This window comes from Seriola dumerili, unplaced genomic scaffold (genome assembly GCF_002260705.1).
Source record: "Seriola dumerili isolate Sdu_G_001 unplaced genomic scaffold, Sdu_1.0 BDQW01000036.1, whole genome shotgun sequence".
NCBI classification, from domain to species: Eukaryota; Metazoa; Chordata; class Actinopteri; order Carangiformes; family Carangidae; genus Seriola; species Seriola dumerili.
Window position 1 is genome coordinate 190,369 of NW_019174291.1, and position 106,654 is coordinate 297,022.

General features: G+C 41.7%; 3 protein-coding genes across 4 annotated transcripts; 2 read left to right on the forward strand and 1 right to left on the reverse strand.

The window, feature by feature from the left end:
- Positions 1 to 5,457: 5,457 nt before the first annotated feature.
- On the forward strand, positions 5,458 to 70,996 carry LOC111216778 (ryanodine receptor 1-like). The gene is made up of 106 exons (XM_022738397.1): positions 5,458 to 5,485; positions 11,789 to 11,808; positions 14,837 to 14,956; positions 15,055 to 15,156; positions 18,960 to 19,034; positions 19,122 to 19,200; positions 19,304 to 19,416; positions 19,523 to 19,622; positions 19,923 to 20,019; positions 20,128 to 20,202; positions 20,441 to 20,597; positions 20,741 to 20,905; positions 21,119 to 21,240; positions 21,477 to 21,663; positions 22,046 to 22,181; positions 22,292 to 22,387; positions 22,757 to 22,875; positions 23,147 to 23,280; positions 23,615 to 23,856; positions 23,953 to 24,145; positions 24,832 to 25,048; positions 25,126 to 25,230; positions 25,798 to 25,901; positions 26,017 to 26,100; positions 26,193 to 26,352; positions 26,617 to 26,764; positions 26,899 to 27,104; positions 27,441 to 27,615; positions 27,788 to 27,996; positions 28,079 to 28,425; positions 28,890 to 29,025; positions 29,270 to 29,430; positions 29,743 to 29,905; positions 30,030 to 30,116; positions 31,149 to 31,375; positions 31,667 to 32,111; positions 32,189 to 32,761; positions 32,913 to 33,113; positions 33,386 to 33,497; positions 33,596 to 33,739; positions 34,107 to 34,380; positions 34,675 to 34,792; positions 34,922 to 35,054; positions 35,360 to 35,454; positions 35,548 to 35,683; positions 35,768 to 35,951; positions 36,163 to 36,274; positions 36,389 to 36,509; positions 36,626 to 36,795; positions 36,922 to 37,142; positions 37,319 to 37,409; positions 37,509 to 37,649; positions 37,747 to 37,910; positions 38,306 to 38,384; positions 38,490 to 38,579; positions 38,814 to 38,969; positions 39,277 to 39,354; positions 39,452 to 39,527; positions 39,613 to 39,736; positions 40,274 to 40,389; positions 40,499 to 40,566; positions 40,757 to 40,878; positions 41,153 to 41,202; positions 42,149 to 42,209; positions 42,332 to 42,458; positions 42,556 to 42,664; positions 42,766 to 42,847; positions 43,130 to 43,260; positions 43,387 to 43,707; positions 44,047 to 44,287; positions 44,715 to 44,802; positions 44,911 to 45,003; positions 45,426 to 45,440; positions 47,086 to 47,256; positions 47,529 to 47,588; positions 47,697 to 47,831; positions 47,954 to 48,066; positions 48,179 to 48,275; positions 48,357 to 48,463; positions 48,556 to 48,607; positions 48,884 to 48,964; positions 51,677 to 51,776; positions 54,092 to 54,171; positions 54,351 to 54,427; positions 54,602 to 54,675; positions 57,803 to 57,883; positions 58,235 to 58,323; positions 58,853 to 58,981; positions 59,406 to 59,510; positions 62,222 to 62,303; positions 62,406 to 63,722; positions 63,821 to 63,890; positions 64,173 to 64,356; positions 64,715 to 64,801; positions 65,156 to 65,410; positions 65,534 to 65,664; positions 66,669 to 66,711; positions 66,813 to 66,946; positions 67,039 to 67,099; positions 67,192 to 67,338; positions 67,457 to 67,591; positions 67,750 to 67,906; positions 68,450 to 68,514; positions 68,631 to 68,731; positions 69,053 to 69,104; positions 69,270 to 70,996. Exons 1-106 carry the CDS (start codon positions 5,458 to 5,460, stop codon positions 69,363 to 69,365), a joined length of 15,219 nt encoding a protein of 5,072 aa, XP_022594118.1. The 3' UTR covers positions 69,366 to 70,996.
- A 2,450-nt stretch (positions 70,997 to 73,446) lies between these two features.
- On the forward strand, positions 73,447 to 77,979 carry LOC111216782 (galectin-6-like). The gene is made up of 13 exons (XM_022738399.1): positions 73,447 to 73,491; positions 74,069 to 74,157; positions 74,685 to 74,889; positions 75,286 to 75,399; positions 75,966 to 76,025; positions 76,113 to 76,139; positions 76,241 to 76,288; positions 76,400 to 76,426; positions 76,777 to 76,803; positions 76,897 to 76,926; positions 77,374 to 77,462; positions 77,556 to 77,721; positions 77,833 to 77,979. Exons 1-13 carry the CDS (start codon positions 73,447 to 73,449, stop codon positions 77,977 to 77,979), a joined length of 1,074 nt encoding a protein of 357 aa, XP_022594120.1.
- Positions 77,980 to 78,229: 250 nt separating this feature from the next.
- Positions 78,230 to 106,362, reverse strand: axl (AXL receptor tyrosine kinase). 2 transcript variants are annotated; one of them, XM_022738502.1, is made up of 20 exons: positions 106,200 to 106,362; positions 102,560 to 102,770; positions 102,019 to 102,119; positions 101,732 to 101,914; positions 97,766 to 97,846; positions 97,503 to 97,618; positions 95,015 to 95,210; positions 89,826 to 89,965; positions 89,589 to 89,733; positions 89,240 to 89,257; positions 88,095 to 88,224; positions 87,745 to 87,836; positions 85,586 to 85,681; positions 85,073 to 85,150; positions 84,456 to 84,548; positions 84,184 to 84,305; positions 83,437 to 83,546; positions 82,843 to 83,002; positions 81,504 to 81,640; positions 78,230 to 81,201 (listed from the first exon to the last, which is right to left on the reverse strand). In XM_022738502.1, exons 1-20 carry the CDS (start codon positions 106,360 to 106,362, stop codon positions 80,742 to 80,744), a joined length of 2,832 nt encoding a protein of 943 aa, XP_022594223.1. In that variant the 3' UTR covers positions 78,230 to 80,741. The 2 variants fall into 2 exon arrangements, with proteins under 2 accessions (XP_022594223.1, XP_022594224.1); XM_022738503.1 differs by lacking the exon at positions 106,200 to 106,362 and adding an exon at positions 105,206 to 105,256.
- Between the last annotated feature and the right edge of the window lie 292 nt (positions 106,363 to 106,654).

Here is a 106,654-nt window from a genome sequence, read left to right on the forward strand (position 1 = left end):
TCAGGAAAAGCCTAGAGAAACTCATTTATTGCCACCAGTGTTCAACTGGAAAATCACAGGTTCAGTTAGTGTTTCCATCTATAGCAACACAATTTGGTTGAAATCAATATCAAAAGAATATTTTGTAGATATTAATATGAAGTCAGTGTAAGTACATTAATTTGATTTTCCTTTTCCTGAATAGCAGATTCAAGTGTTCGTGAAACATTTTGTTCATGAAACACTAATTGTGTTGGTTTTTAATAACAATTCATAAATGTAGACAAAAAAACTGTTGTTAAGAAATAACATGATACAATTCCAATGAAAGTCAGTCAACAATAATAATCATTTTTGCCTGGCTTTGTTTCCATCCACGATTAAGTGAGATGCTGAAATGTTCTCAAATAAGAGACTCATCCCTCCACACTTAGTTTGTCTTTGAGAAGAGCATAATCCAAAAGCCAAATCCCCACACAACGGACAGTGAAATTTGTTTCTGTTAAAGCGGAGCTCTACCACTACCATTTCTGCAGTGTTTATTTAACTGTGAAATAACAGTTAAAGTACAAAAGAGCCCAGACAGCGGCATAGAGACAGACTTCAAGCAATGTACAATGATGGACAGGGTTCCTGTCAAGCTTGTGGTGTCAGCTCATGATAACCACGAGCCAGCATTACAGAGCAACACAGCTGCTGCTTCTATTACACAACTATAAACAGTGTGTTTTTTTAAAATTATATTCAGAAATTGGCAAATGATTTGTGAAAGACAAATGCGAAACACTTTGGATGCCTTCAGTGGGTTTGTCCTTTGGTTCAAGAGGTTCAGTTAGGAGGAAACTATTAGACACCAACACTTCAAAAGGAAAAAACAATGCAGCTCTATGTGAATTATTAATGTCTCGTGTACTTCAATGGGTTTGTCTTTGACACTAACACTGTCGGGGTCAGGGGTTCAATCCCCACGCGGAATACAGGGCTAAAAATGTAAGTGCTCATGGAGCTGTAAGGCTCTTTGGATTAAAGCATCCACCAAATGGTCTTTTCTCTTTTAATTAGTGGCTAGTGATGGGAGGCATCGTGTGAGTCAGCTGTTTCTCTCAGCTGGGGTTTTTCCCTGGGTTATATTGGAGGTGGGAGGTGTGATACGAGTGTGTGCACAGAGGAGTTCTTACCTGGACCAGCTGGGGCAGCAGACAGTAGTCATATTTTTACCTGATATAATCTTTTTGCAGTTACATAACCTGTCATGCAGGTTCACAGCCTGTGTGCCAAGGCTCACTTTTCAGCAGGAGGTTTAGCTCAGCCCTTGGAAGGCTTTCTGTTTCTGCAACCCATCACGTTATCTCACAACAATTTAATGAAATCATTGGAGTCATTTGAGCAAAATTAGATTTTGAAGATAAAAGATATGCAGTTTTCATCGCGTCAGTGTCTAGTATGACTAACATTTATGTTTAGTTTATGTTAGTTCTAACTTGCATTAATAATTGGTGCCAAGTAAATCTGGATTTCTCTCCTACAATGCACTAGTTTTGCTCCTTTGAATGCACAAAGATTGTAAAATTCCTGGGAAATGCGAAATGAAGAACATCATCCAAAACTCGCTTTTTAACTGGTGTAGGTTTTCTCTCTGACAGGCATCTTGCCTGTGTGCATAATAAGTTGACACCAGATGGTTTAGCCCTAAGCTACCTAAATTTGGTTTAGGAAAACTTTTCAAAACTTTAATGAAGACCCTTGCATGATACAAGACCAAGGAGGAAGTGTGAGTGTCGGTCATGACAGGGCTGACGTGGAAACTGCTGTCGAGATAAATTTGCTTTATAGCATTTTACTAGTGATATCTTGGGGACTCAAATGGCACATCAGACACGCCATCTTGTGTCCTTTTGGGTTTAGTTTAACTTAGTATCAACTTGTACATTTTGTTGTACCGTACGCCATGATCCATCATGCCAGCTACTCTATATATTTTGCTGTCTATGTGATTGTACATGGATTAACCTGTCATGCTTACAAGGTATGGAATCAACAATAAACATAATGCTAATATTTTTTATTTAACTGAAGATTCCCACAATTTTAAAAATGATCAATATCTCCTCATGTCCATCACGAGGATCTTTAGTGCGATCATGGTGCATACATATAACAGACAACACAACACAACACTATATATGTTATTCTGGCCGCCCTCCTCCCTTGTGAGAGTAACTGAGAGTATGTAGGTGCTCCTGCAAACTGAGAAGCCTATTGTTGTCTATTTGAGGAAGGGGCTGAAAAAAAAAAACATCATCCCTTCACTTTTATGATTTTCTCAGTTGTTCTACTTGTGTTTCACCCCTGCTGAGACTCATCCAAATACGAAGAAAAGCTGTGGGGGTGTGAGTTTGGGAATAAGGTAATGCAGTGCTGCTTATAGTGTTTTTTTTTTCAGATGGGGGTTTTGTTTAATAATAGGAGGAAAGGAAGAGGAGAATTAAATCCTTTAAATGCTGAAAGCTGCTCAGTGTGACAGATGGGAACACAAGAAAATGTTATGCATTCTGGGCATCTTCAACATATCTCCAGTGATCATTTTCACATCACAAAAGGCCACACACAGATTACTCAGCAGTGCTGCTCTATTCTATTCTAGGTTTTATTGTGTTATTGTAATACGGTCCAGGCCTGTGACTCATAGCGCTGAGTGATCACAGTATGGCTTGAATAGTTGTACAGTCTACACTCGCTAGTGGGGCTTAGTCGTGCCACCTGCTGTACAGTAGCAGGTCGCTTAAATTCTCTCTCCACTCAAACAGAGTGGATGCCCTCTGTTGAACTACCGGTGTCTAGTATTCAACCTCCTACCTAAAAAAAAAAACACCCTGCAAGCATTCAGCCCCCACATTTGCTGTCAAGAGATTGGCTTAGCTTGCAATAGCCAGCATGTCTCTCCTTTTCTCTTTAGAAAAAGCCTCGAACAACAGCCACAGCCGGCTGAAATGTCTCACTGCACTACAAACACACCAGAGTCTACATTAGGTAACAAAGAGTTCATACAATGGTCCTGTTTCTCTGCTGGTGAAGGTAAAAGCTGTGTCACTGTTTCACGATGCCACCTTTGTGGTGTGAATCGCACAGGCGAGTGAGTTTGAAGGGGTATTTGAGTTCCAGTCTATAACAGCAGTTTCTTTTTATAGTGTGCCACTATAAGTGCACACACTCTGGAGGGAGAAACCAGAGGATTCAGTGTCCTATTTGCCAGCATCCTTTGGGAGACATGGTGTGTGTGTATGTGTAGATGTGAAAGTGTGTTTGCGTGTGTATCAAGTGAACTTGAGATCTTGTTCATTGTTGTCGGAGTCAATTGTGACATTTGTGGCCTGGACTCCACAGTAACCTTTGGCAGGAATCTCAATCATGCAAGAAGCACTGATTTGGTGATTTATAGGTTAAACGGTGACTGATGCCCCTGTTAGAACCAGGCTAAATACAACTGTGAAACAACTACACTATATTTCAATGTCAAAGAGGTTCAACCACACATTGAAATAAAGTCTTTGAAATGCAGTGGAAACAATGGTTATTTGCAAACTAGATGTCTTTTAGTTTTCAACAAAGTTGACCTCAGGGGTGATGCAGACATCTTGACATCTTTTGACCTGCAAATGAACAATTCATTGCTTACTGGGTGGATACTGGCTTTTAGGTGCCCTGTGCAGGAGCTGAAGGACTTTACATTTCTGATGTTGCCAGTGACTGTGTTTTGCCTGGTTGCCTTTACTTGATACATGTAGAGATACCGACGAGAGTTGCAGTGAGGGAGAAAGAGAGAGCCGTGACATGCAGCAAAGGTTCCTGGCTGGATAGCTGATGTCGTGGTTATATGTTATGCGTCTTAATCACACTCAGTTATTGGAAAACCCTGCATTTGACTTCTTTGATGGTGCTTTCAGGGGTTGGGCTGTGATAGCCAGGTCTGGTTTGGATTCAGGTCCAAGTTGCTGTAATAGACTCATTTCCTAATCACGCTGTATGTAACTTCTTTTGCTCGGAGTCTCTCAATCAAAACAATAACAAAAGACGGCGTTGGGTGATGTCATGAAACAGCGTTGGCTGGGAGCTGAGATTACTGTTAACCTTTGTTTTCATTGTTTTCTCTGATAAGTTATGAACCAGACATTCAGGAAGTATTTACCGGCAGCGAAATTATCCACAGAGGTGTCCTCTTCTTCCTAACAAATGGAGGAGGGTTACAACCGGTAGAAACACCCATAAATTAGTTTCACTTTAAAAATGAGTGATCTGCTGATGCTCTTTGGCGGACCCGGACTAGCATGAAACTGAGACTGCTTACCTTTGTTTCTTTAATAACTTATGAACCAGACGTTCAGTAAGGTCTTTACCGGCAACCGAATTATCCGCAGATGTGTCCTCCTCTCCATAAAAAACTGAGCAAGGGATTAAAACCGGTAAACGAATAAAGCCGTTTCACTTTAAAAATCAGTGATTCGCCAAAGCTCTTCGACAGACACAGGACAGGATGTCTCCAGCGGTTGGGAGCTGAGCTGCCTGAGTTGCCTGGGTTTTTTCTCTGATGACTAAAATCCATCTGGTTAAAATATATAGTTAAACGAGCAAGGTGTAAAAAGTAAAAAGTGTATATGGCATAAACTAGATAAAATCAATTTTGAGCTTCTGGCAGGCAACCACAATGCTGACCCATGCGCATAGACACAGACCCTTAACACCATTGAAGTTATGTATTTCTTTAGGTTTGAAAATTGCTGGAAATATTTGGGATAATGTAAGTACACAACTCAAAAAATATATAACATTGGTCTAGTCATTTTTAGACATTTTAGTCTGGAAAAGTTACACATAATAAATTCTATTGCGACAAATCTTTATCTTGTATCAGTTTATTCAATTAACAGAACATTTTTTTAAAAAACAAGTGTCAGATTTGCCCTTGTTAATTCATCAGTTTCATTACTTAAATTCGGTGTTAAAGTTAAACGCAACCCTGACCTGCCTTTATCAAAAGGCAACTGAATGAAAAACAGGGATGACACAATCAAAATGCAGTTTGAACATTGCCCTTTATATCACTAACCCTACAGGGTTTATTATCCAATCAGTATCCCCACTTTTCCTCATTGCTTTGCTCCCTCACTCTTTCTTTGTTTGACCTTGTAGTCTTACTGCTGTTTGTCTGTCACTGGTCTCTATAGACTGTGGAAACCCAAAGCAATGATACATATTTTATTGCTGCTTATTTGTACAGAGACGCAGAGTCTCTCCCCATTTTTCATCCCAATTGTCTTTGTCCTCCCTCTCTCTCTGTTGCTATATTTTACACACACACACACACACACACACACACACACACACACACACACACACACACACACAGACAAACACACACACACACAGACTGTGTACATCAGTGAGCTACAGTAGCAGCAGATTTTGGGATGGCAGCAGATGATGGGTGAGGGTGAGGGAGGTGGGGAGGGTGCGAGCAAAGCAGGGCTTTAGAAGTGCTGAGCCCAGGAGATGAACACGTCCACAGCGGGACAGCAAAACACACACAGACACAGACACAGACACAGACACAGACACACACACACACACACACACACACACACACACACACACACACACACACACACACACACACACACATACATACATATACAGCACCTGTTAGTCTGCCTGCTTCGGTCACAGCAGTTTACACAATAAACAGGTGGTCTGGTCTACTCTGTTAGGCACGACAGAAACAGAGAGAGAGAGAGGGATCCTGCAGAAGCAAAGTGACACAACTGTTATGTAAACTGCTGTGTGTGTGTGTGTGTGTGTGTTTATATGTGTGTTTGTGTGCGCATGTGCATGTGCTTGTGTGATTGCGTGCATTTGTGCAGAGGCATTGATTAGCTCTGTCACTTTATAGCTTAAAGGATCTAGGGATCTTTTCTGCATGCAGGTTCCCTATGGTCCTGTCCATGTTGATACTTCATGATGTTGCATAATCCATCACACTGAACATCAGAATCACATTAGTTTGTGTCACTATCACATCATAGCTTCGTACTTGGTAAAAGTCTGCATTGCTTTACTTCTCACCATGATGTAACTTTGGCAAACATAATGTGGGTTTGCTGGTCATTGTGATATACTACAGTAAGGCAAGTTTCTAGTCATCAGTAATGATAAAGTATACTAATAATACAATAATACATCAGATACATTTTCTGATCCTTCATCATTCTTACAGAAATTTATGGAGATCAGCTTTCTGAAACATAGCAGCACAGTCTTCAAAATGGCTGGCAGTGGTGAAATTCAATGTGATTTGTTTTAAACCGTCTAAAATATGCAAAACAAATGATCTGGTCCCTTATAGCCCTTTAGAAGCGAGTACAGCATAAAGTGATTTGTAACTAAACAAGTCCAGATGCCCTATGTTTACTTCCACATTGCTCCCTGACAATGCTTCGTTTCAAGATGCCAAAATCTTTCAGAATGTGTGTGCAGTCTGAGTTTTGTCATTGAGGAAAATATTGGAGATGGTGAGGTAAATATTGGACTGTTTTGGACCCACTGTGCAGTCGTTTGGCTTGAGGCACTTGGATTATGTTGCAAAAGCTGTCTGGAGAAATCTGACAATATTTTTTTCAGAGCCTGTAGTCTTATTAACTAAATCAGAGACAAAAACTATGAAGATTAACTTCATGTGCTTTGTGAACATGAAGGGAGGTTGATGAAGGATATTTGAAATTTAATGTTTAACTCTTTCTTTTAACTGCCCACAAGTTGAGTAGTGTCTTGACTTGAGGTTTTCTCTTCTGTTGGGCTCTATATACGCTGGGATATTTCACATTTCAGTTTTTTTTTTTATTTTCAATTATATTTTCTGAGGCTAGTTTCATCTGGGGACTATGGGATGGTGCTCGTCCTCCACTATAAATCTCTCTGTGCCTTAACTCACTCCTATATTCAATTTTTGGATTACACATGGTTTTATGCAGGCCCGCTGATCAGGAAAGTACTTTACTTTACTCTTAAGGCAAATGGACTTTTTTTTGGATGGATTTTGGATTTAGGCCAGCTAAAATAATTTATTTATAACAGTGTTTTCCTTTGAATTGCTGCTGTCTGCCAGACTTATCGTCTTTCAAAGGGCAGAGGCTGTTTAATGTTTGATGTCTGATAGTTTGTAGCAGTTTAACTGAGCCAGAAGGGATTGAAGCCAATGTGTGCAGGATGTCAAAACACTGCATGTCAATGAAATTCACCTATAGTGTTTCTCAGAATCTTGTGGTGAATTATCACTGCTTAAGTCTAGAGTAGCCGGAAGTATAGTCATGAATGAAAACAATGAGATAAGATACGATGTCCATGCTATTTAGTTATTTTTTTTTCTCATTAACCTACATTTTAGCAACTTGATCTCATCTTTCTTTATGGATTTTTTGCAAAGTAGTCATGAATGATTTGAACCCTAACTGTGTTATCAGTGTTGCTCTATAACTGCAGTATAACCCACTGAGCGTTAAGAGATTTCTGAGTGTATAAGTAAGTATAATATACTTTTTGGGGCAGTGATTGGTTGATTTTACTCAATTTGATTTTACTTACAGAGCTTTTCGCTCATCAGAAGTAGAAGTTATCAACCAGTTTTCCTGTGCTCAATGCCTTTCCTGTGAGCAAGAGTTTCTGTTGGCTCACTCTCCAAGTGAGACCTCTAAGTATCTGCTGGTCAGCAGAAGGAGGGAATGTGATAGTGACAGGTGCAGCCACCTAAAATAGGAGAGGAGTGCAGGGGGAAGGCCCAGGGCAGCGTGGTAGAGGTAATGGAAAAAGGAAGAGAAAAGAGGACGGCAATGAAATAATAAGAGGACAGAGGGAAAATGTGGGCGAGGAGAGTATAGCAAAGGAAAGAGTGGAATGAGACTGAGCACGAGAAAGACAGCAGCAAAAGCTTTTTCCGTCTCAAGCTCCCTATAAATTTTGTGCATCATAACTTATCTGTAAAACCCAGTCGGACATGCCATTAGACATGTAACTCAGAGCACAGGCACACACACATAGATGCACTCATGGGACTGTAATGACTCCTGCATTACTGCAGCAGTAGTAGTTTTGTTATTTTACCCATGATTTTTTCAAAAGTGTGTAGCTTATGTTGTTTAATCATAAAATTATTTATAAATGAAGTAATTGTGACTCTGTTGTTTGGTGTCCCACTATCTACAGGGGCTTTTTCTCTTGTGTTGTAGCATGGAGCTTGAGGCAGGATAGAGTTCATCAACACTTTTACCAGGAAGATGGAAACTTAAAAGTTTGGGATTTACAGAGTGTTTGAGAAGGAATTAATTAATTGTGTTGTGTTGTGATGCCAAAGCAGAGAGAAAGAAGCTTTAGCTTTGATGCAGCAGAGTGCAGGCTTTTGCAAACTTTGTGTAGATTTTAATGGACTGTAGGGTTATCACACTCTGTCAGGGCCATCACTGAACCCTTAACTGTAGTGAAATGACAAATAAAAGGCAATTTGCAAGTTGCTCAGTGGACTTTGGGAGCACTACCACCACAGTATTAAATGACTCAGTGAATTAAGTTTGGAAATATCTGTGTTGTTAGAGATAAGCTGTAAGAGAGAGCGAGAGAGAGACAGAGATAAGGGAAGAAAAGAGATTTCTCAAGACTTTAGCGAAGTTGTTTCTCTACAAATTGAGATGCTGTCTGTTACTTTTTTTTATTTTTTAATTTTTTATGTACTGTAATATTCACCCCAATAAAGCTCATATAGCCACATCTAGAGCCTGAGCGATTTTATCGATACTGGCCTGGTCAACAGATATATCTGTATAGGCGCATATATTTATTCACTGATATGCGGTGATATGAATACTTTATTAGCAATAATGCAGTGGAAATGCCTCGGTCAAGTCAAATTATATAGACAGCTTTTTTTATGTATATTATGTATATTTGATATATTTATATATAATATATATTATATATATATATATATATATATCCACTATGTTGTATATAATAATATATACATATTTGTTTTCTATTCATACATGTTTTCTATTAATAATTATTATATATTATATTTTTATAGTTATTTTATTTGATTCCCAATTTAGCGATATCAGAATCTTTTACTCCCTAATATTGGTATCGGCATCGTCCCCAAAAATGCAATATCAGTCGGGCTCTAACTTAAACCTCCATCACAATGTTTTTTTTGTAGATTGTTGCAAACAGTGGTCCCTCTTAACCATCCCTCCTTTCACTTGATGTCTTTAAAGATGGTAAATTGATGGCAGTGTGTTGTGATGCAGGTAGTTATCTGCAAGGAAACATGTGACTTGTGCAGTGCTCAATCTGTATCTGTTGACACTGGTGAGTTAAGGAGATGGTTTTGCTATTTTGGAGTTGATATGTTAGAGATGGTGTGTAGGCCTGGAGTGTACTGTATATAAACTAAATGTTTCTCCAGAGCTTTATATTCACATGTGACTAAATTGATATCCTCAGGTAGCACAGACCCATAATCCCTCACTCTACGGTTTTATCAAGATCATGATAAGGGCCTGATGTTATAATGCTGTAGAGACATTAATTCTGAAAAAATAACAACTTCATAAAAATATATGCAATATTGAAAAGAACGATGATACAGGAATTTAATAAACAAAAGGGTCAGGGAGAAAAGTTGTTTCGAGAGACATTTTAGGCAGCAGAAGAGAAAACATGAGTGAGAGCACGTGATTTAGGAGAGTGAGCGTGACACAGTGCCCCCCAGACTGCAATGTGATGGAGGATGCTGATAGTGCACCTGTACAGTCCTTTCTAGTTTTCAACAGGAAACCCCATCACCACTCTCTCCTCTACCTTACTGAGCTGTTCCTCTCTCCCACCCACATACTGTGCAATGTGCTGTCCCTCACTCTTTTTATGTCTGCAGAAATATAATCAATGTCTTGGGGTGGCCTGCATCAGCACACTTTGATCAGAGAATCGGGCACAAATCTTGAACTGTAAAGAGAGAATGGATGTGTTATTCATTTGCTGGGAGTGATGTGATTACTGAGCAGGTTTTCAGTGGCATGGATGTGGCACTTTGTCAATTCAGAAATTGAGAGTGTGGTATGAATGGCTGAAGAAGTAAATCAATATTGGGATGAAAATATTCAAAAAATCATGAACTGAAATAAGCATTTAAACAAATCATAGTGTAAAAGTTCAGACTGTGCTGAAGCTACCCTGTTAACTTGCAAACAAAGCAGGGCAAAGAAATCATATTGTGATTATTTTAGCCCATATTGTGATTGCGATATGAGTCACAATTTCAGTTGAATCAGGTCATGTTTGCATTTCATTTTCACTGAAAAAAGTATAAAAATAATGATGATGTTATTTTTGTTGGGGCACCAAACAAGGATGTTCCTTTATGTCTGGAGAATATGATTTGTAGGCGTCTCTGTAGCACCACAATGGTTCACTTACGGTCTGTTGTGACACATTTTACCTTCATCAAAAAAATTGCAGCTCCTGTGACTTGGATATTGTCTTAAAAATGTTTTGATTGATTGTTCAGACCTAAAACAAAGTAAATAAAAACAAGATATTAATGGCTGTAAATGCAAAGGATTTGACTCAAAGAGATAAATATAAGTTTACCATGTAATTTGGAATACTGACATTATTAAGATAAAGCTGCAGTATATAACAGTATTTATTATTGTTATATACTGCATATGTTTTCCACATCACACATGTATTAGAGATAAGAAAATATATAAATATCTCAGAAAATATAGATTCAAATAACCATAGCCATTTGTCATGAAAACTAAAACCAGATGATTACATGTCTTTTCATGTTGGTCACATGCCATGTGCCATTTTTGTTTGTGTTTTTCTTGGTAATGAATAGGAAGGTTAATATGTTCTAAAAAGATTTCAAGTTCGTTTTTTGTTAGACTTGAAGTTGAAGGTCGAGGGTTAGGGTTAGAGTTAACTATTTGGACACTGCAACAGTGATTACTGAATTACACAGCCACCAGCCCCAGTTTCATAGTTTTGTTGTACTTAATGTTGTACTTATGTTACTTAAGTTTTGAACAGACAACAAAACCTGAACCAGCCGATTACCTGCAAGTGGAGAAGACAAACCTCTCAACTACATTTAATAGTGTATTAGCACTTAGCTGGATGCTGGTATTAAGTTCCATTATAGCACCAGTTGAGATAAAATTACCAGATAAACTTAACGATTGAACACACTCTGCCGACAGCGACAGTATCAGTTATGTGTATGGTTGTAGAATGTCATGTGCCCATCCTGTCCTACCACATAGTTTAGGAGAGCATGGGAGGATCGTAGGGAACACATATCTCTCACCATTCTGCATGTGTTTTCTTGTTTGGTTCCTGTGTGGGGGGGGGCGGGCACCATGCCTGCTTGTCTGGGGAACCCTGGCTACCCTCTGTCTGCAAGTGCACCATCAGATATCCCTAGAGAATATACAAAGGTGTCTGCTTTCAGGCGCTATCTATGCCTCTGGCTGTAAATCTCTGCTGCATTACACACCTCTATTTGCACACACTAGTGTGTTTGTTTGTGTCTGTCAATTTACATCTAATTGTCTCTACTTCTCCCTCTGACCCTGAGAATCCACATAGCCCAGATGCTTCAGCCGCCAAGTCCAAACATGGTTTGGCTGTAACTCTACACCCACCATGTTGATGGGACATCAAATGAGTTTCATCCACATATCTTTGCCCACAGCACAGGTAGAAGTGCAGTGGGTCAGGTGGGTGATAACCAGCACATCCTGGATTTCAATCAGTGCTGCCCACCTGTCTTGGCTCCATCAAATTAGGTCATGTGAGATTAACAAATAATCAAGCGTTGTGGTTGGCTTACAACAAAGCGTCAGTTGCACATCCTGAAAGCTGCCTCTATTAATAAAAGGCTGAGTTAAGCCCAGGGGTTTCTGTGGTCTCTAAATCAGCTTTTCACATGGTCAGATTGGAAGTGATTCACACTGTGTGACTCTCAGAAGGACACGGCTCTGTAGTTGCTAATGCACTTGATAGACTACTATTATAAGTCTGAGTGCCCTAACATTAAAGGTGGAACAACAGGTCCAACCATGTACCAGCAAAGTGATGGCAAATGCTGGCTGAGGCTTTTGTGTTTGTCTGCTCCACCTGCCAGTTTGGCAGGTAACCAGCCATTTTCTCAAGATTCTCTCTTGTGCTTCATATCGTACATGCGAGTTAAAACTGTAAAATACCTGGTAAGAATCAATTCTGTGGGTTTTTAAAGCAATAGTGTGGTTCCTTGTTCCTTGCAATATTTTTTATATGTTGTCTACTGAGTCATAAAATGCCCTATTTCACAAAAACCTTTTATTTTTATTATTAGCAATAATGATAGCCCTTATTTTTGTAGCGCTTTCAAGAATATTGGTGCAAAATGCTTTACGTTTGAGATACTTTGAAAAATTAGGAAATGAGCCTGTTAACTGCCTGAATCCTTGAGCTCTCACAGTCCTCCTGAGGCTCCTCTTACTTTTTCATTTTGCCTATAGAGCTAGAGTGATGAAGCACATTAAGTCTGCTATGTACGACTTGTGACTGTAGAAATGTACGGAAGCCACTGGGTAGGACTCCTGTATAATGTTGGGGCATATATCGTCTATGGTTGTCATCTGATCGCACATCTTGTCTCGGTGCAATGAGTCACTAGGTTCCTTCGGTCTGCTTTTAGACACCAACAAGCTCAGCCCTTTTTCCTTAATGGGGACTGCAGTCTCAGTCTGTGTGCACTGTCCTCAAAACATAGCCAGTTTAGCCCATTTTAACCTTGCCTATCCCATTTCAGCATCACTTTTTCTGTCACATTATGACTTCTCTGCGATGATGCTGGGATTCATTGTAATCTATGGTCAGCCTTGATAAAACAAAGATCCATGTAGTGCATATACTTATAGGTCTGGAGCTCAGCGTCGAAGGCTCAGCTTTGAAGTGGTGTGAGTTGAAGGTATTGTTTTTGTACAAAGGAGGTGGGAAAGATATTCCACCACTTTGTTTTTTAACATGATTGAGAACTTGTTTTCTATTTTGCAATACCTCTGAGATTCACTTATTTTGCAAAAAAAGTCATGTTTTCATGATGTATATACAGTTTTAGTAGCACTTGAGTTTCATATTGAGTGGTGTTGCTCATGTCTGCAGTGAAGGAGAGAGGGCACATTGCTCCACTTTTTGGAGTGCAAAGCAGGGAACACGAGGACAGGACAGAGGAGACATTTCTAGGCTGAGGAGAGATAGATGATAGCCCCGCCATCAGAAGAGGGGACACTCTTCAGCCAAAGAAACACTAGAGGCCTCTCGGTGGAAGAGAGGAGTAGATATTATGAGGTCACTGATCTGCATCACTTTCTATATTCCTGCAATGTGCCATAAACATAGACATGCAAATTCCTGTGCTGCCCTCTGCTTCTCTTTAAAGTGCCTGCCTATTATCCTAAACAATACTGTAAGTCCTGACACATCGATGGTGTAGAATCACCAGGGCACAACGGCGAGTCGAGAATGAGAAGACAGAATGATTCATTAGTTGTTAGACAAGAGGGGAGAAAAGACAGGAATCTGTCCAGAAGTGTAGAGAGGAATATCAGTCAGGTTAAGTGATGGATCCACTTGCATAATGACTGAGTAGAAGGAGCAGCTGAGAATGTTGAGTGTCAGGTGTGGGTTACGCAGGGGAGGGGGTGTTTATTGCTGTATTTACATCAGTCTCTAGAGGGTCCAGGCATTGACGAGGAGCACCAAATTACTGTCTGTTAGTATGCTGCTTGTAAAATGGAGTTGCGTGTATCTATTGTGCCGCCCCTTACTTTGAGTTGCTGTTTGCAGTCTTCTTAGCTTCTCATTTCAAAGACCATATCAGTGGTTTTGCCAGTTTTTCCTTTTTAACCGTGAATAGTATATATATATATATATATATATGTTTGTGTGTGTGTGTGTGTGTGTGTGTGTGTGTGTATACATTACTGCAGCCAATTTTATAATTATTAATTATTATTCATATTTTTCAATACACTATTGGTTCTCATCCACTTTGGTTTGATATGAACATCAATTAGGAGGCTCTTGCTTTAGTTGTGTAATCCAGCGCAGTGAACATGATGGCAATGCAGTTTAAGCTCAAAAAATTGTGAAAAATTGTCACTGTTTTGTGCAACATTGACGTAACTTTGAAATGAATACAGATGTTAACATTCACAGTGATAGATTATTTAGATAAACAGAGTATGGAAATTAATGAAAGCCAATGGCTACCTGAAAAGTAAGAAAATTTGTTCAAAGCAGTGCACCATAATTCGCAAAACCCTTAGCAGCAATGCACAGTGTTAATGATTTGTAGTAAAAGTAGTAGTAAAACATATATAATACCTGGTATTGTTATTTTGGTTTAGTCATTGGGTACTATTCAGTGTGTACACATACAAGTGTCTTTTTAAAAAAGTGTGCTATAGCAAGTTTTCCTCTTTTGCACTTATAAAGCGTGTCAGTTTAGTCAATAAAAGGTCAGTTTTCTAAATAACAATGCCTGCACCAAATGTCAAGTCAGTTTTATTCGATGCTTTAAAAACTTTTTACTAACACATGAAAAAGCAGGCACAGCAGGGTCAGCCAGCAGAAAGAAAATCAGATGTAAGGCTAATAAGTGTGTGGTTAAAAGCCTAAATTCGTAGTGAGCATAAAATAATGTGTAAGTGAAACGCCACTGAGTAAACGTGTTCTTAACTCTGTATTTGTGTTTTGGATGCAGGATGACCAGGTCGTTCTGCAGTGCACTGCCTCCGTCCTGAAAGAGACGATTAAGCTATGTCTGTCCTGCGAGGGCTTCGGGAACCGTCTCTGCTTCCTGGAAACCACATCCAACGCTCAGGTGAGATGCTGGTGTCCTCCCTCCCTTTTGTTTGTTCTGCGTGTAATCTTGTGTCTAGTAACTTCATTTTACCTCTGTGCTGTGTATATGGTTTGCAGAATGTGCCCCCGGACCTGGCCATATGTACCTTCATTCTGGAGCAGTCGCTGTCGGTTCGTGCGCTGCAGGAGATGCTGGCCAACACGGTGGAGATGACCGAGGTAGGAGTCAAATGCAGACATAAAGAAATGAGTAATAGATAGAGGAATCTATGGACGTGAGAGGTCAAGTAGGCACTTTAGAGGACTATGACTTACGAATGGCAAATGGTCGAGACTTTGGTAGGGAGATTTTCCCCCCTCCTTTCTGACTGATAAAAAATGTATTCATTCTTTTTTACAATGTATTCTGCTGTTCCTGTCTCCTGTCGGTTTCACCGTCACAGGATAGAATTCTTCAATTTCAGTTGGGATTGCTGATGTAGATTTGTGATATGTAATGAATCTGATTTTGTTGAGGCACACAGTCTTTTTGTAGTATTCCTCAGTACCATTCACTGAGAGGAACATTACAACATTTTTGGAAATATGTATGTTTGCTGTCTTACTCAGAGTCACATAAGAAAATGAACACCAATGTAATCTTTATGTTCAGTATGTTACAAAGAAGTGTTTCACCTAAAAGGTCCAGCAAAAGGGCCTTACAAAATTTTCAAAACTGTCATTTTTTGTGCAGTATTTAAAACATGTTGAAATAACATTCAGCACATCTAGCCTTCAGAGGCGGTTCTCCTCTGAATCCAGACTAGGACACAGATATATACGTTTGCTTTTGCTCCTCTCATGTGACTGTTGGTAATAGGGAAAGCAAGCATATTTCCTAAAAGATAAAGTTTATTTTTTATCAGCTTTAATCTGCTTACCCCAGCTACGCAGCTCATATACTGTAGCTCTTTAACACATTTTTTATTTCTTCATTATTATAATTATTTACAGACGATAGATAAGGAGTCTGTGTTCTGATTATAGTTTAAAATGTATGATTGTTTTTAGAATATTATTTACTAACACTGCTGAAACATATCCAAAACATGAGAGACCTATCTAGCATTAGCCCGTGTATTAAAAGATTTGTCTGTTATTTTGGGTTTGATATCTGGTTACAGTCCTGACTTTTTTTTGGTTGGGCTACTTCCTTGTTTACATATGGATCACAGATTTGGCCTTTAAACATTAATACCAAATTTGGCTTAGAGGTTCATTATACAGCATAAGGTGCATCATGATCCTTCAGTCTATGTGAGCACCATAGATGGACTTATTCTTTGCTTTTATTTTATTATGATTTTTTTACTTGCTATCTGACACCCCCTCCCCTCCCCTTCCCTTCTTGCTCGCTGCCAAGCAGACAGTCGATTTGGACAAATGGGTATGTCTGTTAACATGTCTTATTTCCTGTAACTTGTGTCCCAACCAACCTGGCAACTGTCCTCGTTCCTGTCCTGTTGCCCACTGGATGTCCCTACTGAATGAAATAGTGGTGGTGTTGTTCAAATGTTTTGATTCATATCCGTTTAGCCCTCACCTCAAGGTGGCGATTGCTCTGTGCACTTGTTTTTCATTTCTAGCAACAGTAGCTGATGAGGTCCAAGTAAACAATTATAGTATCTTTACAGCTTTCCTTTATGCTGAGCTGTTCTTTATTTACCAAAACAGAATTCTTACTGTTAAAAAAATGTTGTATTGTTGTAGTGATCAGGATTTTATACATTTATGTATTTTTTTTCTAATAATTACAGCTGCATCTGTCCTATGATTGAATTAGCTAGCCTAAAATATCAGAACTAGCCATGTGTCACAATGCATCATTCATTTGCATTTCATGCAGAAATAGCACAGCCCTTATACCCTTATCATAAATATGACCCCGCCTTGCTTGATGTTCCTTTTGTTTCAGCACATTGTTCTTCGTTAGTCTTTGATGACGTCAAGTTCTGTTTCCCCTTTTAGACAAAATGTGTTTTCTTAAGCCAAGTTAGATGATGGTACTGATGGCTTGTTATCAGGCAAGACTCATCTAACATGGCTCAGACATGGAAATCCACACTATATTTAACTGCTTAATATGGATAAAACTTGTTTGGTGGACAACAAGCCGAACGTAGGTCATATCATATAATTCTGATGTATTTGCAGCCATCTGTCAATCCAGGCTCACTGTGTTAGTCCCTCTGAATCAATGACCAAGCTTTTGTAGGCTCTCAATTGTTTTTATCAACATTCAACAATCATATGGTGAGAAATCCCTCTTAGAAGAACACATTGCAGCATATTTATCAGTTCACCAACCTACAGAACCCTCAACCAACGAGAATGTGAGGCAGACCCAAGATGTATTGTGCTTTTGGTGTAACTCACTTTTCTAAGAAACCCTCTTGCTTTTATCATGTTGCACCTACTGCCCTCTCCACACATAGTTGATAGCAAAACATTGATGCCCATCCTCTGGGATTGTCAGCAGGCACTCTGGGATATTTTGGAAAGCACAAATTGAAAAAGTATCTCAGGCAAGTTAAGGGAATGTGAGTGCAACACTGTATAGTATTTAAGATAACTTATTGAGGAAATGTAATAATTTAGAAGTCAAAGATGGCATTAGCATTTAGTTCTCAGATTGTCCATACTTTGTATAATAGTTAACTTTGTATACCAGTCTACCAGATGGCAAAATTTTAGTACTTTGTTGGTGCGTATAGTTTTAGAAGAATATGCACAGAAAATATCAGTATCATATTTCAGATGAAAGAAACCTCATTTGGCTGAGGTTAGCGGAACTTAAGCTAGTTTAAAGAGATGCTTTCTAATTGCAGCATTTTATTAGCTGCATTATTGTGGCTAGTTTGGCCAGCCTGAGGAGAAGATGTGGATGAGCCAGACCTTTCTAATGGTGAGCAGGAGGATGAGAATAGCATGGCATTCAGCCCAGCAGAGGGTCTGGATAGAGGGAAACTGGATACCCCAGAACTCTGGACAGGCCTGTTTAACTCATAAAACACACACAGACACACACACACGCACCCCACCACCACCTGTCCTAATCATGCCTAGTGCTAATATGGACCAGGGCTAATGGTATAGTGCTACTCCTTGACATACCTGCCCCTGACTCGTCCCAGTGGATTATGGGTGCTTAACGCAACATAAAGGCTAAGCGTTATCTTCCTGTTGCCTGAACTTAATAGTTGTTTTGGCTAACCTATCTACAACTGCCATCAGTAATTGTGTTTTCTTGTTTCATCCTTGCTGGATGTTGAGAAAAGGTAGGATGGCTTAATGTGTTTGCCTTTGTGTGAGATTGTAATGTGTGATGACTAGATTCAAAGTTTTAAGTTTGTTGTGCGTTGTGTAAGACTTTATCAGTCACATCATCGTGATACCTTCTCTGAAAATTGTGATTTACAGCAAAATATTGTCCCAGTTTCACCAGTATCTCATCCCCAGCTTTGTTAATGATGTGGTTCTTTTTGTGTTTTCTCCTTCTATTTGTATAAGAATGGACCCAACAAGTTGTGTATCATTTCTGTTTTGGGAAAAAAGTTACTGTACAGGGTTGTGAAGCCTTTAATTAGTATTGGAAAATCATTTTAATCACATACACTTAGCCCGTCTGAGAGAATAGATAAGGGATATACTTGGAGTAGACAGTGTATTCTTCATATGCAACATATACAGTAATATTAACATACAGCAATGTTAAATTCAACACACAGTGCTACATATAATATAGAAGTACAGTCTCAACAAACACAAATGTGTCAACAGAAGTTGGTGATGATTTGTTGTGATCCAGTCATTTACAGTTACTGACCGTTTGAACTCCTAATGTATTCCTCTGACTTCTGGACCTTCAAAAATATATTCTTGTTTTCCTCCCTTCATGATCGAGGTATATGAGGTATATAAAGACTATAGTCAGTCATATCAGGCTGGTGTGTTAAATATTATTCTGTCTTCTCCCACTCCAGTCGTCCCAAGGTGGAGGTCATCGTACCCTCCTGTACGGTCATGCCATCCTTTTGAGACACCACCACTCAAGCATGGTAAGACTGCGAATTACCAGTTTGTTTACTGTTAAAAAATTTTTGACAAAGTTCTGGTCACGTCCTGAATAAAAACTTTCTCCCCAGTACCTGAGCTGTTTGACTACATCGCGCTCACTCACGGACAAGCTGGCCTTCGACGTGGGCTTACAAGAAGATTCCACTGGTAGAGCCAAACTTGAGGATCCTTTTTTTAAACACATATTAGTGAACTTTTTTTGTTTTTTTGCTTAAAGATACTTTGAGTGAACATATTGTTCTTCTTGCAGGTGAGGCATGTTGGTGGACCATTCATCCAGCCTCTAAGCAGAGGTCAGAAGGTGAAAAGGTCAGGGTGGGTGACGACCTCATCCTTGTCAGTGTGTCCTCTGAGAGATACCTGGTAAGACTCCTCATACTCTGTCCACTTTGCTGTTACACAATGGGGGGATTTAGCCATAATATAACCTCTGCTCTTTTCCAATCTTTTTCTTGTCCCCTGTCCTCAGCATCTGTCCTATGCCAGTGGAGATCTGATGGTGGATGCCTCCTTCATGCAGACTCTGTGGAACATGAACCCAATCAGTTCAGGATGTGAACTAGCCGAAGGTACAACCTGCTTCTTAAACTTTGGAAACACACAGTTCATACGCACACATGTAGAAACACCCACACTTATACGTAGATGATCTACACATTTCATAGTTGTACTTCAGAATTTTAACTGTGAGCATATGAAATCCAGAACAAGGTACCTTTGAGGGGGGATGGAGGTGGGATCTGGCAGTGTGTGTTTAACATATACTATACATAAAGAGAAATTTACTCACAGATTCATACACACATATTCACACAATACACACAATATACACGATATACACTCATCGTGATGTGCGTTCCTCTTCTTAGGGTTTCTGACAGGAGGTCATGTTCTAAGACTCTTCCACGGGCACATGGATGAGTGTTTGGCCATCTCCACGCCAGAGGAAGGAGAGGAAAAGCGCAGGTGAGAAGAACAAGATATAAAGGTCTACACTATATAAAGAAGATGTAAAATATCTTGTGAATCCGATACCATATGACTGTGTACGTGTCTTCCGTGACTCTGCTGCAGGATGGGTCACTATGAAGGCGGTACTGTTTGCAGCCAGGCTCGATCCCTGTGGAGGTTGGAGCCTCTCAGAATCAGGTGATTGTCCCCTTAAGGCCTTTACATAATGAAGATTAAATTTGTGTCTCTTAATGCTTGTTGACAGTTTTTTTGTATCTTAAATGTGCTTTTGTGCTAACGGTGTCTGTTTGGTTACCTGTTCACACACTTAAAATGTTTTTAACAACAACTACTTTTGTTTATATTATTATATGATAGAAATTAAAATACTTTGGCATCTTAATTGTATTTTTTTTTTTCTGCTTTCTTCCTGCAGCTGGAGCGGTAGCCACATGAAGTGGGGGCAGTCTTTCCGTATTCGCCATATCACCACAGGCCGGTACCTGTGTCTGGATGAAGAAAAGGGCCTGTTGGTGGTCGACCCAGAGCGGGCCAACACCAAACTATCTGCTTTCTGCTTCCGTGCTTCAAAGGTTAACAATTACAAAAATGAACAGATTGAGTTTCTCTGAACTCTTGCCTTTTGATACTCTGTTATTATGCATTGATATCCTCACTCACTGAACTCGCTATCATTTTCTCCCACCTATTTGTTCCTCCTGGTTCCCCTGAGCAGGAGAAGGTGGAGGTGGCTCAGAAGCGTGATGTTGAGGGGATGGGCATTCCAGAGATAAAGTACGGAGAGTCCATGTGCTTCGTCCAGCATGTCTCCACAGGCCTGTGGCTCACATATGCGGCCCTGGATGCCAAAGCCGCTCGTTTGGGAATGATGAAGAGAAAGGTAATAGAAGAGAGATAAATACTGTCGTAAAATAGCAATAAAAGCTGAGTTAGTGTGGGTAATTCTACAGTGGTGTTGTAGTAATAACTTTCAGACTCTTCAGATTCTTAACAACAGGGGACAAGATAAACACACTTGTATAGATGTTACATAAGGAGAATAGAAGGACAGAGAGAACTCATCTGTAATATAATTATGTGTCTGTGTTTCCAGGCCATTCTGCACCAGGAGGGTCATATGGACGATGCCCTAACTGTGTCCCGCTCCCAGACCGAAGAGTCTCAGGCTGCTCGAATGATTTACAGCACTACAGGCCTCTTCAGGCAGTTCATCAAGTAAGTACATTTTCAAATGCGGGGAGGTGAGAAGAAAATTCCTCTTTGTGACTGGATGCATTGATTTTTATTTATGTCTTACTGTGGGCATGAACCAGAAGTTACCTGTCATCTTCACTATGAGCTTACTTGTTTATGGTACAGTGCTGTAACTGTATTTTTATCTGGAACTATGAAGATTGTAATAAAAATATTAAAAGTTTTAGATTTTTGTTCATTTGCTGTTGCTCTTCCAGGGGATTGGACTCTCTTAGTGGGAAGAACAAGTCACCAGGGCCTGTGTCGCTCCCTCTGGAGGGGGTCATCCTCTCTCTTCAGGATCTCATCTTCTACTTCCGTCCACCTGAGGAGGAACTGGAGCACGAGGAGAAACAGACCAAGCTCCGCTCCCTCCGCAACCGGCAGAATCTCTTCCAAGAGGAGGTAATCTGCATGCTGCCTGCACAACCTCACACACCCTCAGACTCTCTATATCTATTGATTTTTACCGTCTGTTCCTGTTACTAAGATACATTCACTCTGCAAAAGGGAACTTGCACTTCTGAGCCTGCTGAGGACTTTTGTGACCTCACACACACATCTCATGCACATAAAACATGTACTTGCTTTTATAACTTGTGCTTAATTACATTTATTCCCTGTAGGTTTACGATAATAAACCTATCCTGCCAAGCTAAACCTTGATCTAACTTTAGCCAAATCCAAGCCAAGTACAGTTCAACTCTAAATTCAGCAAGAAATAACACAAAGAAACAGAATAATAATGTATGCACAATCTTTCTGGTCCCTGTGTTTTTACTCTCAGGGAATGATCACCATCGTACTGGAGTGCATTGACCGCCTGAATGTGTACAACACCGCTGCTCACTTTTCTGAATTTGCCGGGGAGGAAGCTGCAGAGTCCTGGAAAGAGATTGTCAACCTCCTTTATGAGCTTCTGGGTAGAAGAATTACTATAAACTCTGTAGATACAATACAATGTAATAAAATGAAATACTGTCTTTACTGAATGAAGTAACATTATTTCACTCCCCGTGTCTCCACTGAACAGCTTCTCTAATCAGGGGGAACCGCTCTAATTGCGCGTTGTTCTGTGACAACCTGGATTGGCTGGTCAGCAAACTGGACCGTCTGGAGGCTTCCTCCGGTATCAGATGCATCTCACTCACTCACTGATACACCCGCTGGCCAGAGTTGTTCTTTAGAATTGACTAATTGCTGTTAAGGGTTGGTTGGATCTAGTGTAGGTATTAGATACAGCTTCAACTTTTTGTACTATTGTGAGCTTGTCAGCCAATGTCTAGGCTGAAGACCAAACATGATTTGGGTGAATCTTTTTGCACTGATTTTAATTGGCAGTGTTTTATGTAGTAATTTATTTTCTAGCAATTTTTTTTTCTTTTGAACCATATTGTTATTCATAATATCTCTTAAATTACTCACATCATTACATTTTTACACGTAACCTCTTAAGAAAATGCTAAGAATTTGTCATATCTCCTCTTTATACATTTAGGTATTCTTGAGGTGCTGTACTGTGTGCTAATTGAAAGCCCTGAGGTTCTGAATATCATCCAGGAAAACCACATTAAATCTATCATCTCTCTCCTGGACAAACATGGAAGGAACCACAAGGTTTGTCGTTTCTCATTGCCAGGAACAGGGTGGGAAGGTAACATTAGCTGGCAGCAAAGTAATTGGCTTCACCTGACAGGTTTTCCTACATTACCAGACACTTTTGTAGGTGGTGATTTTGAATGTTGCAGCATCCCTGAAATTGTATTTGCCTAATAAAAACGTTTTGTTTTGTAATTCCATCAGTGATTGTAGCCAGTGGATGAAAGTATGAATTGTCTGCTCTGCCACATAAAGACAATTGTAATGTCTGTCTCGCTCCTGCTTTCAGGTCCTGGATGTGTTGCGCTCTCTGTGTGTGTGTAACGGTGTCGCTGTGAGGTCCAACCAGAACCTCATCACTGAAAACCTACTTCCGGGTCGTGAGCTCTTGCTGCAGACTAACATTGTAAACTATGTCACCAGGTACTTAAACTTCTGTTAACTTGCTCTACAGTACAGAAAGTACAGAGTGGTCTTTTCTGTTTTTTAATATAAAATTCTGAGACTAAATTTAAAAGTCATTAAACTCTCTGTCCCTTAACTTATTATCAGATCCTTTTGTATAATTTTGATTTATGATTTATGCTCTTCTACTGTTTTTGCTCAGGCTCTTTGGGCTTGTCTTTTGTCTGGTTGTATTTAACTGTGAAGCACTCTCTAACTTTGTTAAGAAAAGTCCTATATCAATACATTTATTATTATAAATGGCTGTTGTCTGTAAAAGTTCATTTTGATTTCTTTTCTCCTCTCTCTGCAGTGTAAGGCCCAATATCTTCCTGGGTACATGTGAGGGATCCACGCAGTATAAGAAGTGGTACTATGAGATGATGGTAGACTATGTGGAACCCTTTGTAACGGCACAGGCCACCCACCTGCGTGTGGGCTGGGCTATGACCGAGGGCTACAGCCCCTACCCTGGAGGAGGAGAAGGCTGGGGAGGAAATGGTGTGGGAGATGACCTCTACTCCTATGGCTTTGATGGACTTCATCTATGGTCAGGTAAGATTAAGGTCCCCTTACTTGTTTACTATATTATTCACCATGATGCTCTGTGTCTTGTTATATGGCTTCCTTGCTCTCTGCTCTGCCGCTCAGGTACCGTAGCCCGGCAGGTGGCTTCACCCAGCGCGCACACCCTGGCTGCTGATGATGTCGTCAGCTGCTGTCTGGATCTGAGCGTGCCCAGTATCTCCTTCCGTATCAATGGCCACCCAGTTCAGGGCATGTTTGAAAACTTCAATGTGGATGGCCTCTTCTTCCCTGTCATCAGTTTCTCTGCTGGAGTCAAGTAAGTGTGAAACATAAATAAAGTGTGTTCCTGTATTCAGTTTTTGTCTTGTTTTCTGTTGATCAGTTTAATCACTTTGCATGTTAATTTCAATACAACAGGAAAGTACTGTAACAGGTAAAAATGCAATGAAATGATACGGGGGCAGAGGCTGATTTACCTGTTACTCACAAGGTTGTCAGTTTTTAAAATCACGTGATTTAATTCCAATTTGCGCCTGACGAATGTGGGAATACACATAGAGAATGTTGAAATGATCCAAAAAATTATTAAAACTGGCAGAATATTTCATATGATTGATTATGCTCAAAACAGTTCTGCATTTTAAATAACTATTAATTCTTTCCATTTCAATTCTATAATTCTTATGATTTAAACCCTTTAAATTATCCTCCAAATAATCTCTCTAAAACCTAGTGTCTTGTCTTGTCCCCCTAAAGAGATTTTACAGCTACTGTGTGTAATTGTTCCCGACAGTGCTGAGATGGGGCTTACGCTAACTTATGAGAGCAAGGAGGGAAACACAGGCTCAGGGATTGGCACAGGAAATCAATGTTTTCTTTATTATGAGTCTTATAAAGATCAAGACGCTGTTTCCATAAAGTGCTTCAGTGGTATATAAAGATCTCTCTGTCAAAGGGATAAAGGAACTGATAATGGTACTGACTCCATTTCTGTCACCTCAGGGCTCGGTTCCTCCTTGGTGGTCGTCATGGAGACTTCAAGTTCATGCCCCCTCCTGGCTATGCCCCGTGCTATGAGGCTCTGCTGCCTAGAGAGAGGATGCGCATCGAACCCATCAAGGAGTACAAGCACGACTTCAGTGGCGTCCGCAACCTGCTGGGTCCCACCCAGTCCCTCACCCACACCTCGTTCACCCCCTGCCCTGTGGACACTGTCCAGGTAAAAGCTCACAACCTAAAATCAGACTTTCAACTTTGAAGTTTCTTTTTCTTCCCTGACTTTCTGTTGCTGTATAGATTGTGTTGCCACCCCACTTGGAGCGTATCCGAGAGAAGCTGGCAGAGAATATTCACGAGCTCTGGGCCGTCACTCGCATTGAGCAGGGCTGGACCTACGGGACTGTGAGTATGACGTCAGCATTGCAATACAGAAGCAACAGTGTAGGAATATTGATTTGACAACCTCTGATTTAGATGATTTGGAGCTCTTCAGTAATATCACAAATATTTCAGGGGCCCAGTTTGTAACTTAGTGTTATCATTGTGTTTTATCTACTATTCCTTGAATTTTAAACCTTCACTGATTAATGTCTTTAGTTGTAACAAAAAGTATGAGAACAATTTGAATTATACCCATTTCAAATAGTTTTGTAAAAATACAGGGACACCGAAACACACCCCTTTTTAGGATGAAATAAATGTTCTGTAGGTGACAAGTGTGGATATAGTGGATATATTTATTTTCATTTTCTATAAAGGTCACATAGTTGCATAAGAACACATATCACTGATTTATAACACATATAACACAACGCAACAAGAGCCCTGAGACACACGAGAGAGATGAAATGAAAGAGAATTACATTCCCTGTGAACTGTGATATATGAATGTCTGTTGAATTAAATTAATTGGTGAGTTCTTTTTTTTTTTTTTACCAATGAGTAACCTACCATCATCTTCCTCTACAGTTCAGGGATGACAACAAGAAACTCCATCCTTGCCTGGTGGACTTCCAGAATCTCCCTGAACCAGAGAGGAATTACAACCTGCAGATGTCTGGCGAGACTCTGAAGTGAGTTGGTAATTAAGTTCTGTAGAGGTTTTACTTTGAGAGATGTGAGGGTCAAAGGAGGAATTTTATTTCCCTGGACGCTGTTGGTGATGCCTGTATCTTTGTTGTCCCACAGGACTCTCCTGGCACTGGGTTGCCATGTTGGTATGGGTGACGAGAAAGCAGAAGAGAATCTCAAGAAGATCAAGCTACCCAAGACGTACGGCGACCAGGATATTTCTGTCTATATAAACTATCTTTCTGCATTATCTTTTATGTATATCTAAATATACTCTTTGGTCTCTTCTCTAGCTATGTGATGACCAATAGTTACAAGCCTGCCCCCCTTGACCTCAGCCATGTCAAACTGACACCAAACCAGAACCAGCTTGTAGAAAAACTGGCAGAAAATGGGCATAATGTTTGGGCAAGGGATCGGGTACGACAAGGATGGACCTACAGTATTGTGCAGGTAACCATTTTTCAATCCTTATCCAATCCTTAATAAATCCTTTATTTCTATTTTTATTTTATAATTTTTTTTTTGTGGGAAAGTCTTGAGTTGACTTCGTATAATTAATTTGTATTAACTAACTATATCAACCAAATAACTGTGTATAATCCAAATGGGGCTAAGCCATGCTGCCTGTCTAATGTTTTCTTTGACAAATAATCATAACCATTTGTAAAAAAAAAAAATTTTTGTAATCAACTTGTATTCCCTTATGCTCCTCAGGACATCTTAAATAAGCGAAACCCTCGTCTGGTACCTTACAACCTGCTGGATGAGAGAACTAAGAAAACCAACCGAGACAGTGTTAACAACGCTGTCCGCACTCTCATTGGCTATGGCTACAACATTGAACCTCCAGATCAGGAGAGCAGTAAGTCAGCTTACCTCACATAACATGTGTTGAATGTGGAATATTACGCAATTGCAAACCTCTATCCCAGGGCATCAGCAGTACCTCCAGCGTTCATAATCTTATCTGTCACCTTTTCCCCTCTTTCCCTGCAGCTGGCCATGGCCTTGAGAACATCCGCGGGGACAAAGTACGAATCTTCAGGGCAGAGAAGTCGAACGTTGTCACCCAAGGAAAGTGGTACTTTGAGTTTGAGGCAGTGACCACGGGGGAGATGAGAGTGGGCTGGGCACGGCCTAATGTGCGCTCTGACACTGAACTGGGAGCAGATGAACTGGCCTATGTCTTCAATGGCAATAAGGTAAGTCTGCATCTTTTAGGTTCATTTTAAATCAGCGCCAGTCCAGTTTAATAAAGTGCTTGTCAAGTTATATAGTTATGTAGAGTTAGTTTTGTAATTATGTAGTTTTTGTTTCTTTATGAGTATGAATAGATGAGGTATTTATTAAATGATGATGATGCATTTATGAAATAAACCAAACTCAATGTTTAGATAGCTAGAAAAAAGTCAAGTCAACATTCAGTCGAGTTGCACCAAGACAAATTGAAAGGAAATATGAAGTTGTATTTTATAGATCATTTATTGAATTTGAAGTTATAGTTTGTTGGTAATTTATTGGATGAAACCCCTTTCCAGGCTCAAAGATGGCACATTGGCAATGAACCATTTGGTCGCCAGTGGCAGTCTGGTGATGTGGTCGGTTGTATGATTGACCTCACTGAGATGAACATCATGTTCACACTCAACGGAGAGATGCTGATCAGTGACTCAGGCTCGGAAATGGCTTTCAAAGACATTGAAATTGGTGAAGGTAAGAGTTTATGGTCGTTTGACCTTATTGGATCAGCATTATTATTACAGTAATTGAAAGGCGGTATCTCTTGGCATAAAAACTGTTTGATATAAATTTCATACATCAGGACACCTTAACAGCAATTTCAAAATATTTTTACCAATTACTTTACTGTGATTTTACCCCCCAGGTTTTATCCCAGTGTGTGCCCTGGGCTTGTCTCAGGTTGGAAGGATTAATCTTGGTCAGAATGTCAGCAGCCTGCGCTACTTTGCCATCTGTGGCCTGCAGGAAGGATTTGAACCGTTTGGCATCAATATGAAGAGAGACATCACAATGTGGTTCAGTAAAAGTTTGCCCCAGTTTGTGCCTGTACCTACGGATCACAATCACATTGAGGTAACTACTCAGTGACATCTTTAATGTTTAATGAAGCTTAAAACTGGATAATTTATTTTTCTTTAAATATGTTGTCTATCAGGTCTCCCGAGTGGATGGGACTGTGGACAGTGCCCCGTGTCTGAAGCTGACCCATAAGACCTTTGGCTCACAGAACGCCAATACCGACATGATGTTCCTCAGACTCAGCATGCCCGTCCAGTTCCACGAGACCTTCAAGATCCCAGCAGGCACCACCCCTCTCACCCGTGCCCTCACCATCCCAGAGGAGGAAGTGGTAGTGGTGGAGCCCGACTCAGAGTTTGAGGTTCTTAAGAAGTCTGCCAGCCGCAAGGAGCAGGAGGAGGAAAAGAAGGAGTCATCTGTGCCTAAGGAGATCTCTGTGGAGAATGAGAAGGACACAGTGTCAGAAAAGGGAAAGAAAAGAGGGTAAGCATCGCAGGTTTTTTCTTTAGAGGAGAGGAACCAGCCTTCACAGGGTTAAAGGTGCAGATTATTATGTAAATAATTCATCCATTTTCTCAGTGTGAAGCAAAACATTGGTCAGACAAGAGCTTCCCAGTCCTACTAAATGAGACCTTGTGGAGTTTTTCAATTGGCTGTCAGTTATGATTATTTTTCAGCCTGCAGGGAGTGATAATTTAAAACTTGATATTGAATTACAAACTGTCTCCTAGACAGCATCTTATGAGTCTTCCGTCCAGCAACAGCTAGACTCAACTCAGCAATAGACAATTTCTTTTCTCTTTTTTTCCAGTTCATTGATTACATTATGCGGTCTATGTGCTTCAAAAATGACTTCAGTATTACCAGGCAGTGAGCAAAGTCGGTAAGTGCAGCCTTAAGATTTAACTGTCACTAAACAAAACTCTGTTACCTTCTGTGTGCATTAGATTTTTCTCCAAGGCTAAGAAGGCTGCCATGACACCTCTCGCCCCTCCTCCCGCACCTCCAACGGTGCCGCGTTTGGTGGAAGACGTGGTGCCTGACGACAGAGATGACCCTGAGATCATCCAAAGTACCACCACTGTGAGTCCAACATTATCTTCTGCTGATGCTAGATTTATAGTGCTTGTCAAAATGATCCCCCCAATGTGGCAAAAATCCAGGGATTAGGCTGGCATGATTTGCTGAATAAGCCTACTGGGTGTTAACATTAGCTTGCATCATACTACCAAAGTTATGACAGTGTCTGTAATCCTTTGCTGCCTTTACTCAGATATTTTCTTCTTGTAGTTGTCTTATTTTCTCCCTGATCTTTTTGTATTTTCAGTATTTCTATTCTGTGAGGATCTTTGCTGGGCAGGAGCCCTCAGGTGTGTGGATTGGCTGGGTCACTCCTGACTACCACCAGTATGATCCATCCTTTGACCTCTCCAAAGTCCGCAGTGTCACTGTTACTGTGGGAGATGACAGAGGCAACATACACGACAGGTTAGTCTTTCCTACTTGTAAATGGCATTTTATTTTCCAGCACAATGGCAAATATTACAAGCTGATATAGTTATTATTTCTTTTTCTCTTGGTTTGAGATGTAAGTAATGTGATTTAGGCTTGCTGTTTCATTCATACACTGCTGGTGGTAAGGACAAACGGCAGAGAGAAATGACAAAGAAATATCGTTGTTGTCTTTGTCTTTTATTGTCTCTCTGTGATGTAAAGCAGTTTGGATCAGCTGCATAGTGTTTCAACTGCCTTATTAAAGAATGAGTTGAAATGAAAAGTGTGTTTTCTGCTTCTTTGCAGTATGAAGCACAGTAACTGTTACATGGTGTGGGGAGGGGACCTGGTCAGCAATCAGCAGACCCGCTTCAGCCAGGAGGACATGGTGGTTGGCTGTCTGGTCGACCTGGCAACAGGTCTCATGACCTTTACAGCCAATGGAAAGGAGATAAACACCTTCTTCCAGGTATGTGTAGTCACAGTACAGATTGTTTGCGTATTTGTATGTGTGTTTTTCGGACTTGATTTCAAACTAGTTGAGATTGCTGATGTTACTGTGGAGTTGTAAAGCCGGAGGTGTTTTATTTCAGGTGGAGCCCAACACCAAGCTGTTCCCTGCTGTCTTCGTTCAGCCCTCCAATCAGAACATGGTGCAGCTGGAGCTGGGCAAACTCAAGGTCAGAAACTTCTTTTGCTCATATGCTTCTGCAGCTACCTCTGCTTACTTCCTCCCCCCTTCAGACAGGTCCACCCCTCATCGTGACTCTCCTCCTCACCTGTTTTGAAAGTGGGTCAGATGTGGCCTAGCTTGATGGTGACTTAGTGTCTCCGTTGGGATAAAAATGAATTCACTGGCACTGATGTTTAGATCTCATTTAACCTATACATCGATAAGAGAGAGACTAAGACAAAAAAGACACAAAGACATATGGGACAGAGAGAGAGAGAGAGAGAGAGAGAGACAGAGAGAGAGAGAGATAGGGATACTGTATAAAGGGCAAATTTGAGGACAAGCAAGAGAAAATGTGTGTGTGGACATAAGGAGAGAATTGAAATTGAAACTTAACTTTGGTAATTACCTCCACTGTGGTTATGTTTTCACCCTTGTCTGTTTGTTGGTTTATTTGATTCTTGGTTTGTCAGCAGGATTACATAAAAAGTACTAAACTAAAGGGATGGGACATGGGCTGGGGAAAAATGCAAATTTTTTGTGGCAATTCAGTTAAAGGGGCGGATACAGGAATTTTTTTTATCACTTTCCTCAGCATTGTGATATAGAGCATTTTTTCACATTTTTGTAATTTTCTCAGGAAATAATATTTGGATCTTGATGTATAAAATCAGACGTGTATAAATTTGGTGCAGATTCAGATAATAATCTGGTGGAAGAAAAGGTTTGCCCTTGGCGGAGGTATGCGCTCTACTGAGTGCCATTGCACTTACTTCATGTAATTCTGTGTAACTTTATGATTTATTATTTATCAGTTAAGTATATGGAACATAGGTGCTCTCTGTTAACTGGGACAGTGAATGATAGGGACGTCAGCCTCTTGCTTCGATTTCCTGTACTTGCTTTATTGTCCTGTTTGTCATGTTAGCCTCCATCCGTTGCTTTCTCCTTTTTTTCAAATCAAAGTGTCTACTCGTCCTTTTCTTCTCTCTGTGATTGTCTAAACCCTCCCCTCCTCTGTCTCTCTCGCTCGTATCAGAACATCATGCCCATATCGGCAGCCATGTTCCGCAGCGAGCGTAATAATCCAGTCCCGCAGTGCCCTCCCAGGCTGGATGTCCAGATGTTGACCCCGGTCGTCTGGAGTCGTATGCCCAATCACTTCCTCAACCCGGAGGTGGGCAGAGTGAGTGAGAGGTTGGGCTGGATGGTGGAGTGTACTGAACCTCTCATCATGATGGCCCTGCACATCCCAGAGGAGAACAGGTAGAGAACAGAGACAGTCTAACAGCAGGCAGGAATTGGCTCCCAACATTTCCTATGGATTCTTGCAAGTAATTTGTTTTGGTCAAGAATTTGCAGGTTAGCAGCAGATTCACTAACCCCCAGATATTTTCAAAATTTTGTTTGAGTTTGTGAGTTTGCGGGGGAGAGAAATTATACATATAGATATGGATTATATATAAATATTTATCATGATTATGATATTTACTATGTACTCACCAGAGTCACCTAATCAGTATTGATCTTTGAGTCTGTGTTTTTTTTTTTACTCAGGTGTATTGACATCCTGGAGCTGTCGGAGCGTCATGACCTGATGAAGTTCCACTACCACACCCTCATGCTCTACTGCGCTGTGTGTGCCCTCGGCAACAACCGAGTGGCCCATGCCCTGTGCAGCCATGTGGATGAATCCCAGCTTTTCTATGCCACCGAGAACACCTACCTGCCTGGACCTCTCCGCAGCGGCTACTATGACCTGCTCATCAGCATCCACCTGGAGTCTGCCAAACGGGCACGTCTGGGCACCAACAGGGAGTTTATCGTCCCCATGACTGAGGAGACTCTCACCATCCATCTCTATCCTGATGCAAAGAAGGCCCATTCTCTCCCTGGTGTTGGCCTCACCACCTGCTTACGGCCCAAGCTGCATTTCTCATACGTCAACTTTGTCGGGACCGACCCTGATCTGTACACCCTTAGTCCTATCTTCCCTCTACAAGTAAGAAACGAGAAAGATTGCATTGCACCGATAAAATTTTATTTCCCTTTTTGCTTATTTTTATGTTTCCTCCACAGGAGCTGAAGACCAGGGCGATTAGCATGTTAACAGAAGCTGTGCTAGATGGTAGCCAGGCCATGCGCGATCCAGTAGGAGGCAGTGTGGAGTTTCACTTTGTCCCAATCCTGAAACTAATTAGCACATTGCTCATTATGGGCATCTTCAATGATGAGGACACCAAGCACATCCTCAAGATGATCGACCCCAATGTTTTCAGTGGAAAGGAAGAGGAGGAGGAAGGAGAGAAAGTTCAGGAGGGTGGAGCTGCTGAAGGAGAAAGTGAGGAAGCGAAGGAGGAGGAAACGGAGGACGCATCTGAGGCTGAGCTTGAGGATGAAGGGGTCGGTGATGAGGAAGAGGAGGAGCTGAAAGATCTGGTGAAAGCAGAGCGTAAGGAGGGAGAGGCTGAACCTAAGGAGGAAGGAGAAGAGGGGGAGAAGGAGGGAGAGGCCAAAGTAGAAAAAGTGGACGGAGAGAAAGCAGAGGAGGAGAAGGAGGCAGAGGCATTGGAGGCAGAACTAAAGGAGGAGGAGGAGGGTCTGGAGGAAGGATTACTCCAGATGAAGCTGCCTGAGTCTGTCAAACTGCAGGTCAGTCTGACTTTTAAACACTGACCATTGTCCATCTGTAAAATTTCTGCTAATATTTTATATTACAAAATTCATATCCTTAAAATATCTTTTACATTTTTGCTAATTATAAGTTTGAAACTCTTGTTGCTATGTAACCTCCCTCTCTCAGATGTGCACGCTCCTGCAATACTTTTGCGACTGTGAGCTGCGGCACCGAGTGGAAGCCATTGTGGCCTATTCAGACCAGTTTGTCCACGATATTCAGAACAACCAACGTATTCGTTACAACCAGTTAATGAGAGCCTTCACCATGTCAGCTGCTGAGACTGCACGCAAGACCCGCGAGTTCCGTTCACCACCACAAGACCAGGTACTAATTATTTTAACCAAGACCCGTCTTCATACTCACTAGATAGGTGGTATGGGGTTTGAATTTTGGATGGATTCGGATAATATTTCTCCCACAAGTTATACGTTGACCCCCAATTTCTTAGGAAATTGAGAACTGATATTGAACACATTCTGTTGTCTGAAAGACCATTAGAAACCTCAGGTAGTAAACGAAAATACCTCATGTACAAAGAGATGGAGAAAAACAGACAAAATATGCTGATGGTTTCCTTTACTGTGGTCCTCTTCAAGGTTCTTTTGCTGACCAACTTTAAACACGGTCCAGAGGATGAGGAGTGTCCAGTACCTGAGGAGGTGCGAGACACTCTGGGAGAGTTCCACAATGACATCCTGCTTCACTGCGGTGAGAAGTTCTTTAAAGATCCTGTGTATTGTTTACCTTGCACATGTAAATGTTTTTTTACTTGGGGTTTTAATGCAGTATTGCCTTTTTACACATAGGTATACATGTTGAGGAGGAGGCAGAAGAGGAGGAGGTGGACACCTCGCTGAGTGGCAGACTCTTCAGTCTGGTGGACAAGATCAAGAGCTTGCGCAAGAAAGAAGAGGAGGAGAAGCCAGAAGTTGAGGAGGAGCTGAAACCCAGTAAGATTAACAGCCTATGAAATTACCTATGAAATATGTGATTTTGATTTGATTGGCATTTCTCACAAACAACCTTTGTTCTTTAATAGTTGACTTTCAATTACTTTATATCAGGTTTTCACTGCAATTTTTGTGGCCTAAATGCTGCTGCAGAGCCTTTCCACCCTAAAATTATGGGGCAACTGATTTTGAGTAATTTGGGAAATGGAAAGGGACAATATTCATAACAAAAGATAGAGACTTTACAGAAGATGGACCATCAGCCGCTTCAGTACAAAAATATCAGAAATATCAAACTCACCATTTAAAAAAAATGAAAGCAGTTGAATATAACTTGATGAAACTCTTCTTTTTCCACTTCACCAAGGCACCCTTCAGGAATTGATTTCCCATACCATGATCCACTGGGCGCAGGAGTCCTTCATCCAGAACCCTGAGCTGGTGCGTCTGATGTTCAGCCTGCTCCACAGGCAGTATGATGGCCTGGGCGAGCTGATCCGAGCACTGCCCAAAGCCTACTCCATCAATGCCGTGTCTGTTCAGGACACCATGGACCTGCTTGAGTGTCTGGGACAGATTCGTTCACTGCTTATTGTCCAGATGGGCCCAGAAGAAGAGCGGCTCATGATCCAGAGCATCGGGTCAGTGTGGGGGTGGTGCATTGAACCCTGTAGTGTACGCATCTCTTACTGTGATAAAGATGTGAGATGTGATATTGATCGTTTGATATTATATTTTCCTGTCAATAATATATTAGTTATTTATGCTTGTTGCAGCAGTTTTCAGTTAGTTCTAATTTAACTACTGCTGCTGTTATTTTATTTTTGTGATTGGGATCTATGATATTTCATTCAATCTGCAATTGTTTTCTAATGTGTTGTCAGAACTTAAACAGTTCAAATAATCTGACTTCTGTATTTTTCATTCTGATTCAGGAACATCATGAACAACAAGGTGTTCTACCAACACCCCAATCTGATGAGAGCTCTCGGTATGCATGAGACTGTCATGGAGGTGATGGTCAATGTGTTGGGCGGAGGAGGAGACTCAAAGGTAACTGGGGATTCTGTTTATTTAGTTACTTATTCTAACCAGACTAATTGAGGGGTGCGTTGGACACTTGCCTTGCACAGCACATACCACAGTAGACAGAAAGTGTCTTTTTTATTTTTTTCTCTCCAGGAGATTCGATTCCCTCAAATGGTGACCAACTGCTGTCGTTTCCTGTGTTACTTCTGTCGTATCAGCCGACAGAACCAGCGCTCCATGTTTGACCATCTGAGCTACCTGCTTCAGAACAGCGGCATCGGCCTGGGTCAGTGTCAGCCACCTATGTACAGTTTGCTGTACTGTTCATGTGGAAAACATTTTTCAGTTTTTATCTTAAGAAGTGGATTTACCTGTATTAATTTTGAATATTGAAAAGCAGGATAAAATGTAAAGATCACCAGAGGTCCTGTTCATGTTAAACTGCAGTGACACTAATTTTAATGCACGAGAAGTCGGAAAAATTAAGATAAATTTGTCTAAACCTTTTCATTTTGAAAAATGTAGAATGATAAGCTTGTAAATTAGTCAAAGAACAAACGAACATAGACTGTGTTCATTTTATATTTGCAGGCATGCGTGGGTCCACACCTCTGGATGTGGCCGCTGCCTCCTGCATTGACAACAATGAGCTGGCCTTGGCTTTGCAAGAGCAGGATCTGGAAATGGTTTGAATAAAATAAAAAATGACAAGAAAGAAAAACATGAAACACACGAAAAGGTACAGTGAACTTATCTTATAATCTCTCTTGGTGATGTAGGTGGTGACGTACTTGGCAGGCTGCGGACTGCAGATGTGCCCAATGCTCATGTCTAAGGGTTACCCTGACATCGGCTGGAACCCCTGTGGAGGAGAGCGATACCTGGATTTCCTCCGCTTCGCTGTCTTCGTCAATGGTCAGCCCCCTCATACAACGCTGGCATTTATAGTTTTGAGTTGTCTGTAACTTTCACTAATATTTGCACACCTGCTCCTCACAGGAGAGAGCGTGGAGGAGAACGCCAATGTTGTGGTCCGTCTGCTCATCCGTCGACCTGAGTGCTTTGGCCCGGCCCTGAGAGGAGAGGGCGGGAACGGTCTGCTGGCTGCCATGGAGGAGGCCATCAAGATCTCAGAGGATCCAGCCAGGGATGGACCCACTGTCAAAAAGGACAGACGCTTCATGTAAGTGACGGCACAGTAGATGTGATACTTACACATATACAGGCTATTCACCTTTAAGTTTGTAATTGTAAAATTAGATCAACCTGCACCGTCTCACTCAATAAATAACAACTTATACAAATGAACTAATCGACCCCGTTGTGTATTATATTGCTTTATAATATTGCCAGGCGCAAACAGTTAGAGAGAAAGATGTTTTCTTGAATGGCAGGTTTGGTGGTGAGGAACAGCAGGAGGAGAACCGTGTGCATCTGGGAAATGCCATCATGTCGTTCTACTCAGCCCTTATTGATCTGCTGGGCCGCTGTGCCCCTGAGATGCATGTGAGTAGAATGGCTTTTCACACCATTTCATTTCGCTTAAGCCTCCAGAAACAGTGGTCAAGTAGGTGGTTGATGAACAGGGGTTCACAATGTCTTAAATGTTTATATCTACAGCTGATCCAAGCAGGCAAGGGTGAAGCTCTAAGAATCAGGGCCATCCTGAGGTCTCTGGTGCCCATAGAGGACCTGGTGGGAGTCATCAGCTTGCCTGTGCAGATTCCTGCCCATGGCAAAGGTTAGATACAAAGTTGGGATTGTGTGTAAACATAGTGTCAATTTAAAAAAAAAGAAAAGAAAGGGGGATAATGTGGCATCTTCCTACATTTATGATTTCTTCTGTCCAAACCACAGATGGTCAGATTGTTGAGCCCAAGATGTCAGCCAGTTTTGTGCCAGACCACAAGGCGTCCATGGTCCTGTTCCTTGATAGAGTGTATGGTATTGATAACCAGGAGTTCTTGCTTCATGTGCTGGAGGTTGGCTTCCTGCCTGACATGAGAGCTTCAGCTTCTCTGGACACGGTGAGTTGGGGAAAGACACATGAAATGTCACTTCTGTTAACTCCGGAAGTCTATATGTTGATGGGATTTACTGTTTCCAAAGTATTACAGTCAGGATAAATGATTTTTCTTCTTCTGTGATAATAGGTGGCATTCAGTACGACTGAAATGGCCCTGGCACTGAACCGCTACCTCTGTTCGGCTGTTCTGCCTCTGCTCACTAAGTGTGCCCCGTTGTTTGCTGGCACAGACCACCGGGCCATCATGATCGACTCCATGCTCCACACCATCTACCGTCTGTCCCGTGGCCGAGCCCTTACCAAGGCTCAGAGGGATGTCATTGAGGAGTGCCTCATGTCGCTCTGCAAGTCAGTACTAAAACCAAACCGGCCTCTTGAGATACATTATTTCTTTTATAAGAGAGATCAAACAAGAATGGCAAACATGGCCACACACCTACATTCACATGGAAACAATATACAAAGTTAGACGCAAAAGACCTGAAAAAGCAATATCATTACTTACTTATTTGATGTATTCATAGGTACCTTCGACCCTCCATGCTGCAGCATCTGCTTAGACGGCTGGTATTTGATGTGCCCATCCTCAATGAATATGCAAAGATGCCTCTTAAGGTTTGTCTACTATTTAATTTTATTGTATTTGTTTTTTTTTTTATCCTATTTTATAAGAATAGAAAAATGAAAAAAACCTCTGTAATTTGATTATTTCAGCTGCTGACTAATCACTACGAGCGCTGCTGGAAGTATTACTGCTTGCCTAACGGATGGGCTAATTTCGGGGTGACTTCAGAGGAAGAGTTGCATCTTTCCCGTAAACTCTTTTGGGGAATCTTTGAATCGCTGGCACACAAGGTGAGAGATGAATCTCTTGGTGTCCTCCTACAGTGTTACAGGGTTTAAAGCTTGTGCCATTATTAACTTGACTTTTCTCATATTATCCAAACTCTAGAAATTTGATGCAGAACTCTTCAAGATCGCCATGCCCTGCCTCTGTGCTATAGCAGGAGCCATCCCTCCTGACTATGTGGATGCCAGCTATTCCTCACACACTGAGAAAAAGGCCTCTGTGGATGCTGAAGGCAACTTTGACCCAAAACCAGTGGAAACCACCAAGTGAGAACATAGATGACAATAAATGCCCAGTACAACAGTACTTGACAGTGAACAGACCTACATATACATAAAACATACAGTTAAAACATTTAATTATAATGTTCTTTAATGCACATAAACATACAACAGGAAAACATAATACATAAAACCTAAAATCTAATTTTAACACCGGATTTGACATTATGTTGTTATATCATTCTAAAAACCCAGTAACTGCAGCTGTAAAGAAGATGGGTTTAAGTGACCTAAGCTCTTACAGAGAATAATTATTACTATTTTCCATAGGTAAATTCACAAGTTAGTACAAGCTAATAAAATTCAAAATGCTAATTTATATAATAGTGAATGGTATTCATAACCTATGCAGTATTAAATATGAGTTCATTTATTCACAGCACCATCATCCCAGAGAGGCTGGATGCTTTCATGAACAAGTATGCAGAGCACACGCATGACAAATGGGCCTTTGAAAAGGTCAGTTATGAAAAGTGTAACTCAGATATAAATTAAGTTCCTGTTTCTAATTTGAAATCGTTTGTACCTTGTAATGGTTGTCTTAATGGTTAAATCAATTTTCAGATTCAGAACAACTGGACCTATGGAGAGGTGTTAGATGAGAATGCTAAGACTCACCCAATGCTCCGACCATACAAAACGTTCTCTGAAAAGGTAATCATCTGTCCCCTTCTGATTAGTCTGAAACCTGATAATCTGCACACAGGTGCTGAACTGTAACAAAGCTTTTTTCTTCACCCTGTGTGCTTCTACAGCCAGTACTGCTAAACTAGCACACCTGAGCTGTGAACTTTTCATATATAATTCCTTGTCTTTTGAGATTTTCACAGACAGTCTGAATGTATTGTTTATTGTGAATTTTTAAATCCTCTTATATGTGTTTCTCAGGACAAGGAGATCTATCGTTGGCCCATCAAAGAGTCCATCAAAGCCATGCTGGCCTGGGAGTGGACCTTGGAGAAAGCCAGGGACGGGGAGGGAGATGTCGAGAAAAAGGCTGCCACCACCGCCACCACCACCCGCAAGATCTCCCAAACTGCTCAGGTACAAGAGGAGTGAAAACAACAGTCAGTATTGTGCAGAAAATCTGAGGCCATCTTGTCTGTTTAGGCATGTCTGAAAGGACTGTTCCTACAAAAGGGTACACAAAAGCACTGGTGGATCTCTTACTGGTCTAGAGCGACTCAATATTCGATTGATATCAGCATTCTTACTCAAATATTCTCTCAAATTAAATGGGTGAAACTGTTCAAATTAAAGCTGTCCACTATTTCTGCGAACCTCCTGGAATCCTTTAGCGATCCCTAAAACTCACAAGGAGCCGCTGTTCTACTGTGTTCTCTATTTTCAGGCCACTTATGATCCCAGTCATGGCTACAGCCCTCAGCCAGTAGACATCTCAGGAATGGCCCTGTCCAGAGAGTTGCAGGTAGGTATCTTTCTCTCACCTGTCAGTGCTCTGTCATATTTTGGTTAGACATTTGTCAGGAACTTGACAGATTGATTTTCGTACCCTCTTCATGCAGTCTATGGCTGAGCAGCTGGCAGAAAACTATCACAACACCTGGGGCAGGAAGAAGAAGTTGGAGTTACAGGCCAAAGGTAAGAAAGGGCTCTATCACACACACCTCTACGTGTTTCTAGTCTGCAGTCTTTTGATTGCCAAAATGATTTGTGCTCCTGTTAGGCGGCGGCACCCATCCACTGCTTGTTCCTTATGACACCCTGACGGCTAAGGAGAAGGCCAGGGACAGGGAGAAGGCCCAGGACCTGCTCAAGTTCCTCCAGCTCAACGGATACGCTGTGACGAGGTAGGCGGGACATTTCACCTTTTCGGTGGTAGGATTAAACAGATTTATACTCCTTGTGAACTCCATGAACTCCATGAGCCCCTCCCTCACAACTTTCCGACGTCAGATCTGGGGAGTCTGTGTGCCACCATTTCTGTGACTTTCCAAAAATGACGATTTGATATTCACACCCACTTCATGCCTTGATTGGCCAGCTGTGCGCAGGAGAGAAGCCAGCTGTTTCTAGCTGTCGTTTTTCATTTGTTACTCAGCTATTTGTGCCACTTTTTTATGTGTACAGTATGAATGTCACACTATGAATGTCTCCCTGGAGAGACTGTCTGAAAATGTGCACTGTTACGCCCTCTTTATGACGGTTGGCTTTTACTTCACCATCCGCTGTGGCCGGTCAGAACAACTACAAACACTTGATTTCTGATGTGGTTGGACAGCACATGTAAAGAACTCGGTTCTGAGAGACCATAAACTGGCCTAGTTGTGTTCATGTCTCTCTCTCTGTTTCATGTCATTTTTACTCCCCCATCTCTCCGTCCCCAGGGGTCTGAAGGACATGGAGCAGGACATTTCCTCTATTGAGAAGCGTTTCGCCTATGGCTTCCTCCAGAAGCTTCTTAAATGGATGGACATCGCCCAGGAGTTCATCGCTCATCTCGGTACTGTGGTTTGAGAGACAAAGGCTTCTCATTGTCATATATTCTGGTGCAAATGTATACATTTTGACCAGGGCCTGACATATTTTTCATTTTGTTTTTTTTTAAACAGAGGCTGTGGTTAGCAGTGGTAGAGTGGAGAAGTCACCGCATGAACAAGAGATCAAATTCTTTGCCAAGGTGAGCTGCTTTGAATTGAAACCCAAATTGGTTGGTTTGTGGAATCGTCTTTCTTCATCATTTCTTCATCTCTCTGCTGTCTCTTTATGAGCACATGGAGAAGGGGCCTATTTGATGGCAAGACAGTGTGTTGCTTGAGGAAGTTATTATTTTATGAAATGAATACATCTTGAGTTTGTTTTTTTTGCAGATTCTCTTGCCACTGATAAATCAGTACTTCAAGAACCACTGCCTGTACTTCCTCTCCACTCCTGCAAAAGTCTTGGGTAGTGGAGGGCATTCCTCCAACAAGGAGAAGGAGATGATTGCAAGGTGTGTGCAGTAAAAGCTTATTCAAAAGACTGCTTTTGTTCTCTGAATTATGTGACTTTACCATGTAACTCTCCTTAAGCACAGTACTTTCGTGTGATAGTGTCTGTCCTCTCCTTCTCCATGTCTCTTCATCTCTCTCCTATTGTGCAATATCCTTTATTTCCGTGACCTCCCTTTTGCTTTCTGTGTCACTTCAAACATCTTTCCTTCCCTGTTTCCCCTTACTGTACTCCCCCCCTCTCCCTCCCTTTCCTCTTTTCTCCTCCTACCTCAGTATCTTCTGTAAGTTGGCTGCTTTGGTGAGGCACAGAGTATCTCTCTTTGGTAAGGAATCTGCATGGTGGCGTTATGCCCTGTCACCATCTCTGTCCCTCTGTATCTGTTCTCCTGTCAAATTTCTTTTTATTTGTCCAGATCTTCTTTGCTTCCTCTTCCTTCCTCCCTTCTCATTTACATACTAATCAGCATTGTATCACATATTTAGTCTATCCTCCCACGCTCTTATTCTCTCTACCCTCCTTACTGGACCTCCTCCTCTAATGCTTCTCTCCTCTTAGCTCAGCTTCTGCTTGGCTTTGATGTTTTCTGCAATCTGGTGTTTTAAAAGTTGTCCTTGTTGCATTTAAGGCCTAGACTCAGATTGGTACACACAAACAGAGAGTGATTTGAGCATGAATGTCTGTAGTGGTGTCAGGTAACCACGGATGGTATTGTACTGCAGCTCTGTGATGTGTTTTCAGCCTGGCTTATATGAAACACTATATGCTTTATCGTCATTCTCCTCTCCTCCCACCACCACGTGTCTTTAATAGTCAGTCACTCTTATGTATCCAGTGGTCATTAGACACTGACAAGCTCTTCGCACTGAGCCTGTGCCCTTTAGCTTGGCTCACTAGTACCACATGGTACATGACAGTCAAAGTGCACCAATGTATCTGAGCTACCAATTAAAAAGTTCCCATGTCAAACTGCACAGTGGTGGCGTAGCACTCATGAAATCAGCCCATGGTTCAACTGTTCCATAATTACCTGTTTAAGTTATTTGACATACAGTATCTGTTACTAGTTAAAATGAATGGTTTTAATGTGGTTTTGGTTTCGGTCAGTGTTTTCTAACACGCTCTACTGTAACTGTATGCTCTGTTTTCTGTTTTTAAAAATAGAGCTTTTAAGCGTAATTCCTCTTAAAATAAACCTGACCTTCGCTGTAAAAAGTGGATTTGTACAGAAAGACAGCCCTGACAACACATCTTTGTTGTGCTGTTTTCAGGAACGGATGCAGGTGCAGTGGTAAACTGTCTGCACATTCTCTCACGATCTCTGGATGCCAGGTAAACTCACGATCTATTCACATCACATCCCCGTCACTTCCCCAAGCAGAGAGAAAATAGAAACAAACCATCTGACATTATCTGTCTTTTTTTGGCGATTCTTTTGTGTTCACCTTTTCAAGGACTGTTATGAAATCAGGCCCTGAGATTGTGAAGGCTGGCCTGCGTCAGTTCTTTGAGAGTGCTGCAGATGACATTGAGAAGATGGTGGAAAATCTAAAACTGGGCAAAGTGTCCAGTCGAAACCAGGTCAGAGACAGCACCACACACTATTGTTTTCACACTCTACACTCATTTATCCTATGAGCTGATATCTGTATTTGTGTACGTGTGAATGGTCCTGTAGGTTAAGGGTGTGTCCCAGAACATTAACTACACCACCACCGCCCTGCTGCCAGTCCTCACTTCACTGTTTGACCATATTGCCCAGCACCAGTTTGGAGATGATGTCATGAGTGAGTGAAGTGCTTCTCTCCGCTGAATTACTTGATCGTCATTTGCCCTTCAAAGGACTGACTCAAAGCTCACTTAATGCTTCTGTTCTCTACATTCTCAGTGGACGACTTGCAAATATCCTGCTATCGCTTAATGTGCAGTATCTACTCTTTGGGCACTGTGAAGACACCACATGCAGAGAAGTGAGTAAAGATCTCTGTGGATCTATGAAAGTCTAAAAACAAGTTGGAAACAAGTTTCCTGCAACAATTTGCATTTGTATGAGTGATTTCAAGTCAATTCAATTCCATTTATATAGCCCAAAATCAGACGTTTCTACAAATAGAACACCCTCTATCCTTAGAAGAAGCTTTAACAGGAAAATATGCTAAATGTATGCTGTTAGAGATTGATTGTCCGTTGACTTTTATAAGTTTCTAAGCAGGGATTTTATTAAGATTGTGTGGTATTTTTCTCCTGTGCAGACAGCGACCAGCTCTTGGCGAGTGTTTGGCCCACTTAGCAGCTGCAATGCCAGTAGCCTTCCTTGAGCCAGTGCTGAACGAGTTCAACACATTCTCTGTTTACACCACCAAGACTCCCAGAGAGAGATCCAGTGGGTTTTTATCTTCTTTTCCCAAGCAAATTACCTTTACATTTGATTATTCATGTATGAGATTATTAGAGCGTATTTACTTAATTGTTTCCTTATCTTTTTTTCGTCTGTTCTCGCCCTCCTCAGTTCTGGGTCTTCCCAACCAAGTGGAGGAGCTGTGCCCTGACATCCCAGAGCTGGAGATCCTGATGAAGGACATCCATGACCTGGCTGAGTCTGGGGCTCGCTACACAGAAATGCCCCATGTGATTGAGATCACCCTGCCCATGTTGTGTAACTATCTTCCACGCTGGTGGGAGAGGGGCCCAGAGAATTTCCCTGAGCTGGAGGGCCAGATCTGCACATCCGTCACCTCCGAGAATCTCAACCAGCTGCTGGGTAGCATCATGAAGATTGTGGTTAACAACCTGGGTATAGATGAAGCCTCCTGGATGAAGAGATTGGCAGGTGAGGTTTCACAATAAGCCAGAGGGCTTTCAGGTGATGTTAAACATCTTCTGGTTTCTCATCTTTGGTCACTAACGAGGTCTAATTTGGAGTTTTTCATAGTTATGTAAGAATTTTTTTAATGCTCCCTTACTACGTTGATTTGTGAATCCCAAATGTTGCAATGTTAGGTCTGAAAACTAATAAAATAGGCTTTCATAGTGATTTTTAGTTTGCATGCAAGTAGTACACGTATTATAGTGTACATTTTCACATTTTGTACATCTAATATTTAGAAAAAAATTATGCTCACTATTATTACCACTGATGACTGTTGTTTCCTGTGTACCCCTTGTCCAGTGTTTGCCCAACCGATTGTCAGCAGGGCTAAACCAGAGATGCTTAAATCTCATTTCATCCCTACCATGGAAAAGCTGAAGAAGCGCTCAGGAAAAGTGGTGGCCGAGGAGGATCACCTGCGCATGGAGGGCAAGACAGAGGTGGACAGTGAAAACGGGACCATCCGAGATGAGTTTGCTGTGCTGTGTCGGGACCTGTATGCTCTCTACCCGTTGCTCATCCGCTACGTGGACAATAACAGGTAGCTGTATTCAAATTTAGTTTGAAATTTAGATGACACTATTCTCCTGAGTAATGTACAATCAGTTAACACTATTTGCTTTAAGAACAGTTTAATGGAAACACGATTACTGATTACTGTTCTGAGTGATTACTATATTTGATGTGTAGACATCAAATATACATCTCTTGGTATAAGAGATGTGTCAGTGTCCAGTGCTTAACCTGACTACTTTTCATCAAATCGTTTCTTTGAGTGACAACGCTTCAGACTTCATGAAATAAACTTTACTGTTGATTATTTCTAACCAAGAGATAGCAACAACAACCTTGCCAAACATAAGCACCTATGCCAGTGAAAAGGAGATAACATACATCAAGTATTTGTTTGTACCTATTTGATACTTTGATAGTTAATCTATTTCTGCCATCGCTGTCTTTGTCTGTAGGGCGAGGTGGCTGACCTGCCCAGATCCGGATGCAGAAGAGCTCTTCAGGATGGTGGGAGAGGTCTTCATTTTCTGGTCCAAATCCCATGTGAGTTTTCTGGTGTCTGTGGTGTTTTTCTGGAATTGTTTTTGCTATTCTGTGATTCCTGATTGTCCTTTGCCATTTAACCCTTTTTTCTTGTGTTATTTATGACAGAACTTTAAAAGGGAGGAGCAGAACTTTGTGGTGATGAATGAGATCAACAACATGTCCTTCCTGACTGCTGACAGTAAGAGCAAGATGAGCAAGGTGAGGGTGGACAAGCAGATGAATGGCCAAGATAAACATAGCCGTTACTTGATAAGATGTCTTATTCATTTACTACATATCTTGAGCTGTAACTCATTAAGAAACTAAACTCTAATGATTAATATTTCACTAACACCACCCATTTCAATCAGGGAAAGATTTAACCCATTTTTATCTATTCTCAGCCATAATTTCCTTTCTTTCCCTTAAGTTGCAATGGATAAGAATGTCAGGTAAATGATTATTCTGTAAATAATAAGAATTTTAAATAAATGTTATAGTAATAGGCTATTACATAACTAATAACATCCTTTTCCAGGACAATCTAAGTGGCAGTATGTAGCGTTCAGGCAGTGGTAGGAGTGTCGCTAACTGTGTTTTCTCCTTGTATCCTGTGTCGGGGTTGGACGCTGGGCCACTAGGCCGGAGATGGAGAGGTTAGACTGTTTGTGCACGAGCGCTGTGCTGATCGCATGGCACCCTGAGTTTGGGGAGGCATTTCATCAAGCTCACCCGCGGACTACCACACTTCTTACACACAGACCCCAATATTCACACACATACATGCACACACACACACACACACACAGGGTTATAAACACACAGTATCAGACATTTAGTGATGTCAGTGTTATAATAATGCATATCTAAGGGTGAAATGATACAATGTATAATGTAGATATAATGTTAAGAATATTTTATGTGAGTGGGAAATGCGTGTATGTGTGTGCGTGCGTGCGTGCGTGCGTGCGTGCGTGCGTGCGTGCGTGTGTGCGTGTGTTATAGAGATGTGCTGCTATGTTTTTATACGTGTGTTTGTATATGTGTGAGTAGGGGTCTGGAGCGGCTTGATGAAAGGTCTTTGCAGTAGATGGTAGTGGCCTGAGAGGTTTCATGGCGCTCGGTTGGGCAGTTGTGTATCTCACTTGTACTGCGCACTCCTGCAGCCGAGCACCATCACTCTGTTTTTGTTTGATTAATAAACAGTTTGTCTTTATATCGTCCCTGTTGGATACGGTTGTGGAGCCCGTGCTACTGTGCCATCTGTGATGTTGAAATGTTGTTATTGACGCTTGGATTTCTTTCAGCTTTTGTGGTAAAGATTCCTGCACCGGGGGACTCTTCTCTTTTCAATATTATCATTGGCTTTGTGTTCGCTACCTGTTTACACCAAAAGCCGTACTATCCCTCGCTGTTACCATTACATTTTCTTGGTCCATCTGTAGCATACGTAGCTAGCTGGGACTGTCTGGGAAACTGAAGCTAGCTCGATATCACCAGATGGCTGTCATCATATTTACTAACTGGACTCGCCACTCCATGTCTAATTCATTGACACCATTTAATTGTTAAATCATTGAATATCTAATCACTGTTTGATTGATGTTTTACATGGTTGCTGTAAGATAAAAAAGAAAACCTCCTCTCCTCGGCTATCAGATGGGCATTACTGAAGTGAGCTTCTGTTAGCTGATCATCACAACACCTCTCTTTGCCCAAAGTTTTTACCCACATACCCACACTGAGGGCAGAGAGGGTGCCGTGAGGCCAGACAACAGTCAGTAATGAGCGTTGGCAGCCCCAGGACAGGAGTGTGTGAGAAGAGCTCCAGGGCGATGGAGCTGGCCCCATAGACTTGTGCTGTTCTATGTGCTGTCTGATGGACAGGATGTGCCCTGTCTGGCCGCTGCACTACTAACAGTGAGGCTGCACTGTGTGTAACGACTCTAGCTGATGCGGCAGTGAAGCACCTGAAACCTCATCAGAGGTTGATGTTTACAAGAAAAAAATCATTGTTGGTTTGTCTTCAACTGAGGTATAATTATTTTCACTTAATTGTTGATTCACTGTATCGGCATGTTATTGTGTAAAATGTTACTGGGAGCTGGTTCCTGCCATCTCATTGTCTCAGTTTCCTTTCATATTTTGTAGCAGAACTAGTTTATACTTTTATATTAAATATGCTCAAAAGCCTCTGATGTCATGAAATATTGTCTGAATAGAAAATTTGTGGTGTGTGAGGTGTAGGGGCTTTTATCCCGGACAGTGATGTATTGGTCTGAACTTTCTTTCTCTTTTTAGTCTGGAGGCTCAGAGCAGGAGCGTACCAAGAAGAAGCGCCGGGGGGATCGCTACTCTGTGCAGACCTCCCTTATTGTAGCAGCATTAAAGAAGATGCTTCCCATCGGCCTCAATATGTGCTCTCCTGCAGACCAGGAGCTCATCAATCTTGCCAAGATCAGATACTCGCTGGTACTTTGATGTATTTGAAGCCAACTGACTGACTATATTCTGTCCAAAAATGGAATAACTGGCTCGTATGAGATAATGCATTTTTTTAAATCTTTATTTTATATAAAACAATCTCCTATAAAGTTACATTTGATCAGTTCAGTTTTCTATTAAGAATTTGTTGAGATACATATATACATGTCAGTTTACTGCTCGTTAGTAAACTGTAGGATATTTTGATTGTCTTGAATGAAAAAAAAATTTTTGGAATGTGTTGTTGTCTTCCCTTGTAGAAAGACACAGATGAAGAGGTGAGGGAGTTCTTGCACAACAATCTGCACCTTCAAGGCAAAGTGAGTAGACTTTTTAATTGTTTTACAAATTAAAGACAAGAATAAATATACAAATTCTCTCGTAAATTTCTTTGAATGTGGCTATACATATATGATCCTTGGTTTCAGGTGGAAGACCCAGCTATGCGTTGGCAGATGTCTCTTTATAAGGAGATGTCTGGAAAGGCTGAAGACGCTGAGGACCCTGAGAAGGTGGTCAAAAGGGTACAAGAGGTGTCTGCTGTCCTTTACCACATTGAGGTGGTGAGTATAGACACAAACTCAAGTCCTCTATGCTAAACACACATTACATGCACGTACAAGTTGAAAAGCATTACTTGGTTGTCAGTAGCAGCCTAATTGTTTGACATTTTTTCTTGCTTCAGACTGAACATCCCTTCAAGTCAAAGAAAATGGTGTGGCACAAGCTGCTGTCCAAACAGCGTCGCAGGGCAGTGGTGGCCTGCTTCAGGATGACGCCCCTGTACAACATCCCCACGTAATAAGTTCCTTCATACTCACTTAAAAAAGATCTATAATAAAATCAGAAGACCTTTCATGAGTCGTTGCATCCCTGCATTATTAAGTCTCTATGACCTCTTGTCTCACAGGCACAGGGCAACCAACATGTTCTTGGATGCGTACAAGCGCAACTGGTTAGAGACCGAGGGTTACTCATTTGAGGATAAGATGATTGACGATTTATCAGTAAGTCATCCTCCCTTTATTTCTAAGACTCACAATTGGTTTATTTGTGGCACATTGATTCATGTTATCTCCAATAATTAGAAAGCCATGGAGGAAGAAGAGGAAGAGGAAGAGGAGACCGAGACAAAGCCTGACCCCCTTCATCAGCTGATTCTTCATTTCAGCCGCACAGCTCTCACAGAAAAGACGTAAGAGTCTTGAGCTCCTTGTGCGACTCGACTTTGCGACCTGTTCTTCAGTGTGACCGACTGATTCCTGTCATATGTTTTTCTCATTACAGTAAGCTTGACGTTGACCATCTTTATATGTCATACGCTGATATTATGGCAAAGGTAAGACCTCTGGATGGTTGCTGATCAGCATCATCAGATTTCCCATCTCTGACTGAAATCATTTACATTCCTCAACATTTATGCGAACTAAGCTTTGTGCACGAGAGCCCCATGAACTGGCAATTACAGTTCAATCTGTTGTTTGGATTCATTTGTTTTTCCGACTGTTCGCTTATTCCACGATACTTTGTGAGGCTGTGTTGAAATCTGGAGTAAGATTTCTAAATTGAATATGATCTTGTGCTCAGTCGCTGACTTGCTGTCATCTCCCTCCAGAGCTGCCACATTGGTGAGGAGGACGAAGGGGGAGAACAGGAGGGGGAGGAGCCATCCTTTGAGGTGCGACAGACAGAGATGGTATGGGGGGACCAGGGGAAGGGAGACAGGGGAGTCAGCGGAGAAGCAACTCCCCGCGCACTGAGTGACCACACCACGCCATCACACTCGGCACACCCCCCCCACCCCAACATTTCTCTTTTTTCTCTTCCTGGCGTTTCTCTCGTTCACTCACACCACTTGTCTACTTCCTGCTATGGTGGACTGACCTGTGCATGCCTTTGCTGGACTCGGCCCACCAGTCGTCTCAATGTTGCAGACTCAATTTGTTTTATGTCCTAAATTGCATGACTTGAGTGCAGAGAGATGGTGCAGCTAAAGACAACAAAATGAAACTCGGGTTTTTGCCAGCGGTTTATTTCAAAATCCTGATGTGCTTCAAAATTTTTAGGGGTGGATTGACTATGTCGACCTCAAATTATCAGCATGGTTTAACATACCTACTAAATACTTATCTATATATATCTAAGTATATATCTAAGTACAGCAGCAGTTAAATAAATGCACATGTGCGCAAGGCTCCTAAGTTTTCAGAAGTAAAATACACATTTGTATTACTTTGGCCAAAATGCTGCTGTAAACATATCCAGTAAGATTCAAACAGCCAAAACAGGCAATTTTTTGCAGTGTCACTTACCTATCACTTTGCCAGCATTGTTAACATTGGTGCAGCAGTAAATATTCCGATTTCTTTTGCCTTCAAGGCCAGTTTTGGGCACTGTAATGTTGCAGCTACAGCGACCCGTGGCTTTTCCTGGAGGGTAGCATTACACCCATCTGCAGTGCAAATTCCTGAATGCACTGTAAGAATTCCTTCAAAGTTTATTTTTATTTCAGGTTATATTAATCAGTGGAACATCATTACTCTTCCTTTTTTGGTACGTGGTATTTGCACAGCAACGTGATGCTGCCATTCAAGACTGAATTGAGCAGCTATTCTTGGAAACTTTGATAACAGTTATCAAGTCAAACCATGCAGCAGGTGTCGTAAGAGTAGAACCAGCTCTCTTGTGCTGATCTTGTGTGTCTGTGGTCAGTCTCTCCCCGACTTGCACCACCCTTTCCTGACTTACACCCTCCAGTACTCACCTGCTAATTGGGCTGTGTTCACCCACACGGACTCACCCGATAACTCTCGTTCGAGATCTAACAACTGACAAGTAACTGATTTTGTTTGTCTTTACTTTGAATTGGACAACGTAAACAAGTCTCCCTCTCTGTGCTCACCAAGGACTACAGTAAAAGCCTGCACAGTCAGCCGTACATACACTCTCCCAAACCCAAACACACATGCACTCATGCAAGCATTGACTCACAGACACACACATCCACAACACACACACACCCTCATAAACATACACAATCTTTCTTCACTCATCACAACGCCCCACACAATTTGCTCCAAAGACGATCAGAGCCTCTGTAACCGGAGGAAAGTTGCTACATAACAGTCAGGCTTACGAGGGAGGGGGGCGGAGGGAGGGGTAGGTTCAGTTTGGGTGGGGCTTTATGCATGGTCTGCAGTGGGTGGGTCAAATCTAACCTCTTTTGTCAACAGGATGGTTGTTCATAGAGGCTCAGTTTTAGAGTGTCCTATAGTTAAACTGAAAAGCAGATAAGAACCACACGATGCTGCTGCAGCACTTAGTGTTGGAAGCAGGAGTTGCATGCTGTAAGCGTTACTCAGACAACTACTGTTGCTTCCTCGGAAGAGTGTGTGAAGTGTGTGTTATGCTCTGGGAAGAAAAGTTTGCTGCCATCAAATGTTTGCTTTCTCTGGAAGATCAACAGCTGGAATAATTACCATCACTAATATACACTGTGTTCCCATGGAAGAGAATGTGTGTGTGTGTGTGTGTGTGTGTGTGTGTGTGTGCTTATGTGTGTGTGTTTGTGTGTGTGCGTGTGTGTGTGTGTCTGTGTGTGTTTGTGTATGTGTGTTTGTGTCTGTGTGTGTTTGTGTATGTGTGTTTGTGTGCGTGTGTGTGTGTTTGTTTGTGTGCGTGTGTGTGTGTTTGTGTGTGTGTTTGTGTGTGTGCGTGTGTGTGTGTGTCTGTGTGTGTTTGTGTCTATGTGTGTTTGTGTATGTGTGTTTGTGTCTGTGTGTTTGTGTCTGTGTGTGTTTGTGTATGTGTGTTTGTGTGATTTTAGTCTTTTAGATTTGGCTTTTCATTGAATAAGGGCCAAGATCCGAGCAGTAATGTCTGATTCTAAGCATTTCTAAGTATATCACCCTGAACGTGTTTCTTTATTTGTAAGTTTTCAGTTATATAAACAAGTAACACAAATACAAAGGGGATTTACAGGGCTGAAGGAATGCATTGGTTATCTATCAAGAAAATAACTTTATACATTCAGCTGCTCCTAATATGATCATGTATTGCTAACTGAGCTAGCTGCTTGTTTTTGTGTCTAGTCTTTGTGCTAAGCTATGCTAACACATCCCAGAAATATGACTGTAATGAAAAAAATTAAGTTAATAATGCTGTTGATTAAAACCTTCTAGCTACCTCAGCAAACTGAGATGTATTTTATGTCAATGCTCCAATAGAAATGCCTTGAAACTATGTGCAGCCAATGGATGGTCATTAGGAAAAAATCATGAAGAAGTGTGTGTGTGTGTGTGTGTGTGTGTGTTTATGTGTGAGTGTATGAGTGAGTGAGTGCGTGCGGGGGGCAGTGCAGTGTGTGTTGGCAGGGTTACAGCTGTGTCCCTCTTGCTCTGCTCCGCAGGAAAAGGAGATGGAGAAACAGAGGCTTCTGTACCAGCAGTCCCGTCTACACGACCGTGGGGCTGCAGAGATGGTGCTGCAGATGATCAGTGCCTGTAAAGGTAGTGGACACACACATGCACACACACACCCACACACACATGTTTTTGTCACTTGTGAGGATATTTAAATGATTATTTAAATTATGTCACTACAGGCTGCCCTAATTTTAGCGATAACTGTTACATACCTTACTGCAACCTGAGCACAACTCAAGACGATGTTTTAACCCTATAACAAATAACATTAATAATATAAATACCCATAAATGATATATTATGTCATATTTAGCCATATGCCCATTACACTGCTCCCTGGGCCAATTAATTTAACATTAAATGCTAGAATCCTGATGTGACATGAAGCACTTTCCCAAACTAGATTAGTGGTGTTCAAGATATGAATTAACACACACTCTCAGTGGAGATCATTTCCCCAGGTTTTTGGTAAATAATGTTGATAAATGATAATAAATGCTGTAATGTTGTATGTCAGTTCAGTTGAAAAAATGCCAGCACAGAGGAGTGCGATGCGCAGTTTTCTCCATCAGCAGTATCTGAAATGTTTATTGCAGCGGTCCCCAAACTTTTTTTCAGTGGGGGCCACATCAACTTTCCTTTCTGAGATGGGGGGCCGAGGTTAGTCTATAACAGGAAATGATATGGGCCAGGGTGACAACCAGTATTATTGTGGAGATTACAATGATAATTTGTTGTAGCTGCCCTTCGTTTGGCTTTGGCACCACCTGTTGATTTGCAAAAAAAAGTAATAAAAAGTCTTCACATGTGTTTATTTGAAGTACCACAGATACTCCATTTATTTTATAGAAAATAACAACACAAACTGATGGTAATGTTCAAGTAAGAATGAGGTGATGTGATTTTGTAACAGGTACAGTTGAGTTAACAAACGGTAAGTGTTCTGTCTTTACAGGTAGTGAAATAATATTAATACAGAATAGTGGTCAGAATCAGGTAGAACATGTTGCCTATAAAAAGAGCATTACTATAATGACATTTTTTAATATCTATTGCTATTGAAATCAGTAGGCTTACCATATCAGTGTGAGCTGTGGGCTTGCTTCTGACTGGTGAGGAGATCGATGTCAGGTTCCATTCCAGTTACAGCCAGTCTCAGAGACTGATGCAGGTGTTGATCTGTGAGACTTGATCTCGTCGGATTTTTTATCAGCTTCATGTGTGAAAAAGTTTGCTCACAGATATATGTGCTCCCAAAAACTGTGGACATCTTTGTTGCGTGCTTTCTTATGTTGGGGTAGGTCTCATTTGGGAGGGCAGCATAGTACTTGATCAGACTGTTGGGGCTGAATACGTCTTTCAGCACATCACAGGTCTGCAACTCAGCCAGCTCAAATTGAAGAGAAGGCAGGGTGTCGTTAATGTCGGCAGCAAAAGGGTTCTGGAATGTGCGGATTTCTTTAACGTGGACATGAAGCTCACGGAACCGCACACCGAACTCCGCCCTCAGTGTTTCCAGTGCGTCCTTGCACTTCTCGGTTGGGAACGGGACCGCCGGTTTCTCAGCTGAGAGGCTTCGAGTAGCAGGGAGATGGGTGAAGTCTTGTTTTTGCACCTGTCCAATAAGCAGCGCTAGTTTAAGCTCAAATACTTTGATGTGGGAATACATGTCAGATTAGTTTTCCCTTGCCTTGGAGCTGCAAGTTGAGGCCGTTTAAAATTTCTGACACATCTGTTAATAAAGGCGAGGTCCCATTTCCATTCTGTGTCGATCAGCTCTGGGACAGTTTTTCCCTTTGTCAGGAGAAAGGCATTGATTTCGGGTAGCAGGTCGTAAAAACGCTTCAAAACTCTGCCCCGGCTTAACCAGCGGACTTCAGTGTGGTAAAGCACGTCTCCGTGGGCTGATTCTAGCTCGGAGAGAAAGGCTTGGAACTGCCTGTGTTTAAGTCCGTTTGCTCTGATGAAGTTTATGCAGGACACAACCACCTTCATGACAGATTCCCACCTCAGAACTTTGCAGCTTGACGCTGGCTCGGTCACGATCAAAGTCACGTCAGAATATACCATTGTGTGAGGAGGTGAAGATGAGCCACTATTAACTATAAATAGCTCATAACTATGGTCAATTTTAATTAGAATGCCAACCTTTAAGTACGGATATGTTATGATGTTATGATAGGAAAATGCAATTTAATAAAAATTGGTTGATGTTTAGAGGGATTGTCTGGGATCGTTAAGTGGGCCACTCCAATTGCTTTGGCGGGCCGGATGTGGCCCGCGGGCCGTAGTTTGGGGACCCCTGGTTTATTGTGATGTCAGCGATGATCCATCTCTAATCTGACCTCATTGTTGAGTCAGAAGTTGTTGCACACCTCTGATGTGTCCACTTGTTTCAGGTGAACCAGGAGCCATGGTTTCTTCCACACTCAAACTGGGAATCTCCATCCTCAATGGAGGCAACAGTGATGTACAGCAGGTAAACAGAGCCTATGAGGGTTTTGCACAGAATTTAGGGGATTTTATTTTGATGAGAAAGCAGGAATACAGAGCTAAATAAAAAAATATATTTCTCAGTCTAACAAATGAATGACTCTTTTCAGCAGTTTTCTGTTGACAAGAAAAGTTTTGTTTTTCTGTCATTTTGTCTGTGTGCAGAGAATGCTGGACTATCTGAAGGATAAAAAGGATGTGGGATTCTTCCTTAGCGTTCAGGCTCTGATGCAGACCTGCAGGTCTGTAACGAGATCAGTTCATATGCAACACTTTTGTTGTTCACCTCTTTTGTTTTTGATAGTTGAGATTTGTAAGATGCTTGTACTGTAAACATTATTTTGAGAAGGTCCTAGTGGAAGAAAACTGTGTTGGGCTGGATATTGTTAAACTGACTGAGTGTTTGATATTGACAGCGTTTTGGATCTGAATGCGTTTGAGAGGCAGAACAAGGCAGAAGGACTTGGGATGGTTTCAGAGGAAGGCACCAGTGAGTATCACTTAGTATCTGGACACACTGTCATACAGACATTTATATTTACGCACACGTCACACACATCTCACACATCTCACACGTCCTATGTATGTATCTATGTATGTAATTGACATTGTTGTAGCTGTTCTGTCTAGTCTCTTTTTGTGTGCATCTGTGTGTGTCTGATTGCCTGTTCATGGATGCCTGGTTGCAGGTATGTTTTCATGTACGTAAGTGTGTTGAGAATGTCAAGAACCACAACAGCATTTTGACTGTTGATGTATGAAACTGTTTATCATCCACTGACAGCCATGAGATTTTTGGACTCACTGCGTCTCTCTTTGTCTTTCTCTCCCCCACATCTCGTTCACTTTGCCCGTTTCAACCCTTTACCCCTCATACCCATGTCTCTCCCACTCATCAATTTGCTGCTCTCGCGGTTCTCAGATATGAAGCTAGAACGTGGTAAATGAAACTTTGCTGTCATATATTTTCTTTCTTTCTTTCTTTCTTTCTTTCTTTCCTCTCTGTCCTCTATCTCTTTTAGCTCTGAATCACCTGACTAGCCTTTTCCTTGCTGTGAACTTAATATGCATTTCATTTCACACTCAAAGAATCAGTGAAATCAAGCTTTACACTCACTTGCTCACATTATAATGGAAAGCTCACAATGATACACATGCCGCTGTAGCAATACTCGTGCATTGTATCTCTGACCTTTCCTCTTGAAGTGATTGTAAAGTTTACTTTTCATCCTTGAGTGTTTTATCACAGATCTGCTGTAACTCTGACAGCTCAGTCTTGTGACTGATCAATGGGAAGGAAAAGCAATAACCTCATTCTTCCTCTCCCACTTACTTAAATAAGTAGATCATAGAGAACCGCACTGACCGTGTGTCCTAGAAACTCTGAAATGAATTGCAGCAGGAGTAGGAACTCTCTAAGCCCTGTATCTCTCTAATTCACAACATTCAAATGATAGAGCCACACATCTTACACCGTCTGTGTAAACCCACTGCATATGAATCCTTGCTCTCCATAAGAATATTCCCTAACTTTTCATAATTTTTATAATGCGCAACATGATAGTCCAAACTGTTGGTATTGAAATCAGAAGGTTTTCCAGCACTAACTGTTGCTGAATCACCAACACTGTAATTACGTATTTTGTACTCATAACCTGTCGACTCTGTTGTATGTGGTCCCACCCCTTTGCTTGCTACAGATGTGGGATTATTTAACAGTAGTCACTGTGGTTACAGTTTTTACCCCTGGCACTGTGTTCATGTTTGTTGTTGGAAAATATGAAACCCAGCATCACCGCCCAGTTTTGTCCTTTTTTTAAAAAAAAAAATTGTTTATGTACTGTTGTGATTCAATCTGAGCATGCTTGTGCATTTTTGATAAAGACATGTTTTTTAAAGTAGCCACTTTCTGATGGAATGCTTTGGAGATACATAAACTGTGTATTTTGCAATGGATGGGATTTAAAATGTAAAGAAATGAAAGAAGCTTCCTGTGAGAAGATTAGCTGTCATTCTTTACTTCCATCCTGACAACTACAGGCACTAACTTGCCGATTCTGCACTTTCCAGCATTAGATATACATTAATGTGGACTGAGTGTTTTTCCTCCCCCGACATCCATACTCATAGCTTATTGGAGTTTGCAGAGTTCAGTAGATCTGTCCTGCATGGCTGTGTGCCGTGAAGTTATCGCTTTATTTCTGTGTTCATTCTCACATTTGTGTCACAAGTTTTTCCTCAGTTGTATGTGTATGTGTCTGTTGTTGTTGTTTGATGGTTTCCTTTCTTCATTTATCTATGTGTTTCATGCCCATATGAATGTGACGTGACCTGCTGTTTGTTTGAGTTTTGTTGAATACATGAAGAACTAAACAGAGGTAAAGTTTGAAAAAACAAAAATGCAGTCAGTGTGGAAGCCTCAGTCTCCCCGTCTTGCTGACAGGAGGACAGGGACTCAGAGGTCTTTGTGGATTTCACTAACACGTTCTAATGAAAGCAGGAGAGTGGTATGAGGTGACTGTACTAACAATTTTACTGTTTTTGCACCAGATGTTTGTACATGACACAGTCACAGACAACATGCATACACACAGGCACATAGCATACGTACAATACAAGTACACTAATCACTGTCCCTCAGTGTCAACACACACACACACACACACACACACACACACACACACACACACACACACACACACACACACACACACACACACACACACACACACACACACACACACACATTTTAATACTCAAGCTGGCTCTGCACCGGAGCATTTTGCAGTGTTCAGTGTGTGTCAGTATATGTAGAATGTAAGGTTGGATTATGGTAATCACCATTTCACAAGTATTGTTTCTTAATTAACACAGTTAATGACTGGTCTAAAAATCAAATCTGTTACTGTAGATTGCTCAAACAATCTTTCTTAACAAGTCATTGGTTTGGGATTTAGACGTATTAATCAGAGAAGAAGAGAAAACTATGGGGAGATTCCACACAGTTCCTTGTCAAAAGATTTTTTATTTTAGGAAGGAATGAGAATCCATATAATCCAAGAGTAAGGCAGGTCACTGCTGTAGTTTCAGAAAAAAATACTGATACTGTTTGTCTTTGAAATTGGTGAAAATAATGGTTTTAGGACCTAAAAATAGATTAAATGACTTGTTAAGATTAAGATTGATACCAGTGTATTATTTTATTGCAAGAACCTTGTTGTTCCTTTTAGTAATAACTGAATATACCTTTGTAGGAATTTGTAGCAATAGTAGAACTATAATTTGCTCCAAAGTTCTTTGGTGAAATGTTTTTTAATTACTTTTTTCTGCACGGTAATGTTAGGTAATATAAATATATATAAAGTTATCTTCCATGAAAATAAGAAAACAATGCTCAATTTTTATGAGCACAGTGATGCAGGAGAAAATAAGTAATTAAGAACTATGTCAAAAAATGCACTGGTATTTTCTTTTAATACACCTAATCCCTTGTTATAACTTTGTATTCTAATAGAGTGATACAGCAAAATTACAGAGCTCACATACACTGTGCACTGGGACTGTTGAAACTTTCTTTTGCACAGATTCATTTGCATTTCTTTTGTTCTTCTGCCCAGATGAGAAAGTGATGGCAGACGATGAATTTACGTGTGACCTCTTCCGCTTCCTGCAGCTACTTTGTGAGGGCCATAATAACGGTGAGTCAATGAGGAACAGAGCTGTCTGTTCTCCAAACATCATGCTGGTTTAAAGTGAACTTCCAGTAAGGAGAGTGCTCATTCACCTTCTTGCTAAAGGCAATGAACCACTTTCTCTTCACCGTTTTTAAACTGGAGATAAGAATGTCAGTTCAGTGCTTGTGCTATAAATATTCAAACTAACTTAGTAATATTCCCCTGTACATACACCTGATTTATTATCCTCTACATGCTAAAAGGTCAACTTTGACTGTTTTGGGACATTCCCAGATTTTAAGAATTTATGGTATTTCAGTTGTTGAAAACTACATTTAAAATGCATCGTGCTTTTTTTTTTTTTCCTGTGTTCAGATTTTCAGAATTACCTGAGAACTCAGACGGGCAGCACCACTACCATCAATATCATCATCTGCACTGTGGACTACCTGCTTCGACTACAGGTCACTCTGATATACTGACACTCTGATCTTAGTCCCACTGACTGACCCAAGCCTCCTTTCTTAATGTACAGATTTTGCAAAGACCAACTTTGTTTAGGTGATTTTTATCCCCACAGCAGACACCCCAGGGTATTACTAAAAAAACTGAAAAAGTCAGAGTGAAACAAGTCTTCAAACATAAACATCAGAAAATCAGACATGTCATCCAGTACATTTCAGAGTTTTTTTCCTTTGCTGGAGGATTTTTGATGTGAATTGTTTTTAGTTTATTCAACACATAAAATTCTTTCAAAAAATCCAGCATTTTTTAGTTAAATATACTAAAGTACTTTTTAAAACTGTGTTTGAAAGTACATGAAGAAGAACAAAACATATATCTATGTATATATATATATATATATATATATATAAATATACTTGAAGTCCATACATTCAAATTATATATTAACATTTTTCTTGGGGCAATTCAGCATTAAGATAGAATGAAGAGGTAACATCATTTACTCTTTCTCCTCCTTTCTGTTTGCAGGAGTCGATCAGTGACTTTTACTGGTACTACTCAGGAAAAGACATCATTGATGAGCCTGGTAAGAGGAACTTCTCCAAAGCAATGACTGTGGCCAAACAGGTCTTCAACAGCTTGACTGAGTACATCCAGGTGAGAAAGCTTCTGTATGAATGCTAGACAGACTAAATATTGAATCATAATACAAGACATGATTTCAAGTGGACACCTCAGGTGGGAAGCCAGTGAGGGATCATGTGCTTGTCACTATATCTTTTCAATTATAAAGCCTATTTCTCTGTATGCAGGGAATATATGTTGGGAGATGATGTGTACTACAAACCAAAACCCAGTCTGGCGAAGTCACTGAAGTCAATTAAATGAAACTGACAATATAGCTAGATTTTAAATTGCTGTGCCTTAATGTTTGAGCCATCCTCCCTATTTGATACAAGTACTAATACATACACAGATTTTGTTTCAGAACATTTACTTTGACGCACCAGACAAATTTATCTCCCAAAATGATGAAAGCACTCGACTCTTATTGTAATTTTCCACTTGATGTCTCTATCAGGGTCCTTGTACCGGTAACCAGCAGTCTCTGGCCCACAGCAGGTTGTGGGACGCTGTTGTGGGCTTCCTGCACGTCTTTGCTCATATGATGATGAAACTTGCTCAGGTAAGAGACGTCCTCATAAATACATTCATTTTCTCTGTGTATTTCATTATTCGATTTCAGGGATAATTTCTGTAGAGAACTGATTTTGAATGATAAAATAATTTCTCAGTGTTTTTTACAGTTGACCAAAAGATGAATCAAAGAAATTTAAAATAAAATCAACCATTAAAAATTAAACTTAGTATATTTTAATTCATTTGTCCACTTTGAGTATACTAATTTTGTGAACTGTCTCTCTCATGGTTCCTGCAGAGTAAAGTATGTATTTATTTGATTATTCTTTTGTTTATTAAACTGTTCTTAAATCTTAACCAGCTTTCCCCCTCTTTTCTTTGTCAGATTGTTTCTGCCTCTTTACTGAGCCATTTTACAGCATGTTCAGGGTTAGAAAGGTGATGATAGCTTATAAAATATAAAGTTTAAATACTTTATGACATATACTGTATATGTCATGTTGTAGTTCAGATAGATAGAGATACCTATGGGTTATCTTCCTCTGTGATTCACATTTACATTCTGGTATATTTGACATTTTAATGTAATAATAAATGATATAATATGAGAATAATGAAATAATATGTTTTGACTTTTTAGATTTCAGATAACATTCTTTCTGAAAACTGCAGTGGTTACTGTTTACTGGTTACTACATTAGCATAAAAAGTGAATTGTATCGATAAAGTGGATATACCAATCAACTTTTGAATTACGTTTTCCCAAATGACCTGATCAGTTCACCTGATTCAGATTGTCAACGTGAGCTTGAGTAAAGATGGCAGAAATAATTTGAGGAAAAACAGTTACTCCTCCTTTGTCTCCCTTTGATTTTCTCTCTCTTTACATTTTCTGATTCTGTATAATACAGTTAGTCCACCTCGTCTAATTTAAGTATCTATTCATTTCATACTGACCAGTGCTTAGGATTTGATTGTGCTTTAGACAAGCGTGTGTTTGCTTTGAATAATGTGTGTCTGCTTTGACCTAACAAGGAGCTGCAGTGTTTCCTGCCCAGCCTAATTCTGTGTGACAGTGTTGATTGCTACTGACGCTGCTGTTTAAAATGCATTTTTGTATTTCTATATCCTGAATATATTTGTGATGTTAGGTTATTAGGGTTTGTTTTTCAAACAAAGCAAAAGACAGAGTAGATTTTGCAACAGTACTCACAAAGTTGTGGTCATTTTTAGGCTTCCAGAAACCCTGTGTTTACACCGAAGAATTTACTTTAACATATGCTTTGATAACATATCATCTATATGTCATATCTCATGTTCTGTACTGGATGATAAAACGTCTGTGCTAATTTCCCGACTCTGAAATTCAAAAAGCTTAAAAAAGCTTTTCCAACGTTGGTCTGATGACTATAATTAGAGGCAGGGCTTGTAGCTTAGAATTGAATTATCAAAGTAGCATTTACATCAAATACAAAAAAAAAAAAAAATACAAAAATGAAGTAAAAATGTTGATGGATAACATTTTTATTTCCATGTGTAACCCTGTTAGATGCACCCCGATCCTGGACAACGAAATGGCGTAAGAATCTGTGTCTCTCTGCGAATGCCATCTCATGTTTTAGACCTTCATGCTTTTTTAAAGATCCCATGCTTCACCATATTTTTTATTACGCAGCTTAACAACATGCATCATTTCCCTCTGTGAATTCCATCTGCAGCAATTCATGTTTTTCTTTTGCGTTTACTAGCTTTTTTTTTTTTCTAACAAGCCATCAACTCAGTCATAAATCGTCCTTGAAGACAGGGAAATTGTAGAGCAGGTACAGATACTGCCCGTCCATCCAGAGCATTTGACTAAATGCTGACAAGGACAAGTCAAGTACAAAATTGCACTCAGAATTTGTGACGGTTTAGCAACATTTTGAAAGTTCTTATTCCTTAGTTAGAGGTGAAAAACTCCATTTTGTTTACATAGAAATAAAAACTTTGGTTACATTCGTGACATTTATTTCACACCAGATACATCACAAGTCCGCTGTGAACATGTAGCTGAAAAAATATTAAGTAGCTGAACTGCTCTTGGGTTAGATTATGAAGAGTCTTTCATGCAAAAGATTATTGATTGATTTATTTCACGTTGTTCCCTCAAGCATCTTAACATCTTGCTTTGCTTTTGTTCATTTAGCTGTATTTGGTTGTTTTGTATGTATTGTCTTGTTTCTGTAGAGGTATTAGAAGGTACCACTGTGATTTCACTGATGGTTGATGCTTGCCTGTCCTGACACCCTCTTCCTCTCGATCTCCACCAGCCTGACAACCACTTTAGACCGTCTAAAATATTTGTGGCTCTTGTTATCTGCTGGTGCAGGTCTTCAGGAGTGCTAAGATCAGCGTCTCCAAATGCGTTGATGTCTTTCTTGCTCCCATGCTGCAGCCACTTTTTCAGATAAAGGGGAAAGGCGGTGCTCCTCTTATACCTGTCTTCCAGTGTCTGTCTTGCTTTCCATCACATTGAGTGTACTATTTCTGATGTTAAAAATGCGTATTCTTTATTTAAAAATGCAAACCCAGGATCATTTTTGGAGTAGAGCACACTCTGAGGTAGCGTCTTCCATGTTTTATGTCTCAGAAAGAAGCACATATCCTCTCAAATTAATTGTGATACATTGAAATTGAAATTTTCAGTCAGTGCACATCTTAAGAATATTGTTTTCTCTACTGTGTGTTTGTGTTTTGCTGTGTTTGGCTTTGTTGCAGGACTCCAGTCAAATTGGACTGTTGAAGGAACTGTTGGATTTGCAGAAAGACATGGTGGTGATGCTTCTGTCCTTGCTTGAAGGTATGATGTCCACCCCAGTCTGGTGATGTCCTGCTCTTTCTGTCACATAAAGTTTCTATATTTGCCTCACCCCCACCCCCATCACCTTGTACCCCTCTCTAGGCAATGTGGTGAATGGCACCATTGCCAGGCAGATGGTTGACATGCTGGTGGAGTCGTCCAGCAACGTGGAGATGATCCTCAAGTTCTTTGACATGTTCCTCAAACTCAAGGACATAGTGGCATCTGATGCCTTCCGGGACTACGTGACCGACCCCCGTGGGCTTATCTCCAAGAAGGACTTCTCCAAGGCTATGGACAGCCAGAAGCAATACTCCCCCTCAGAAATCCAGTTCCTCCTCTCCTGCTCAGAGGCTGACGAGAATGAGATGATCAATTTTGAGGAGTTTGCTGATCGTTTCCAGGAGCCGGCCAAAGACATCGGTTTCAATATCGCCGTTCTGCTCACAAACCTGTCAGAGCACGTACCTCATGATACTCGCCTACAGAACTTCCTGGAGCAGGCTGAGAGCGTGCTCAACTACTTCCGCCCTTTCCTTGGCCGCATTGAGATCATGGGAGCCAGCCGGAAGATTGAGCGCATTTACTTTGAAATCAGCGAGGCGAACCGCAACCAGTGGGAAATGCCACAAGTCAGAGAGTCCAAACGGCAGTTCATATTTGATGTGGTCAATGAGGGCGGAGAGAGTGAGAAGATGGAGTTGTTTGTGAACTTCTGTGAGGACACCATCTTTGAGATGAACATTGCAGCATCTATCTCTGAGCCTGAGGGAGATGGTGCAGAAGAGGAAGATGATGAGGAAGAGGAGGAGGGTGGAGGAGAAGAAGCGGAGTCTGGAGAAGGTGAGGAGGGCAATGGAGAAGGCGAAGCTCCAGAGTCAACCTCAGCCTTTGCAGACTTCCTGAAGAGCGTGGTTAACTTCTTCAACATGTTCACCTTCCGTAACCTGCGGCGTCGCTACCGCAAGCTAAGAAAAATGACGGTGAAGGAGATAGTGGTCGGCCTGGCTACATTTATATACACTGTCCTGATGGGTATCCTGATGTTTGTCTATAGTATATGTAAGGGCTTCTTCACATTCATATGGAAGGTGCTGTTCGGCGGAGGCTTGGTGGAGGGCGCCAAGAAGATAACGGTGACAGAGATCCTTGCAAGTATGCCAGATCCAACACAGGATGAAGTTCACGGGGACCTGCCACCTGAACCGGGAGCTCGAGAGGTTCAAGATGCAGATGGAGCGGCAGAACACTTAGATGCTGTGGGAGGAGAGGAGGAAGAGGAGGACAGTGAGGACAGGGAAGGTGGACGCCTGCCTGGTTTCAATGCTCCTGGGGGACTCGGAGACTTTGGGGAGACGACAACTGAAGAGCCTCCAACTCCAGAGGGCACGCCGCTGCTGAAGAGGAAATTGGTGAGCTGTTCTGTCTCATGGTGGTTTACTGTTGTGTAATGTGTATGCACTCCATTAGTAAGTTAGTTAACCGCAAACTGTTGTTGAAACAGTTGGCTGCTGCAGTGGGAGGACAAGGCGAGGAAGAAGGCGCTGAACCTGAAGAAGAGCATCCTCAGGAGACTGAGAAAGCAGAGTAAGTTGTCTGCCTGTCAACATCAAAACTGAACAGCTTCTGTTAAAGATAATGTGTCTTAATACTGAACCACTTTCAGCTCGGAAGAATTACAACTAGGCACATTTAAATCAAATTTACAAGTAAATACACATTTTGAGTTTACACATGTCTAAATAACAGAGAAAATGTGTCCAGACATTTCAATGTTCATTATACTGCTGGTCCTGAGTCTGGAGAATATTTTTATGTTTACAAAGAGAAAAAAAAGCACATGTTTCTCTCCTTGTCTGTCGTTTCCAGCACTGAGAATGGAGAGAAGTCAGAGAAGGCAGAGAAAGAAGAACCTGAACCTGAGTTGAAGGAGGAAGAGCCGGAGGAGATGGAGGAAAAGGTAGTGAAGGCCAAGGCGAAGAAGGACAAGAAACCTGCTGAGGAGGGCTTTGAGCTGTGGAATGAGCTGGAGGTTCAGAGGATCAAATTCATGGTGAGCAGTTCTCTGTTAAACTGCACATTTTTGAATGTATGTTGTTATCTGCCACATGGTGCCTTAGTCTGATATGTGCTGTGACATACTTGTATTGTAAGGAATGTAATTGCTGGAAATGTTCAGCCAGTTAGTTGGGGGTAGTGTAGTGTTGTACACAGAACATTGTTTTTTATAAAATGATCTGTTATAATAGCCTGTTTCCTGTTAATTATCCCGTGCAAGATATTTGGCAACTACATGATGTGCTATTGCGTAACTAATCCATTTCAGAGGAAACACTTAGTAAAATGTGGCTTTTGTGCTTTGCTGGGGTGATACTCAAGTTTTACTGACTTCTCTATTTCCTACCCGCCAGAACTACCTTTCTCGTAACTTCTACAACCTTCGGTTCTTGGCCCTATTCATCGCCTTCGCTCTCAATTTCATCTTGCTCTTCTACAAGGTTTGTGCTTTTCTACCCTTAGATAAAACATACACATACACAACACACAACACATACATCGCCAACTCTGAGCAATCCTGCAAAATCTGATGCCATTTCACCAGCAGGAAGTGCCACTACTCCATTATAGATTTAATTGTCATTAACTTACACTAACTTGTGTTCACGAGTCAGACTCGCATATAATTTTACAAACATTATACACGTCACTAATGTTCCTGGACTTGATTAAAGTCAACTGCAAAAATAAGTGGGTAGCATTAAATGTATAATGACAAATCTATTTTTGCAACAGTGCTTTACAATTTTGAAATTTTGAAATTTGGTTACTTACTCTGTGTATGATGTTTCCAGGTGTCTGACAGTCCTCCAGGCGAGGAGGACTTTGAGGGTTCTGGTCTGTTTGAGGGCTCGGGCTTATTTGAAGGCTCTGGTGCTGAGGAGGACGGATCTGGATTAGATGACGGAGGAGAAGATGATGATGAAGAAGGTCCCATGTATTACTTTTTAGAGGAGAGCACGGGTTACATGGAACCAGCCATGGCTTTCCTCGGCATCGTCCACACCATCATCTCCTTCCTTTGCATCATCGGCTACAACTGCCTCAAGGTACCTGGTGTTGGTTGTGCTTTGCTCCACAAAGATCCACCTGTGTTCTTGTGTTAGTTTGGAGGTTTCATGCCAATCGTCCTCTGAGACCAATGTCTTTGGCTATTCCCCCTGTACTTTCAGGTCCCTCTGGTTATCTTCAAGAGGGAGAAGGAGCTGGCCAGAAAGCTGGAGTTTGATGGAGTCTATGTCACTGAGCAGCCAGAGGATGATGACATCAAGGGCCAATGGGACAGACTGGTGCTCAACACTCCGTAAGCCCCTGTTACATTATCAGATTGGTGGATGGATATGTAATAGAGTATTGAACAGGCCTGAAAACCCACTCTGTTTAATTCCATCAACAACATTTAGCAACAGAACTCTCTAAGATGCTGAGAATGATAAACCTATTTATCAATTATGTATTCATCATTTATTCAGTTCTCTTCTCGATGTAAGAATATAATGACTGAAAGCAATATCAACAGTTTTCCAAGTTTTCACAAATCTGCTAAATTAACAAGGAACAGACCTCCACAAGCCTGTATCACATCTTAAAGGAGCTATTTGTACTATTGCTACATAGCAAACGTAAGCATTAACAGCTGTTTACTTACCTTTCTTGCCAAGGGCTTCAGCCATTGTTGTGTTTACAATACAAGAGGTGGTAATACGCCCTCTGAGCAGCTCTACTTCTTCAGTGCACGGGGACTTGGTATCAGAAAATGTTGAGATGTTCCGACCAGGCTGGAGCTAGCTGGTTAGCATGCTAAGTTTGTTAGAAGAAATTAAGTGTTAAAAATAGAAGCAAACCAAGAGGGTTGCTTTCCACTGCTGGAGACAGCTCTTGTTGAGTGAAGGAATGAAGTTGTAAGTTAACAGTTGTTAATGCTAACGCTGGCCGTACAGCAATATAGCTCCTTAAATATTCTTCGTCCAACACAGCATAATGATTAACTAATGCTAGCTGGCCAGTCATGACCTCTTGGCATTAATCCTAGTGCATGGGTGTCAGGGTGAGACATGCATAATGACAAACTCAAGAAAAAAAAAATCATCAGTATTCATAGTTTAACTTTTTACCATTTTAATATTGATATTAATTAAATATTTAATGTTAGACCTGAACCTGACCCAAACCCTGAGTATTCATATGAGAATGACCTTGAATGAGGCTTGAACTTGCAAATCATACTCGGGTCAGTGTGCAGACCTCTAAAATACAGCAGTAGAAACTGTGAATAACTATCAGTGAAATGTGTCTCTTTTAATACAGCACTTTCCCCAACAATTACTGGGACAAGTTTGTGAAGAGAAAGGTGAGACATGATTTATTCAGACAGTTTTTGGTCCAAAATGTCAGGCATGTTTTTGCAGGGATATGTCTTGCAGGAAAATGACATCTGTGTGTGATAACCAGGTGCTGGACAAATACGGTGACATCTACGGCAGAGAGAGGATTGCAGAGCTGCTCGGTATGGACTTGGCTTCTCTAGATGTCAGTGCCATGACGCATGAAAAGAAGCCTGAACCAGACACCTCGATGTTCAGCTGGTATGTAGCGTTCATTCTTTATAAAGTACCTGTAATCAACAGGTTTATTGTTTACAAAATGCTGCAGAACAAACTTGTCCTTCTCTCTGTAGGATAACATCTATTGACATCAAGTACCAGATCTGGAAGTTTGGTGTTGTGTTCACTGACAATGTGAGTAGAGGAAGTAGTTTGTGATATAATTTAGACAATCAGAGAATCTGTTTTGAGTATGCTGTTACTGACAGCCCTGTTTAATCTTTTAGACCTTCCTCTACCTGGTGTGGTACATGTTAATGTCTCTGCTCGGACACTACAACAACTTTTTCTTCGCCGCTCATCTTCTGGACATTGCCATGGGTGTCAAAACCCTGCGCACCATCCTGTCCTCTGTTACTCACAACGGCAAACAGGTCTGCACATTTCCACTACAGTGACGCATCATGAGACTTTCTGCACTCCTGTTTCCTGATTAGGAACTCAAGACAAAACTGACCTTGTAGTAATGACATATCTATCTGTCCCTTGCAGCTGATGATGACAGTGGGTTTGCTGGCTGTAGTGGTGTACCTGTACACCGTGGTGGCCTTCAACTTCTTCCGCAAGTTCTACAACAAGAGCGAGGACGAGGACGAACCAGACATGAAGTGTGATGACATGATGACTGTGAGTGGAGGGCAATTACATGTATACAGTAATAGGACTAATCGCTACAGTTATGGAGCAGGATTTAGGGGAGGTCAGCTTTACTTTGGGTTGATTATTCTGATGTGTTGTAAAATGTACTTTTGTAATCTGACCTCTGCGCTCACTCCCCCCTGCAGTGTTACCTGTTCCACATGTACGTCGGCGTGCGTGCTGGTGGTGGTATAGGAGATGAAATCGAGGACCCGGCCGGGGATGAATATGAACTCTACCGAGTGGTCTTTGACATTACCTTCTTCTTCTTTGTCATTGTCATCCTGTTGGCTATCATCCAGGGTATGAACAGTCCTGTCTCTGATATAGGGTTTATTTTCTTAAATAAAAGTGTCTTATGTTGCTTGTGGATAATTAGACACTCTCCTGGATCAAGCCATTAAAATGCACTTGCATTGTGTAACAATGGCTGTAAATACAACTGAGAAAACTGCTCTTAATTTAAAGTGGCTCTCTTCTGTCTGACACTAGGTGCAAATGTGGCCGCTAATTACATGCTACAAGAATTCAAACAACACTAAAATAAAAATACATTATATACAATTAACTATGCTTATAAAATGTAAACAATAAGTAGCATGTAGTTGTAAAAGATTGAATAAACCTGCATAAACAGGAGTGGTTGAAGCTTGGAGGAAAAAATACAGGAAGAAGACAGAGGCATTTTAAAGGTCAGAAAAGAAAAAGGTTGCAGTTTTGAATTCTAGACCAGCTGGGAAAACCTGTCAAAGAAATCACCCCTACCTCCGTCAACAAACAATAACTCTGATGTGAACCGCTCTGAGCTTCAGTCCAGTGAGAAATAATGCTGTGTCTGTGTGTCAGGTTTGATCATTGATGCCTTTGGAGAGCTGAGAGACCAGCAGGAGCAGGTCAGAGAGGACATGGAGGTAAGATAATGAGTTTCTGAGAGATTTAACTGGTCACTTTACGTAATCCACCTTCAGTTCCCCTTCACTTCCAAGACAGGAGCGCGCGTAATCTGAACTGTCCTTGCTCCCTCTAGACAAAGTGCTTCATCTGTGGAATAGGAAGTGACTACTTTGACACGACGCCGCATGGCTTTGAGACGCACACCTTAGAAGAACATAACTTAGCCAACTACATGTGAGTTTCATTTAAAGTGCAGATGTGACAATTACTTTCCTTTAAATACAGAATGTGTTCACTTGTTTTGACCTTGTTTATGCTTACTGTTGACAAATCATTCAGTCTCCCTCACCGCTCTCATCACAGATATTTGCACCGTTAATGTTAAACTTCAGTGAAATCCTCATGAATTTGGTCTCTTGACTCAAATGGGAAAAATGTCTTTTCTTTCCCCTAAATACTATAACAAGTTACTGAATTTCTCCAAACACGCTTCCCTGTTATTATGTCGCTTAATTTTTTTCACTATTTTCCCTCTAATCCCCTTTTCTCTTTCAGGTTCTTCCTGATGTATCTAATCAATAAAGATGAAACAGAACACACGGGACAGGTCAGTAGTAGCTGGTTATATATATATATATACTGTATATATAAAATAATTTAGGATTAAAAAGAAATGAGGTACATAAAATAAATGTGCAGCCCTCACTTGTCTTTCTGTTTCCTCTTTAACCATCCTGTCTTACGTTGTGTCATTTCCTCTTCTGTCTGTCAGGAGTCATACGTATGGAAGATGTACCAAGAGCGATGCTGGGACTTCTTCCCGGCTGGAGACTGCTTCAGGAAGCAGTATGAGGATCAGCTCGGATAACCTCCTGTGTCGTGAATGCGTTGTGAAGGAGAAAAAGAGGAGAGGGGAGGGGAGGGAAATTCGGAGTGAAGAAAGATTAGAGAGATCGAACACGTCTACGTCTTAGTTTTGTCCTTTATCTGCACATTTCTCTCCTCCGTTGAAGCTATGCACACTTTGACTGCACTTTTGTACCACCTGCAGGAGGTTGATGGATTAGATTTGTGAAGAGCAGAATAATAATATCGGAGAGGCATAAAAAGACACAAGAAGCAAGGGGCCTTTTTATTCCGCTATGAATACACTACATGGCCTTTTTTTGTGTGAAATATACACAATGGGCTGTTTCAGTCGCTACTGCTGTAAACATTACAGTGCCTATACCAATGTCACTGCTTTAGCGATCAAATAGTTTAGATTTTTAGCTTTGACACTTAGAGTGTATATGTTTTATTTATATTGTTTGTAAGGTTGAAGATTTTTTTGTATGTGGCTGCTGCCATCTAGTATTTCATTTCCGATTTCTGGTGTTTTCAGTGAGAGAGAGCGTTTGGAAAGAAATGATTCAGCAGCTCACAGTCGTACCTCTGAGATCCTTGAAGGAGCTGTGAACATTTGAGGCCCCACCCTCACTCCTTTTCTTCCTCTCTCAAGACTTACAAACTTGTCTTCAAACAAGCGATCATGTACGGACACTCTTGTTGGACTGACTTGTCAAGATAATAAACGGATTATCATCTGCGTATGTGACGCATACCAGTGTGAAACAGCTGTATACACGAACCCAGTTTGCACTCTGAAGTCTTACAATGCGTCCCTGAGATGTATGTGGTCCCCTATCTCCACTGGTGTCTCTGTGCCATATAAGGTAGTGATGATGTACACACTCACATACAATATAGGAGGATGCCAAGGTTATTTATTTATTGTTTATATGCAGATCAGATCTTCTGAAGACGACCGTTTTAGCCCGTCTGTATTTCTGGCCAACAGTCTGTTTTATGACACTTTATGCACAAATAAGTTTTTGTCAGTGCATTAAAATAAGTAATGAATGTATTTAATGTATACATTTTGGCCAAAGTGTCATCTGTATAACTGGGTAATGACTAGGCTGCTTAGAGGCCTTTTGATGAACAGACATATTTTACATAAATCATAGATACATATATTTATTTTTCTTTAGGGCTTTGAAGAATTTCAACGATCCGTGCTACTTTGTCAAACATTGTCATGCGTCCTGTTTGTGAAATCCATGATGATGAAGAGAATCGGTCTCACACTGAAGTAAATGCCCAGTTTGCAGTCAGAAGAAAAAATTAGCTTTTGTTTTTGCTAGTTAGGTTTTTATGATAGATATTTTTAGGAATCCAGCATATCAGTTATTTTTCTCAATCAAAAAAGTCATGTGTGATGCGTTGATCTCGGACAGTTCTGTATCACTTTGCCTCTTTCAGAACACTCACAAACTCACAAACTCTCCATCTTGTGTTCAATGTTACGACTCACTTTGTCAGAGACAGAGCAGTGTTTTGTTTGCTGACGACTCTGAGGTGTGCGTTTGCTGCCGTGGTCCTCACTGAGGCAGTTGATGGTATGGAGCTAGATGGAGATCACTACTTTCCACCGGACTGAGTGTCCTCTGACTGAACCCTGTGTTTCAATACAGAATAAACAGATTATTTTAAGGAGAACTGGAACATGTGTCCTCATTTACATGCAATCTGCTTAGTGTCTGTGTGTGTGTGTGTGTGTGTGTGTGTGTGTGTGTGTGTGTGTGTGTGTGTGTGTGTGTGTGTGTGTGCATGTGTGCTGCTGTCACTCTACCTCTGTGAGGACCAGTTTTTTTGTAAGGACGTTGAGTGTGAGGATATTGGTTATATGGTATTCTGTACATTATGTTGTCATGCTGGTGTCGGTGACTTGTGAACATCCCTTAAGAATGATTCACTGAAGAAACGTCGTATTTACACAGCAGGTACCCATATGGAGTCATGATCTGATTTATGCCTTGCTGCATAAAATCTGTGTGTGTGTGTGTGTATATATATATATATATATATATATATACATATATATATATATGATGTGTATATGATATACATGTTTTACAGCATTTTTTAATGAAATATTACTAGTAGTACTGTTAGCATGTGGTCATTTGTCATGAAGCTCATGGTGGGATACAAGACAATCTAAAGGCCTCTTGTCAAAAAATATTTTTGAGGTTAGAAAGAGGGTCTGGTGTGACCAGACGGCTGAGTGGTTAGGATACATACAGTATGTGCCAGCTGGATCCTTTCCTGCATGTCTCTCTACTGTATTTCCTGTCTCTCTCCACTTTCCCTGTCAAATAAAGGCATAAAAATTGCCCCCAAAATACCTTAAGATATAATGTTCAGGCTAAGGGTGTGGGTTAGGGAATAGCTTATGGGTCCTCACGGGTATAGATGTTCAAGTATTTTGGTATATCAAAGTATTAAATGTTGCAGAGAAATGACATGGACATCAACATTACTTTGCATATATACCAGATTTAAATAGATTTTTAATTCACTAACTGCATTTATATGAATCGGTGAAAGATATTTCTCAACTCTTGTTTGTGTATCTTGTCTTCATTATTTGTTCCATGGTGTTTTCTGACTGACCTGATCATCAGTATTTCCTCAAATGTGCAGAACTATTCAAATACATTAAAACAATAATATTTGCAATGTAGATACTGTACGGAAATAGTATTAGATAAAAAAAAGCGCTTTAAATGATAATTTAACTCCCCTTACCGCCCTGTTTATACAAGAAAACTTCCCTTCTGCACCATATAATTCCTGTAATAAAGTGATACTACTGTTTACTTTATAGTTTATGAAATTAAATGTTCCCTCTCAGTGGCTGTGTTTCAGTTTCATGGTGTTTTTCAGATCAGATATAAAAAATATCAAAATTGTGCTTTAGACTTTTCTGGAAACACCCATGTGTCACTACGACAGCTTTTGTTCCCTGAAAGATTGTGTGTCTATGTGCGTGTGTGTATATGAGGAGCTTGTATGTTTACTTTGTAAAACATTTGCTGGAAAAACCTATGTCTCAATGAAGTAGACTATGTATGTAGAACTATGACTGGTGGGAGATAAGAGTTACTTGTGTTTCTGTTTGCCTTTGGTAGACAGGCTCCTCTGAGAATTTTATGAATCATACACACACCCTCGTTTCTTTTCATCTCTAGGGGTATAAAACTTGTAATTGACGACTTTTAAATACTGTTATGTGCTGAACAGAGATCGTGGCTCCTACACACGTTTCAACTTTCAGAAAGTCTGTTGTGTTTCCGCCACCAAAAAGGACAACAAATATTCAGTTAGTTGTAACTTTCTGTGGAAATAATGTGGTGCATCATGACATACTCAAGAATAGTACTTGAGTACAAATTTGATGTACTTCTGCTAGAATTCAGAGGAAACTGTACTTTTTATTTCACTACACTTATTTATGAGATTTAGTAACTGGTTACTTTGCAGATTGAGATCATACATATGAGCTGATAGAATATGATAGATTTCCCAGCATTATAAAACAAATCAGTTCCACCCGACCAGTTACAACAGCAAAATGCTTCTTACACCTTAACGCATCAGTAATAATGATCCAATGATATAATAGTAAAACCCTCACTGGTGTCATTTTCTCTAAACTTTCTACTTTAATCTGTAACGGCGTACTTTTATTTTGCAGCAATTGCTTCTTTTACTTGAGTAAAGAATCGGAGTACTTCCTCCTCCTCTGTGTAGAGGGGATACTCCGTAGCTTGAATAGCAGCTACATGTTTCAGTTTTGTTGGTTTTTCGTTCAACACGCTGCACACACACTTGAACAAACACACTCTTGCCTTTTGTTGTAATGTGCCACTCCTCTGCTGGGGTCAAGGGTTAATGTGCATCTTGTGCCTCCAAAGTAAACATGGTGATGCAGGCCTGGGTTTGGTACCCTGCTCTGCCCCTCCCTCATCACTTGTATAAAACCAGGCCTCCAGCAGAGATCAGTTTCTGACAAAACCCTCCTGTTTCCGTCCGCCTGTCCACCTCACTGACTGACCGCTGCCATGACTTTTGTTGCTCCTCCTGGCTATCAGCCAATCTATGGTCCTGTAAGTATCTGCACTGGCTGCTGCTGAATTGTTGAGGAACTAGTTTAACTCCTTAATATTTAGTTAGTTTAGTCCAGTGGTTAAAGTTCTGCTAAGCAAGGATGTTTCATTTATTTTTGCTTTATTGTGAAATATTTTACCTCAAACAGTTATTTAAATGAAACCATCTGAGAAGTTTAAAGATTAGAAATCATAACAAGAGACATCTGAAACATGACACTGCCTGTTTGTCACAAGCCACTAACTTTAATATTGGTTTAATCTGTAGCAATGCATTTTAGATCATCAAATGTTTTTCAGGTGAAATCTTAATCTGAAAAAAATAACTAGTTACTCAAACAAACATAGAAAGGTAGAAGTGTAAAGTAGCATAAAATACTAAAGTAAAGTACATAAAGTATTTGAGTACTTTCCATTTCTGCATCCAAGGACAATAAACAATGAAATCAAACCATTGCTCCACTATTTTTTATGGAGACTGTCCCGTTTGAACCGCACTTGGTGAATGACAGTTTACTGTATGATGTGACTGTTTGCTTTCTACAATGTAGTTGAGTGTTTTTCATGCACTGTACAGAGAATCCCCTACCTGGGGCCCATCTATGGAGGCCTGAGGGAAGGGACGTCCATCTACCTCCAGGGGTCCATTCCCGAGGACATCACCAGGTGAGTTTAGAAAAAAAAGTCTGTCACATTGTGTTGTCCTTTACTCAGTGTCTCCTTATGAGTGAAATACATATGGGTGTGATCAGTCCATTTTGTATTAGCCGTTTCCAAGTAGGTAACTGTGTTATATCCTCTGCAACAGTTTATTCTAACCAAAACTCAGGTAACGCTTGTGTAATCACAGTCTGGGTGGAGCAGCTTTCTTTGCATTGTTGGATATCAAAGCAGACTTGTAACACTCACAGCTCCACTTTTATCATTTGTCCCTCCCCTCGTCAAAATAGTAATATCTGACTTGTCAAAGGGACTTTTACAGGCCATTTGCAGACAAAGTAAACACTGCACATGCCGGACTCTATCATGACACCTGTAGCTCCTTTGTGGGGAGAGAGCCTCGGGTTTTTGTGCACTCGGCCTCACCTGCAGTGTTTGCATTTCTTCTGTTTTCTAACACTCAACTGATTCAACAGTCACTTCAGGACTCAGTGATATAATGTCTCTGACTCCCCCGCCGTTGCTTTTGGCAGATTCTTTGTCAACCTCCTTTGTGGAGAGTCTGAGTCCAGCGACATCGCCCTCCACTTCAACCCTCGATTTGACGGCTGGGACAAAGTGGTCTTCAACACGTGTCAGAATGGATCCTGGGAGTCAGAGGAGAAGATTCGTAGTATGCCCTTCTGCAAGGGCCAGTCCTTTGAAATGGTCATCATGGTCACTTCACAAGGCTACCAGGTTAGACCAACCAGAAGTTAGTTTGTAGAAGTTCACACAAGGTAACACTTTAACCCCATCTATTTTACCTATTTATTAATGCATAATATCTGTCAACAGGTATAAATTCTCCTGTGAAGACATATTAATACCAATGTGTGACTGTATTGTCATTTATCATTTGTTTATACACCAGCCTCCATTTACTGGTGCCAACAGGAGGAGTTATAGCTGATGACTAATGCATTAATAAACACAAACACACTATTTGGTTTCTGCGTTCACTTTCAAACACATTATTTATACATATTGATATAAATTACTTAGAACTGGACCATAATGATGTATATGACGTGTATAATGTATATAATGTATATGACGTGGCACCCTCTGATCAAACTCATGTTTCTGTTGCAGATCAAAGTCAATGGGAATGACTTCCACACCTTTCAACACCGTGTGCCTGTGGAGAGAGTCTGTGCGATGCAGATTGCAGGAGATGTTTCCATCCAGACGATTAATGTCATAGGGGTGAGACCTTCACCCCCTGAAGCTTTCAGCTTAATGCTTTGTGCTTTGCTGGGGCAAAGAAATTATACAGAGTTTTAAATAATAAATCATGAACAGCTAACGCTTTCTGCTCCTGTGTCAGGGTGCTCGAGGTGGAATGAATAGGTATCCTGGAGGAATGGGAGTGAGTAAAACAGTGAATGTTATATTGCATGAAGGAAACGCTTGCTCTTGCTCTGTTTTGCTGCAATTCGATTGGTTTAAATTTAATTTTTTAATGTTCTCATTATTACCAAGAAATGTCCTCTTATTACTGCTGTGTTACCAACTATTCCCCTGTTATTACACATATAGTTCCCTACTGTGCTGTTGTTATGACAAGGTGTAATGTAATGTGTTCCCAAAAACACAATACAGTAGTGGCACCAGTAGTAGAACATGAAGTAGTGGTATTAGCAACAACTGCAGCTTTGAGTGTCAGTATGTGTTTTTCCTGATAAACCACACAACGCTCTCTGTGCACTTTATGTCACACAGGTTAAATAGTTTGTTGCCTGTTGAGTTTTACACTTTGTTTGGTCTTTTAGGGAGGAATAGGAGGAGGAATGGGAGGAGGAATGGGAGGAGGAATGGGAGGAGGAATGGGAGTAAGTGCCTGGCCACTAATAAAGTGTAAAAATTGAACTCAACACATGCTGTATTGTACAGTATTTAACATATTCACCACTCAACAGGGAGGATATCCAGGAGGCGGCATGGAGGTATGTCATTGTTGTTGGCAAAATATTTATTAATATATTTATATATAGTGAAATAATGAACAGATTTTCACTGACCCTTCCTTTTTCTTACTGATATCCAGGGAGGATACCCAGGAGGCATGGGAGGAGGAATGGGAGGAGGAATGGGAGTAAGTATACTTAGGAGGCCTTTGTTCATGAAAGGATGGTGATATTATATATTTCTCCAAGTGTCAAAAAAGCATTTAGCAGTATTTAACGTTTTCTCCACTTTTCAACAGGGAGGATACCCAGGAGGTGGCATGGGGGTGAATAAAGTTTTGATTTATTATCTTCATCAGTGCTCAAATTGAAATACATTTTTAAAAATACAATACAGTAAATCCAAATAAAACAAAACAAAACAAAATAATGTGTTTTCATGCAGGGGGGATACCCAGGAGACATGGGAGGTGGTATGGGGGTATGAAACATTCATATTACAACATATCCTATGTTCCTTTTGTGTTATCTTCATATTTTATAATTTTATACTGAACTAAGCCAAACTAGTTCGGCATGTGTACATTAAACAACAGTTTGTATGCAATCAGTACTCTGTACTTAGTGAACTGTGGCATCACATTTGTAAATGTTTGTTTATCTTTACCTCTGTCAGGGAGGATACCCCGGATCAACCCTGCCCGTAAGAATATTGCATGATAAAGTTTGTACTTATATACAAAGTTATATTTCTGATAATTCTACATAATTCATGTATCTGTGAATGTGATTGTAGGGAATGGGTGGACAGCCAGTCTACAACCCTGTAAGTAACATTTGTTTCACACTCATGTGTATGAGGCCTCGTTTGTAGTGGTCGCTTGTTTTTTTTGCTGTTTTGATGTGAGGCGCTTAAAAATGTTGTCATGACACTTTGTCAACAGTGTGTTATGAGCATAAGATAATTATTCATAATTATTATATAGTCCGCTTCTATTAATATTATTGATATTTGTATTTATTTAATATGTCTACCTGACTGTTGACCTGCTTGTGTGTTTATGATCATGATCATGATAATTGATCTCCAGTGGTCACAGTCAGAGCCTACACATACACATTCCTCGCTGAGAATAATACAGCGGTTAATATGGATTGTTAATATTATTTAGATGTATGAATAAAGATAGTCATAATCATGTTAATGCATTCAAATGCACAACAATGTAAAACGCCACACCACAACAGAAACATGTTTGCTGTGTGTTTTCAGCCTGTGCCTTACGCCAACATGATCCCAGGAGGGATGTTCCCTAAGAGGACCATCATCATCAGAGGCATGGTGCCCTACGGAGCAGACAAGTGCGTGTGTGTGTGAGCGTGCATACAGTATACCGTACATCACACTACAGTGTCGTAGTACCACTAACACTGTCCACTGTCCGTGCGCTTCAGAATCAGCATCAACTTCGTGGTGAGCAGATCTCGGGACATCGCTTTCCACATGAACCCCAGGGTGAGGGAGGGGATCGTGGTGAGAAACAGCATGATTGGAGGTAACTGGGGCCTGGAGGACAGAGAGCTCAGCTTGAACCCTTTCATGGAGGGACAGTACTTTGATGTAAGTGGTGTCCATCATTCATGCTGTTTATTTAGCCGTCGTAATGAATTACTATGTGGTTTAGTTGATGGTTTTGACGGCCTGTGGGTGTCTTGTGTCTGCGCTCCTCAGATGTCGATTCGCTGTGGGAACCAGAGGTTTAAGGTGTTTGTGAACGGGCAGCACTTGTTTGACTTCTTCCACCGCTTGCAGTCCTTCAGTGAGATCGACATGCTGGAGATCGATGGCGACGTGCAGATCTCCTACATCCACTTCTGAGACCACACACACACACACACACACATAAACACATACATGCACTGATGTATAAACCCTGTACATTATTCAACTGTTTCATGTTTCGTGGATATGTTCCTGTCCAGATCTTAATATCCCTGCTGTTTCACCTTAGATCTTAATATGAAAAAACGTTACCTCATCATCTGCTGTCCTGTTTAACTGAATTAATAAACATGTCACGAACACGTTTGATGTGAATGAGATTAATACTGACTACATAAAGACAACATTCATAAATGGACACATTTATTTCTTATACAAAATACTGTATGCACTGTATAAAAATTTGTTTACAAATCATGACAGTGACAATATAAAGGCAATTATAGTACAGTCTTCTCCCAATTCAACACACCAGGAGAATCACAATCCACACACACATCTACTGCAATGCAAAAATACTGGCTCTCTGAAGGCACTTGGTAAAGTTGTGAGTGTGATCAAGAAGAAGGAGTTTCAGTTTTTTCTTTCTGGAGTTTTTCTTTTTGTTCACAGATCTTCTTTCTTTTCTTTTCTTTTTTTTTTTTTTTTTTTTAAAGCAGCAGCTGTATCTGCATTCAAAATGGTGATTATTCATACAGACCAAATTAGACCAGTGCCTCAGTCTCAGCACTACTTTCTGTGGTTCACAAACAATGTAGGACTACTGCTCACTCAGTATACAGTACCAAAGGTATTGCAAAAAATGTACACGCTCTCTAAACAAGGAATTCAGTAATGCTACAGGTATGACATACCGCTGTATACTGCCCCATATATTAAGTACCTTGGATGTATACAATTTAAACAAACTCTGTTCTCCCAAAATGTGTGTTGGAATATGGTCAAGTCTGTTCCACTGACAGAATAATGAACTAAAGCATATAAAAATAAGTGCATGCATGATGCCAAGTTGCAGCTGAACGTCCTCAAAGCAGAGGGCTGGAAGAGATCTTCACTTCTATTCGGTTTTCAGCTGCTGCTTTCGGTCTCCTCCTCCTCCTCCTCCTCCTCCTCCTCCTCCTCCTGCCTCTCTGCTGGTAACAGACTTCTATTTACAGTGCTAAACCTCGAGAAACAAAAATACCCCCGAATAAAAGAGTGGCAGCGAGATGTCAGATGACGAGGTTCGTCATGTTTCCCAAGTCTGCGCTCATTTACAGAAAGGAAAAGAAAAGGACTCCCTTAAATAGAGTTCAACACACCGTGACGCTTTCACAGGCCGTTCTCTGCCTTCATGAACATGCAAGTTGTTATATGTGAAGAGATTGGATGAGAAGTGTCTACAGAATGACTGAGAATATACGAAAGGTAATTAAAATTTAAAACAAGCTTAAAAGATATACAAATTATAAACATACATTGATATAAAAACATTAGTGCAAAATTGTAGAAAAACAAAGATCAGCATCAAAAAAAAAAATTACAAAATGTGTAATAACACTGTGCTTGCGCCAAAAACAAAGGTGAGGAGCTTATCCTGCCATTTGCCTCGGGTAACTCCATCATGTCCGTACCGACCCTCAGTCCGCCTGCCTTCCTTTTATTATCTGTACCCTCTTGATTTGACTAGTACCTCTGTCCCTGTAGAGCAAAGTCTCAGGTTCCTGAGTTATGACAAAGACGTGTAGACGAGCTGAATCAGGCCTCGTCAGTGAGGAAAGAGTGTGAACTACAAGCGGCTCACAGTGCTTCGTGCACAGCTAGCAGTAAAACCCAGTGAGAAGATGCAGGGGTTTGTTAGAGCGCTACATTAGGCTGTGATACAAACTGCTGTAGGTTAAGATGGAGGTTCCTCATTCATAACAGCTTCACATACAAGTCTCTAAAGCCCACAGCGGAATTTCATTTTTCTTCTTCTTCTTCAGATGTGATTTTCTTTTAAATTCATATTTCATTCTGTTGGGTAAAAGTCTTCCTGTGTGGTGAAGCTACGACAGGTGAAGCTGTGACGCTTCACCCCAACAACAGCAATGTCGCCGATTTGAACCTAAAAAAAATCTTTGTGCTGTCCTTCAATATAACCTGAAAGCACGCAGCTGTCTTCACCAGATGATAGCTTCCGTGACAGAGACTCGGCCGCTTCCTTTCCTCCCCACCAGTCCCCCTCAGGAGCAGGAATGGGTGAGGTTTCTCTCCGTCAGAGGAACAGTTTTTTTCTCGGGTGGAGCGAGTCCTCCATGTTAGCGCTTACTCACTGGAAAGTTGAAGCTCCTGAGTTTGTTCAGTTGTAGGTTCAGTCTGGCAGTGTCTGAGCTGGTTTCACGGAGACGCTTGATTCTTTTTTTTTTTCCTTTTTTTTTTTTTTTTTTTTTTTTAGCTTAATCACGAGGAGGAGATCACTCTGCTGTGTTCAGGTAGTTGTGCTGATCTGGTATTTTATTGCCTGGGAGTTAATTTTTCTCTGATTGTGCTGCAGTGTGTGTGGGCAACAACATGTGCTCTAAAACCTGTTCACCCACTGTTTATTGTTGGTAACAGTGTTCCTCAGCGATCACACATTAATGTTTACACTCACTTGGAATTGTGCTCATTTTAGAAGAGAGGGGAGCTTTAGCAAAGGAAATAATCCCGATCCTTCACTTCCTTGGAATGCCTTCGGCTGTGTGTGTGTTTGTGCAAAACGTGTCTGCAGGGGCACGAGAGGTTTCTTACAGTCAGTAGCAGGAGGCTGGATCTCGTTCTTGGACTGTGGTAAAAGGGTGGCACACTATGGCAGTGACTAGTCTTGTCATTTTTTTTTTTATTTTAGAGTGAAATCATCACTGCCAGGGCATTTTCCTGGACGCTTCCCTGTCCTCCAGCAGCTCCACAGTTGGCGTCGGAGCCGGGGTGGGGTTGGGAGTGGATTGGCAGGACGGTTGTAGAGGCAACGTGGCTGTGGAGGACGACACCGGCATGTCCAGGCTCTCCAGGGAGTCAGAGAGGGCCCGGTTAGTCTCGTGCTGGGGACAGAGGACGTAGCGGTTGGGGTGATGGACCTCCACTGTGGTCACAGAGTCCAGGCCCTTCAGGCAGAGAGGGGATGGCCCCCCAATGGGGTCACGACCACCGACGGCCCCGAGCTCCATGGAGGACTCGTCCATGTTGACGTACAGGATCTCGTCGGGGTCCTGCGGGTCTGGCAGATCTTCCAGGGCTTTTTCCAGCTCACAGCGCAGGGACTCAAAGGATGGGCGATCCTTAGGGCTCAGCAGCCAGCAGGAGAACATCAGGGAGTAGCTGGAGAGGGCAAAGAAATGTTAAAATCAGAAAACTATTTTTTGTCCTACGCTTAGTACCAGGAAGCGAGCCAGCTTTCCAAATTGGGAAAGGAACAAAATGGTTCAGTAATACTGTGTTTATCAAAGGATCTTTAAGAAACATGGAAGAAATTCAGAGCATCAGCTGCGCCTCTTGAAAAGCTGATAGACTGGAACTGCCTTTACTCTCTAGCCTTGATTGCTTTATGGAAAAAAAACAGGCATTTGTAATGAGCTCAGTGTGCTTTGTGAGGATTGTGCAGCGGCGGAGCCGACACTCACATGCTGTCCAGACAGTCTGGAGGCTGTTTGAGACGGTTTCCCTGTCTCAAGTAATCATAAATCTCGCTGTTCTCGACCCCGGGGTACGGAGTCTGGCCCCGCGTGGCGATCTCCCACATGGTGACTCCAAACGACCACTGAGTGAGCGAGAGAGAGAGAGAGAGAGAGAGAGAGATGAAAGGTTACAGGGTTAAGGAGTTTTGAATTCCTTTAGGTCTCACACACCTTGCCACACACTGCTCAAACATGAATCTGCTCTTGTCAAATACTGCCTACGGAAGTAGCACAGCCATGTTTGCCCAGGCTTTACACACATCCCACTTCATGCACAGTTTCCTAAAGAATACACATCATTGTCAATGCTTACATTGTAGGTTTGTGCCAATGGATGGTGATCTCGATCACCGAGATCCCCCCACACTCGGCTATTGGCAATTTCACAGCGTGACGATAGGACGATCTGACTATGGATAAGATGGCACAACCCTATCACATTGTATGACCACACTTTCACATTCCCTCAAACATCCAGCGGTATCACCAGCTGTTACTGCTAATATCTGTCACGGATGTTGGTCCTGACTCACTGTATTTTCTAATTCAAATGGAAGACATGTAGGTCAATACATTGAAACTATTTTCTTCTATGTTCATGGGTCCATTTATCAGGAAGACAAACAGTACAGAAAATATTACTCCACCACGTAAAACTTTATCTTTATCAAATTATCTTTGTAACTTGTGAGGGCATTGTGTTGACTTACATTCATTTCCTGAAGGGTTACACCAAACGTTACCTCATTAGTAACACGCCTAACTCTGGGCCCTCCTTTCCCTTTCACATTACTGTGACCTCAAAGCAATAGTAACCCATAATCTATTATTGATTATCAAACACTCAAAGACACTCACTGGCTGTAAAAGACTTGGACAGTACTTTCTTCCTTGGCAATAAAAATCAGTTTCGACAGGGGGAAAAAAAATATCAAAACATTAATGAAACATTCCTGCAGCATCGTCTCCTTCCCCACTGTGGGTCAGGAGAGAAGTGGATCATACTGCAGGAGTGCTGTAAGAACTTTCATACATGTTTCAGTGTCATTTTAAGTCTCTTGATATGTAAAAGACAGATTTTAGGCGGGGCATCACTTAAACCAGTGTGTCATGCGGATAAAAAGCAAACGCTTTAACCCGAATTAGCAAGTCTTCAACTTAAAATACAGTGGCACCCATCTGAGAGCCACTGTTTAGTTTCCAGATGAGCAGATTCGTGCTCCAAGGTGGGACTTATACAGGCAAAACACAAGCACAAACACAGACACACAGCAGGTAAACTCACCACGTCGCTCTTTGTGGTGTAGACGCGGTCCGCCAAGCTTTCGATGGCGATCCATTTGACAGGCATCTTTGAGATCCGCCCCTGCCTGTAGTAGTCTCCATTGTAGATCTTCTTGGAGAGGCCGAAGTCGGCCACACATACGTTCATGTTCTCATTGAGCCTGAGGCGCAGAGACACAGGTGTTACAGCGCTGTACGGTATTTGGAAAAGGGGGAATTCCTGCTGTACAATTCTGAAGTACTTCCTCTGTTTCTTCTGCTTCTACTCCACTACATTTATTTGACAGCTACAGTTACATTGCAGATTAAGATTTTACATAGTAAACACACAATAATCTTGGAGAATATGATTTAATGTGTATTGATTTTCTACTTTGTCTGTATGTGCCACGCCTTTCTGCATCACATTAAGCTTTTATTATTTTGGGCTTCCCCTCTCCCAAACAGTCTTTTTGTCTGCTCTTAGTTCTTCTTAAAGGTTTGCTTCAGCATTGCATGCAGGGTAAAAAAGGAAAGAGAGAGGATTGACAAAGGAGGAAGGAGGACACATACAGGAACTGAGAGAGTCAAAAACAGAAGCGGAGATTGTGATTACATGCAGTTGCGCGCGGCGAGGTCTCTGTGGATGAAGTTCTTGCTGCTGAGGTACTCCATCCCTCGGGCAATGTCAGTCATGAACTTCACCAGCATTTGAGACGGGAGGTACTGCAGGTCATCACAGAGAGAGAGAGAGAGAGAGAAAAAAAAGAAGGTTTTATTCACACACATTATCCACTACAGCTGATGTTTACTTTCTGCACAGTAGAGGGCAGTAGAGCTCGTCTCTTTCAGGACCTGTGATCGGTCTGAACCGAGGGCTCCCTTCCTCCTCCTCCTCCTCCTCCTCCTCCTCCGGGAAGAAAAGGGTTCAACACCATTTTATTTTTTGAATGTTTGCCGAACTCATGGATGTTTTCAACATTATGTCGAAAATCTTGTTTCGATTAGGCTCATGATTCTCTTCAGGGACTTATTGCGTATAACAGTCATCGAATCCAAATAACACCTCATCCATTAATAAATAAAACTGCACAGAGCTACGATAGACTCTTATCTTGTGTTTTCATGATCTCAGAATGTACATGCTGCCAATACAGTATGGGTGGGGACTCAGTAACTTTACATCTTTGCTGAACTTTGGATCCCATTTTGCTGACAGACACTCGAGTGAACTTCTAAACCCTGAACCCATTAAGCTGTTAAACTGTGTGGGACTGCATGTGTGCATATGTGTTTGTGTGTGTGTTTGTGTGTGTGTTTGTGTGCCTGACTTGATGCGTTCATTGTTTGCAATCATACTAACCACCGGACAGTCTCCCAGCCTCGAGTATAGCAGATAGCTGTGCAGATCTCCATGTTTCATATAGGGCAGGATGACCACAGGGGAGGGGTAACCTTCACTCTCCACAGTCTGCAGACACACACCTGTAAAAACACCCCGGCTCAGTGTCATACACACAGACCGCACACATTCTTCTTCATTTTTTTTTATCTTAAATGTATTTCTATCTCTAAACTTGGGCTAAGAAACCCCATGAGTAAGGAGTAAGGGGAGCAGCGTGCAGCCTGACTCACCTAGAAGCCTCATAACATTGGGGTGGTCAAACTCCTTCATGCAGGCAGCCTCACGGAGAAAATCTTCCATCTCTGAGCGGGTACAGATGGCAACTGGAGAGGAGACGGTGCACAGGTGAGACAAAGTGGTTTTGTGCAGCTAAGTGGGTAACACACAGCGCGGGCTCTGCCAATGTTGAGAGGTTGCCAGGGTAAGAAGACGTTTTGGCTCCTGAGTTCATTAAACTATGAATTTATACATGGCAGCAGTTTTTTACCACCAAGTTTGTTTGAACTCCTTCACCACAGTTTGAAACGGTCAGAGTTCTGAATCAGAAAAGGGCGGTGCTGTTTATTGCCCCAATTCTGATTCCCTCCAAAATTCATCTTTTCAGTTCAACTCTGGAGCTTTTTTACAATTGTCTTTACTTTGGCACTACATACTCTGTGGGGTCAACTTTCTCTACTGCCAATATTTTTTACAAGATGTGTCTTTGTCCGTTTTCTGATCAAAAACTGAGATTTTTGCCCCCAACACAACTTTTTTGACTCGAGGGGACTGTCTATCAAATGGCCTGTGTTCCCAACATGAAGGGATTCATTGTAGTGATTGCTGAGTACTTTTACTGTCTACTCACTCTTCATAGTCTTGACAGCAACTTTGAGAACAGACTCCTCCTGAGTCAGCAGCCCCTCCATCACCGAGCCAAACTCCCCTGAAGAAAGAAATTAAAACACAAACAAACGCCCAGTTCAGACGCACTTTTTCGCTGCAACAACATTAAATCTCTTATTCAGCAGTGAAGAGCGGTTTCTTTCCTCAGCATGCAGTGAACAGGGCTGTAAGGATATCACATTGCAAACTGTGACACTATACCCAGGGTCACAATATATTACTGTCAAAGGAAATGAGTGGAGATAAGTGAGCAGCATGCACTGGTGCTGTAGCAGATAAGTCCTGTCTCTGTACTGTGTACCCACGCTCATATGAAAGTGTTTACAAATGCCCTTTTCACCTTGCTGTTTGTCAGACACTCCCTGTACCAAGACTGTACATAGTAACACCAGGCTGTCCTAGAAATGAGGCTCATACATACTTACAAAAACAAAACAAAAAAAACTAAACTAAACTAAAGAAAAGAGAGCAGTACCTTCTCCCAGAGTTTTTCCCAGGGTGAGTTTATGTCTGTCCACCATCACATCTTGGAGCTTCTGCTTCAGCTCGTCGCTGATGCCCAGGCTGTTCACTGAGGAGGAAAAAACAAAGGCTTTTAATGGTGTTTGGAGCCCAAAGCACTTTAATGAACAACATAGAAAAGAGAGGAAAAACAGCCAGATTGTACCGAGCAGCCTCCCTTGCTTTTCCAAAACCACAACGCACGACACTCAGCCAAAAACAAAGTGTTAATAAACATCGCCTGACTAAAATGAAAATAAAACTATAACTGAACTAAAACAACCCTGTCTACTTGTAAGCTCACAAAAAAGGCAATACACAAAAATACTCAACCATTGTTCCACATACAGTATCTATTATATCTTGAAAAATGGCATTCACAATGAATAAAAAAAGGACAGTTCAAATAAGAGTTAAAAGCTTAAGTAAGTTATATATATATATATATATATACATATACATATATCATATATATATTTAAAAAAAACATAATTGGAATAAAATGCAGTCCACTATGCAGAAGACAGAATCTGATATGGAGCCTCCTTGTGCTCTGAGGCCATTTTTTCAGGTGCGGGACCATGTGATCCTGCAGGGATCAGGTTAGGGTGAGAAGATGAGGTCAGAGGATTTAAGCTGGTTTTAACATTTCCGAGTCCCTTCAACCAGCTGGCTGTCACTGAGGTGTACGCTGGCGAACAGACTGCGCCACAGACGTTAGCTCCGCTTTCACATCTGGGCCAGGACATGACAAGGCCAGGACATGCTCAGAGATCCCCCTCCAGCTGCTGCTACACTATCAATCTGCTGTCTCCGTCAGACAACAATGTGCTCAGTCCACAGGCATGTTCCAACACATGCTGCTGTGACCAGCTATTAGCCAATGCATGCAATAGCCATAGCCCCAGGGTTTGACTTTGTCCTGAGAACTGGCCAAAATTACAAGTCAACATCAGCGACACAGATCCAGCCCAAATCCCTCCGATCTGACCCCTTGCTTTATTCCCAGCATGCTTTTCACCATTCACTCAGAGTACATTATCTCCACATCTCTTTCTCTTGGCTCCTCTCATTTTACTCACTGAATCCATTTTTTGGGCTTTTTTTTTCCTCTGCAGTTTCCCCCTGGCCTCTTTGTGGCTCTGGCAAGCTGAGACTTGTGTATGAGGTCTATACAAATATTGTGTGTACGCCAGGGACAATGTAAGGGTTTGAATGAGACCCAGCTGAGTGAAATCTGAGTCTGTATGCTGTGTTTACAGCTACGTATCTCCGTCTGTAATCATGAGGACTCACAGGGGCTGCTATTGACAGCATACTGCAAACCACTGCTTTGTACTCCACCACTACGTCGTTGTCACTCCACCTGGATGTGACTTGAAACACCCGCTTTTACTCCCCTGAGGTGAGATGACCTCCTCACTCCGGTCAGAGCGGTCGCGACACCTCATCTGTTGTTACAGGCTGCGTCAGTTTGAACTCTCAAGTCACTGCAGACTACATTTCCTGAAGTAACTGTATCCTCTTTCCTACATCCCCCACTTCTCCAACACGCTGTTATCTTCAAGCTTCACCTTCCTTGCCCTTCCTCCTTTTGCTTTTTCAGTATATGCTGTCTACGCCTGATTGCACAGGGAACGACTTCACGAGTGGATTTACTGCACAGCTAATCAATATGACTATAAAAAGATTGCATTATACAGTATAAGGGGCACGGAGTTGCTGTGGGCTGTGTCAGCTGACTGGACTCTCCTGGGCTGTTTTCACAGCTGTGGGGGAATGAATTAACCCTTTCCTGTTCGCTGTCCTGCCTTTTATCAACCAAACAAGCCAAGGAGGTGATTCCTGATCTTGAACTGGTGGAGGATAGCTTGTCATAGTGTTTTCCCAACAGCCAAAGGTTTCTTTCCTCTGAACTGGTGGACTCAGTCCCAGGGCATGAGAGGAGGTGTTATTATGCTATTTTTGGTGTTGTTATCTATCCTGAGGACAGAGGCAGGTTTGGGCACGCCGTTTACAGTGTCTCTTGCTGCTATAGGTGCAGCATGAAGTCAAGTGTCGTCTCTCTGAGGGGCATGCCGGGGCAGAGGGAGAGAGAGAGAGAGAGAGAGAGAGAGAGAGAAAGGAACTCACATGTTGCCTCTGTAGTCCTGCGGCTGTAGGTGCGGCGGGCACGGTACCTGACCACCAGCTCTCCGCTCTCCATCATGGGTTCAAATGCCTCTCTGTACATGCAAACACACGTCACACAAAACACAATGAGAGGTCAGTGCAGCGGATACGTAAACGCTGCTGAGAGCGTGGCATTGCTCCATAAATCATGAGAATTTCAAAACAGACGTATTCTACTCCATCTAAACGCTTCAGAGTGCATGCACAAGTGGCTCAACCAGGCCAAGAAAGTGAAGAAAAAACAACAAAAAAAAACTTTTTGGTTTGGCACAGCTACCGAGTTCCTCCCTTCTACCCACGAGGCTACGCACCCAAAGCGCGTCTCCTTGCGCCGCAGCTTGGCCACGTAAACAGCCATGAGCACAGCTATGGACACGGCGCCGGCAATGGCCATCACCACATACCACCAGTGCCAGGAAAAGGCCGGGGGCGATGACGGACCTGAGGGAAGGGGTGTGGACAGAGACAGACGAGAGTTTAGCAATGTAAGTCTTTTATGAAGTCAGCGTTCAGGATTATGGAGCTCTTAAAGTGACGGAAACACTCATTTAATTTTAGGTTGTGCTTTCTACTGATGTATTAAGTCACTTTTGGGGTGGGGTCTTCTAGAAATGCTGTGTAATATAATAGTAAATAGATACAAATGCACAATGTTCAATTCCTCTTCTTCTTTCCATTGTTCCTACATGCGGATGTGCTGGACAAACTCTCCTCACATTGAAAGTTAAGTTCATACACTGATTTAAACAATGTTACATGCTTGTAATAACACAGTGTACACTTCTTACATATGTAGCATTATTACGGGGTACAAATATGTTTCAACTGATCAACCTGACTAGGTCCTGCCCTCCATATTTGTTGAGCTCAATCCAAATATTTGTTCTGTTACTAAATATGAGTTCTTTCTGTCTTTCTGTCCCATCTCTCACATTAAAGTTACTCCCAGCCACCCCTGGAAGCTACTGCTAAACTCTCACACCCTCCACCCACCTACTGTTTTCAACTTTTCCTCCCATTCACACTCATCCTCCCCCAACTTTCCCTGCCTCCTCCCTTCTTCTCTCTTTTTATCTGCCATTCTTGTTGTTTGAATTGTCTGTCTGGCTCTATTAGACTAAGCAAACAGAGATGCTGCACTGTTCCTGCCTGTTATAAATATTTATGATGCGTCTCTCCATTCACCCCCTCCCCACAACACCCCTCTTCCCCTTTCTCATCCCTCTGAGATCCTCTCTTCTCTTTTTTTTTTTCTCTTTCTTCCCTTTTTTCTGAAATTCACAGGAAGGAACTGTGATGAAGGAACCCAGTGACAGAGAATGAGAAAGAGAAGTCCAGTGGCAGAAAAAACACCATGAGCTCACTTCTACTGTCACTGTGTCATTACGTGCCACTCACAGAGGTCACAGAGGAGCGTGCTGATAGGTTTGCATGTGCAACGCTGGTCATTACTCACCTCTGAATTCCTCCATTTCTGTGGGGAACAGAAGAAAAGAAGAGCAGAGCTTATGTCAGTGTTTTCGCTTTCAGGAGAAAAATGTAATCCTTTGTTTTGTAAAACCTGAAATAACACATGCTTACACTATTAATTCATTTCTAAGAAAATCTCAGGCCTTCTTGTTAAAAATGAATTGGTATTATTGTGAATTTTTCTTTACAAAATGACAGCAGTTTTGAAGGAGAAATGTTATCTTAAAGAATCTATTTCACCAACCATTCTTGTGTCAAACTACATGTGTACTCTTTAAATCCTAAAACATTATTTTAGCAGTAATATATATCAGTAGTTATGAGTTTTCACTCACCAGGAGCAATAAGTGTCAGGGTCTGTGTGGGGGTCCAGGGTCCTTGCCCTGCTCCTGTATAGGCACACACTCGAAAAGACACGTTGGTCAGCGGGACAGACAGATTGATTGAAAGCTCGGTGTCCAATCCAGTGTCCACAACCAACTGTCACCAAAAGAAAAGAGGGAGAGACCGTCGGCGTCACACAGGTTTTCTTTCTATCTGTCGGTATCTGATAACGTATGTGTCTGACTGACCTGCTGGGTGGCAGGGGTGCTGTACTCCACCATGTAGCCCTGTAGGTCTCCGTTCAGCTTCCCCGGAGGCCCCTCCCACATCATCAGCACCTCTGTCCCGTTTAGCACCGCGGTCACGTTCACAGGTGGGTTTTCTGGCACTGAGGCACAAAACGCAAAAGGACATGAAGGCGTTTCACTTCTCGTACAGTTACATTTGTACCTGTAAAGTTGTTGTAATGTTAGGTGTGTGTCAAAAGACTTTGGGGTATGAACTGGGAGTCGGAAGAAGTCAGTGTTGCAACTGCGGGGCTCAGCGGCCAGGGGCCAGTAGGCCGGGGGTTAGCCAGGCGTGTGTTGTTTTGACAGCCTTGAGCCTCTAGGGTGTGGATAACTACAACAGCTGGAAGGAGAAGATGTCAGAGAATGCGGAGAATTCAGCTTTATTAGGACAAAAAAGGCAGGCTAAGGGCACCACAGACAGGGGCGATTAGCTGAGTTCAGAAGGCAGCGCGCTCCCTCTCTGTGTCGGCATGGTTGGACGAACTCAGATGGACACATGCTGAGGCCTGTGTCTCCCTGCTTCATGCTGTCCCGACTCCATCCCTACTTCTGCTTTGTTCTCTCTCGCCTGCCTCTTTCTTTCCTGGCTCTCTGAAGCAGAGAGCGAAAAAAGAAATACCCAGTGGAGAGAAAACCTAGCTGAATAACATGCCAGAAATAGTATGAGGAATTTGTGCATACGTGTGTTCGTGTGTGCGCGTGTGACTGATGCTCGGGATAGCACAGAAATCGAAGAACCTTTTTCGCAAGGAGGGGACAGCGCTTATTTTCTTTGTTGGGAGTCTGAGTTAAGGCTCTCTTTGTCTTTGTTTCTCACACGGTCTACAGGCTTACAAAGTCACACAAACTGGCTGGACAACCCACACACACACCCACACACCCACACACTCACTCACACATACTCACACACACACACACACACACACACACACACACACACACACACACACACACACACACACACCAAGTCAGTGTGAGTTTGGGAAACATGGCCCAGCCTATGGATGATGTTATCAGGAAGCGTTTGGCGGGTGATTGTTTCCACATGTGGTCCCTGCTCTGCCTTCCAGCGGCAACAAAAACAACCTCCAAGTCAAGTTCGTTCCAGCAGTTCGTCTCCACCTATGCTCCGTCATCTCTCTGCTTCCTTCTCCACCTCTTTTGTTGCCTACCCACTCATCTTTTTCTCTCCTTTTCCTCCCCTCGTCATCTCCTTCTCCCTCCCTGTCTCCCATCCAACATGATTCCATCTCCTCCTTTCCAAGTTTTCTTCTCCCTCGCTGCCCTCTCTGTGGTAATGCCTCTCTCTTTTTTGAGCTCAAGTCAACAGAAATGTTAATTGTTGACGTAAAACTTGGAGGAAAAAAAAACAAAAAAAAACGTCTCACTTGAAAAAAAAAAGGAGATGTGTGCTGTTGTTGTTTTTCTGAAATGCAGAATCTAGAGAGAAAAAATGCTTCTTGTAGTTCCTTTGTTTTCCACATGAAAGCAGCCCTGGCTTGGCAGTAGGCTGAGAAACAAACACTTCTGAGCCACAATTAGTTCACAACAGCAAAGGTTAACATCTGCATCCAAGGCAGACTACTGTTTCTCATTGTGTAGCATGCTGCTATTAGAGAAGCAGCGTCTGATAGTCAAACATTGTTCAGAGGCACGGCTGTTACTCTGCTATATCTTGTCCTCTCAGTCTGCTGAGCCTCCGCATAGGTCAACACGTGGATGGAAAAGGGTCATCCTCTAGCCAAAAGCTGACTCATAACCCTGGGATCTGGAGTCTGTTCTCCGTAAATGAAAACAAACACAGCACTACACAGGAAACATGTTTCCCAGATCAGTCGGACCACGAATGTTAGTGTCATCAGAAGTGTCACAGCTTTTATTGACATCCGCCTCGCATCAATTTATATGGTGGAAAAGAATGTTGTCTGTCTTTAACAAACAGAGTAATTTAAGGTCCCATATTGTATAAAGGTAGATGTCCATGTGTAGTGTGATTATAGATCAGGTCTAGGTTCTATATTAATACTGTGAAAGTATCAAAGCCTCAGTCCACAGAGAAATGCACACAGCCTGTATTCAGAGACTGAGCCTTAAAACCAGCCGTCAGGACTTTTGGAACTTTGTGATGTCACAACAAAGCTGTCACTGCTCTCAGCCATGACCCAAGTCTGGTCAATGCAGACCCACCATCCAACTATGCAGGATTTGATTTCTCTGAGTGTTTTCCTGAAATCTGCTATATTTTTATTTATTATTATTTTTTATCACTCAGAAAACAGTCAGCCAATCGGAAAAGAGGCTCAGAGCCTCCCCACCTGTTGTTACTAGAACCCCAGGAAGAGGCCTGAGAGAGGAGATGTAAAACAACATTGAGATGTTTTTTTCTACTTAAAACCACAAATACATCTTCTTAAGGATAACAAATTTAAAATAAAACACTAGAAAGTGTAAAATATGGGACGTTTAATGATTGCTGTTGCATTTTTGCTGGCAGTATCATTAAATACAATCAAATGTGAAGCACCTGTGTGTACTGTGTCCTGTAACTCTGGATTAATCCTCGTGTCACTACGGACTCACAAATGTAAAGAGGAAATCAGGAGCTCCTCATTTGTCTTTTTAGCGTACCAAACTATGTAAGATGTGTAAGTGCACAATGATACTTGTCTTGTAAGTATTTTATAACCACGTTGTTACACCCAGTCTTAGTTCATTCACTTCACTTTGTTTTGTGTTTTGGAAAGATGCTTTTCTGGAGCTTTTCTAGGAAGCAAAAGGAAAATGCATTATACAGACTGGAAATGTAAAACATAATCTCATCGCAGCTTTAGGATTAGAAGGGCCATGGGCGACATGGGTCACCTCGCTTCCTCTCCCACCAGCCAATTCCCTCCCCCCTCTCTTTCTGTGCTCTCATCCTCCGGGGAAAATAGTGGGCTTTGGGAAAATAGCAAAATGAGTGTTTTCTCAAAGCGCCCCCTTCCCCCGTTTCCCTGCTCTTCCATCCATCCCTTGCCTACTCTCATCATCAGCCCGCTATTTTTTTTTTTTTTTTTTTTTTTCCCACAGTGCCTAGCTGTGTGCTCTGGAAAGAGAAGTCACAGGTCATCTGAGGTCAAAAAAAAAGGGCGGGGTGGGGTGAGGGGGGTGAAGGAGAGAAGTTGAAAGACTGGATTCAGAAGAAAAAAAATTGTTCAGCTTGTTGTTTGGAAATGCAGGAAATAAATTCCCCAGCAGTGTTTGTAAGATTTGAGGAAGGAAAAGACAATTGTAACAAAATGAGAGGGAGTCAGCCTGATGCTGGCAAGAGAAGGAGGAGAGTCTGTAATGAATTGTAAAATGTAAGAATTAATAAGGAGACAGAGGAGTAGCAAATGGGGACATCTGTGCCAGGATGACACATGAGCTGGTGCAGCACATACTGTATTTGCACAACTTACTAATGAGAAACAAATGGAACAGAAATAGACTCAAAAAAGTTTTCTCACAGAGCCACAGTCTTCAGCACTGAAACTACAGAGAAAGAGAAGAGAGCAGTCTACCTCTCCCCTTCATTCACTCATTCCTTTTGACCTTCGTTGCTTCCTGAACTATATTTGACCACCAGCTGAATCCCATCTTCTGTTTTTGTTCATACTCTGACTCATTAGGAGCGTAGAAAGAGCTGCCGTAGAAGAATAAAAAGATTTTGTCCAAAGGGAAATTATATAATTTGGCATAAAAGGAGGATTTTTCCACTGAAATGAAACAAAACATGTTATAACTCTGTTGAATGAAGAAATGAAACTTGAAAATCTGTAACGAGAGCATCTAAAAACCATGTCTCATCCTTCTCCATTACAGTGGCATTTCAAGAGTGCTACTTCTCCCTTCTTCTGTTTGTGAGAAATGCTGCGTTGCAGAGTTTTTTAGATTATGAGCAGCTTCCATCATGGAAAGCCCCCATCATCCCTCCTGTGGCATATCTCTCCTCTTAGTGTACGCTATTTCCATTTCTATTCATGCAGGGATAGAGACAGCATGAGCTGGCATGGAAAATCCCACCTCAGTTTAAACTCAAACACACACCAGCCTAGCATTACAGTCTGGACAGATCGCTGCGATCCTAACTGAAGCCTTTCAGGAGAATTTAATGTCCAGCCTCCCTCCCTTTTCCACCGTCTCCGTCTCCACCTACTCTGTCCCTTCAATACCAGTCTGCCTTCTACCTCAAGTAAGAGTTTACATTTGGAGCAGGGTTCACAGAGGTGCAGGGCCTCGAGTCTGGTGCTCTTCATAAACACAGACTAAGTTAAAGGGGCACAGGAAGGAATATTATGACTAACAGTGCACAGTAACTCGATTCTCTGACTCCTTGTTATCATACAGTATGTTCCCAGTCTTGACTCACTTACAATAAAACTAAAAAGCAGTCAAAAGACTCAGACCTGCAGTGAGTTAAACTCAGCTAAGCCAGGAGCTTATGACAGACAGCGCAAAGAACATAACTCTCTCTCTCTCTCTCTCTCTCTCTCTCTTTCACACACACACACACACACACACACACACACATACACAGCCACAGCCTTTAACTATCCTGAGCAAAAATAGTTAATCAAATATCAGATCTGTACATCTTATAATAGCTATAGCTATGATAGCTAAATATAAAAACACATATTCAAAGTGTTCAAAAGCTGCATGAGTCTAACTGTCAGCATTCAGGCAGCTGAAAAAGATGCAATTGGCCCATGAAGACTTTTGACATGACTTGTACTTGTACTTGGTTGACTGAGACTTTGAAGAGGAGCATTAAGACTTTTCCCTTGGTAAATGCCTCTCTGTAGGGCCTGGTATTTTTAGCAGTAAACAAATATAGCTAAATTCTAATGTTGCAAACTGGGCAAACATGTTACTTTACAGTTCAATAAAACAATCCTTGGTACAGACGAAAACACTTAAAACAGTGGCTCAGCCGTGCCTGCTCGCTGTTATGTAGCATTAGTTAGGTACTGCTACAGCGCACAGCGGGAATGGGAGGAGACTTGGACTTGAACCTCAGTCGGTAGCCAGATAACACAGCCCTGACCTCCACTCACTTCAGAGGAAGCGATCCCACACACAAGACACGGTGAAAACAAACATCTCCTCACTTGGAGGGCTCTCACCTCCTTCTTTGGTGCGCAGCTCCACCCAGGGCGACCAGTCAGATGGGCCCTGACTGCTGTGACAGGCCACCCTCACAGTATAGAGGCTGTGAGGCTCCAGGTCCCCAATGAGGTGGGTGGCTGGTGGGATGTTCACATTCTGGTTGTGGATCATCTTATCTGGGCCAGCTGTGAGGGACTCTCCTGAATGTTTGGCCTGGAACATTGAGATACCAGACTTTAATTTGCTACATCCTCGACATGCTTTTACAGTGGATTTCAGATTGACTTGTCAGATCTGGTGGGCAATGTGTTTTATTGCTTTGTAGCACAAACAGGAAGAGGATGCTGTTCTTTCAGTGTAAATGCAGCAAAAGTTTTTTTTTAGCAATGGTATATAGAAGAAGAACTGAAAAACTAATGGAGACGTTGCTTCAAACATGTTCATAATTTTAAATAAAGCCAAAAACACCCACCGAAGACTTGCACTATACATATACATAGCAATGGTACAGAGCGACCACATGCAGAAACATAATATTTGTGATAGAAAGCAACTGGATTCAAATGGGAAATGTGTTCTTAATAAACACTACTAATACCAACCACGGGGTAACTGTTATTAATAATCAATATCTACTAAAGGGAATAAAGGGTTAAAATAATTTGTGAATAGTGGAAATCAACATTTGATGAAAAAGCTGATCTGACAATGTTTGTTTCAATTTGCGTCACGCATATTTAACTCAATTTGTGTTACTTTGAGTGACTTTTTTGTAATAATTTATGTTACAGTTTCTCAATAAAAATGATTTAAGTTTATATATATCTGAGTTTGATAATTCATGACTGTTTCTTCAATCAAAAACACTTTCTTAAGTTGTTTTTCTAGTATTATTTTTCTCTTAATGCACAGTCAATGACAGAATTGCTCATGATGTATTGTGGAAGAAAGAGCGTGTGCATGATGGTGGTGGTGGTGGTGGTGGTGGTGGTGGGGTCATTGAGTGCTAATTGTCAAAAATGGTGTCAAATCTGCGTCATTGCTGTCTGTGATTTAACTCGGGCTCAGCAAGGTGCACTGAAAGCAGAAGTCATTAACCAAAAATCACAGGCAGAAACCTGCTGTCTCTGCAAACCCTCTGTGGTAAACACATTTAAAGAGGAACACAAGGCAGAAAAATCTTTCATTGCAGCAATCTTAAAACCACATTAAAGTTGCTGGTCTGGACCATTGTTCTCTGCTGCGTTGCTCATTATAAAGCGGCTCCTCCAGGCTACAAGCTGCATTTCACAGAGTGAGCTTTACAGTCAGAGCTGAAGATACATACACATAAGAAGTATAAATAATGAAACTAAAAATCTGATGATCAGCCAAAACAGATTACTGCGTGTGTGTATGCTCAGACGCTGTTATGTACTGCTTAGATAATGAGTTTAAAAACAACAGGAAAATTCAGATTTCATATCAGAAGCCGGGTGAGTCATTTTTCCTCATGGTGTGAGTTACATGGTTTGATTTCATGGAATATTAAGTTGTATGAATGAGGAGTTCATAAATGGCTGTGTGTGAGTCACAGAGAGAGAGAAAGAGAGAGAGAGTCAATCCTGACCTGATGAATCACTGTCCAGCCTATAAACAAGTGTGTTTAATTTAATTGTGCAACTCAGCCCTGAGTCACACTTCAGCCTGCATTCTCCCCACATGGCTCAGACCCACAATACCTGCTGTCACTGCCTCTTCCTGTTTTCTTTAACTGACTTCTTTAAGTCTTTCTTTTTCTTTCTTTCTTTCTTTCCTTCTTTCTTTCTTTCTTTCTTTCTTTCTTTCTTTCTTTCTTTCTTTCTTCTCTCTCTACACTGTAGGCTTTTTCATGTTTCTCTTCACCACACAAATTAACCGTTAAATTCAGATTTTTGCCCCATTCTGCTGAAGCCGGCCCCTCGCCTTGTTCCCTTGTGAGGGTGGGGGGGGTGAGGGAAGACTGAGGGGAGGGATGGGGGAGGAGGGGGCAAGAACAGCAAGAGGTATGAGGGGCAGCTTTATTAGAACCAGACGTTTAGGGGTGGTGCTGCACTGCTCCCTTCTCCAGGAGAAAATGTTCCTCCTCTCAGCGACGAGCTGTAATGGCCACAGAGCAGGATAGTGGTAGAGAGGCACTGACAGAAAGACAGAGAGAGAGAGAGAGAGCGAGAGAGAGGGAGTGGTGCTAAATAAGATTGGTCCAGGAGGCCACTTTCCCAGAGTGAAACCTGATCCACTGGTACATGAATAAAGCAGGGAGGGGTAGAGGATGAGTTAAGAGAAGAAAAGAAAAGCAAGCTCTCTTTTCTTTAAAATCTGGCTTGGGAAAGGTAAGACTGTGGTCTGTCTGCACAGTCCCGCAAATAGAGAGTGAGTGGTAAGTTTATTTAACATGCAGGTCAAAGAGTTGCAGTGATTTTTCCAAGCTAGTTTTCTCAGCTAGTTGTGGTATTCTCCTCTCACATGTATCTCACGTTGTCTCACCTGAACAGAGCAGCGGATTATCGGGTAGTCCCCTCCGAAACCAGGCTGCCATGATAAACGGAGGCTTGTCTGAGTGATCTCCACAGCTCTCAGATTCTGAGGCTGTGATGGGAGAACTAAAGACAATAAAGAAAGACACAAAGAAGATATAGAGATATAACAACAAGGTATTGTGCGATTAACAATTTAAGCAGGAACAGTTCATCCAAATTGAATGAAGAGAGCTGTTAGAAGTGTCAGTGCCTCAATAATGTGACACCCACCTGTGATGGTACCAGATCCGGACGTGGCCACACCTTTGCGGTTATGAGCCTCACAAGAGAAGGTGCTGGTCCTGTTCAAACCTGGACAGACAAAAGAAACAACACGCACGTGTGAAGCAGGAACTTTTGAGGTCTTCTGAAACCTAGAACCCTTGCTCAGCATGCTGACTGGGATATAATGTTGATGTGAGAAATGTTGTGAAAGTTAAAACTGAAGTGGGAACACCGAGGGTAATAGTTTCCATAAGGTAACGTGATCTCTTTGTCAATAACATTTTTCAGGTCTTGCAGAAATGATACCAGAGCAAAACAATCAGTGTCAAGCATCTTTCTGCTACATTTAATAAAAATCAGATCAGCAGCTGTGACCATATAGAGGTAAAGTTCAGCCACCCCTCCATCCAACACATACTCATCTTGTTAAAATTGTTTATATATATATATATCAATGTGTNTAATAAAAATCAGATCAGCAGCTGTGACCATATAGAGGTAAAGTTCAGCCACCCCTCCATCCAACACATACTCATCTTGTTAAAATTGTTTATATATATATATATATATCAATGTGTGTGTGTGTGTGTGTGTGTGTGTGTGTGTGTGTGTGTGTATACAATAGCACCTTTAAAAAAACCTTCAACCAAATTTGGGCCTACTCGTCTTTAGACCTGCAAATCACTTACAGGGTGACAATTCCTGATTTAACTTGAGAATCTCTAACCTGCATACTGTAAGACTGCTTGACGACATGTTGCATTTTAATATTTCTTGCAGTGTAGTTGCGAGATCAAAGAGAGAGCGGCTCTGTTGGCGTCCAGGTGTAAAATGCTGAGCTGCTGCCTTCAAGAGGCCGAGGCTCCTCTGAAGGGGGCACAACACTGTGACACATACTCGCATTCAACAGTGAATGAGTCCTCTCACAAAGTGACTCACAGTGTGCTCACACACTCAAGTCTTTCCACAAGACAACACGGTCTTACACACACACACACTGAAACATGTGACATTCAAGTTTTATCACTGTTATCTAACACCCCGACACTGTCCATCAGCCACAAACACAGAATCATGCAGTGTGTTGCCCTGCACTGACGGCACCATGCCTCCATTGTGCTGCGGCCGGAAAAAGAACAGGGGGTGCGATCCTCGCTGGGTGAAGCAAGGGGTTGTGAGAGAGGAAAAGGAGGGAGGGAGGGGTGAGGGATGATCACTGGCTGCTTGGGTGAATGAACTGCTCATCAGGCCATCTCGAGATTGCGCCACTTGCCCTTCTGTCTCTTTCCTTCCCCATCAGCAAACTGCAACACAACATCCCCTGACCAGCTGAAAATGTCGGCCGACAGGAAGAACTCCTGAGCTCGTCACAGCTCTGACCAACACTTTTAATGTCAGCTGGGAATGACACCGTATAGTATAGTGTATCATCCATTCAAAAAGTATTAGGACTGTGACTCACTGTGCTTTTCATAGTTTTGTTTATGTGCTTCAGCTTATTGGATTTAAGTATCATATTCACTGTTGATTAAGATACTAATTTCTTGATAAATTTCATAAACATTTGGCCTGTAAATGTTACCAAATAGTGAAAAATACCCATCACAAATTCTAGGTTATGTTTTCAAGTTGTTAGTTTTATCTACAACAACCCAAAATGCAAAGATATTCAGTTTGCACATACACGAGACAGAGACATGTATCAAATCCTCCGATAAGAGGAGAAGCAGGAGCCAGCGAGTGTTTCCACATTCTTGCTTGATGAATGACGCAAACAGTTCAGTACTTATTGGAGTTGAAATGAAACTATGAGGTTAAAAAAGCTGACTTCAGTAGGACAGTGATCGTAAACATGCAGTCACAATGGATTTTGGGGATTTTAGGCCCAAAAAGCAAGAACATGAAACAGAACATGAGGACTTTCTTTCGGTTTATGTTCACATATGCAATTGCTTTCGGCCCTAAAATTGGCGAACTAGGAATAAAAGGGGTTTTCCTACACTGTCCGTCAGATACGGATGGAAACTCAAACTTGAAGGTATAGGGGCATGTGTTGTCCATGATTCCTTACTGGTTCATGCCATTTCTCTTTATGGGCCTATTGAAAGATTATTGTGTTTGCCTTGGTTTGGACCTGTCTTCTGCCAGAGCAGCTGTCCATTCCAGACATGTGAGTGTACGTTACTGTCAAATGGGTACTGGTCAGCACCAGGCAGTCTACTCTGATGATTCAAACCAGATCCTTCAACCGACCGCTGCCGCCTGCCTCTCCCTCCTTCAGTCTGACTCAGCCTGCTCTGCCTGTCCTCCTACTACTGGACTTAATACAGGCCAGCTATCTGGCACGCAGCTGTGGTTTGCATTCAGGCGGTAACAGACCCCTCCTCCTTTTTATATTTCTCTCTTTTATCTCTCTATGCCCTCAGCCCATTTATTTTCCATCTCCCAGTAGTCCATCTTGTGCATGCTGCTCTGCCTTTACCCATCAACCACACAACCACAAGGGACAGTACATCCTCAATGGATCCACTGGCACTGTTCCAGCCAGCCTGCTCTCTCTGGGGAGGGTAGTTATTTGGTGGTTTTGTTTAAACCATAAAGGGGGGGGGGGTTTGGAAGTCTTTGAAACTATAGAAGATGGTTGCTGTGTAGCTTTTGAAGGAGTACACTATAATCAGCCTAAATGGATTAAATGAAAACCAAGGATTTTCAAATTGTCTTCTTTATAGTAATTTAAAACTTTGCTACTTGGGTCCCAAACTGAAACCAACTTCACCCTCGACTAATTGTGCTGAAATGAGAAGTCGATTAATCAGTCAGTTGGTCAGCAATGCCAAACATTTTCTGGTTCCAGCTTTTCAAATGTGAGGCGTTGCTGTTCTTTTGGTTGGACTACAATAGCATGGCCAGCCCTGTGTCCCTGACTGACTGACTGACTGACTGACTGACTGACTGACTGACTGAGAGAGTTGAGTGATCATAGTTCCATCATTGGTCAGCCGAATGCCACATGACTGAGTTGGAGTTTCTCCATTGACCGTTGCTCTTCCAAAGAGCTTGGCGCTTACAGGTTTAGGGGGTCTTTACAGCCTGCAGTGCTGCCAACTTAGCACATTTGTCACCAGATTTACACTCCCCCCCCCAAAAAAAAACATCTAGTGACAAATCTAGTGACAAATTCTTTGGAAAAACCTTGGCTACTTAGAAGAGAGTCGCCAGTAATGCCCTCTCTCTGGCGCCTATTCTGTTATAAAGTGGCAGATAGGTGGAGCAGCTGTTTGTTACCCAGACAGAGGCTGAAGAAGACAGATATTCTGTTGTTTCTAACTTTCTCTCTGAGTGATCGTTTTACAGTAAATACAGCTGAAATCACAGCACAGTCTTTGTCTTTAACTTATGTGTTTGGTGATTTTGCCAGACAACTTTGTGCTTATAAAAATCAGGATTTTTGCAGCATCAGAACAGCAGCTTGGAAATGGCTTGTAAGTTAACGTGTAGTTTTAATGGGCTGCGTTTCAGTCACTATATTCACTGTTTTTAAATACTGTATATGTGAGCACAGAGAGTAGGAGAGAAACAAACAGATAAAGAGCTGAAACCAGCTGACACTAGGCTGACTGAACGCAATGATGTAACAACACAACATCAGTTTTCAACTCCTCAACTTTGCACCTTGACCGTACATGGTCCAGCCATATACGTGGTTTTGACCTAGTCTTCTTGTATTTAATCTGACCGTAAACTGAATATCTCCGTGTTTGGTGGTTGGAGAAAAAAATATTTGAAAAATATCACCTTCAGCTCTGTCAACATGTACTGGACATCTTTTTAAGTAAGACTAAAACATTTGCTTCCCAGACTTATTTATTGATCACTGAATATTGGGCTGTATCAGTGCAAAGTGAGTATGTTACAACTAAGCTGTCCAAATGTGTCATTGAGTGCTGAGGTAATAAGAATCATAGATGATACCTGTGAGGTTGAGAGTGGAGGGTGACAGGGCCACCGGGTCCGCCAGGGTGTTGAGAGGTGCACCGTCCTGCAGCCAGATGACCCTGACTGGCTCTGGAGGTCCGTGGGCCACGCAGCTCAGGCTCAGGGATACGTTGGCCACTACAGACGTGTGATGGGGCTCCACAGAAAAATGAGGAAGGCCTGAGAGAGAATCAGCTGAATCAGACCCTCGACTCGTTTAGCAATCCAAATAAAACAGAGTGTGCTTGTCTTTTTGTATGTCAGGGAGCTGGAGATAGACTCACCCTCCAGCTGAATGCTCCCCTCCTCAGACAAAATCTGCCGGCTTTCTAAGAGAACAGCACATCGATAGGAGCCCATGTCGGGAAGCTGGACCTTCTCAATACTGTTGTGCATAAAATGGGATGATAAAACATCAAGCAATGACAAACCAAACTGACAAAAGTGGGAGACAGAGGCAGAAAGACAGACCCCGATTACTTTCCTTCCAGGTTTTGCCATCCAATCATACTGGGATTAAACACATTAAGCTACAGCAGGAGAGACACATGGGATTTTGCTTGGGTTATATCATTTATTCCAGACTTAATTTCAAAGTGCTCCACAGTGGCTGGAAGTCAACAAGGTGATGTAATACAGCCACAGAACTGGTTAAGCTAGGTGAAAGGATAAGGTGGAGGAACAGGAAACAAATAGAATCATGCCTGACATATTTAGGTCAGGTGTGGCCGCCTCACAACATTCATCATCATTAAATCTCATGCATCAACTAATGTAACCGAAGCAACTAATAAGTGTAGCAGACAAAACTAAACTGCTGCTTACCTCAGCGTGCTCATGATGGTCCAACTGTTGCTGCCAGTGTGAACTTGGAACTGGTTTGTGTCTGCGTACTGAAGTGGCACGCCGTCTCTCAGCCAGAGCACATCAGGGGGGTCCTCTTCCTCACCCCCTGTGCCCTTCAGGGAGCAGTGCATCGTAACAGGTTTTCCCAGTGAGGAGATGACAGTGGCGGGACTCCGCTCAAACTCCAAATCTTTGATGAAGAGAGGGAAGGAGCAGGAGTAGGGGTTGGTTTACAACACAATAAAGTTTTTCACATCCAGAAAACTCCATCCAAAAAAATGCAGTATTCCTTATTTCCTTGTAAAAAATAATAAACGATTTTTTTTTACAATAGAAAGGACTCTTTAAAGACAAAAAATATTAATCAAAAATGCTCTTGTGAACACAGCAAACGTAACCCCACTAAAGGTAAATACATAAAAGTAGTGCAATTATTTGATAAATTACTCATCTAACTACACAATTATTATGATTAAATACTAATTAGCTAATAATTATTATTGAATAATAAACAAGAGTCCAAAACCCAAAGATATTCAATTTATACTGATACAAATCACAGAAAAGCAGCAAACCTGCAACTAGCGCTGTTTGGTTTAATGAATGATTAAAAACTTCATTATTGTTGACATATCAATTAATCAACTAATTGTTTCACCACTAAAAGCTTCATTTGGCTGTGTGCTCGCTCTGATAAACATGTTCATTTACGCTGGACTTGATTTTGCCGTCGCTGTGATATGATAACGGCAGGTAACGCCAGAGTTTCTCCGACACTACACCGGCTTCTCAGTGAGTCTGGTTATCTTGTGTCTCTCACTGATAGAGGGGTTGACCTGAGAAGGACAGAGCTGATACTGGGACAAAAGCGTCCTTGTTAGAGGACGGCTGCTCCGACAGAGCACAGAGAGCTCAACACAAACACTCAGCATATTCAGGGTTTCTCTCAAACAGCAGTAATAGGCCTGCAGGTTGTCTGCCAAGATGTCTGTGAATCTGTTCAACTTCCAAAAAACTGACACGAGGAGAATCATCATAAATATGATGATTATAAACTTCTCTGGCCTGGTTCTGGCTTTGCTTACTTTCAAGACATTCAACAGACGTGAGAGGATGATTCCTTCCTGATGATGCTGAGGGCAAGGCATGCATGCTGCTTGAAAGATAGGAGGACGGTCACACCCTTGAGCTTTGTTGAAACACAAAGCTGGCAAGGACACCTGCATGCAATGGGCATATGGATCGCTTTTCTTTCTTTTCTTTCTTCTATGGCATCAATTAAAAATGAGAAGCATCCATGAAGCTGGCCAAGGCAAGGCATGAGTAATCACTCCTTCACTTGATAAAATAGATAAAAGATGAAATCATTTGAGAATGTTCCAACTTGGCTTGAGCTGTTGAATCTCAGGGCAAGAATAAATCACACTTGTTTCACTGAGTGATGCCTGTAAAGATTTTCTCAAGCTTGTCAACCCGCCCTCCTAGTCTACTTCATGGCAAACCTTCAACCTCTGACCCCTTCACTGCGACCCCAGAGGACTCCACTGCGACCCATCCCACGTAAACGCACATCGTTCAGCTACTGAAAACACATCTGTAAAGTAAGACGCGCATACTGGCAGCACTTATTTTACTCTTATGTCGAACATGCCCTTGATTCTTTAAATGGACATGTAACACACACACATGCACACACATAAACACAACCCAGCATTCAAAAAGCTTGTTCTGGGAGTGTGCAATAAATGAAGGGGCCCGCAGAGTCTCTGCTTCACCGCCTCTCTGTCTCTGTGTGCTTTTTGGCGTTAAAAGTCATTCCTCCCTTTATTTTTAAGCTTGGCTGAGCCTTTTCAAGAATCTGCGTGGCCTTGACTTGTTTTGTTTTTTTTCAGTGCCATATTGAACAAAAACAGCCCTACTTTCTTCCTGTGTCTCTTAGTGCTGCATTCATAAAATAATACGCTCGTAAACCTTTTATGAGAATGCAGAGGTAGAGAGACAGAGCAGGCTAGGTCAAACTGTGTCCGTGTGTGTGTCCGTGTGTGTGTGTGTGTGTGTATGTGTGTGTGTGTGTGTGTGTGTGTGTGTGTGGCCTGTCTCCACGGATTCATTTGTGCTTATCTCCTCCCTTTTGTCCCTAAATTCGCTCGAGGTCCCACACTTTTTGCTTTTCATTATCTGTCTCTTTTCCACCCTGCCTCAACTCCTACTCTCTCTCTCTCTCTCTCTCTCTCTCGTGGAAAACGCTCAGATGTTAAATGTCAGTGGACATGCACATACCAAAAATACCCAACACAGTCCCAGCATTTATCCTCCTTCTCACTCCCTCCTTTATCTTTCTGCCTTTTTAACGCAACATAATTCAACCCCTCCATTCACTGCCGCGCCTTTTGCCCTTCTCTCATTTAGCCTCCTTTTCATGCCATTCTTTGGATTCATCGCTACACATTTTGCCACCTCCCCTCCCTACTCTTTCTCCTCCACTCTTGCCCCCTTACCCCATCCATCATTCCACTGCTGGAGTCTGAGTCAGACCAGCTCTGACTCACAAACCAAAGCATTCGGCCCCGTGAACCCCTCCTCATCCCTCACATCCCCTCACTCCTGGGCCCCTGCCATACCTACATCCAAATAGGAGCTGAGACATCGGGAAAAATTCTCCTTTGAAACCGTCAGTCTGAGCTTATAAATCACAGCAGTGTCTAGTAATCTCTGTCCCTCCTGGTCATACATCTACTGAGGGCAGAGGTACAGCTCCCAGAGAGACAGCGTGACTATAATGGTCAAAACACATGCTGACAGGTGGAGGCCCCTGTAGGGACTCCATGTTCTCATCCACTGGCTGCAGTAGCTAATGGACTCAAAACATTCAACAGTTAAGTTGATTTTTCAAACAGATAAGGACTTCTGAATGGTGACTTGTGGCCCTGATGTAAAATGGCCTTCCTATATGCTTTGGGTAAGTTTCATGATTTTCTCTCACTTCCCAACAGGGTCTATTTAAGCCCTCGCTGCTACCCTGTCTGGAATACATCTCTAACATCTCTCAGTTTCCTGAAAAACGCCATGGCTGGTGGTAATCGTGGCCTGGATACCTGGTTTGGATGAGGTCCCAGCAGGAGTAGAAAATTCTGCAGAAGGGTGCCGCTGCACCTGATCTCAAAACATGATCCTTATCCTTCCTTACTCTACCTTTGGATGCCAGTGAAGAAAAACATTTCTCCAGAATAAAACCAGACCTCCATCACCATTTACCTGCTGTCACTGACTCCACATCAGCAGAATTTGAATCCAAAGCACTAAAATCCTGAGCCTGACTGCACCAATAAAAGTGATCTTTTATTTGTTTTCTTTGATACCCTTGTTTTAAAAAGCCTTTTTTTTTTTTTTTTACGAGTGTAATGAATTCCTTCATGCTGGCCAGATGTTGGAGGCACTTGCAGCTGTGGTTGCACTCTCCACTCCAGAGCAAATTGCTTTAATGAGCTAGGAGCAGAAAGCTGACTGAGCTAATTGCTCATTACGATGTTTTCCTCGCACTCGAGTTGGCAAACAACAGTGAGATTGGATAAAAAGCTGCCGCTGCTGCTGCTGCTGCTTCGGTGCCAGTTCAACTTACCTGTCAGTGTACCGGCGGTTACCGGCCTCCAAGCGGAGAAAATGACGGCGAGGAGTAAAAGTGACCATTTAAACCCGCTCATGGTTCTTCTTGAAATGAGATCACCTTTGAAAATAAGCATCATGAGGAGAGGAGTCATCTTGGAAACATCACCGGACTCCATCACCGCATCTCAGCTGCTCACAGATCCACAAGTTGAGCGCTGGAGAGGAAAACAAAAAAAAAAAAGTTTTGCTTTGTCTCCGGCAGATAGTGAAAATGTGATTATCCGCAGATGGGACCAAAGCAAGCCGAATCCGATCGTTTCAGTTCCCTTTTCAAAGGAGACAGACCGTGAAAAAAAAAAGAAAAAAAGTCTGCGGACGCTCAAAAGTCTTGCTGCTTTCTCCCCCTGTGCTGTTGTTTTGGTTTGATCCCAACACGGAGAGCTGTCCGACAAACTTTTAGTCACCCGG

What these genes read in the sequence shown, in the direction of transcription:
- LOC111216782 (XM_022738399.1), top strand. Translation starts at nt 73,447, where the DNA reads ATGACTTTTGTTGCTCCTCCTGGCTATCAGCCAATCTATGGTCCT. An exon ending in GACAGCCAGTCTACAACCCT is followed by an intron (nt 76,927 to 77,373) that starts GTAAGTAACATT and finishes GTGTGTTTTCAG; the next exon opens with CCTGTGCCTTACGCCAACAT. An exon ending in GTGCCCTACGGAGCAGACAA is followed by an intron (nt 77,463 to 77,555) that starts GTGCGTGTGTGT and finishes CGTGCGCTTCAG; the next exon opens with AATCAGCATCAACTTCGTGG.
- axl (XM_022738502.1), bottom strand. Translation starts at nt 106,362, where the DNA reads ATGGAGTCCGGTGATGTTTCCAAGATGACTCCTCTCCTCATGATGCTT. An exon ending in GCACCCCTGCCACCCAGCAG is followed by an intron (nt 89,734 to 89,825) that starts GTCAGTCAGACA and finishes TTTTGGTGACAG; the next exon opens with TTGGTTGTGGACACTGGATT. An exon ending in GGGAAAAACTCTGGGAGAAG is followed by an intron (nt 85,151 to 85,585) that starts GTACTGCTCTCT and finishes TTCTTTCTTCAG; the next exon opens with GGGAGTTTGGCTCGGTGATG.
- LOC111216778 (XM_022738397.1), top strand. Translation starts at nt 5,458, where the DNA reads ATGGGTGAGGGTGAGGGAGGTGGGGAGG. An exon ending in GGAGTTCATCGCTCATCTCG is followed by an intron (nt 40,390 to 40,498) that starts GTACTGTGGTTT and finishes TTTTTTAAACAG; the next exon opens with AGGCTGTGGTTAGCAGTGGT. An exon ending in AGGTCAGAGAGGACATGGAG is followed by an intron (nt 68,515 to 68,630) that starts GTAAGATAATGA and finishes TGCTCCCTCTAG; the next exon opens with ACAAAGTGCTTCATCTGTGG.